The 144,179-nt window shown below is 41.0% G+C and overlaps 2 protein-coding genes, 1 non-coding gene and 1 pseudogene across 7 annotated transcripts; 1 reads left to right on the top strand and 3 right to left on the bottom strand.

Moving 5' to 3' along the window:
* Positions 1-6,638: 6,638 nt before the first annotated feature.
* Positions 6,639-49,861, bottom strand: LOC104613059 (uncharacterized). 5 transcript variants are annotated; one of them, XR_016077613.1, is made up of 10 exons: positions 49,245-49,861; positions 43,188-43,282; positions 42,879-42,958; positions 38,180-38,221; positions 11,232-11,359; positions 10,488-10,668; positions 10,152-10,330; positions 8,540-8,614; positions 8,334-8,434; positions 7,841-7,979 (listed from the first exon to the last, which is right to left on the bottom strand). XR_016077613.1 is itself a non-coding variant. In XM_010280752.3 (9 exons), the coding sequence occupies exons 1-9, from the start codon at positions 49,772-49,774 to the stop codon at positions 7,358-7,360; spliced, it is 1,776 nt and encodes a 591-aa protein (XP_010279054.1). In that variant the 5' UTR covers positions 49,775-49,846; the 3' UTR covers positions 6,639-7,357. The 5 variants fall into 5 exon arrangements, 3 of the variants coding, with proteins under 3 accessions (XP_010279054.1, XP_010279055.1, XP_019055973.1); XM_010280752.3 differs by lacking the exons at positions 8,334-8,434; positions 8,540-8,614 and adding an exon at positions 6,639-7,655 and having other exon boundaries at positions 7,737-7,979; positions 49,245-49,846; XR_737876.3 differs by lacking the exon at positions 8,540-8,614 and having other exon boundaries at positions 49,245-49,857.
* An 18,900-nt stretch (positions 49,862-68,761) lies between these two features.
* LOC104613073 (uncharacterized) lies at positions 68,762-81,982 on the bottom strand (annotated as a pseudogene).
* A 3,271-nt stretch (positions 81,983-85,253) lies between these two features.
* EMB1417 (Pentatricopeptide repeat (PPR) superfamily protein) lies at positions 85,254-131,269 on the bottom strand. Its single transcript, XM_019200415.1, has 8 exons — positions 131,148-131,269; positions 128,325-128,406; positions 128,064-128,198; positions 125,362-125,511; positions 103,936-104,034; positions 103,572-103,715; positions 101,191-101,403; positions 85,254-85,722 (listed from the first exon to the last, which is right to left on the bottom strand). Exons 1-8 carry the CDS (start codon positions 131,267-131,269, stop codon positions 85,420-85,422), a joined length of 1,248 nt encoding a protein of 415 aa, XP_019055960.1. The 3' UTR covers positions 85,254-85,419.
* A 6,124-nt stretch (positions 131,270-137,393) lies between these two features.
* Positions 137,394-137,500, top strand: LOC148791032 (small nucleolar RNA R71). The gene has a single exon (XR_016078053.1). It is a non-coding gene; the product is annotated as a small nucleolar RNA R71 (small nucleolar RNA).
* The last annotated feature ends 6,679 nt before the right edge of the window (positions 137,501-144,179 follow it).

Below are 144,179 nucleotides of genomic sequence, written 5' to 3'. Positions count from 1 at the left end.
AAAATATTATATATATAATATTTTTATTTTTATATATAATAATAACTAATTATTGTAATTCTTAATTTTTTAAATGCCAAATAAAAAATATTTTTATATATAATTTTTATTTTTATTTTTATAGAAAAAAATTCTCAAATCGAGCTCGAGCTCGAGCCTTGTACTACCTTGACGAGCCTATGTGGCAGCAACAACAAAGGTACCAAATAAAAAAAAAAGGATATTTTTCAAAAATACCTCTCATCAAATGGCATTGGTTCCAAATCTTTAACAACACAACACTTTAACAATGCTAAAGATTCAATTGTGATGTGTGATGTATCATCTTTATCACTGGTTAAAAATTGTTTGCTTTATTGTGTAGTTCAAACAACATAGATGTTGCCTAAATATAAATATGTAGTAAAATGTGTTGGCCTGGAATCCTGAAATTGATGTATGGGCTGGCAAAGAGAAGCAGAGATCTACTCCCACCACTGCCAATACTAAAATGTCCCCATGTGAAAAGACAGCAACACTATTGATAAGAGTACATCTCTAATTCGAAACCGGTTCTCCTACCCACGTGATACTAACATCTCACCATGAATGGTAACATATAAACACTGAAGATATAAGCTCACATAGGTGTTAGTATTGGGCTGGTGGGTGGTGGCCCAAGTCATCTGATCTAACGACTTTTGATATAAGCTCAGATAAGTGATTATGAGAAGAGGCAGACCCTTCTAAGGGGGAATTCATATCCTCTGTAAGGCTGAGTGCAACAATGATGGGTTATGAGGGCCACAATGTCGCAAGCTTTCAGTTACCACTTTCCTAGTTACTTCCTATTCCTTCAGCTTCAAACCCATGAAGCCAAGAAACTCTTAATGCTTCTACTGTGCGTTCAATTCATTCATCTCTGGTTGTTCTAAGAGAAAGGAGGCCAATGGGCCATGGGATCCACCAGCATGACCGTTAGGTAACAAAAAAAACAAAGGTGAAAAACTTAAATCTCCCTTCAATTTTCTTATAAATACTGAAACTTCACCCTCTTTTTAAACTGGACTAAGATCTCCCTTATATCGTAATATCATCGAACAAATACTTCCCCAGAGATCAACAAGATCAAAGGCCATGATAACGTGTGTCACGCACATTTCAATCCAATAGCAGTTTCTATAGATTAGAATAATTATAAATGCTTGGGCTGATCAATGATCATCCAACATTTTGACAGAGATTATATAAAATACAATTTGACTCCTATGTCCTGATACTACCCCCTAAGCATTCTCAATATTTGAGTTTCCTACCAACTCTTGGGTTTCCATCCAAATAATTAAACAAACTTGGGATCTCCATTGAAATTCCATCCCAAATACATCCTCTGTTACAGAGAATGCAATGAATCATTTATAATAGATAAAAATGGCGAGACTAATGTGTAGTAGTAGATCAAGCATTAGCGGCAAAGGGTGGCAGCATCGGTGGTGAAGGAATTCTTCGGAACTAGGGCTGTTCATAAGAAGGCCCAATCCAATCAATCCGACTAACCCGGATCGACCCAACTTGAGTCGGCCGGGTTTTCATCAACACCAGTCAGTTTTATCAGCACCGAATTGAACCGAACCAATTAGTCTTCTAGCTAGTTCCTACTTAACTAGTCTTCTAGAGTTCTAGTTCCCACTTAACTAAATTGTATCTATCCTAATTTCTATAGTCTTTTACACCAAATAGACAACTAATTAGGCAATTACAATTAGAATTAGGTGTCATTTTTTACTTAGATTAGAATTTAGAAAGTTTCTTGAAATATAAATATTTCAGCCTTCTTTCTATAAAACAGTTTGACTTTCTATTTTATTGATAACTTTTGTCTTACTTGACACTTGTTTTTATATGAAGAATTTATTGATTTTATTCTTTATCTGAATTGAATTCAGATTTATCTTGGACTCTTGAACAGCAACTAATTCAGATTTACATGAAGATTTATCTTAGACTCTGAATTGAATTCAGATGGCTGAAATGATGGTCAAATAAATTTCCTTCTATTTGTAGGCTTCCTGTCCTTTTTGTACAAGAACAAAACCCAAACCGACCCAAACCGACTCAACCCGACTCAAACCAACCAGATCGGTTTTGTCTATCAATGGGTCGGTTTCGGTTTCCACCTCAGGTAACCCGACTAGGTCGGGTCGATTGGGAAAACCCCAATAAACCGACCCAACCTGACCTGTGAACAGCCATATTCGGAACTTCTTTTCTTCTTCACTAACATGGACAATTATATACTTGGAGATCGACCTGAAGGCAATCACCCTTTTCGCTTGTATTTTTAAGCTTCTGGATCTTTGGAGAAACTTTGGCGACATGAAGTTGTTCACGACCAAATATATGGGTTTTGCAATTTGGAATCCATTTGGCAAAAGCTTTGATCGGTCTCTTTTTTCTCTCCACCCTCTTTAAATTTCAAACAACAGATTTTTTTTTTTATTTGAAACCCAAGAAAATATTTAAAATAAGGAAGAAATTATAAATCAATTATAAATTAAACCTGATATTTTTTTTCTTTGTTTTCTTTTAATGGCTTAGAGGTAATTGCAGGAATTTATTTTGTTTATAATTCGATTAAAAACCCAACAAGTCAACATTTAGTCTAATAGGACAGTATTGTCTTTTTCACTCATCCGTTAAATATAACGGCGAGAGGGGAGGTCTTAATCCATTTTAAAAATAGAGGGGAGGTCTTAGTATTTATTGTATAAATGAAGGAAGGTTTCAGATACTCGTATTAGAGACTATACACATTGTAGACATGTTGAGGGACGAAGCCATCCTTGAATCGAGAGTTTTATTGAAGGGTGGGCATTGACATACTGTGGGAGGCTCCGGTCGGAGATCCTTGGGTTGATCATTCATCCTTCACCAACTAATGGGTGGTGGCTCAGTTGGTTTGCTGTCTCGTTCTACAGAAACAGGTATTTGAATCCCACTGCCACCAACTTTGGAGGGGGATTACAGGTGCGCTGCTGCGCTATTCAACAATCCTTAGGGAGGATATGGGTACATCATGGTTTTCAAAACCGGACTGGACCGGAAAAAACCGGGAACTGATCAGGTGATTGGTTCCGTTTTTTTCCCAAAACTGGATTTTCTTAAAAAAACCGTTGATTTTGGTCAGCAAACCGCTGACCAGGGCGGTTAACTGTTCGAACGGTTTTGACCGTTTTTTATTTCGAAATGGGCCGACCATTCGACCCGTTCAACCTAGTAACCGGACCCCCGACCAATTTGGTCTCGGGGTTGGTTTTAAAAACCATGGGGTACATTACCAAACATGAAAAAAAAAAAATCATTCGTTCCTTGATAGCTAGACAGACTGAAATCCGAGATGTAATAACTTATATTCTCATTAGCTAGTTGGTCACTGGTTAGCCAAAATTTTGCACTGGATGCTTTTTCTCTTATGAATTACTTCTAGCCTATTTTCTCCTTTGTTAATTAGTTTTCCTCAAAGTCAACGGTTTTGACCGAAGAGCAGGTTTCAACATAACCAAACCCAAAATCAAGGCTAATGATGGTTCGAACAGTCCAACTGGTTGAGTCAATGTTGGGTTAAAGACACTGGTATTAGTTTGGATCGGTTGGTTCAAAAGATTTAAGTGTTAAAAACTAAATTTAAAATTAAAAAATTACAATGATATTATTCAAAAATAAATTAAATATTTAAATTTACAATATAAAATATTTTATATTAAGAAATATGGGAACTTTTCAACTTTCTCATATTAAAATAATTGTATGTATGTATGTATTTATGTATGTAAAACCGGGTTGGTTTACAAATGGCCAAACCAAAACTAACCCAACCTGGTTGCATTTTAAAACATAAAAATATAAAACAATTATCTACACTTATATGTTTCTATTATTTAGCTTTCACTTAACAAAATTCGTGCATCACACAAGTTGTTGCTAATATCTATACTATATTATATAGCGACATAGGCCACTTCGACATCCCTCTCCTTAGTGCTCTCTCCTTTCTCCCTTGCCCTTTCCCAGCCCTTCCATGTAGCCACGTGACAACCCTCTCATCTTCACTAGAGTTCCACTCCTCTCTCTCTCTCTCTCTCTCTCTCTCTCTCTCTCTCAAGTTCCCAATATCTTAACCAATCCCTCCTAATATTTCCCTTAAACTATCTCTCCCACCTAAAATTCCTCCTAGAAGCATTGTTTTAAAAAACCAGACTAGACGGTCAAACCATTTGACCTAGAACCAATTGTTTATCCAAGCCCTTTTTCTAGATTAGACCACAGTTTGGAAAAGAAACCATTGAATTGGTCGAAAAACCGCTGACCCAAACAGTCGAACCACTAAATTGTTTGACCCAGGCAATGGTTTGTGGTTTAATAAAATTTATTTAATTTTTTTCTGAGAATAGAGAGAGATTATAATTTGATGGATTAATAATTTTAGTAACTAAACAATGTTTTAAAGATCCAAATAAAAAACTATTTCATATCTCAATAACTAAATATTTTAAATAAAAAAATATTAAATATAGCTAAAAATAGATAAATTTTAATTATTATAATTTTTCATAACTTTGGTAAATTGGAAAATTTAATTAATAAAACTTTCTGCTAAAAATGACTGATTTTGGTAATTTAATTTCAGATTTTTTTAAAATTAAAATTAATTAAAATGTAATAAATACAAATTTAATAATTAAAAATTTTCAGTAACTTTTCATTGAAAAAATTATTTCAATAAATATAAATTTATTTCTTTATATTTTTGGTAATTTTGATATTATCAGTAATGTTTTAGCAATAAGTAGTTATTAATATTTTCAATAATTCTGGTCAATTATTAATATATACTGATATTCTCATATAATAATTAAATCTTTTCAATGGAAAATTGATTTCAAAAAATATAAATTTATTTTTTATTTTTCAGTAATTTTGATATTTACTATAATTTTTAAGAAATAGTTAGTGATTTTGGTAATTTAATTACTAAAAAGTACTGATTTTAGTATTTTAATTTAGTGAAAATTAAATTATAAATCTTCCAATATAATTTAAAAATTTTAATAATTTTCATAAGTATTGGATACTACATTTATAATTACTATAATTATTGAGATTATATTTATAGGTTTGGGAGATAATCCCCTAGGTAGGAATGGCAATGGGCGGGTTCGGGGTAGGAATCATACTCCCTGTCCCGACCCCAAGTTTTAAATTAATCCCCGTCTCTAACCCTAACTCCCATCGGGAAAAAATTAGCATGCATCTCCAGTCCTCGACGAAGACAAGTTTTACATCGAGGACCTAAGTCCCTAAATTTTTTTAATTAAAAGTTTGTTTCCAAAAATGCATTTATTTAAAATAAAGGAAAAACTAAAATGCAAATAATATTTTAAATACAATTTGATATGTATATATATATATAATATAAATAATATTATATACTTAATATAATATATATACACATATAGTTAATATTAAGGTTCAAAATATCGATACACCCAATACGCCAGTAGGGGCGTATCGGGCGTTTTGATACTTGTTTTTTTACTTTTTTTATTTTTTTTCCAAAACTGGTTTAGGGGAGCCGATCTAGGACCCCTCCATCCCTTGAACCGATCAGACCCCCGATACACCCACTATAGGGGCGTATCGAAAGGGTCCCAGAACGATACGTATCGGCTGATATGGGCCAATACGTAACGATACTTTGAACCTTGGTTAATATATATAATAAGGTTGGGGCAGGGTGTGGACTTCACTCTCCATCCTTGCTTGGTCAAGGAGGCCAGGTACTCGGTGAGGATGGGCGAAATTGCCATCCTTATCCCTGGGTTGTGTAGCCCCATAGAGAAATAAATTTTAAGCCCAATAAGCCCCAACATCTTTTTTTCCATGCATTGCACGGGCCCATTAGCAGATATATAGATAAAGAAACCTACTTTTTAGACTCTTCAACACATGGATAAGCTCAGAAATAAGCCTATAGGTTGATAGGATGCAGAGATATGCATAATGTGTAATAGCAGTCCTCATCAATCAAATGTTTGTTCTCTCTCTCTCAATTCTTTCTTTTCACATATTCACACACACACACTGATATATATATGTTTTGGCAGCATCTCTTAAGAGTAAAGCCTGAAAGGTTTTTCCTCCAAAATGACAAACAAGTGATGGTATGCAACATCTTAAGAGGATTGTGAGCTCGTCTCGTCCCGAAGGACTTGTACTTGATAGATGATACCGTTGCTATCATAGAAAACATTGCCATCTATAAGAAACGTTACCCCACCCCAACTTCCCCCTCTCCCATTTTATCCGAAAAATGTATAGATATCTTTATTTGAGAGAAAGAGAGAGAGAGAGAGAGAGTTGGTTCACCACTTCATTTCAAAGTGGGGGCTGAGGTGCCAGTGCCAGTGCCACACTAAGCACTATCACCATCAGGTCCATCACTACTACCACAATCAGGTGTCTCAATCACTTGCTACCTTTTTGCTTAGTCATTTATGGTTTACGATTCAGGAACCCAACCCATCTAACATTTCTATCTTCATTTGTGCCCTCCATCATTACGGTGCTTACCCGAAGCTTTTATAAGAAAAAATGAAGAATGGAAAGAAAACTATAATCCATCCATCTATAGTAAGTTGACAACGTTGTTACATAAAACTTTCCACGTGGCAAAGCAATAAATGAAGGGATAAGATACCCCACCATTTTAATGAACCAATCATGGCTACGGATCTACAGAAGGGAGAAATATCGACCTGATCAGACGGCAGACTATTGAGCGCTCAACAGTTTTTACTTTTTATCAACCGTCAAATGACAAAGCAATAGATGAGATGGTTAGGAAACAGGAAACCTTGACCCATAACTCTGAAATCCTACATTCTGGTTTTGCTTAGTGGTTGGCCCATAACTCTCCCTCTTTCTTGCTTTTATCGGCAATCATTCTCCTCCATGATGTTCTGACTTTGGCTTTACAACAACTGGGGAAGTGCTCCGCCGACGTGCCCACAGCAGAGCCACAAGGCGTGTCTAATCTATTACTACAGCTTCCTTGTATTTATTTATTCTAAGATAATGATAATAATAATATTATTATTATAATGAAACACAGAGCTAGAGAGAGACATACTTTTCTTCTTCTGACATTGATTGGGTGGCCTAACTCGTAAAGTCACATAACAGATCGATATCCACACCTCTTTGCTGCTCTTCTGAGAGAGACTTGGGAGAGTTGAATCCAGCGAAGACTTCTTCCGCCCCTCATTGAAGGTATAGACTATAGACACTTCAATTCAAGCTAGCATGAATGAATAGCACATCAACTATTCCCAGAGCGAACCCATCTGGCAGAGCCTGTTTTAGCCATGCTGGAGTAGTAATCACCAACATTTGCTACGAAAAGGGGATCCCTATCTTCATTACAAGGTTCGGTGCTACCACTTCTCTGACCTGTCTGTTCCAACTCCCGTGTCAGATCTTCCATCATCTTCTTTAAACTGGCTCTGTTCATCTGCCCTCCCTCTCCAGTTGAGATTCCAACCATTGTAATCTTTGGAAGAAGTGGATTCAGAGGCTTTGGCTCTTGCTTCATGCATCCTTTACTTGAGCCCTCCTTTCTGTGATGAAAGAAAAACAATTTGATTGGAAACAAAATTATCCTTTCACAAAACTGAGGGAGACCAATGATTAGATGGTACCTCGTCTTGGGCTTGTTTTCCTTATTTGGGTTTTGCTCATTTTTTGACCATGGATTTGCAAACCAATCACTAAATGGAAACCAAAAATCTGTGTGTGTTCTCTGTCCTTGAACCGCTTGGTCTCTCTCCTTCAATTCGAGGCCATTCCTAGGTTGCCATTCATGTCTATCATTAACACATTCTCCTTTTGAATTGGAAATAGAGCAAGCAGACTCTGCAGCCCTCTGAACAGAAGCTGCACTCCTGCAACCATCCCTCTTCCAGATGAACATCACATAGCAAGAATAAAAAATGAAACAGATACAATCCACAATTAAAAATAATAATAACTATCATGCAGTGAAAAGAATAAACACAGGAAGGGGATTAAGGAATAGAAATGAAGAGAATTCCTTCAGTAGGCATTCATCCATGATCCACCACACCAGCCCATGGCTCTGATATAAATCCTAGTGTTTTGTAAATAGATGTTATTTCCAGTGCTAAAGAAGTAAGCTTTCAATGCAATAATGGCCTTCACCTCATTTCTGTAGTATTTACTGAGCATATCTATTCAAGAAAAAAAGAAATGTGTTACAGGAAACATCTCTTCAGTACCTATGATACCCAGATACCAATACAATGGTGCCCAGTCGTGCTAGACATTCCCACTTTTAGTGTAAATTCTGTATCCAACACCTCATCCAGCTGTGTCCTTGCTGTATCAGTTACCATGGTTCAATACTGGTAAGTAGTTCCTAAAAGACAAATTTCCAGAATATCCTATAATACAAAGCACCAAATGCATGGTTTTAAAAAACGACCTGGAAACAGAACCGTTCTGGCCACCGGTTTCCGGGTCGACGGTTCGACCGTCCAGTTCGAATAGACGGCCCATTCTGACAACAAAAATTAAAAATATATAAAAATATTAAAAATAAAAAAACGGCCAAAATTGTTGAACGGGTTGATGGGTTGACGGTTCGACCACCTGGGTCAACAGGTCGTTGACCGATTCAACGGTTTTTGGCCAAGGACCGGGTTTGGGGCCAACGGGTCAACGGCAGTTCGAAAACCATGACCAAATGGGTTCTTTTCTAGCAACAAAATTGTTGTGATTTAGTCGAGTAGATCTCCAATGTCAAAAGTATAGTTCATGGTCCATTAACAATGCATGCTATAAAGAGTGGAGACAAAGGTAAAAGATATAATAACTAATAACCACTGCTATCCACTTAAAGATTATTCTAAGAGACCAAATCATTGCTATAGAAGTTACAACTGAGAAAACGGGAGATAAAGTGGATGGCATGGAAAAGGAAGTACAGTTGTTATGACACCATACACCAAAAGAGAATTTGAAGACTTAAGGTGATTCTGCTAGTGATGCAAATATGTGGTGGATAAACTAAAGTTTTCATAATCACTTCCTGCTAAAACTCATTAACTAATTTGAACTCTCTAATAAAAATTGATCTTGTCAACCAGATGACCTTGACATTTTACAACTGCCTGTTCAAACACATCCAAAAGAAATCTAATTATCAGCACCATGCAGAAACATATTTTTCATTTTTTCTTTTGCATAACTTGCACCATCAGATCTCTAAGAATTTACCATGGCTACAGGCTACCTGGCTTATGTCATTGGATGCACAAGTTTCATCTGTCTGCCTGTGCTAAAATATTTACATGTGCAAACGGGTGGGATCCACTATCTTTGGAACAGAGGGAATAATTAACATACAACAATGCTGGAGGCAATTTTACAGTATTTCCAACCATCACAAAATTGCGAGAAGCCATGTATGATCAGGATCACCTGATCTATCAGGCAGGGACTGAATGGGGGTCCCATACCCTCAACATGTGTACCAGCAAGATTTTGCCACGTGAGTTCTTGAATTTCCTCTTTAGGCCTCGCTCGTTTACAACTTTGTGACTTACCTAGGTAAGTGTACTTAGCCAGGTAAATGTTTACTGGGTAAATTCACTTACCCATATTCTTTTGATTCGCAGGATTCCCAGATAAGTAACAGAATGACATTTTTACCCATAAAAAGCTAATATTAAAATGGGTAAAGTTGTCCCATTATGTTTTGTAAAATCCCCCCCACCCAAACAGGTGGGAAAGTTACTTACCCACCTGGGAGATGGGTAAGTTTTATCCAGGGAAGTAGAGCTGATTTTACCATGGGGCCCATTTACTAAATGCAAAAAGAACATTGTAAAGTTGGTCAATGGGAAAAAGCTACCCATTGACCAACTTCCCCCCCCCCTCCTAATTTACAGGTAAATGAAAAGGGCCTTAGAAGGAAATCTTCCTCTGGAAATGGGGCCATAGATAAATGAATCTATGGGTAACCCCCTAGCCAGTTCTGCAAATAATATGTAAAACCCCAATTATTATAAAGCTGAAACAAGCACTGACAATACCTTTCCTCAAAAGAATCAACCATATAAGGAAACTGTGGCTGAATCCCAGTAGCTTTCCGTAACCATCTATTCCCCAGGAGTACCTTGTCAACGGTATGAAGGAGCTGCATTTCAGCAGCTTTTGATATAACATTCAGAGGAATTCCAGGATGGCCCATCTCATCCAGTACTTCTTGAACCTATCAGAAAATGATTATGCACCTGTGACCAACATATCAACCTAGGTTTCCACATCCCATGACATGGAGGTCAAATGAAGCCATAGCATGGTAAAGCACTCATATTCAATATTTTCCAATGGATGAAGTTTGAAAATTCAGCTATGTGTATCTGTACCTCTGGAGGCTCCCATGGGCTCTCGGCATTCTCTTCAGCTATTTCTGAAGCCAGATTGTCATCAATCACATCCTGTCGTCGCTGAACATGCCGATTCTGAATCAATGTATGGAAATGCTGGTCAACAGATTCTTGAAGAATGTTGTCTAGGATGTTTTTATCAAAGAAATATGGTGTATACCTACAGAAGAAACAGTTAAGACACTAAGATTAAATGTTCTCAAATCATTTGCCCAATTTAAAGTGGACACCTTTTGACTAAGCACTTAACTCGAATAAATTATACGAATGTATGAATGAAAGAGAGAAGAAGCAAAAAATTAAAGATAGAAAAATTAGGGGCAAGATATCAAAAAGCATATAAACACAGGCCACCATTTTTCTGAGTTTTGGTAGATAATACACAGACTTGAAAAATCAACATTCCACCAAGAGGATGGGTTCTAGTCGGAAGATTATCGAAAATCATCAATCAAAACATGGCAGAAAATGGACTTTTGAACAACTGAGTGTGAAACTAGGGACTGCATTACTTCATGACACAACACAGCTTTATCTTTAATTCATTTACATAACAAAACTGCAAGTCAGTAATATTTCATAAATAGGTTATGTACAGAAAGCATAGAAGCAGAACAATAATAAAGAAATGACAAATAAACTACGAAGATTCTAAATAGTAGATCTCTAAAACTTACAAGTATGAAAATTGAGAAACAAATACATAGACTGCAGATGGCATACCACTTAATTCCATCATTTGTGGCTATTGCAATGTCTAAGTTTTGAGCAGTGAAAACAGGAACACCATGTACTTTCCTCCTTCCATTGCTCTGTGGAATTGTTTTAAGGAGCTTATTGGCTGCCTTAACCTGCATGCATAGCAAGTCATTACAAAGAAATGATAACTTGAAAGATAAAACAAAAGGTTTGAAGTCCTTCTACAGTGGCATCTAAGGGCGGATTCTCAAGATTACCACTCCAGTCAGTCAGTAACAGGTTAACCTAACCCCAAGTATTCTAGGGCTTGAGTGGAGGACAATGATGAGGTCGGTAGAGCTTGGGTAGATTGCACTATTTCTGATGACGGAGATTCTGCTTCAGATACTGAGTCACTTGTTGGCAGCGTGGGGGAAAATGGCAAGGAGAAAGGTGACAGGGAGGAGGTGTTTAGTACAGCATTGCTCTTCAGCGAGGAAGGAAATAACGATATTGCAACTTTTACTTTGGTTCCAACGAAAGAGGTGGAAGGTAATAACATTGTTTTGTGCAAGAAGGTTGATGGGAATGAAATCCGAAGCCTATACAGAGAAAAATCAGAAGCAAACCAAAACTACCAGCAGGGTGTCTGTAAGGTAATTGTTGATGATTTTCAGAGTTCTGTCAGAGAGACTCCAGATGGGAATAAGCAACAGAACATTAGGAGTGATTAAAGAGTATTAACAGAAGGGTGAATCTTTTTTATCAATGAAACTTTGATTATATTAAAAATATGTGAAAAGCATTAGAAGTTTGATTTAATGACCATAACATCGGCCCTAAAACCAACCCTATGTTACAAAGATGCTCAAAACAATTGCTGCCTTTCTACCCCTTGTTTAGCAAGGAGGTCAGCTAGCCCATTTGCATTCCTTTTAATCCATTTGAATTCAGCATCCAGCTCTCTTGCAGTCCTTTCTACCTGAAAGCATTCTTGAGAGTCCATGGAATATGTCTGTTACTTCTTGCCCAAGAGATGATTACTTTTGAATCCCCTTCCACCTCCACTTGTCCGAGGCCCAATTGCTTAGCTAATACCTTGTACTAAATCCAATAAATCAGCTTTTATTGAGTCATCACACACCGATTGGCCTGGTGTAAAGGGCACAATTTACCCTCCGAATTTCTAATTGCCCCACCAATACCTGCCATACCTGGATTACCCAGAGAGCTTCCATCAAAATTCAGCTTAACTTAACTACCTTGTGGGGGTTTCCATTCCATTTTTATCCTATCTTTGTCTCTAGATGATTGTGCTATCTCCTTCCAAGCCCTTAGAATATCAGTCACTGAAACTTCGAAAACACTCCATGTTTTTAATCCAAAATGCTACTTTCACTTTTATTGTCTCAATAACTTCCTTCACAGTTCTACTATTGCCATTAAAAATTCTGTCATTCCTTTCCTCCCAAACTACCCAAATAGTTGCAACCTTAGTAGAGAGACATCAACCTTCCTCTTTTCTTTGATTGCCTCAGGGAAGCTAGGCCTGAAAATGTCCACAACCTCTTGGGGAGGGATCCACCTTGTGATAGAACAAGAATTGGAAGAAATTGATATCTTTCAATTGAGAGAATAGTACATATATATACAGCCTTGTAGATACTAAAAAAGGAAGAAAATCATACAGCCTTGCAGATACTAAAAAGGAAGAAAACCATACAGCCTTGTAGATACTAAAATAGGAAGAAAATCAAAGAAAGAATAATTCCTATAATCAAGCTATTCCTAATTGGGCTAATACTACATATTTACAGCCTATAATTACAACCTATAATCTCGTAACACTCCCCCTCAAGATGGAGCATAGATGTCAATCATGCCCAGCTTGTTACAAATATAAGAAACCCGAGCTCCATTAAGAGCTTTTGTAAAGATATCTCCTAACTGCTCTCCAGTCTTCACATATGCTGTAGAGATCAAGTTTTGTTGAATTTTCTCACGAACGAAATAAGAGTCTATCTCAATATGTTTAGTTCGTTCATGAAAAACTGGATTCGTAGCAATATGAATCGCAGCTTGATTATCGCACCATAGCTTCGCTGGAACTGAGACTTTAAGACCGATCTCAATTAAGAGTTGAGAAACCCACATAACCTCACACGAAGCTTGTGCCATTGCTCTATACTCAGATTCTGCACTAGATCGCGACACCACATTTTGCTTCTTACTCTTCCACGAAACCAGATTACCACTAACAAAAAAACACTCAATATTACTATGACCATGATTCGGATACAATATCCCTCATCCAGGAGCTCCTTTCAAGTAACACGAGATTTGTTCTAAGGTTTCCCAATGATGCACTGTAGGAGAGGACATAAATTGACTTACAATACTAACTGAGTAAGCAATGTCAGGACGAGTCACTGTGAGATAGTTCAACTTTCCAACTAATCTTCTATATCGTTCAGGATCATCAAAAGCATCTCCATCCTTTGTGAATTGCTAGGAAGCATTGGAGTACTGCATGGTTTGACTCTCAGTTTCTCAGTTTCTATTAACAGGTCCAAAACATACTTCCTCTGAGACAGGAAAATGCCTCTTTTACTCCTTGCCACCTCAATCCCCAAGAAGTATTTAAGGTGCCCCAAATCTTTAGTATTGAAATGGCTCCACAAGAAGGATTTCAAGGATAAGATTCCCTTCGTGTCACTCCCAGTGATAACAATATCATCTACATATACAACAAGTAGAATGATGCCAAATGTGGACTGCTTATAGAAAGCAGTATGGTCAGATTTGCTCTTCCTCATCCCAAACCTCTCTACTGCCTGACTGAATTTTCCAAACCAAGCTCGAGGACTCTGTTTTAGTCCATACAGCGATTTTCAAAGATGACAAACTTTCCCAGACTCCCCCTGAGCAACAAACCCAGGTGGTTGCTCCATATAAACTTCCTCCTACAGAACTCCATGCAGGAAAGCATTTTTAATATCAAGCTGGTAAAGTGACCAATCATATGTAGCTGCCAGAGAAATAAATAATCGAACTGAAGTCAACTTTGCCACAGGGGAGAAAGTATCAGAATAGTCCACTCCATATGTCTGTGCATAGCCTTTGGCCACCAGGCGAGCCTTTAGGCGAGCCACTGATCCATCAAAATTAAATTTGACTGCAAAGACCCACTTGCATCCAACCGCTTTCTTACCAGCAGGTAAATCGACCAGATCCTCTCAGTCAAGGCATTCATTTCCTCAAGCATGGCATCACGCCACCCAGGATGGGATAAGGCCTGGTGAACAGATTTGGGAATCCCTATAGAATCAAGAGAGGCAACAAACGAACAAGAAGTCGAGGACAAACGATCATAGGTAACATAAGAGGAAATTGGATAAGTACACTGGCGTTTACCTTTCCGAAGAGCAATAGATAGATCAATATCACTAGGCATTGGATCCGATGACGAAGAAGAGACCGATGCCGGACTTTTCACAGGAGGATTAGGTCATCGAGAATAGACTTGAGTGATAGGTGGTTTTGGTTGAGAAGGTGGTGGTGGGGGTATTGGAACAACACTAGTGTCTGCACCAGTGACATGATACACTAGTAGATCATCATCCTCTTGTGGACACACAGGTGTAGATGGAGCAGTAAAGAAAGGAAGATGTTCATGGAATGTAACATCAGCTGACACAAGATACCTGTTCAAGAGAGGAGAAAAACACTTATACCCTTTTTGGAGATGAGAGTATCCTAGGAAAACACATTTTAATGACTTGGGGTCCAATTTGGAAACCTACGGACGAACATCACGAACAAAACAAGAACATCCAAAGATACGAGGTTCAACAGGAAACACAGATTTATTAGGAAACAAAATCTTATAAGGAATTTGATCATTTAGAACAGTGGAGGGCATGCGATTAATCAAAAAACACGTTGTAGAAACAGCATCAGCCCAAAACTGTTTAGGAACATGCGTTTGAAATAAAAGAGCCCTGGCAGTTTCAAGAAGATGTCTATTTTTTCTCTCAGCCACTCCATTTTGAGATGGAGTATCAACACAAGATGATTGATGGAGAATTCCATTCTGAGCCATGTAAGTCTGAAAGGAATCAGAGAAATATTCTTTGGCATTATCACTTCACAATGTTTGTACAGACACATCAAACTGGGTTTTTATTTCAGCACAAAAGGTTTTAAAATGTGAAAGCAACTCAGAACGAGATTTCATTAAATAAAGCCAAGTCATACGAGAAAAATCATCCACAAAGGTAACAAAATATCAAAATCCAGTCTTAGACATAATGGGACAAGGTCCCCAAACATCTGAATGTACTAATTCAAAAGCATGACTAGCCCTTTTATTAACTCGAGAAATAGACGATAGACGATGTTTTGCAAACTGACAAGACTCACAATCTAAAGAAGATACATCATGAAACTGAGGACATAACTTCTTTAACAAAGGTAAAGATGGATGCCCCAACCGACAATGAGCTTCAAAAGGAGATAAAGTACTGGAACAGGCAATGGTCTGGGGTTCCTGGGTATCCAAAATGTACAGACCTCCTGATTCTCATCCTTTACCAATAATCCTCTTCGTCATAAGATCCTGAAACAGACAATGATCAGGAAAGAATGAGATACAACAGTTAAGAGTACGAGTGAGTTTGCTAACAGACCAAATTAAAAGAAAATTTTGGTAAACTCAATACGGATGACAAAGAAAGTGTTGGTGTGGGAGATGGTTCCAGAACCAAGGACAGAAGAAATAGAACCATCTGCTAAGGTGACTGAAGAAGGAAAAGTGTGTGATTGGAAAGTGGAAAAGAAACTAGGATTACCTGTCATATGATCTGTTGCACCAGAATCAATGACCTACTGAGAGGAAGAAGAAAGAAGACATGTATTGGTTTTACCTGACTCAGCAAGGGCAGTGATGGACTGAGAGGAGTTCTTTAATGCCTCTTGATACTGGGTAAATTTCGCATACTCATCTGCAGAAATTGTAATGGTCTGATCTGACGATGGATGAGGAGCATCATTTGTAGTTACAACATGAGCTGACCAAGACCCAGAAGACTTTTGGTTTTTCTTTAGCAATTTCTGGCAAGTCCTTTTAGTGTGACCTGGTTTATGACAATAGTAGCAAACTACTCCCCCTATGGCCTGAGTTCCAGCATTCCAACCACTATTACTGCCACCTCTGCTACTATTCTGAGAACGAGACCGGCCAGTTGATCCACTATTCTGACTGACAAGTGCACTAGGTTGTTGTACAGGTGAGGTATGGGAACTAGTATCTGTACGAAGGACCCTAGTAAAGACCTCTTTTAAAGAGGTAATCTCAGGATTAGACAGAATCTGTGACTTAGCACCATCAAATTGAGGATTAAGGCCAGCCAGAAAACTCATAATAGCCATCTGTTCACGTTGAGTCTGCTGAACTTTGATATCAGTACTGAAAGGTAACAAGGCATTCAATTCCTCATAAGTACATTTGAAATTCATGAAATAGGTTTGAAGAGACTGATCCTATTGTTCAACCCGCTAGAATGTCTTGCAAACATCAAAAATACGGGAAATATTTTCTTTACCAGAGAACAGAAAAGCCAAATATTCCATTAGTTCTCTTACAAAGTCATAGTGAGAGACATGACCGACGTACTCATTCTCAATAGAATTACGGATTTGCAAAAACAATTGAGCGTCAACCCTTAGCCATTCAGTGCGAGTCTCATCAGTAAGAGGATCCTTAGTCAGATGGTTGTCCTTAGAGATACTCTGTAAATACAAACGGACAGTCTTACTCCAGTCTAAATAATTAGTTTCGTTTAGTTTTTGTTCAGTGATTTTAGACAGAATGGGGATAACACTAAGCATAGCCAAGTTCTTTTGTTCAACCGCCATTATAAACACAAGAAAATAAACTTTTAACAACCAGTAAAGACAATAAAACACACTTAAACAGAATCGGCAGCAGATGCAACACCCAAACAGCAAGAAATCACAATTGGCAGCACCAAAATATCAACTGTATAAGAACAAAGAAGAAAGACTTTCCTGATGGGCAAACAAACACCACAGGAGTAACACCGAGGCTGAGGCGATCGTCAGACAAGAGACCGGTGAAGGTGGGTAGGCCGATCTGAGGATTCCTCTTCCACTGGTAGGGGCGGTGAGATGCAGATGTCACTCGGAATGGGTGACCTAGAGATCGCAGCTGTTGCTCACCTGGGCAACGTACAGAATTCAAAGCTGCTCACTTGGGCAGCAAAGGGAAGAAAACCATAAATTAATTTCAGACCGGAATTGGTGTCTCCAGCTCTGATACCATGTGATAGAACAAGAATTGAAAGAAATTGATATCTTTCAATTGAGAAAATAGTACATATATATACAGCCTTGTAGATACTAAAAAAGGAAGAAAATCATACAGCTTTGCAGATACTAAAAAGGAAGAAAATCTCCAGCTCTGATACCATGTGATAGAACAAAATCTAACTTTACACATCAGCAACTTAAACACAAGCATAAAGACTAAAATATCCCTACATAGTCGACATTAACACTCCCCCTCAAGCTGGTGAATATATATCATATAGTCTCAACTTGTTACATATGTAGTCCACTCTTCCCCGACTCAACCCTTTGGTAAACAAATCTGCCCATTGGTTTCCTGTGTTAACATATGTAGTATCTATCACTCTACTCAATACCTTCTCTCTCACAAAGTGACAATCAACCTCTATATGCTTGGTTCTCTCATGAAACACCGGATTAGAAGAGATATGGACTGTAGCCTGATTGTCACGGTAGAGCTTCATTAGAGTGTCAATAGTGTATCCCATCTCCTGTAGAAAGTTCCTCAGCCACACTAATTCACAAGTAGTATGTGCCATAGCTCTATATTCTGCCTATGCACTGCTTCTTGCCACAACTATCTATTTCTTATTTTTCCATGCCACTAGATTACCCGCAAGAAAAGTACAATAGCCTGTAGTGGATCTCCTATCATATATAGAACCAGCCCAATCAGCATCAGTATATCCCTCTATTTCAAATTTTCCTCCACTTCTATATATCAAGCCACGACCAAGAGCCCCCTTTAAATACCTCACAATCCTTAGAACTGCATCCCAATGTGGAACACGGGGTTTCTACATGAACTGACTTACCACACTAACCGCAAATGAAATATCTGGCTGAGTAATGGTTAGGTAGTTTAGTTTACCTACTAGCCACAGGTACTTTCCAGGGTCTTCAAACTCTTCACCCATATCACTACTCAGCTAGTATTTGCTTCCATAGGTGTTTCAGCTGGTTTAGCACCTAATAGTCATATTTCTTCCAACAAATCAAGAGCATATTTCCTTTGACACAAGTTAATACCATGCTTAGACCTTGCTACTTCTATCCCCAAGAAATACTTTAGTTTACCAAGGTCCTTTGTCTGAAAGTGTTCCTGCAGAAAGATCTTCAACCTATCAATTCCCACTTTATCATTCCCAATAATAACAATATCGTCTACATATACCACCAATAGGATCTTTCCAGCCTGAGAGTCATGACTGAAGACTGAGTGGTCAACCTGGCACTGTTTCATACCAAACTTCTTTACAACCTTATGAACTTACCAAACCATGCACAAGGAAACTGTTTTAAGTCCATAAATGGCCTTCTTTAGTTGGCACACCTTACCATCCTCCCCCTGAGCAACAAACCCCGGTGGTTGCTCCATATAGACCTCCTCAAGTAGACCACCATGTAAGAAAGCATTCTTGATATCAAGCTGAAAGAGAGGCCAATCATATATAGCAGCTACGGATATCATAACACGAACTGAACCAATCTTAACAACTGGGGAGAAGGTCTCCATGTAGTCAATACCATATGTTTGGGAGTACCCTTTCGCAACCAATCTAGCTTTCAATCGCTCTACACTACCATCAGGTAAGTACTTAACAATGTATACCCACTTACAACTGATAGCCTACTTACCAGGAGGAAGTGTGGTGAGGTCCCATGTATGATTATGAGTTAGAGCTGAGAATTCTTCCATTGCACGGCGCCACCCTAGAGAGGCAAGAGCTTCCTGGACATCCGTAGGGACAACAACAGAGGATAACAAGGAGATAAACTGGCGATGGGAAGCAGAAAGGTGAGTGAGAGGAACATAATTAGAAATAGGATGAAAGGTACAACTACGTTTACCTTTCCGCAAGGCAATGGGAAGATCAAGTTCAAACAGTAGGGTTGGGGCTAGTGTGGGAACAACAGCCAGATCTGTCGACGATGATGGAGCTGGAGGAGGAGATGGGAAATGTTGGCGATGTGTATACACTTGATGAATAGGTGGCCGTTCAATAGGTGGTGGCACCGGAGGCAAAGACTTGGTAACAGCTAGAACAAGTGGAACGGGATCCACAGCTGGAAGTGGAAGAGGTGGTGAGGAGGAAGAAACATCACCTGACCCCGAGAAAAAACGGAGTAGACTCAAAGAAAGTAACATCAACACACACAAAGGAACGTCGAGAACAAGGATTATAACACATACCCTTTTTGGGTCCGGGAATAGCCAAGGAAGATGCACTTAATGGATCGTGCATCTAACTAATCCCTTCCCAGTCCTAGATTATGAACAAAGCAGACACACCCAAAAACCCGAGGAGAAAGGGGAAACGGAGACAAGGTAGGAAACAAAGTGGTGAAGGGAGAATGACCATCAAGGATAGACGTGGGCATCTGGTTAATCAGGAAGCAAGAAGTAAGCACAACATCACTCCAAAAAGGTTTGGGTACATTCATATGGTGCATGAGGGATCGAGTAGTTTCCAAAAGGTGATGATTCTTTCTCTCAGCCACCCCATTTTGTTGTGGGGTGTAGGTACAGAAAGTCTGATGGATAATGCCATGTTGTTCCAAATATTTTTGAAATGATGTAGAAAAATATTCACGACCATTATCGGAATGAAAAATTTTAATGTGGACACCAAATTGGTTGCGAATTTCAGCATAAAATTTTTAGAAAATGGTAAACAATTCACTCCTCTCTTTCATTAAATAAAGCCACGTCATCCTTGAATAATCATCAACAAAAATAACAAAGTATTTATACCCATTGTATGACATTACTTTATAAGGACCCCAAACATCTGAATGAACTAAAGAAAAATGACTTGACATATGTTTATCAACCCTAGGACTAAAGGGAACACGATGATGTTTCCCCAACTAACATAACTCACAATCCAAAACAAAAAGATGACTCAACGAAGGAACAAGAGACTTCAAAACTTTCAGCGACGGATGACCAAATCGATAGTGCCACTGGAGAGGAGAAAGGGATGTCTAGAGAGTTGTTGACATACTTCCACCACCATCAAGGTAATACAATCCACCAGCTTCATGCCCTCCAATCTTCATCCCCGTCTTGAGATTTTGAAAAACACATGAAGAGGGGTAAAAAGTGATAGAGCAATTAAAAGACTTGGTCAACTTACTAACAGACATAAGGTTAAAAGGAAATTTGGGGACATACAAAACTGTGGATAAAGGTAAGGGGTCCATGTTAACATTACCAACACCACAAATGGAGGATGTGGAACCATTAGCAAGGGTAACAGATTGTGATGATGGGCAGTGAGAGAGGAAAGAAAACACACCTAGAGTTCCAGTCATGTGATCGGAGGCTCCAGAGTCAATAATCCAGGGATTGGGTGTGGATGCCAGACAAGCCATTTGAGTGTGCAAGAGTGGTTGTGTTCCGTTGAGATGTGGCCTGGACAAACCTCTCATACTCATAACGGGGAACACTCATCATCTCCTTCCCGGGAACATCTATGGATGTAGGGGGCATCTGATCAGCTAAATGGCTCTCCTGTCTGAAGTTGCTATCACTGGTCATGGCATGATTGGCCCAAGTTGAAGGTGGACCATGCAAATCATAGCACGGTTTTACAATAATTAATTGTATGTCCATCCATACCATAGTGTGTACATTTTCTCGAACCTGAACTATGTCCTCTGCCGCGGACTCCCCCTAAATTTCGACCTCCAGTACGACCACCACCACGGTTATACATAGGTCCACCACCACCACTACAACCATATACTGGTCCACTGCTACCACTACAACCAGATTGAGCTCCCTGAGCTCCACCTCTAACACCATGGCCCCTTGATACTACAAAGGCTGATCTATCGGAAACTCGAGAGTTCTTGGTAGATCCAATAGAAATCCTCCTAAGTCGAGCAAACACCTCTTCTAAGGAGGGGAGAGTTGATCCTCCTAGTATTTGTGCCCGCACTGGTTCATATTCAAACTTCAGCCCCACCAAAAATCGGGTCACATCTAGTTGTTTTCTCTATTATTGTTGAATTTTAACATCAGAGGTGAGGGGGTGATACACATTCAACTCATTACGAATGTTTCTCATACTAGCATAGTATTCCTCAAGACTCTGATTACCCTATTGCAAATTAAAGTATTCCTAATACAGTTGATATACTCTAGTTGTGTTGTCTTGACCCGAAGACAACTTCTTAGCATGGTCCCACACTTCCTTGGCAGTATCAAGAAACATGAAATCCATACTATTCCATAACCATGTAATAATCTGTGCATCTTCTTGTTCCCAGTCATCATACTCATGAGAGTCAGTAGAGGGTTTTTCCTCCCTTGTGTGTTTCACTTTCTTCTTTGCTTTAAGAAAGACTTCTACAAATTTTGCCCAAGGTACATAATTTTCTCCATTCTACTTAATAGAGGTCATCTGAACATTCAGGTAGTCAGTAGGAGCCATCATGCTAGTTTTACTGTCACTGTTGTCTACCATTGTTGAATTTTGCACACTGCACACTAAACCACACTACACACTGAACCACACTGTTCTCAGCACCTGTTATTGCTGAATACTGCACTCTCTACACCACAACCCTACCACACGACTACCTGAAAACTCACCACAATATTCGAAGATCACTCCCCCTTCAAATCACATTGAAATTTGCATAAACCCTAACACAGTACAACCTGAATTTCCACCATACGATCTGGAACATACTCATCATTTGATTCACAATAAAAAACTGCATAAAAACCACTTACCTAATCACCAAAAAATCAGACTATACTCGACACCCACTGCATCACCCGAATCAACCCTCTTCTCTTCATCGATTAGGGGAGGGCTTCCTACAAACCACAGCAGCCACCCACGAACTGCATGACTGGAGGCATAGAAACCTCCATGGGAAGAGGGCGATCACTCCTTTTCAGCCTCTTCCCTTATCTCCAACTGATGGCGAAGAGAAAAAAAGAGAAAACCCTAGACTGGGTGCGTGAAGATCAGAATTCTAAGCAGATTCGATTTGCTCAACCTAGCTCTGATACCATATTAGGATCCAATCTGCCTTTGAATTCTGTTAGAGTAGTGACAGTAGAAATAAGAGAGGAGAAGAGGAAGAAGAAGAAGAAGAAGAAAAGAGAATAAAGAGGGAGAAAAGTCTGGTTCGAACAAGAGAAAAAATCAGTCTGTCTCTGGTCGGCCAAATCTATTTGTATATTTCTATAAATCAAAAAAGGACACCTTTGCCCCTACTTAAGTGAGGGACACACGTACTAACATAACTTTACACATCAGCAACTTAAACATAAGCGTAAACACTAAAATACCCCTACACAGTCGACATTAACAGCTTCAAACTATATAAAGATTTTTTTAGTTTGCACACTTTCCCTTCACACATTTGTGCAACAAAACCAGGAGGTTAAATCATGTATACTTCTTGTAGATCCCAACTTCCCAATCAAAGTTAACAACCAAGGATAGCATAATCCGAATAGTGTTCATTTTAGCAACTAGGGCAAATGTTTCAACATAATCAACCCCATACACCTGTCTATACCCTTTTGCAACTAACCTGTCCTTGTACCTCTCAACTGACCATTTGCTTTGTGCTTCACAGTGAATACCCAATTGCACCCTATTGGCTCCTTGCCTTCAAGAAGATCCACCAACTCCTAGGTTTTGTTTTTGTGTAGAGCACAAATTTCTTCCTTCATTGCATTTATCCATTCAGGTATAGATAAGGCTTTTGCAACACTTTTGGGAATGGAAACACAATCAATGGCAGTCAAAAAAGCACGAAATGAGGGTGAGATGTTTTCATAGGACAAGAAATGAGTAATATGGTGCTTAGTAGTACATGATCTAACACCCTTACTATGAGCAATTGGAACATCAAGATCATTGGTAGAATCATCAATAGCAATAGGTTCAGTAATGTCTTCCTCTCTGTAATTATTGTGATAATTAATGAATTGTGTTATTGATAAAAAAAAAAGGTTCAGTAATGTCAAGGGGAATAAGGGTACCTAGATTTGCCTCCAAGGAGTCAAATGATGCAAGATGTACAGTCTTTGGCTGCTCCACATCCTTTGTGTAGAGAGACTGGGCCGAATGGGCCCTAGCCCATTAGTGTCTTTCTTATTAGTTCTTTCTTGTTATGTTTTCTTATTGGGCCTTTTTTCTTTATGTGCTTTTAGCTCTTGTTTTTGTTTTCTAAGTGCAGTGCTGGTGTGGACAACTACTTAAGGGCAGTCTTGTAAATTATGCAACTTAAGTAAGTTTAATAAAAGATTAGTGTGGGAAAAAGAGAAGATTATTGAACTCCTCCTTTCTTTCTCCTTTCTTCTCCATTCTTCCTCCTTATTGTCTTCCTCTTCTTCTCTCTTTTTTTTAATCTAAATTATTCTACTAACTTTATTGGTCTGAATCACATCTTGGTATCAGAGCAGGTCTCCCTTTGCTTTTCTCTTTTTTCCTTTTTTTTCCCATACACTTTTTTCTAATCGAAAGGTGTATGGAGAGATAAATTGCTGATCATTCAGAGAGCTTGTTTGCCTAGTTGGTAGAGGGTTTGGAGAGTCAGAATCTGGCCGAAGGTTGCCAAGAAAGTGGGACTACAATTTTTTTTCCCAAAACCCTAGCAGACTAGAGAGTACCCAGTTACGGGTTGAAGAGACTGTTTAGGTGTGGCGCTCAAGGCTTGGAGGGTTCCTTTTTATCTCCAAAAGTAGGCAGCTATAATTGGAAGTGGTTTGGATAGATTTGGTTTGAGCGGCTACCTCTTCTCTCTTTCTCCCCGAAGGCCAAGTACAGTGAAACCCTAGTTTTGGGACTTTTGAGTGCTTGACTGACCTTCGTTAGGTCTATAAAGGTTGAAAACATTGTTTTTTTTTTATTTTGGTTTGATAGATGGAGCAATCTGAAAGTGAGATGAAGCAGATCCCGGTGTCGGGGGTTGGTCCCATAGATTTCATTCTGACAGGAGTGACTACAATTAAACCTGACAGAACAAAATATGTTGCTTGGGCACAATCTATTAAGATCTGTCTATAGTAGAGGTAAACTAGGGTTTCTCACGGGTAATAAGGTGATGCCAGAAGAGACTGATCCTGCATATGAGAAATGAATGCAGGATAACTACATAGTTATTGGGTGGTTGTAAATTCTATGCAGCCCCACATAAGTCAACACTATCTTTGGATGACTTCAACCAAGGAGATTTGGGATAGTGTTATAGAAACATACTCTCAAAAATTAAATGTTGCAAGGGCCTACAAACTGAAGAATGAAGTGAAAATTTTAAAACAGGGGGAGAAGAGTGCGGTTGTCTACTGTTTGATGTTGAAGTCACTATAGCAGGAGATAGAAGTTATGGAAGCAGTCGTATGCGAAAGCACCAAAGATGCAGAAACTTTCAGGAAATTTGTGGAAAGAAATAGTGTTTGAATTCCTTACAGGACTCGATCCTGAATTTGATATTACAAGGCAGAATATTCTGGCCACAGATGAAGTGTCACTTGCTCAGGCATACTCTATGGTTAGCAGTGAAAAGAGCAGGCAACAGGTACAGCTACAGACTCCACCACCCCCAGAACATTTTGTGTGGAGACTCTGTAACTTGATGTATCTTATTAGTATAGTCACTGTTGTATATTAATTTTACATTTTATTCTTTTAATATATAAGAGACTCTTTGAGGTGGGGGTCATTCATTCTTGACACATCTAAGATTATTCTTGTTCGTTTCTCTATTCGTTTCAGAGTGTTGACAGGATATCAGAGCAGGTTGCTCTCTGATCTATTTTCTCTCTCTCTTGAACCTCATTAAAAGAAATAATCCTGCGTATTAGGACTGTTTTGATCAACCCTTTTCTGTTCTTTCTTCTTTGTGCAACCAGCAGGAGAGATTTCATTAGATCTCTCTTGGGAGGCATTGGTTCGATGCCAAACTTCGGATCTGGTGTCACCTAGACCTGATCTATTCTCCCTACAAACAGTATCTGACTTGGTGAAGTTTTCAAAGGAGTTCTGATCTTCTTCTTGGGGAGGCAACACTGTACAGTTTCCTTTTCTGGACTGCAACAGCTTTGGACTTCAGATCTGGTGTCGCCTAGACCTGATCTATTCCACCTACAAACAGCATCTGATTTGGTGAAGTTTTCGAAAGAGTACTGATCTTCTTGGGGCGGCAACACTGTACAGTTTCCTTTTTTGGACTGCAACTTTTTTCTAGACTTCACGCCTTCTACATCAGCCTGCAATTTGAGTTTTTCTCTCCAAATTGAAGGGTTCTCTCAAGCTCTTCTTAACCCTACACTCAGTTTCTGGTTTAGAGTTTTAAGGACTGTTTTGATCAGCACAAGATACCTCCTTGTTTTTGAAGAAGACGCCTGATGTGTTGGTAAATCACAGATTTCTCTCAATCGACAATCTTAAAAACTTGCCTTTTTTTGACTGTCATCTTGAGTTCTTGATTGCTGAATTTGGTTGCCTCTGATATCAGTGCCTGGATTGTTGTTTTCTTGCTGAAATGGCCTCCGATAGAGTCAATACTATTCCTATAAAACTAGAAGGATCTACCTATGGAATTGACACTGCTGTTGTAGCACATGGGAGTAAGAAATCTATTACTGGTGGTGATTTTTTTGTTAAAGGTGATTCTCTAGCATCTATGGTTGAGCAAAACATTCGACAACTGGTAACATTTGCTATTTCTTCTGTTCTTTCTGCTATTGGCTTACCTGGTTTAAGGGTTATTGTGCTTTTCCTTCTCATATTTGGATCATTAACTCTGGAGCTACCAACCACATGACAGGAGCCTACCCTAACCAACCAAGTAATCTTACTGAAACCCATCACAAACATATTGTTACTGCCAATGGTGAAAAGTTAAATATCATTGGTAGTAGTAATCTGTCCCATAAGCTTTCACCCATTGCATCTTTCCCTCTTACCAAGACCCTTCTTGTTCCTAATCTCACTACAAATTTGATTTATGTTGGCTAATTAGTTGATGAAGGTAACATTCTCATCTTCTCTCAGGATGGATGTTTGATTCAGGATCGGAACACTGGAGTTCGAGAAGTCTCAAACAGGTTGGGCCGTCAGTTTGCATTGGAGTTCGAGAAGTCTCAAACAGCAGCATCATCAGCTTATTTCAATTCCTCCACTTCTAGTTCCTTTCCGAGTCATAAAAATAATGTTTGGGACTTATGGCATAAGCGTTTAGGTCATTTACATGTTGAAAAATTAAAATTTTTGTTTGATTCAAGCCATATTAAGAATAGAGTTCCTTCCTTGCACACCTTTGATACACCTTGTATTTCTTGTTGCTTAAGTAAGAGTCGTACCTTACCGTTTCCTCACATATTTGAGCATGCTACCTCTTCCTTCGAGCTTATACATAGTGATGTCTGGACTGCATCTGTTACTTCTCGTCTTGGATACAAATATTTTGTGTCGTTCATTGATGATTGTACCAAGTACACATGGATATACTTTCTTCGCCACAAGTCTGAGGTGTTCCCAACATTTAAGTTGTTTCATGCTATGGTACGGGTTCGGTTTCAATCACAAGTGTGTATTCTCCATTCGGATTCAGGGGGAGAATACACTAATGGTGATTTTTTATCCTATTTGAAGAATCATGAAATACAAGTGCAACGAAAATGCCCAGATACTCCTCAGCGGAATGGTGTGGTCGTGCGCAAGAATGGACATATCCTTAGTGTTGTGAGGACATTATTGCAGGAGTCCCATACTCCATCTTCCTTTTGGGTAGAGGCAGCCATTACAGCTGTGTTTTTTATCAACCATATTCCTTCCTCTATTCTTGGTAATGTCTCCCTTTCAGAAGTTGTTTGGTCGTTTTCCAGATTTATCTATGCTTCATGTTTTTGGATGTGTATGCTTTGTTCATCTTCCCTCTCGTGAACGCTCTAAATTGTCTGCACAGTCTATCATGTGTGCCTTTGTGGGTTACAATCTTGACCACAAAGGATTTCTTTGTTATTGTTAGAGTTCACAGAACAGGGGTATTTTGGTCATTTGGGTGTATCTGTGTGAGAGTGAAAGGTATGTTTTATTAAGGTCTAAGTTGTGTGTCCCATCACTTATGAGGGGCAATATAGTCTTTTTTGTAACCAAAACTTATTTTGAGATAAATACAAGTGGGTCGATTAGAGAGGACTGATTTCCCTCATCTGGCCGGAGTGGAGGTCGAGACTCAGGAGGAGGTCGTAGTAAAGGAAGAAGTAATGCTCCTGGGAAGTGTACATACTGTGGATTAGAGGGGCACACTGTTAATTTCTGCTATGATTTACATGGTCCACCCAACACTTGGGCTAACCGTGCTGTGACTAGGGGCAGTGTTACAGTTAGTGAAAATCAGCAAACGAATCAAACTCCCTCCACATCTACTAGTGCTTCTGGGAAGGAGATGGTGAGTGTACCTCGTGCAGTTTATGAGCAATTCCTTCAGACATCTTCTCAACAAAACACAGCTACCCTTGCCCATTTAGGTATGGCTTGCTTGGCTTCCAAGCCTTCACATTGGATCATTGACTCCGGAGCCTCGAACCATATGTCTGGGACTCCAAATGTATTCTCTTCCCTTTCTCAATCCTCCACATCTCAAACAGTTACACTTGCTAATGGTTCTACATCTCCCATTTGTGGTGTTGGTGATGTTGATCTCTCCTCCTTATCCTTATCATCTGTTTTATATGTTCCTAAGTTCCCTTTTAACCTTATATCTGTTAGTAGATTAACCAAGTCACTTAATTGTTCCATAACCTTTTATCCCTCTTCTTGTGTGTTTCAGGATCTCAAGACGGGGATGAAGATTGGTGGAGGGCATGAGGTAAGTGGACTGTATTACCTTGATGGTGGTGGCCCTCCAGTAGCCTTTCAGTCGTCTCTTACTCCTCTTCAATGGCACTGCAAACTTGGTCATCCTTCTCTCAAAACTTTGAAGTTGTCAGTTCCTTCTTTGAGTCATCTTTCATCGTTGGATTGTGAAGCGTGTCAGCTTGGGAAACATCAGAGTCTCTTTTAGTCCGAGAGTTGATAGTCGTGTTTTGAGTCATTTTTCTTTAGTTCACTCTGATGTTTGGGGTCCAATCAAAGTGATGTCATACAATGGCTATAAGTATTTTGTAATTTTTGTTGATGACTTTTCAAGAATGACATGGATTTATCTTATGAAAGATCACAGTGAATTGTTCTCCATTTTTCTGAAATTTTATGCTGAAATACGTACACAGTTTGGTGTTCATATTAAAATTCTTCACTCTGATAATGCAAAAGAGTACATCTCAACACCATTTCAGCAATACTTAGAGCACCATGGGATAATTCATCAAACCTCATGTTTCCTACACCCCACAACATAACGGTGTAGCTTAACGCAAAAATCGACGTCTCCTTGCAACTGCTCAGTCTATGATGCTTAATATGAATGTCCCAAACCGTTGTTGGAGTGATGTTGTCCTCACATCATGTCTTCTCATCAATCGGATGCCCATGTCCATCCTTGGAAGTCAATCCCCCTTCTCCGTATTGTTTCCCACCTTGTCCCCGTTTCCTCTTACCTAGAGAGTCTTTGGGTGTGTTTGCTTTGTTCAAAATTTGGGTCCTGGTTTAGAGAAGTTAGATGCACGAGCTACTAAGTGTATCTTCCTTGGATACTCCAGGACTCGGAAAGGGTATAAGTGCTATAACCCTAACTCCCATAAGTCATTTGTGTGCCCCGATGTCACCTTCTTTGAATCTGTTCATTTTTTCTTGAACACTATGGTTCCTTCTCCTTCCCCTGTAGTTCCTCTTCCTGTCCCTGTTGAGGATCATCTTCCCGTGGTTCCCATTCCAGTTGCAATTCCCCCTGTAGTTCCTCCTCTAGTGCCAGTTACTACTGAGAGGCCACCAATCAAACAAGTGTATACTCACAGAAGCGCACCAGCCCCTCCTCCAATCCAACCCTCGTCGACAGATCCTGTGGTTGTTTCTTCTCCCTTGAACCTTGATCTTCTTATTGCCTTGCGGAAAGGTAAACGCACTTCTACTTCTCATCCCATTTCCCACTATGTTTCCGTTGCTCACCTTTCTGCTCCTCATCGCAACTTTATATCATTGCTATCATCTGTTTCCATTCCCAAGACTGTCCAGGAAGCCCTTACCTCCCTAAGGTGGCAGCAAGCAATGAAAGAAGAACTATCTACTCTACAACACAACCACATGGGAACTCACTGCTCTTCCTCCTGGTAAGCATGTTGTTGGGTGCAAGGTTTAAAATGTCGGTGTCGATGGAAATGTCGCTTACCAAAATATAGGACATATGTCGGAAATGTCGGAAATGTCAAGGGGAAATATTGTAAAAATTAGAGACATTGTGGAAATATGCAATGATATTTTGTAAAATGATAAAAGAAGCATTAATACATATTTCTAGACTATTATCTTATTCCCATCCATTATATAAAGCTAAGAAACAAAATCAATAACAAATTAGTAAATGACGATTTATTGATTTATTATGCATTTTGATGTTTTTACAAGGTTATCTGATATTTTCTTTTCTTATTTTTAATTATGATTTATTATAAATTCTAATATATTTATTTCACACTAGTAAATAGAAATACATTTATTCTGATTTTTTAAATATTAAAGTTATAAAACATTATGTTTTATTATAAATTTAATAAACTGATTCTCCTTTTTGTAGTATTAAGATTATGATAAATTCTGATTTCTTATAAAACTTAATGAATTTATTATGATTTTTAATACTAAACTTATAATAAATTATGATTTAGTATAAAACTTAATAAATTTATTCTGATTTTTTACATTAAATGCAGAATATGATTTATTAAAAAATTTAATAAACATTTTCTGATTTTAATAAATATTTTAAAAAATACTAACTAGTTAATATTTGATTACTTGAAAAATATTTTATGTTTTATATTATAAAGTAATTAATTTATTCTTTTGTTTTTATATTTTGTTAATTCTTTTTTATAAATATTTTATTTGAAATATTAAATAGAAATTATTAATAGAATAATTTATATTAATATACTTATTATAATAATATAATATATTAATGTACATTAGTTGACATTCTGTCGACATTATCGACATCTTGTCAACATTATCGACATCCTGTCGACATTATCGACATCTTGTCGACATAATAGGAAAAACTGCCTTTTTTTTTGTTATTTGGACCGATTTGGTCGACATTTCCGAAATATAGGAAATGTCGACTGAAATATTGTAATTTTTATATTACCATCCATTTTCATGTCGGTGAGCCTCGACATCAACATATGTCGGGCAACATTTGAAACCATGGTTGGGTGTAAGTGGGTCTACATAGTGAAGTACCTCCCAAATGGCAGTGTGGAACGATTGAAGGCTAGGTTAGTGACCAAGGGCTATTCTCAATTGTATGGTATGGACTATATGGAGATATTTTCTCCTGTGGCTAAAATTGGTTCAGTTCAGGTGCTGATTTCCTTAGCTGCTATGTATGATTGGCCTCTTTTGCAAGTAGACATTAAAAATGCCTTCCTACATGGTGATCTCATTGAAGAGGTGTATATGGAGCAACCACCAGGGTTTGTTGCTCAAGGGGAGGATGGTAAGGTTTGTAGACTCAAAAAAGCAATTTATGGACTGAAACAATCTCCACGAGCATGGTTTGGCAGGTTCAATGAAGTAGTGAAAAACTTTGGGATGAAACAGTGTAAGGTAGACCATTCTGTGTTTAGCCATGACTCAAAAGATGGGAAAATCTTACTAGTGGTGTATGTGGATGATATTGTCATAACTGGGAGTGACAGTAATGGGATTGACAGGTTGAAGAAATTTCAAGACCACTTCAATACGAAAGATTTGGGTAAGTTGAAGTACTTCCTGGGAATAAAAGTTGCAAGGTCAAGACATCGAATTAACTTATGTCAAAGAAAATATGTTCTTAACCTACTTGAAGAAACAGGATTGTTAGGTGCTAAATCAACAGAGACTCCTATGGAACTGAATGTCAAGTTGAGTGTTGATGCAGGTGAGGAGTTTGATGATCCTGGAAGATACAGGAGGTTGGTGGGAAAGTTGAATTAATTTACCGTTACCCGACCATATATATTATTAGCTATGAGTATGGTGAGTCAGTTTATGCAACATCCTCGGTTTCCTCATTGGGAAGCAATTCTAAGGATTGTTAGGTACCTGAAGGGTGCTCCGGGCCATGGTTTGCTATATAAAAGTGGAGGGCCCCTTGAGATAGTAGGGTATACAAATGTTAATTGGGCTGGTTCTGTATCAGACAAGAGATCAACTACAGGGTATTGTACCTTGGTGGCAATCTTGTAACTTGGAAGAGCAAGAAACAAACAGTGGTGGGAAGAAGTAGTGTAGAAGCTGAGTACAAAGCTATGACTCATACCACATGTGAACTGGTATGGTTGAAGAACTTGCTACAAAAGATGGGATTCTCAGTTGACAAATCTATGAGACTATACTGTGATAACCAAGCAGTTGTTCACATCTCTTCCAATCTAGTCTTCCATGAGAGAACCAAGCATATTGAGGTTGATTGTCACTTTGTAAGAGAGAAAGTGATCAGTGGAGTGATAACCACATCTCATGTGAGCTCGGGAAATCAGTGGGCAGGTCTCTTTACAAAGGGATTGTCTCGAGGCAGAGTAAATTATATTTGTGACAAGCTGGGACTATATGACATATACTCTCCAGCTTGAGGGGGAGTGTTAAAGTTCACAGAACAGGGGTATTTTGGTCATTTGGGTGTATCTGTGTGAGAGTGAAAGGTCTGTTTTATTCAGGTCTAAGTTGTGTGTCCCATCACTTATGAGGGGCAATATAGTCTTTATTGTAACCAAAACTTATTTTGAGATAAATACAAGTGGGTCATCTAGAGAGGACTGATTTTCCTCATTTGGCCGAACCCTTCTTTTACCTAGAATCAAATAGGGATTTTACAGTTATGGTCCCTCTATTCTTCGCATTCGTATATCACGTAATGTTGTTTTCCTTGAGCACATTTCCTTTTTTGCTAGAATTGCTAGACTGTCTACACCGTTTGTTTCTATTTTGCCAAACTTTGATTCACAGGATGCTCCACCTCCTTTTGCTGAGAAGGACCTTCTCGTCTTCTCTCGCAAGCAGTTACGTGATCCAGCCCCTGCGCCTACAACTCTCCTTCCTTCCGGTTCAGATCATCATCATACCACTGCTCCTGTAAGTGATACCTCTACTTCAGACACTCTTTATACTTATGTTCCTCTTTGTCGTTCTACTCATATATCTAGACCTCCTGACCGCTATGGTTTTCCTTTAAACCATAGCTCTTTGTCTGTTGTCCTATCCTACACAGATGTTCCTCGCTCTTACCAGGAAGCTAATAGTAGCCCTCATTGGAAGGAAGCCATGGATGCAGAGATTCATGCTTTACATGAGAATGACACTTGGGACCTTGTGTCTGCTCCTCCAAATGCATCCATTGTTGGGAGTCGTTGGGTTTACAACATCAAGCTGAAATCTGATGGATCTCTTGATCGATACAAAGCACGTTTAGTTGCCCAGGGATATAGTCAGGAGTATGGTGTCAACTATGAAGAAACATTTACTACTGTTGCAAAGGTCACCACAGTCCGTGTTCTTTTAGCAGTGTCTGCCATTCAGTCTTGAACTATATGCCAGCTTGATGTAAAGAATGCCTTTCTTCATGGTCAGTTGAAGGAGACGGTCTACATGAAGCCTCCTCTTGGATACTACAATGATCCTTCTTTAGTATGTTGCCTCAAAATCTTTATATGGTCTAAGACAAGCTCCCCGGGCATCGTTTGAATGCTTTTGCGATGTTGTAGTTGTTGCTGGATATAGCCAAAGTTCTTCCGATCACTCTCTCTTTGTTAGGCGACGGCCTCAGGGTATTACCATTCTCCTACTATATGTTGATGACATGTTGTTGACTAGGAATGATGTTGAGGGCATTCGTGAATTGAAACTATTACTTCATAATTCCTTTCACATGAAGGACTTAAGCCCTCTCACCTATTTCCTGGGATTGGAAGTACATCATAGTGATCGAGGGTATTTTGTTTGTCAGCAAAAGTATGCCTCTGACCTTGTTAAACTTGTTGGTCTTAATGATGAAAAGCATGTTGATACACCTATGGAGGTAAATCTAAAGCTATCTAAATCTGAAGGTCCTCTACTTCCTGATGCTGCCTTGTATCGCCAGCTTGTGGGGTCCTTCATTATCTCACTATGACTCGGTCTGATATTTCTCATGTTGTTCAGGTTGTTAGTCAATTTGTTTCTACTCCTCGTCAGCCTCATATGATTGTTGTTCATCGCATCATTCGATATGTTAGAAACACAACTTTTCAGGGACTGTTTTTCTCCTCCTCTCCTATTCAGTTGAGAGCATACGCTAATGTGGATTGGGTTGGTTGTCCAGACACTCGTAGGTCCACTTCTGGGTGGTGTGTTTTTATGGGTGATTCACTCATCTCATTTAAGTGTAAGAAACAACAAACAGTTTCCAAGTCTTCCACTGAAGCAGAGTATAGGGCCATGCCTTCGGTTTGCAGTGAGATTGTTTGGTTACGATCTCTCTTTATGGATCTTGGAATTCAGCTTCCTACTCCTATTCCTCTCTATGCAGACAATACGAGTGCTATCTAGTTTGCATCTAACCCTGTCTTCCATGAAAGGACCAAGCACATCGAGGTGGACTGCCACTTTATCCGAGATCTTTTCACTACTAGGTCTATATCGCTTCCTCATGTATTCGGACATGCAGATTGCCGATATCTTCACCAAAGATATGACTAGAGTTCGACATCTCTTTCTTATAGACAAACTAATGCTTATGTCTAGGCATCAGTTTGAGGGGGAGTGTGGAGACTCTATAACTTGATGTATCTTATTAGTATAGTCCCTGTTGTATATTAATTTTACATTTTATTCTTCTTTTCTCTTTCAGCCCTATATGGGCATTCTTGTAATTGTACATATCTTTTAATATACAAGAGACTCTTTGAGGTGGGGGTCATTCATTCTTGACACCTCTAAGATTATTCTTGTTCTTTTCTCTATTCGGTCAAGAGTGTTGACATTTTGCACATGTTGGAATAAAACCAAAGGGGGTAAATGAAAAAAATGAGGTGATATGTGAATATTGCAAGAAGCCGAAACATACGAAGGATTCTAGTTAGAAACTTCATCCAAATCTTCTTCTAGCGAGGTTTCGGAACAACAACTTTAAGAAAGGTGGTTAGTTTGGAAATCCCAATAATGCAAATGTTGCTACAGTATCTAAAAGTGAAGAAAAATCTACTGTGGAACAGCTGGCAATAGTGAAGGCAGAGTTTGAGAGATATGGGAAGTTGATAAATCATTTGGAGTCTACTGTTGCAACTTCCTCCTCAAGCACCACCTCTACATCCGCTTTTACCCATTCAGGTATTCGTGCTTCTGCAAATCATGCTACAGCCTCAAATAATCATAGAATTCCTTGGATCATAGATAATGGTGCATCAGACCATATGACTAGCATACCTAACCTTTTTTGTTCATACCAGCTCCTCTCTGGTAAAGAGAAGATTTCTCTTGTTGATGGGTCTCTTGCTCCCATCTCTAACAAGGGGGATATTAGAGCCTCTAACTCACTTGTATTATCCTCTATCCTTCATGTTCCCAAACTTAACACTAACATTTTATCTGTTAGTACTTTAACAAAACCAATGAACTGTAGCATAACCTTCTTTCCTACTTATTATGTTTTTCAAGACTTGAAATCTCAAAGGGCGATTGGTAGTGGCCATGAGGCGAATGGAATATATTTGCTGGATGTCTCTGATCAAAGTCCTGGATTACCTAGTGGAGTAGCTTTGGAGTCTGTTTCATCAGAGTCAGTTGATAGAGTCATGACATGTCATTTAAGATTTGGCCATTTGTCTTTTTCAGCTTTGAGTTATTTGTTTCCAAAAATGTTTAAGGAAATATCCCTATCGAGTCTTCAATCTTCATTGTGAGTCATGTGAACTTGCAAAACATTGTAGACAATCTTTTTCAGTGCGTAATAAAAGATTTGTTTCTCCTTTCCATATTGTGCACTCTGATGTGTGAGGGCCATATCATTTACCTGCTATGGGGGGTAACAAATATTTCATTCTTTTCATTGATTATTTCTCTTGTTACACTTGGATTTACCTTGTGAAATCCCGGGATGATGTACCAAATATTGTACAAAAATTTCATGAACTTATACTTACCCAGTTTAACACTCGGATCAAAATATTCCGATCTGATAATGCAAAGGAATATTTTGAGAAGAGCCTTTCCATTACTTTGATACCTTTGGAGTTATTCATCAGAGTTCTTGTTCCTACACTCATCAGAGTTATCTAACATGACTGTTTATTACATGTCTATTTTTAAGATGCTGGAGAGTGGGGGAAGAAAATTGGAAAAGTTGATGAGGGACTTTCTATGGGAGCCAGGGAGGAGAGAAAGGACCATAGAGGTAGATGGGAAGTGGTTAGTAGAAAGTAAGGAGTTTGGTGGTCTAGGCATAGGTAATTTATAAAAAAAGGAATATGGCATTATTGGTGAAGTGGCTATGGAAACTACTTGTGGATAAACATTCATGGGCTTATTATTAATGGATGGGATGCTGGTATACCGACTAAGGCTGCTAGAGCTTCCCCTTGGAAGGCCATCCATGCTATTTTGCCTTCTTTCCTGCCTTTTGTCAGGTATGATCTGTGCTCTGGAAACCTTATAAATTCCTTTGAAAGACATATTTCCTTCGTTGTTTGCCCTTTCAAGATACAAAGATGAGGTTGTCTATACTTTCCTTGTTCCTTCAAATTCAAGAAATAGTTTTGATTGGGATTTGGGTTTGAGAAGTAAGGGGTCCGGAATTAAATTGTGTTTTGGATTTGTTTCGCATCTTTGATGGGAATTTTTGGACTAAATCTGATAGTCGTATTTGGACCCTCTCCTCCTTTGGTGCCTTTTCTTATGCTTCGTTCTTCAAAGCCCTAATTAAACCCTTTAATAGTTTGGGGCATCCTTTTCTTGTAAAGGAGGTTTGGAGCAAACCTATTTCTCCAAGAATTAAAAGTTTCTATTGGAAAGTTTTCTTAAAAAGAATAAATACTTTTGATCTACTTCAAAAAAAAAGACCTAACTGGTGCTTATCCCCACATTGGTGTGTTGTATGCAAGGATGGAGAAGCTTGCATAGGTGGACTTTTCTTGAAATTCAGACATAGGTGGACTCCCCTGCCTAATGTGCAAAGTTCATTTGCCTCTACTTTCTTTAGGTGGCCAAAGAAAAGGGGAAGAGTTTTGTGGAAGTGCTTAAGGGCTGCATTGAGCTGGACCATATAAGAAGAAAGGAATTCAAGAATTTTTTCAAATAAGGAAAGAAGCAGAGAGGCAATAATAAAGACCATCATGATTAGAGTGGTTCATTGGGTGAAGTCTTTGGAGCTATTTGATGATTTCTCAACAGATGACTTTATGAAAAACTGAAAGGAAGTGGCTTGTTCAGATCATCACAAAATCACTACAAGCCCCCTTTCATTTCCACCAGCTAATGATTACATCAAGCTAAACATTGATGGGAGTAGTGTAGGTAACCCAGGTCCTTCTGGTATTGGAGGTATTTTTAGAAACGGTGAAGGCAGAATTATTGACAAGTCCAATTGGTGTAGGTGACTCTTTAAGGGCTGAGATTATGGCTGTTATGGAGGGAGTGCAAAAGGAAAAGGAAATGAACTTAAATAAGCTGATTATAGAAGGTGATTCAAAGCTAGTATTGGACTGGCTACAAAAGGAAGAAACTGGATTTTAGATTTTCAATAGAGAGGAAGAAATTAAAGTGGCTGACACAAAATATGGATGTGAGACTTAGTTGGGTTAAAAGAACTATTAATGCCTTCGCTGATGATCTAGCAAAACAAAGGGTGGGAAGAAGTCAAATGTTTTGGGCTCAATTGTAATGTTTTAAGTTTTAATTGAGGAGAGTTAAGAAAGTTTACCTCTCCTCTTGTTTATATCTTTTCCTCCTTTTTAATCATTAATGAAATCTTCTATTATTGATTAGGAAAAAAAAGATAAACCCCGGGCCCTCAGGAATGGGTGATTTTGATTGAAGTTCCCTTGGTAACCAGGTCCCTCAGGTGTAGGAGTCTTTAGAGACAGTGAAGGCAAAATTCTGACTCTTTTTTCGGGGCCTATAGGAGTGGGTGATTCGTTAAGAGTTGAGGTGTTAGCACTGCTGCAAGGTCTGAGACTGGCTAAACAGATGGGACTACACCAGATTGAAGTGGAAGGGGATTCATGATTAGTAACTGGATGAAATCTGGAACCACAGGCAAATGGCCTGGGTGATGCTCTAGACAAACAAGGATCAAACAGGAGTGAACTTTTCTGGGTTGCTTTGTAACAATGGTTATGAATGTGGGTTCAGCATTTCAGCTTAGGAATGCTGGAGTTGTAATATCTTGTTAATTTCTTAATGAAAGTTACCGTTTCCTATAAAGGAAAAAAAAAAAAAAAAGATAAACCAAAAGGTGACTTCTGTATTTACCTGTCTTTCATTTGGAACAAATTGGAACATATGGGGCTTTTCCTGTGTATACAGTGTGAAAAATGTTGAACTTTGGACCCAAGAAAAAGGACCATATAATAGACTAATAAAACAAGGTGCAGAAAGAAAATGATGCAAGTACATGAAATATATCAAATAGTTTGCTTCGTTTACAATGTTGATGGAACAATGAAAATACAAAATTATAGATGCAGTGTTCTAAAATCAAGTAACAAGCAAGGTGCAAGGAAGCATATGCCTGAAAGAAATGAGGAGCCACTTATGAAGAAAAGAAAGACTTAATATGCAACAATAGGCAGTAGCAGAAAGATAGGTACCAATATACAAATTTTAAGTTCTGAAAGAAATAAAACCATGTTATTTAAATTGGTTAGAGCATTATGTTATCAATATGAAGGATGTTGTTGTTAGTCATATGCCCTAAAACTAATCTAGTGATAGTGTAAAAGGGAAATCTTGTACTATTCATACTTTAATACAAATTGGGCAGCTTTCATCCATGTCTTTTTGTTTATAATTACATGAATAGTCCATATTATCTTTGTCAAGTTTATCAAGTTGGTATGTTCTTAATTGTATTAAGAATTTGAGATATGCTTGTCCTTGGTACAAGATCCTAAAATAGTTTTCAGTCATAAGATTATCAAGAGGGTTTTGATAATCTGAACACATAGACACATATTATGCTTGCCTTAAGGGGTGATGAATCTCAAGTCACTTGTGTGGAGACACTAAAACAAATATGTGGGTGCTTGTTAGAGAACAAGTTCACTAAACTTGACCCATTAGTAGAATAGTTACATGAGTTTATTGTCAACAACTGATTCTATCATCATAGTCATATAGATGACTCTTAGACCTGAGGCATCATGGATATCTTGTGTATGAGGTGCTACAATTTAATGGTGCAAACACTTATGCCCCAACCAAGGAATTTAAGCAAGCACATGCATGGTTTAAAGTATTGATATGCACGAACAGGCATATTGGATGTTTCACTACTTTATTAGCATGCCTACCCCCTGAAAATAGTCAAAGTCCGAAACACCCCTTATTTGGGGTTTCAGACAGTTCCCGATACACTATACAGGGCATATCGTATCGAAATTTTGAACCTTGTGCACATGTCAGCTATAGTGTCTTATGCATGGAAGTATGTGAATGCACAAAATGGAACGTATCACTCTCCATGAGGGAGTATGTCCTATGCAAATAAGATTGGTGTGACTCAAGAAACCCTTGGTCAAGGCAATATGATTTATGGAAAGGATTCCAAGTGTCACCATATAAGTCATCATCAAGTCAATGAGACATATGGTTGAACCAGTACCATGGCCCTTTGCTCTTTCAGGGCATTGTATGGACCCGACTGCATGGTGACTATAGATGGAAAGATTCAATCTGCCAAATTCAAACTATTAGGGTGGTTATGACATACTACTAGGTGTCACTCATGATCTGTGGAACCCCTATGAATAGTGATCATGTTAGACAGTGTATGCCCTTAGCTCCCATCAGCATGATGTACATTATGACATTTATTGTAAATTAATAAAGTGCATATTTGATTCATGTTATTGTGGTTTGTTTCTGTGTAATACCCTTAAACTGGACACATATGAAACTCGTGTTAGATCTAGGGAGATTTATTCTGCCAAGGTTGACACTGATGTGCCGCCAAGTTGGTTGGGGTGGCTTGTCTCAGCTGCCAGGGTGAGACCTGAGGTACATGCAGTGTGGGTTTTCTTGAAATCCTGAATCGGACTAAATTCTGATATTGCCCTGGACCTTGGAGACAGATGGGCAAAACTGAAATGTTACACCTGACCCCTAGACTCGATTATGGTACTGCACTGGGTGTCGGATTGGGCTGTCTTTGATATGCCAATCAGTGAGATCCTTAGAGGGGGTCAAAACCTGGGTATGTTGGGACAGTCCGAAAATTCATCTGAGTGGGTGATCATAGTGACAGGATCAGCCCCTTTGTCGGACAAAGTGAATGATCGGGAAAATGCACTCTCTTTGATGGAAACCTAAACTGCCGGTAGTGGATTTCAAATGTGTTTGAAATTTGGTTTTGCAAAATATATTTATATAGAGATATACTTATATATATTATGGTTTCAAATTGCTTGCAAAAGGTTTTAATTCCTAGGATCCATGTGAGTAGAGAGTGTAGCACTGTACCTTGCAGCCGAGGGAGAGGTCCTCTCTTGTCAAGCAGTGTTTGATCATTAAGGGCTGAGAGGTTAAGTGTAAGACCATTAAGGGTTATACCTGACGGGCTAATCTTGCATCTACCCACAGTCCTTGGGCCTTCATAAGATGGCTGGACCCAATGACCATTTAGTATAAATGTTGGGCCCATTAAGAGCCCATAGTGATGGACTCAGGGGTTCACTGTATTCAGTAGTGAATTCGGCCAGGCCTTGTAACAGAGGATAGGTTGAACCCATGTGGCTGATGTGTAGATCAATGACAGGGTCCCACGCCATACAAAGAGAGCCAAGCTAGTTAGCATTAAAAGGAAGTGAGCTTGAAAGCTTAATGGACCTAAAGCCCATTTCGAACTGGGTTAATTGGATTAATTAAATAGGGGCAAATCTGGGTATGGATCAGCAGATAAGGATAAGAGGTTAACTCTTATCCACTTAAAGAGTCTAGATCCAAATAAAGATTTGGATCAAGGAACTCCTAATTTGATTAGGAATAGTTGATCTTTATCTGCAAATAAAATAAGGGATTATCCTTATCACTTAAAGAGTTCAGATCCAAATCCTTATCACTTAAAGAATCTAGATTCAAATAAAGATTTGGATCAGAAAACTCTTAATCAGATTAGGAGGTTGTCTCTTTAAGGCTATAAATAGAGAGCAAGACAGACCTGAAAGACACACAACACAGAGAAGACAACTCAGTTTGACTATTTCTGCCTTCAGTTCTTTTTCTCCCTGCTCTTGCCGCCCTACCCTGTTCGATCTCCATTTCTTGGAAATGATCAAGATTGGATCTTGATATTGTTTCTTGCTAGAAGAAACAATTCTAAAGTTGTGCTCACTTACCTCATTCGATTCTTGCTAAAGAATCAGAGGTTCTTGGTGAAGAACTACCTGCTGATCCTGCCTCATCCTAAGTTGTGTCATCTTCAGTGAAGGGAGGATTTGGTACACTCTTTGAGCGTGAACACCTACGTTGGGAAGAGCTTTTTGCGTGAATTCCGTATCAAGTATATCCCTCCCTAATCTTGGTTTCAGATTTGGTCCGGTTTGGTTACAAGAACGAACCTTGAAAATGCAGTTTTCTAAATTGGGAATAGGATTCCCGGATGGGGGCAAAGAAATTTTTGAAATTTCGCCCAACCTTCCTGTAGGGTTCGGCCATCCATATGATGGATCTCCCATCCCTTCAGATCAATTATTCACATCCAAGGGAGAACTAAAAGAGATATAGTTCAATTCAAATGGAAGGAGTTCCATTTGGGATGCTAAAGGAGTTTGGCATCATTTGCCACTACCTAATAGTATTGAACCTAAGAGGTCACACACATTAAGGGGCAAAATGTAGAAAAAGTATGAGAGAAGGGTGTAATCACTAAGAGGGGTCTTAGTGGGGGGACCTAATTGCAATTATGGGAAACTTACGAGATAATCTCTCCTAATTGCAATAGGAGACTACCTCTAAATAAGGAGTGCATGGGGCGGCCCTAGGGTTTTATGAGAGACTTTCTTTCTACCTAATTGATAGGATCGTTAGCACAATTCCTCAAGTTGCCCAACTCTTTCTCCCTCTTCCTTTCTACTAGGGGAACTAGAGCTTTGATCTGCTACTACTTTGCGTGGACTATCTTGGAGACCAAATATTTGCGAGGCTACAAGAGAGAACCAAAGCAAATTTCTTGACAGTTTAAATAATTTTATAAACTAGGGTTTTGTACACAACCATGGATGTGATCTTGGTTTATCAAGATTCTAAATATTTTTATTTTTCCGCTGCAAAATAATTAAAGAAATCACTAGAATCTTTCAGTTGCCTTGCATGTTCAAGTCCTAAATAGGCTAAACTGTTTAAACTAAAAGTCATAGCTACAACCTACAATAAATAAAGGGTAAATTACAGATTACTACACTATACTTTGGGGATAATGACAATTCTCCCCTGAACTCTCAGATTTAAAAAAGACCCCTCTCCATTAGCATTCTGTCTGTATACTTTGAAAAAGATTCTCCTGTGACTGTTTAAACATTTCTAAATCCCAAAATTACCCTTTTCCAATGAGTTTCTAAAATAGAGCGTCAGGGTTCAGTTTTGATTTTTTTTTCAATTTCCATTTGTTACCGGTTTAGTTGATATTAATTGCATGTTGTGTTTGTTGCAATTCCAGGTTTTTATAGAAGTTTCTTTGGTTTATTAATTGCAATTTCCATTTTATAGAATTTTCTCAAGTGGATATTTTGGTAAATTAACTTCTATCACCCAACTTAACGGAGAGGGAGGTCATTGTCAGAATCTGAAAGTTCAGGGGGGTAATTTCCACTACTCCCAAAGTAGTGGATAGTAATCTGTAATTTACCCATAAATGAATTATCTATTCAAACATCAAGTTCAAGGTTAATTCATAAAACCAGATGAATAGATAAATTCCAGCAAACAGGTAAGAATAACTCCAGCAGAGCCATACCTTGAAATGTTCATATGCTAAATCAAGACGACAAGCACCAACCACACCAGTTGGAATGTTCAGCCGTTTAACATATGCAACTAAGGTAAAATAACATATTAGAATACAGAATGGGTCAATGAAAATAATCACATAAATGTAATGCACCAAAAATAGGACAAGGATCAATGTCTTAGTATAATGGAGACGGTGAAAGTTGTGAGACCAAAGTAGTTGTGTACTTGTGTTATATCAGTAAAAAAAGTCAATTATATTCGATTTTATGGAAAAGGTCATAAATGTCTAGGTATTAGAGGAAGAGAAACCAACCTGCATCACCTAAATCCAGGAAAAAGCGAAATACAGGACCATTCTTCCCACTCTTGGTAAACATGGCAAAGATTTTCTTCATCCATTCTGGTGTTCTACAGATAGAAGAGAAGGAGGTGAAGAGAAACAGAGAGAGGAATTGAACAAAAATCTAATCCATCTGTTTCTAGATTGCTGTAATTGAACAAGAATCCTAGCAAACCAGTATGACCTTTACCCAATTAGTTTGAGTTTAAAATCAGCATACTATGAATCTTAATTGCTTAAGACGAGGTTCCATTGAAATGTCTAATTCATTTGTTCCAAAGCCTAGACTTGATTCTAGATCAAAAGATGTACATGGAAAGCCTGACAATGAATCAAAGGGTTGTTGTACTTGTGACTTTAAATAACTTTCTGACAGAGAAAGGACAGTTCCTTTTTTTTTTTTGATAGAACCAGAAGGGGCTACACAGAACGGGGGATAGCACGTCCCCAAAAATCAAGAAAGGACAATTCCAGTTTCAGATCAAGTAGGATTTCTAATGCAAAACCAAGCAGCAGTGCCTAAAGTTTGCTGCCCTGTCCAATCTTCATTCTAGCCCCTCAAGGGGAGGCCATTGATTGTCACAGGGTCATTCTTAGTCTCCAGAAATTGCATTGTAAAGGATAGTTTCAGCTTCAAATCAACTGTGCATTTTAATGAACAAAGCAACAGTACCCACAAATTCCTGCCACAAGGTCCAAACCCATATCTAGCCTAAACAGGCACATTTAGATGTCATAAGGTCTTCCTTACAGTATTGCAGCTGTTAGACCAGTTTGACATGAATTCATATTGAGCTCTTTTAATCATTAGGGGTGCAACTTGGGAGGTCTCAAGTTGGGAAATTGTTAAAATTTCATGTGTAAATTCTTCAAGTCAGGTACCCAGTTTGCACCCCTTTCTTTGATGGTCAACAGCAGAATTGCATTGCATAGTAAACCTAACCAATGCTCTTCCCAATCAAGAGACACTAGAAATCTATCAAGCTTAGAACAAATGGGATTGGCTTGAAGGTTTGACCAGGTATAGCAAGATTGCCCCAATGGAATCTCTTTCAACTCAAAGGCTTCAATAAAGGTATTGAATTTTCTCGTGCTTGAAGTAATCCATTGTCTACCTCCATTTGATTCATCCACATATCTGACAACACTGAAGTCTCCTCCTAAACACCAAGGCCCTTCCCAAAGTCCCCCAACTCCTCCCACATCTTGTTCCTTTCTCTATAGGAGTTTGGCCCATAGACACTCATGAGGACCCATTCAAAACCATCCCGTAGGTTCCTTAATTTAATAGACACTAAAAAGTTGCCCACCAGCTCTTCCAAGCATTGAACTAGCTCTTCTTTCCAAATTGTAATTATGCCCCCTGAAGCACCCCAAGATGGAGCAGAACTCCAACTGATATTCCTCTCTGCCCAAAGACTTCTAATCCATTTCCTATCTACTTCCTGAATTTTGGATTCTTGGATCAAGACAAAATCTGAACTCTCCTTCCTTAACACCTCTTTAATTGCTCTTCTTTTAGTGGCACTCCCTAACCCCCTTATATTCCAACTAATAATCTCCATGATCACTACAAGACTGCAACCAACCCTCACCTATCCTAAAGGCCTCCTTTCCTTCTTCCTCTAGCGCTGAATTCCTTATCTCCTTCCACATCATTAATGACTCTTTCAACTTCATTTAGCTTTCTTCTCCTCTTACCTCCCTTTGCTTTATTTTCTTTATTTTTAGGTCTCACTTCCTTAGCTTTTCCACCTTCAATCCCATCTTGTCAGCCAGTTCCATCACCGGGTCCCTTGTAGTCTGTGTTTCTCCACTTTTTATAATCTTCCCAACCCCTTCTATTACTTCCTTCCCCTTAGCTAGTTCCCTCTCCACCTCCACACTTTCAGGTCTATTCTGGATTTGATTTCCTTCTAAATCCTCTTTTTCCCCAACCATATCTGCCTCTTTTCTGTGAACAGTAACTCCTTTAGTATCTTGCAATCTTCCCCCTCTAAGTCCAGAAGTACTCATCCCTCCTTCGCCATCTCTGACAATTTCTTTTTCTTGTACTCCTTCTAAGTCTTTCACAGGCTCTACTATCTCAATGTCCTTAGCCATTTGATTTTTTTCCTTTCATTGCTATAGTTCCACATTCCAGTCTTGTCTTCCTTTAACCATCTTACCACCACCTCCGATCTTACCTTTAATTTCACCACCTTCTCCCATCTTACTAGATGATCTTTCTTTCTTTCCCTCGGCTCCCAAAGAAAATCTCTCATTATTTTTTTTTTCAATTTCCTCACTACCTCTTGGGGCATCCTGCATCCTAAATACTGACATGTAGTACACTAGGAGGTTGGTGAGGGTGGACTTAATAAGAGTTAGTCCATAGTTGTCAAGGCGCCCTTGGAGGCTCACCTTGCCCAGTCACCAAGCAGTTTTGTATATATACCCTCAAAGACATCAAAATCAGAACCAATAAGTAAGGAAAGAACTTAAAATTTTGTCTAATCAACACATCTTCTTCCACCTCTTCTTTTCTTCTTTTCCTATAACAAAAATAGGGGTTCAGCTCCTATATTTTTTGAATTTTCTTTTCTTTCTTCTTTTTCTTCTCATAAATATGTTGATTTTCTAAACTTCAGTTTATAATTTTCTTATGAAAATTATGGGTAGTTATTAAGGAAAGATGGTTATGGAACCTAGGGAACTACCCTAGGATATGTGGTTTTTACTTAAAAAAAAAAAATCCATTGCCTAGGCGACAAGGCACCCCCCCTGTCGCCTAGCCTCACCTTGGTGCCTTGAAAACTATGAGTTAGTCCCCTCCCCCCACCCACCTGCGAAATATAGCTCCTCTTCCACCCAGCTAACCTATTCTCCACACTCTCCACCACTGGGGTCCAAAATCTAGCAGATCTAGGGTTGTCACCTAAGGGCTAAGGGTAATCCTAAGTATTTCATAGGCCACTCTCTCCTCTCACAACCTAAAGACTTTGCCATAGCCCTAAAGTCATCTTCTTCTATGTTCATTCCATCTATTAAACTCTTAGACCAACTTGGACAATCTCTCAAAAAGCTCCACCACCAACTTCAGATTTTCCACCCCACCTCTATAGTCACTATCACAAAAAAAACCAAGACATCATCTACAAACTGCAAATTAATTTTTCACTACCATGATACCATCTCTTACCAATTCCACACTCTCCTGGGTTACCCAAGCTACAACCATCAATATTATCCACCTGCAATTGGGGGAGTCCAGATAACAATCCTTGGTGACAAGAAATTTGAGAAACCAGCAATGATGTTCCATCCTCTTATGAGATCAGCCATAGACACACCCCTGAATTCCTGCCATGCTAATACGCAATGACTGATTCTTACTTTCATAGCCTTAGGGGGTTACCATGCAACTGCAAATGGCAATATAGGTCCAACAAGTGTCATATTAAGGTTCTACCATCTTTAGCTTACTTTCTATTGAGTCCTTCCAATTATAATATTGAATTGTCTTTGTATAGGCCCATATCTAGTTCACCCATCCCAATACCAGATAACTGGGACCAACATTGGGTAACGGCCTTGTATTATATCTGTACTGGAAAAGTTCCCTTTTTATATAAAATACATCACAGAAAGAGGGAATATCCAAAGAAACTATAACTCTTGACATGATTAACGAGGAGAGACCATGAGTAACCATTTACATGTGTAATTTTCTACACATCAATAGAAGAGTTAAAGAGTATCCTCCTATTGGCACCTGAGATGATTGTATTTCAACCTTCAAAGTCTTTCAAGATTGTGGACCAACAAAAACTTTATTAGGAAAGCTTAGTAACAGCCAAAACAAGCAGGCAACAGAAAAGGAGACCCTATATATGAGGACCCCTACCCAAAGAAGAAAGGGAAAAAAAGAAACAAAATAACACAACTCACTGTAAGGAACAAAAAGCTAATACAGAATAATCCCAGTACAACTTAGCTCTCCCACAGTCCAACTTCACTCCTACTCAAACTATTAGCTAGTAAATTGACCAAGCCTGAGATCAAATTGAATGAGCTGTTCTATCTGGGCATCAAGGCTGTGGCCTCTCTAATGGGACAATATAAGACTAAGAACAGCAGAATCATCAATAATCCACCCAATTACAACCTGAGAATAACCCTGAACCTCCACTTTCTCAATGCCTAAGAAGAAAATAAGTATGACCCATATTGATCAATAAAGAAAAAAAGTACGGTGCCATAGAGAAGGAAAGGGATTTCTAAATGAATTGAGTCTCCATGATGATTGAGCCATAATACGCCTTGATAAGGTTATCTCCCTGTACCCAAAATTTCCACCAACTAGAGAGGTTCATGGGTTCCACAGTGAGTAACCATTGAAATTAGGCTTAACAGCCATTAGGAAGAAGGGAACTGTATAAAATGGTCTCTCTCCAGATCTTAAAAGCAAGTGCCTACCATCAATTTGACAACCTTATCAACTGAGATTCCTCTAATGTCATCTCTAGTCAGAATCTGATGCATGTCAAAAAGAGGCATGAAGTAATTCAAGACATCTAAGGCACACTTACAAGAAATAAAAGGTACTTAACACTTGACAGTCTCATGGCCTTTCTGACAGCTGCATGAGAAATATCTTTTTCTTCCATTAGAACATGCTATACAAATGATGACCTTTCTGCACAGCTGCATGATAAATATCTTTTTCTTCCATTAGAACCAGCTATACAAATGATTTTCATGTGAACAAATGTTTCAAATGAGAGGACTATTTCTATGTCACACATGTATTGTTTAGAGTCTTTTAGTTTAAAGTTTAGTCAAAGGAATAAGAAATTCTACTATTTTTAGAAGTGTCTAGCAAGTTTGAATTAAGTAATTAGGAGTTTAATTACCTTCAACCTTCCTTGGCATTTGAAGACTTCAAATCTGGGCCATTAGTTAATAAATCTAATCTGGTAATGACAGAACTACAGAAGTTATCTTAGAGGAAGGAAGTCTTTTTAAAGCTTTTATGCCATGGTTATTTGTTGATTTTGGGTTGTCTGATGCCATCTAATACTTCCTTGAAAAAAGGTATAATGTTTATTCTTTTCCAAAATAGGTTAAATCCAGTATTCTCCTTTTCTTAAATTCTTTTCCAATATAGGTAAACTGCAATAGTTGACTGTAAGTTGTTTTACTCAATATCATTTTATAAGTTTCTACTTCGAGCAGTATCTAAGGAATTCAAAATCCAAAACAGAAAGGCTGAATGCAACGAGCTACACTAGAACAGTGTGTTAATTTTTCTCCCAAGTTGTTCTACTCAAAATGTTATTCATAGGTTTTCTGATTTAATGTAGGGAGGCTGAGGGGAAGTACTTAAGCTCTATAGCTGCTGGCTTACTCAAAGACTTTAATTTAATGGAAAAAGTCACTATGTTGGATAAATTAAAAGCCCATTACAAAATGTTTCCTAGCAATCTGGGGCCTTAGAATAATGGGAGGGGTGGACTGGATATGGACCTAACCTCTGGCATCTTTTTTTTTCACGCAGTACCCATTCTCAGACTCGAACCCATGTTCTCATGCTTGGATAAAATGAGGATGAATATTGACAGAACAAACAATTAGCAGACAAACAGAAATTTAGACAAGAAACAGAAGTGAGAGTCAATTAAAATTTAAAACCGAAGATGAAAGGGGGCAGAAGTTGTCAATGATAAGGGAGGAAAGAGCATTGCTCTGCAACAAGGACAGGACTATTGTAGGATATGTAGCAAAGACAGTAGATGATAAGATTAAAATAATCTATATTATTTGTTGATATTTTTAATCTATATTTCCCCCTTCTTTTTGGGGCTTCCTCTCATCTTCTTTCATTCATCTCCTCCTTCTGGAGATACAACATGGAATGAAGAAACTACGAACTAATAAATCAGCAATAGAAAAGCATTAATCAATTACTTGTTATACGGTAAAAATTGAGGTGCAAGGCAAAGCAAATTACGATACAGGATATCGGTGGATTGATAAAAGCAGGCCGACCTTTGGGAAAGGAAAGGAATTTCAATTCGAGTAGAGACTGCCATGAGACCGGTGCCAGAAAGGTCACACATGCTGAAGACCTGGCCTACAAAGGCAGGACCACCGCGCTTTGGAGTTGAACTGAGACCGGCAATCCTGACAGTGGAAGGGAACCTCGAAGCACCAGAAGACATGCCCTTCATTGCCGAAGCCGAAGAGAAGGAATTGCTCTCGTTCGAATGCGGTGAGGAGGAGCAGACAGCTGCGATAGAAGGAGAAGGTAATGGTGGCGGTAGAGAATTTGCAAACAGGAATGGCACGCATATGGCAGAGGAAGTCGAGAATGGACGTGATGAGTCGTCACAGCGTGAAGCTGAAGCTGTTGTCGTCGTCATCGTCGTAGCACTGTAGCTCTTGTTTTTATTGTTAAGGGTAAATAGAGAAAATAAATTGGAGGAGGCGGATTGCACAAAAAAAGTAAACTTGTTGGTATTGCTGTGTGTTAGGTTTTCTTTCCTGCTGCTGCTATTTTCATGGTGAATCGAGGCCATGGAGATTGACGTTGATTTTGTCTACCACCAACGGAGAAGGAACAATGGATGGATTACGGTTTGAACCAATGCACGCTCTTTCTATAAATATTCTCCATTTTTTTTTTGAGAAAATTCTCCCCCCTTTTTTTTTTTTGCTAGAAAAGTAATTGGAAAACTTCAACTTTAGTACACTGAACTTTGGGGGTAGTGTCAAGTTAGTATTCGAATTTTCAAATGTGTCACTGCAGTACCTAAACTTTCAAAAAGTGTCAAGTTGATCCCTACCGTTAGTCAACCGTTAGTTATCTACTGAAAATGTTAAAACTACCCTTCAAAAGAATATACTTTTCATTGTTTTCTACCTTAGCACTGAATCGGTTATCTTCAAAGAAAAAGAGAAAAAAAAAACATGAAATATGATAGAAGGAAACAATAACTAAAAGCAAAGAAATAACTAGACAAAAATGTGTTTCAGATCTAAGGTAGAAGACAATGACTTCATTAGTCTAGAATCTCAAACACCTCAACCGGTTCAGTCTCAAGGTAGAATACAATGAACAATGTCTTCTTTTGAAGGGTAGTTTTGACATTTTCCATAGATAACTGACGGTCGATTAATGGCAAGGACCAACTTGACACTTTTTAAAAGTTTAGGTACTATAGTGACATGTTTGAAAGTTCGGGTACTAACTTGACACTACCCCCAAAGTTCAAAATAAGTGGAATTTTTCCAAAGTAATTCCATTAAGAAGACCAAAGGCAAAACAACAAAAACGCAACAGAAACATAGAAACAAGAAAAACAAAAAAAAAAAAGAAAACCTAAGCAACTAGCTACATCCGATAAAGTCTTTAACAAAGGCTTCAGTAATGTCCATTGGGATTTCACCCTATTTGCTTCTCTTGAACAGAAATTGAAGCTAAAGGATCTCCCTGTTGCCATGGTCTTGATCTCTTTGCAAAAAAAAAAAAACATAATTTCAAGGTGATCATCAACTAGTTCTTCGGTTGTAATCTACTACAAAAAGCATTGCTTCTAATAAGGCTTTTGCTTCTATAATCAGTGGAGAGTGAGATGAGGATTGACCAAAGCTAGCTCCCCACACAAAACCTTTAAAATTTCTCAAAATGAAGCCAAAAGTCGCTTTGTTCTGCAACCCAAAACCTGCATCAACATTAATCTTCCAAAAACCAGCCTCAGGAGGCCTCCAAACAATTTGAGAGCTGACATTCTCATCCTTTGAAGAGTCTACCAATCTCTGTTGCAAGAGAAGAGATCTCTCCACTATTTACCTACATATATGATCCAAAACAATAAAAGGACTTTGATCAGAATTTTCAGAACAGAAAGGATTCCTATCCTTCCAAATTTCCTAAAGAACTATACAAATATTTGCTATCAGGTCCAAATTTTTCCTAACTAGCACCAGAGTGATGTTTGAAAACCAGTCCTCAAAGGATCGAAAGGTGTTTGGATTTTCAGGGTTAACGCCCAAACCCGAGCCCAACCAAATGCATCTAGGTTTAGTACATAAGAGGAGTGCATGAAGTAGAGATTCAGGGGCACCGTTACATCTATCGCAATTCACTGAGCTTATAATACCACTTCTAAATAAGGACTTCTTTATGGCTACCCCTCCTTTATAGCATCTCCAAATGAATGCTTAATCTTGGGTTCTAATCGGAGATTCCAAATTAGTTTCCAGTTTCCTTTCTCCTCTTTAGCACTTTAATAGTTATTTTTTTGTATCTTCGTGAGCTGTTTGGAAAAGAAGTAAGTTGACCGAACAATAAACTTTCCATTTTTTCTTCCTATCCAAATGATTTTGTCATCCCATTGATTTAGAGGGAGGTCAATCTCAAGGATTTTTGAGCTATAAAAGGGGGAAAATGGAGTTAATCTTTCTATTGTTCTAACAGCTATGCTCATGATCAATTAGATCAGCTCCCATTGGTATGAAACCCTCAATGGTCTGAACCCATGGATCATCCCACACTTAGCACCATTACTAACCCTCCAAAGAATACCTTCTTTCAGAACCTTTCTCCCTTCTAGCACACTTCTCCAACCCCAAGATGGGCTACCTTTTAATTCAACATGTAAAAAATGGGTGTTTGGGTAATACTTAGATTTAAGAGTCCTAGCCCAAAGGCTAGATGTATCTGATCAAAGTTTCCAAGCTAGCTTAGCTAACAAAGCTAAATTGGAAGAATGTTGATCTCTAAAGCCCAACCCCCCATTTAATTTATTTTTGCAAATCTGATTCCATTGGATCCATCTTAATTTTTTCTTTTCCACACTGTCTCCCCACCAGAAACTTTTCTGAGATTTTGTAATTGACTCACAAGCTTTCTTAGGGAGAAGGAAGCATGACATGCAGTAAGCCGACAAAGTAGTGAGGACTAATTTGATCAATATTCTTTTCCAGTTTGAGATAGTAGAGCTCTTCTACATCCATTTGCTTTGCTCTCCACCTTTTCAGCTAGGTATTTGAAAGTCTAAGTTTTCTTTCTTCCAATTAAGGGATGAGTACCTAGAAAGAAGGTTTCTCTACTCTTTTAATGTGCAGACAAGAAGATACCAATTTTTTTAGTTTAGGGTGTAGGTTATGGCTAAAAAAGACTTCAGATTTGCCATAATTCTCCTGTTGACCTGATGTTCTTTCATAGACAGAGATGGCTTCCCGAAGTGCACCGGCCTCTCTAAAGTCAGCTTTAGTGAAAATAAAGTTGTCATCTGCAAAAATTAGGTGAGATATTATTGGTGCTTGTTTGCAAATTTTAATACCAAAAAACTCATTCTGTTCAACTTTATGATTTAGAATAGTAGGGAAAACATCAAAACAAAGGAGGAAAAAGGTAGGAGGAGAGAGGATCTCCCTACCATAATCCCCTCTTGGGATAGATCCTCCTGGTTGGGAAGTCATTGACTAGAATTTGATATGTGACAGAAAACACACAAGACATGACCTAATCAATCCATTTTCAACCAAAACCCATCTTCTCCATAGTTTTTTAGGAAAACCCATTCCAGCCTGTCATAGGCTTTACTCATATCTAGCTTGACTACCATAAAGCTTGACTTGGCTTTTGTGTGACACATGAAGTGCATTATTTCATGTGTAATAAGAATATTATCTGAGATAGATCTTCCTGGAATAAAAGCACTTTGATTCTTGGAGATTAACCGATCAAGAAGAGGCTTCAATCTGTTGGCCAAAATTTTTGCTATTAATTTATAAACAGTATTACACAGACTAATCAGTCTGAAATGAGTAGGGGTTTCTGGATTCTTAACCTTTGGGATTAGATATATAAGTGGAATTTATGTCCCTATTGAGGGAGCTCTCTCTGAAGAAAGCACTTACTTCCCTCACCACATCTTCTTTTACAATCTCCCAAATCCTTTGAAAAAATGAGATTTGGGAATCTATCAGGTCTGAGAGCTTTCCTAGGAGCCATTTGAAACAAAGCATCATTAATTTCTTCCTCAGAGACATCCCTTTAAAGGACTTCATTATTGATGTGTGTGCAAATTACACATAAAATTCTGGTGTTTATGCATGGTTTTTGTGCTGATTTGTGTAAAGTTTTACCCTAATTCAGCTTAATTTCAGGAATTTATCCAAAGAGACCAGCTTAGAGAAAAGAAAGCACAAAACCAAGAAAAAGGAGCCAAATTGGAGGTAATTCAGCCCAGCTGAAACAAAAGCCCAGCTGAGAGATCAAAGGAGGGCCATTCGGCCCATGAAGCCCATGCTGCACTCTTTGGGAGAGCCCAAAGAGAGAGACTAACCGCAGCCTCCAAGGGAGCCTATTCGGCCCAGCAAGGAGGAGGCCCATTTGCAGCTCAAGAGTAGCCCAAAGAAGATTCAAGAGAGGCTAAGGGCGGCAGCTTCTAGAGGATTCAAGAGAGGCTAAGGGCGGCAACTTCTAGAAGATTCAAGAGAGGGCTGAGGGGAAAACTATATAAGGAGAAATCTTGGAGGGAAAAGGGGTTCAACTCCTTGAGATTTAAAAACTCCTTGGGTTCGAATTCTTGGAGGGAGAAGAGAGAGAGAGGCGAACAAGAGAGAAGAAAGGAGAAGATTCAAGAAGCTTCAAGAGAGGAAGAGAAGCTGAATTCAAATTTGGGAGAAGAAGCCATTGGAGGAGATCAATCTAGGTGTCCTTCTTCCTTGATTTCTGAACATTTGGTAATCGAATTCACCTAGGGATTATGTGTAATTTCTCCATTAATTTTTCTTTCTTGCTGTAATTGAATCATGATTTCTGTAATTTCAGATCTGTAATTAGCTTTATAGGTTCATTCGAACCGATTATATGCAATCTTGATGTTTCTTGATTAGAAATTTAATTGTTAGAACTGCTAGCTGAATTGATCTTGATTTTTGTAATGTCTGAATTGCTTGAGAAAGAATTTAGGCAACCTTAATTCTGTTTGGCCGAACTGTTCTTGATTCTTGGAAGTTCTAGAGTGCTTGAGAAAGACTCTAGAAATTCGGATCTGCCAATCAAGAACCGTATTGAGTGCAAGGTTAGGGATAACTTGAACAATGCGGTTGGTGTTCATTCCATCTGAAATGATGCCCTAGAATGTCTAGATCTTAATGCATGCATGGGGATTAAATTCTTGATAGAGATATAAGAATCATCACTCATGCATAGAGTGAACATGCGCTTGAGAGAGGTTGTTCATTGCCTTGGGGTTTCACTAAACCAAGGCTGAATCCTAATATACTTGAGTAACCTAGAGAACTAATTGTTGAACCAATTATGTGCATACCTAGCTTGTCTTCTCAACTTGCATGCAAGGTGTTTGATCCAATGTGTTAGAGATAGTTTGCTAGTTTGGAATTCAGTTTTAGGTTAGATATACAATTCGGTTTATCAGATAATAGAAGGCTAATATATTACTTGTAGCTGCTGCATAAGTCCTCGTGGGAAACGATACTCTGTTCATCACTCTATTACTTGAGCGGCTAGTGCACTTGCTAGTGTAGCAAATACGCATCAATTATCTTCATTGTTGACCATACAACTAATACCTTCTAGAACTTCATCAATATTATTTGGATTAGATGAGGTGTAAATCCCCTAAAAATAGGAAACTAAAACATTCTTAATATGGTTCTCACCCTCTATCCATTCTCCATCATCACTTTTGATTTTCATAATTCTATTCTTTGCTCTTCTTCTTATAGTTGAATTATGAAAAAATGTTGTGTTTTTATCACCCTAATTAATCCAGTTCACTCTAGATTTATGGGCCCATAATATTTCTTCTCTCTTGAGCCAAAGATCCAACTATTTTTCTAAGCCAGAGACTTTGAGATGATTGTAGTCAGATCCATGCTTAGATAATTCAGCTTCCAGCTCTTATTTTATTGTATAAATTCTTTCTTGCACTTTCCCAAACTCCTCTTTATTCCATTTCTTCAACACTTTGCTAAGGCCTTTGCATTTTTTTTGACACAAACATGTTCCCCTCTCTGCCTTGTTGATTTCTCCACCCATCTCCTATAATCTCCTCGCATTTCTTGTGTATGACTCACATTTCCTCAAAGCAAAAAGTTCTTCTACGTTTTAGTTCTATAGGGTTTGTATTTAAACAAATAGGGAGATTGGTCTGATCCATAAGAAGCTGAAACAAAAAACCTTAGCATCCAAGAACTATTCCTTCTAGTCTAGGTTGCATAGGCTTCTATCCAATTTAACCTGGATGAGATCTAAATTCTCCCTTTTATTTGACCAAGTAAACTTTGGTCCATTACTTGGAATTTCTTTAAGCCCCTAATTCCTCATGATTCCTCTATTTTTCCTAACGAGGGACATTGTTGGTGTTTTCCCTCCTATTTTATCATCCAAGTTAAAAATCATATTAAAATCCCCAATGCAACACCAAGGACCAATTGTTCTCGTTGCTATCCTAGATAGCTTCTCACAAAATTCCTTTTGCTTTTTTCAAGTTCCCCATATATGAAGGTGCACCACCAACTTCTATCGGACTCCTGATCCTATATTTTTGTATGAATTACATTTTTGTTTGCACATATTACTTGTAAATTTACAAATCATCCCAAAACAAAGCCAACCCCCAGCTAGACCAACTGAATGAACTCCCCAGCAGTTCCATCTTCTCAGATTTTAAAATTTTTTCCTACAATTTATCAAGTTGGTTTTTATTTAACTAAAGAAGATAATTTCCGGTCCATTTTTTCTTTGGGTCTCTTTCGCTGCACGAATCGTTAGGGGGGATCCCAACCCATGGCATTTCCAACACATAATTTTCATTGACACTGTGGGAGTTGTTCTGGGATAACTCCCGCAAGCCCTGTTTTGAGAAGCTTTGCAGATTTTCAACCTCCCACAAATTGAGAAAAAGAACCTATAGGACACCAACCAAAGAGAAAGGGTTGTCGCCAATTGCTTTTGCCAGGTAAAAGTTTGACTTCCTTAGATGCCTTAACATCCTCATCTTTCGACGTTGGGTTCACATAATTAAATACCTGTGAAAAACTTGATTCCTAGCACTAGAGCCTTTTTTTTCTTTTTCTTAAGGGTCTGTAGCGATTCAGAACATCATGCATTGTCTTTTGGGAGTTTATTTGACTAGAATCAAGAGCAACACTAGGGCTGACAGGACACCAATGCAAAAACCCACGCTTTCTTCTTTTTGTCCTTTGTCTTCCCAAAACTGCTAAGGGTTTGCTCCAATCAACGCTTTTTAATCTTTTACTTGTTCTGTTTGTCTGAAAAGAAATTCAATTCAAAGCAAGAAATTGGAAGAAAACATCACCAATATTTTGATCAGAGGAAGTAGAAAAATCTTTTATGCCATTAAGAAGTAAAGATTCAAAAATTTCACAAGAAAACTGATTACTTCTAGGTACCTTTGCCACGATGGGGAAAAATTTGGTGAGGATTACCTTGATTTCGCCTGACCCCAGATCAGAATTAAAGAGCTTCATGACTTCCTGTTCAATCTTTGGGCCTTCTTCACTGACTCAAGCCACCTCCCTTTTCTTGAATCGCCTCTGATGATGCGCAATCCGGCTGGTCCTAGCTGTCGATGACCTTGCCTCTGAACGGAGCTACAGGGAGCCTGAAACAGAGAAGATGGGGAAGCTCTGGGGGGAACCCGGTATGAATGTTCCAAAGCTCAAGTTAGAATTCTTAGGCAAGATAAAACCAGATGGCGCAAAGTTCACGTACCTTGTTCTTGGGGGTAGGGAGCCTTTTATAGCCACCTCGTGCACTCACTCCTAAGCTTCTGTCAGGTCGGGTATGATTACCTCTGGTCTCTTGCTAGTTCGGGTGTCATCCCCTCTGCTGGACAGAACCACCACTGCTCCCTTTTGTCGGAGTCATCTCTGCGACTGGCGATGACGGTGGCAGGTGGCGGTGGTAGGTGACCGTTGAAGTGCGGCTGTCAAGCGTCAGATCCCAAGTCAGTCAGGTGCGTCGCCCTTGGATACGGACCTCCTCGGTGTCAGGTATGGTACGTTTGTTCAGTTCGGCATCCTGGAGGCGAAGTGCTGGAGTGGCGAACGAGGTGGTCTTGAGTTCGAATAGGGGAGTGTCCCAAACTGCCATGAGGCGGCCAGTTCGGGTCACTGCCTTGTGTGGCTCGGGGCCTAAAGGAGAGTTCGGGCTCCTCGTAGGGAGTTCGGGCTCTTAGTAGGGAGATCGAGCTCTTAGTAGGGAGGTCGGGCTCTTAGTAGGGAGATCGGACTGTTGGTTTCTTCCCTTTGGTGCTTGCGCCCTGGGTGCGCTGTTGTGCCGAGCTGTTTGCCTTTGCCACGTGTTGAGTGATTACGAGGTCTGGCTTTTTTCTGATGCCGAACTCTTTTTTGCAGGTGTGATGGACTCAGGAGGGACTCGTGGTGGGCGCTTGTTTCAAGTAATGAAGAGGAGGAAGCGAGTTGCCAAAAGAACTCGCGCCGAGCTGCCCCAGGATGCGGAGCCCGAGGTACCGGACTACCCATCGGGGGATCCGCCCAGGGAGCCCGAGATGGCTCCTCCAATGCAAGAAGCGGCAGGGGGCCCGTATGTTGAGACTACTTACACGGGGGCTCCCACCTACTCTGGTGCTCCTTACTTACTCTGGGTCTGCTCATACGTGAGCTGGGCCCTTGGGCTCGGGGGCCCCAGGGGAATTCAGGAGTGTGCTGTCGCCGACCTACGCTCTTCAGAAGAGTAAGGAGGCCATTTTCCCCGAGGAGGTCGCGGCGTGGACTGATCTCCCTTTGCACCAGGTGGCCTGCCGTGCTGTTACTCATGCCATGGTGGTAAGCCAGACTTTTTTATCGAGCTCTTTTGCTTTTATCCTTCTTGTTGTGCTATTACTCACTCGTTCTTTTTGGTAGGTGAACTCTTCTATTCACGCCTTGGCGGCCCGGGTGGAAAGGAGCTCGAGGCAGGCGCAAGCTGCTAAAGAGGCTCTTCGTGCTGCTGAGACGACTTCCCGAGCTGCTGTGGCGGCTTCCCGAGCTGCTGAGGCGGTTGCTCGTGCTGCAGAGGCCAGGCAGGCGAGGTCTCAGAGAGATGCCAAGGCCATGGGAGTCGTAGTGAAGCACATGGCGGACCTAAGGCTGGATTTGCAGCATCAGGTCAATTACCTTCAGGAGGACATTAGGGAGAGGACGCAGATCTTTTCTCAAGGTATTGAAGATGCCAAGAAAAAGGTTGTCGATGAGTACATCGCCTCGCCGAGCTTTGACGACCTAATGGTGGATTTGTACCGAAGGGGTTTCAAGCTAAGCCGGTGGATGATCCGGAATACGTACCTCGAGCTCGATGTTAGTGCCATATCCACTTCGTGCATAACTCAGGAGATGGCCAATGCTGCTGATGGTGAGCCAGACTCCGAGGGCGAGGCAGGGCCTTCGGGTATCGTTGAAGTGCCTTCTGATAATGAAGAAGTAGCTCCGGATTTGTAAAAAATTCTCTCTCTTTTTTTTTTTGAAAGGTACTACCTTACATTGAAATGGAATGACTTTTCTTTTGGTTAAGTGTTGGTTGTTCTTTCTCCCGAACTGAACGTATTTGCCTAACTGACCATTCGTCCGATCTATTTCCTGCCCGGGTTACCGCACTCACGCGACCTGTTTTGGTGGTGATTTTATCAACTTCGCTTGGTGGTCTATAGGTAGTATCGCCTTAGGTTGACGATGTTCCATGCTCAGGGTACTTGCTTACCCTCTAAGGTTTCGAGCTCGTATGCCCCCCCGAGTGCTTTCTTTACTCTGTAGGGTCCTTCCCAATTTGGTCCGAGTTTGCCCACGCCGGGTTCGGGTACCATGATCTTACGGAGAACTAGGTCGCCGACGCGGAAGCTCCTCTTCTTTACTCTGGCGTTATAGTACCGAGCTACATTTTGCTGGTCGGCCGCTGTTCGGATGTGTGCGAGGTCTCTTACCTCATCCAGTAGGTCGAGGTTGATGCGTAACTCGTCTCCGTTTGTCTGGTCGTCATATGCTTCTAGTCGCAGTTTAGGTATTTCGATTTCCGCCGGGATTACCGCTTCGATGCCGTAGGTGAGGTTAAAGGGGGTCTCTCCCGTGACGGTTTTTTCCGTAGTTCGGTGAGCCCACAGGACACTTGGTAGCTCGTCCGCCCACAACCCTTTAGATCGGTCTAGTCGTGCTTTCAGTCTGTGAAGGATGGCTCTGTTCATTACTTCTGTCTGACCGTTTGCCTACGGGTGTGCGACCGGCGTGAAGTTTTGACGAATTCCCATATTTTGGCACCATTCTTGGAACTTGATATCCTCGAACTGTTTGCCGTTGTCGGAGATCAGTACCCGAGGTAGCCTGAAGCGACATACTATGTTCTTCCAAAAGAAGTTCTGTATGTTTCGGGCTGTAACTGTTGCCAGAGGTTCGGCTTCTATCCACTTTGTGAATTTATCTACAGCCACCACTAGGAACTTTCTCCCACCTGTTGCTGGCGGGAATGGCCCCAGAAGGTCGATGCCCCATTGTGCAAAAGGCCATGGACTGGTGAGGTACTTGAGGTCGGCAGCAGGCTGATGGTGGATATTGGCATGCTTCTGACACTTGTCGCATTTTCTGATGAGCTCGACGACTTTTGCCTTCATCGTTGAACAATAGTATCCTTGTCGAAGTGCCTTTTGGGCGAGGGCTCTACCCCCCAGATGTCCGCCGCACAAACCTTCATGAGTGTTGCGGAGTACGAGCTCGGCTTCGGCAGGTCGCAAGCAACACAGGTAGGGGAGTGTGTAGGATCGTCGATACAACTGTTCGTCTATTATGACGTATTTGGCTGCCTGGCGCTGCACCCTCTTGGCTGCATTGCGGTCCGTAGGGAGGGTTCCATCTAGCAGGAAGCTCACGAGTGGGTTGATCCAGCTCGGCTCTGCTTCAAGGACGGGAGTGACCTCTTCTGCCCCATCGAGAATGCTGGGCCGAGGTAAGTCCTCTATGTACACGGTTCTCATGGCGTTGTGACTCGTGCTGGCTAACCGGGACAGGGCATCGGCCTCAGTGTTCTCTGACCTCGGGATTTGCCTGATGAAGTGTGACTGGAAGTTGAGCAGAGCCTCCTTTACTTTTGCCAAGTATGCAATCATAGTGAGCTCGCGTGCTTCGTACTCGCCTGTAACCTGGTTGACCACGAGCTGGGAATCACTGCAGATAACTACGTGCTTTACTCTGACCTTGCGCGCTAGGTTCAACCTGGCTATCAGTGCCTCGTACTCCACCTCGTTGTTGGATGCCGCGAACTCAAAGCGTAGTGCGTATTCCAATTTCATTCCGCTCGGGCCGTGTAGCACTATTCCAGCCCCGCTGCCCTACTGGTTCGAGGAGCCATCTACATGAAGGATCCAGGGCTCCTCATCCCAGTTCGCGTTTGGCCTAACCAGGAGAGATGCTACACTGGCTGCTACTTCACGGGGTTCAGACTCTATTGGCTTGGGAGCTCCGTGCTTGCCCGAACTAGGGATCTCGGGCTCGACCGACTCAAGGGCTTCGAGGCTAAACGTGCACTCGGTGATAAAATCTACCAAGGCTTGGGCCTTAATAGCAGTTCTTGGCTTGTACTGGAGGTCGTACTCGCTGAGTTCGATGGCCCACTTTGTCAGTCGACCGGAAACCTCGGGCTTGAGTAAAACTTGCCTCAGAGGTTTGTCAGTCAGGATGATGACGGTGTGAGCCTGGAAGTACGAGCGGAGTTTTCGAGCTACTATCACCAGTGCGTATGCTAGCTTTTCTATCTGTGGGTACCTTGTCTCTGCTCCCTGCAAAATTTTACTAACATAATAGATGGGTCATTGGACCCGGTCTACTTCTTTTATTAGTACCGAACTGACCACCTCATCGCTTGCCGAGAGGTACAGTTCTAAGACCTCGCCCTCCTCGGGCCGGGCTAAGGTTGGCACACTAGCGAGATAGCTTTTTAGCTCATCGAATGTGAGCTGGCAGTCTCGGGTCCACTCGAACCCTTTGCCTTTTACTGCTTTGAAGAAGGGCTGTCAGCGGTCTGCTGATTTGGACATGAAGCGGCTTAGAGCGGCTATGCGGCCGTTTAGCCTCTGAACTTTTACTTTCCAGGGTGGTCTCATATCTAGGATGGCTTTATCTTGTCCGGGTTGGCCTCAATATCGCGCTGGTTGACAATGTACCCTAGGAACTTGCCCGAGGTGACACCGAAGACACATTTGTTAGGGTTCAATTTAATGCTAAATTGACGCAGGATTTGGAAGACAGAATCTAAGTCTTGTATTAATTCCTGTCAAAACTGCGTCTTGACGACCATGTCGTCTACATAAAAGAAGGGCTGAAACAGCCTATTTACAAGTCTTTGGAAGGTTGCCCTGACATTTTATAATCCAAAGGGCATGACCTTGTAGCAGTACAGGCCGAATTCAGTTATGAAGCTGGTTTTTTCCTCATTGGACTGGTCCATCCTGATTTGGTTGTAGCCCGAGTAGGCGTCCAGGAAGCTTAGCAACTCATGTCCCAAGGTCGCGTCCACTAGGCGGTCAATTCTGGGGAGGGGAAAGCAATCTTCTGGGCAAGCTCGGTTCAGGTCGGTGTAGTCGACGCACATGCGCCACTTGCCGTTTGCCTTTTTCACTAGCACTGGGTTGGCTACCCAGCTCCGGTAATGGACTTCCCTTATGAATTCTGCTGCGATGAGCTTTTCGACCTCCTCGTCGACTACCCTCTAGCGCTCTGGGGCTAAGTTGCGTTTCTTCTGTCTAATGGGTCTGACTACAGGGTCAGTACTAAGTTTGTGAGTTATCAGGCTAGGGTTAATACTGGGCATGTTGGCCACGGACCAAGCAAAAATATCTAAATTTTGAAGTAAAAAACACACCAGTTCGGTTTGTAGTGGTTCCTCGATGGAAGCTCCGATCTGTAGTGTGCGAGCTGGGTCTGTAGCCGAAGTCAGTACTGCGACTGTTTCCTCTGTGGGTGAAGCTCGTTCCTCGCCTTTCTCCATAGGTCGCTCTAGTTCAAGGTCGTCGGCCACCTTGGTTTTTCCCTTCAGGGCGGCAACATAACACTTGCGGGACTCGAGCTGGTCGCCCCGCGCTACCCCCACACCGAAGTCTGTAGGGAACTTCATTGCCAAATAGTATGTGGAGACCACTGCCCGCAGGATATGCATAATTGGCCGCCCTATTATGGCATTGTATGGGGAGGGGGTCGAGACCACCAGGAAATCATGGTTGAGTCTGACCGCACAAGGCCATGTGCCGACTTCCACAGGTACTGTTATTTTTCCGAGGGGCCTGACTTCCTCTCCGCTGAAACCCACCAGAGGAGTGTTTGCAGGCTTCAGCTCGCTCCTCTATAACTGTAGCTGGTCAAATGCTGACTTGAAGAGGATGTTCGCCGAGCTGCCCGAATCTACGAGTACGCGCCTGACCTCGAAGTCGCTGATCCTTAGTTTAATGACAAGCGCGTCATCGTGGGGGTAGTGGACCCCTCGCGCATCATCTTCTGTGAAGAAGATCGGCTCTTCAGTCTTTGGCCTTTTTGGGGGGTTCTATTCCTCTTGGGCCGCTTCGCGAACTGACATCCGGACCGCTGCCGAAGTACACCCTACTACCACCGGACCTCCCACAATTACATGGATGGTTCCCCGAACTGGCCTCTCTTTCGGAGGCTGTCGCTGCAACGGTTCAGCTGGTCTGCTGCTAGATTCGGGGGCATCCTTTCCGTGCTCCCCTTGCCGACCTGCCTTATTGTTATTATTATCATGCTGTACAAAATTCCTTAAGTATCCGCGGCGGATGAGTCCCTCTATCTTGTCCCGAAGATTATTACACTGTTCGGTACTATGACCGTGGTCTCTATGGAAACCACAGTACAAATTTTTATTTCTCCCGTTCGGATTTCCCTTTAGGCGAGGTGGCCACTTTACGTATGGGGCGTCCTTGATCATCATTAAGATCTCGATTCGCCTCGTGTTTAACGGCGTGTAATCCGTCTGAACTGCTAAGGGAGCTCGGAATGACTGGTTCGGCTTTGGCTCCCGGGCCGGGTTTTTTCTGTCGACTGGGTTGGAGGGCTCGCCTTCCCTCTTTCTTTTCTCGTTCCCGCTTTCGGTTTGTTGGTTGATTTCTTCCTCTGTTCTCATGAACTTATCCGCGAGCTTGAGGAATTCGGCCACGGTTGCGGGCTAGTTAGCTACCATGTGCCATTTGAACTCTTTGTGCGTTACTCCTCTCTTGGCCGTCGCGAGCTGCACCGCGGGGTCTAACCGCGGTATCTATAAGCACGCTTCATTGAACCGCTTGATGTTGCCCCGGATGGATTCTCCTTCTCTCTGGACTACTCCGAAGATGCTTTCCTCTGTTCTGGGGCACCGCTTGCTGGAGACAAAGTGTGCGGTGAAGACCTGCACGAACTGGGCCCAACATCTTATCGACCCGGGGGCTAGGTTCCTGTACCAAGTGTGGGCTACCCCCTGAAGGTGGTGGTGAAGGCCACGCACTTGCACGATTCACTGGCCCTGGCGAGGTGCATTTGAGACTGAAAAGCGTCAACGTGGTCATTGGGGTCGAAGGACCCATCATACTTGTCCAAAGGTGGGAGCTTGAAATCTCTGGGCAAGGGGACCGCCATGAGTTCTGATGCGAGGGGGGAAGGAACTGAGAGAATCGGGGCAGCCCTTACCTCGTCCGAGCTCGTCTCTTCCTTACCTCTGAGCTCGGGCAGGACACGAGTGGCAGTTCGGCGACTTCGCCGGCGCCTTCGTTGTTGAGTGGACCTGGTACTGGCACTGCTGGCCTCTGTGTTGCCGAGCTCGATGGGCCCGGAATGCTGGTAGTCTGCTGCCAGGGCGCCGAATCGGTTTTTCGTGTGCGGGAACTCGGGTCTGGAGTGCCGAGGTGCTGACCTTGCGGGCGAGGTTCCTGACCCGCCTGCGAGTTGCGGGGCGGGGGTGATTTTTCTCTCTCTTCGGCCTGGGGACGAGGCCTGACTGTTAGGGGGGTTCTGGGGCCGGGAGGCTTTTCCCTGGTGGGGGCGTCCATCCTGTGGGGAGGCCTTAACCGGCCTCGGATCAGGGTGCCGAGGTGGAAGTAGTGGTTGGTTCAGCGGCAGTTGGGGGAACTGCTGTTGATAGTGATACTGAGAGATGTTGTGCAATACTTGGTGCTGCTGGAGCTGGTGTTGCTGGAACTGTTGCATTTGGGCTTGCATTGCCTGCATGCATTGCATCAGGTCATCCAACTGGTTTTGGCTGGTTGCCAGGGGACGACAGTTGGTTCAGTAAAGGTTGTCTCGATAGGGGGAGGAAAGGGGATGCTCATGGCAGGAAGGTTTACGGGCGCCACTGCTTGTGGTGCATTCAAGCTGGGGATCCCATCCACCGAAAGGGGGATGGTGAATTGTCCGACGCACACCACGGGGACTTGAAGTTGTTCCCCGGTGGTGTTTGTCTCCGTGCCACGTTCAGCGTTACTGGAAGAAGCCATGAGTGTTGGGGTTTTTGAAGAAAAGAGGTTATGAGAGTTTAGAGGGAGGCTTTTAGAAGCGTTCCCACAGACGACGCCAATTGATGATGCGCAATCCGGCTGGTCCTAGCTGTCAACGACCTTGCCTCTGAATGGAGCTACAGGGAGCCTAAAACAGAGAAGATGGGGAAGCTCCGGGGGGAACCCGGTATGAATGCTCCGAAGCTCAAGTTAGAATTTTTAGGCAAGATAAAACCAGATGGCGCAAAGTTCACGTACCTTGTTCTTGCGGGTAGGGAGCCTTTTATAGCCACCTCGTGCACTCACTCCTAAGCTTCTGTCAGGTCGGGTATGATTACCTCTGGTCTCCTGCCAGTTCGGGTGTCATCCCCTCTGCTGGACAGAACCGCCACTGCTCCCTTTTGTCGGAGCTGTCTCTGCGACTGGCGATGACGGTGGCAGGTGGCGGTGGTAGATGACCGTTGAAGTGCCGCATTTGCAAAAGTTCGGATAGGGGAGTGTCCCGAACTGCCATGAGGCGGCCAGTTCGGGTCACTGCCTTGTGTGGCTCGAGGCCTAAGGGAGAGTTCGGGCTCCTCGTAGGGAGTTCAGGCTTTTAGTAGGGAGATCGAGCTCTTAGTAGGGAGGTCGGGCTCTTAGTAGGGAGATCGCACTGCTGGTTTCTTCCGTATGGTGCTTGCGCCCTGCGTGCGCTGTTGTGCCGAGCTGTTTGCCTTTGCCACGTGTTGTGTGATTACGAGGTCGGGCCAAATCTTCCTTCATCAGCCTCATTTGCAAAAGTTTCGATTGAGTCTTGGTATCCAGATCTTGTCCTCTTTTTTTCCACTGATACCCACCCATTTACCTAGATTTGGATCTTGGGTAAAATTGAGTTGGGTAGGATTCGGATCTTTGGGTTGGTTGTTTATTTCTTTTGGACTTGGGTCATGGGATATAAGAGCTATCTTCACTTTTGAGTCACTTTCTTTGTCCTTTCCAACTAAGGATTCTATCTCTTCGTCAGAAAGTTGGTCCGAGGTATGCTTAGCTCTTTCTTCAAAGTTCATAGGCCTTTCAACTTCACTTTCTCTTCAAGCAAGGCTTCAATAACAAGTATTGAGCTACTCCTTTTATGGTGAAAAAAGGAAGATCGAATCGTCCTCCTCTGACATTGCATATTGGAAATGTGAAATTTTGCTGCTCTCCATAAATGCTCCCTTGCAACCTCTATTCATCTACCACCGATGCCGCCCTCTATCGAAAAAAGTTACCGATGACAAGATTACTTTGATGTTTCCAGGAGAGCTTCCATGACCTCTGTTGGGATCTTCTCTGTTTGCATCCTCCATGAATGATTTTCATCTTACTGGATACCTTGTTGCATCATCTTGGAACACCTCATTCTGAGTTTTCAACACTATAGCACCATCCACCAGCACAATTGCTTCACTGGGTTCTTTCTTGGGTTCCGCTTCTGGTTGCTTCACTTGACCTTCTATCATGGTCTCTTTCACATTTTTTTCACATTAATAAATCTATCCTCTATATCACCAATTTCATCTCACATCCAGGGTTCGTAATCTACTAGCTTTTTAACATCTTCATCCTTCTTATGAATCCCTTCCTTGCATGACTATTCAGTGTGACCCAAGAAACCATAGTTATAACAAAATATTGGTAGATTTTCATACTAAAAAGGGAATTAGCCTTCCCTTCCATCCACGAGAACTCCACTCGAGCGTATAGCTATGGGTTTTCTCACATCCACTCTAACTCTGACTCTAATTCCTTTATCCCATTCCTAATTTTTTCCTCAATTTTTTCTCTTCCTCGTTTCCTATCAATAACTTCCCCTGCTTCCCTGGCTAGCATCTCTCCCATCTCCTTTGTTCGATAAGCCATGGGAACATTCAGTATATGAATCTACATGTCGATGGTGTTCAGTTCCAAGTCCTCATCATTGAGTCTGGGAACCTTGTTAATAGAAAGCGATATTCTTTTATCGCCCATGGCTCCCCTCTAAGGATTTTGATTGTCTTTTTCTCTTGAGAAGGAGATCCATAGGATATCTTCATTAGCCCTCAAAATCTACATCTCACCCTTAATCCACCATCACATTCCTTGGATCTGAGCTTTCACCCCTGAGACATTAAGAAGCTTATCAAGTAACACCTTCACATACAGCCCCTAGACTGTTTGACTGTGTTTAATCAACAACTTCTTTGATGATTCACCCCAATAAGTTTTCTCTCCTTCTTCCATTGTTAAGAAGGGAGGAATCTTGTCATGGTTGGATTTTCAGATGTAGAGTTAATCTAAGAGACATAAAAAAAACAAAAGGACTCCATTCCACCGATTATCTCAGGCATAGTTATTCTAGTTTTTTAGATGGTGTTTGGCACTCATGCATTTATATCATGTGAATTGTTATTTCATTTTGAAAAAAAAAAGGAAAATTCCCGATCAATATCTGTACTTTGGGCTTAATGCCACTTTGGTCCCCAAACTTTAAAGTGTAACAATTTAGTTCCCAAGTTTTCAAAATGTGCCAATCTAATACTTACAATTAACCAGCCCGTTAACCAATCATTAAGTGGCATTTAAAAAGACACAATTGCCCTTCGAGTGTCATCTAATTTTCTATCAACCATTCAAATGTTGATAAAACATGAACAGTCCCAAATCCTTGCCTCTTTCTATTCAAGAAAGTTGGGGTCACGTCTCAGTGGGCATTTTGGTGATCCCAACTTTCTTGAATAGAAGAGGCAAGGATTTCATACTATTCATTTTTTATCAATGTTTGGATGGTTGATAAAAAAATTAGATGACACTTGAAGGGCATTTGTGTCTTTTCAAATGCCACTTAACGACAGGTACTGGATTGGCACGTTTTGGAAGTTCGGGTACTAAATTGTCGCATTTTAAAGTTCAGGGACCAAAGTGGCACTAGGCCCAAAGTACAGGGTACTAATCGGAATTTTCTCAAAAAAAGTAGTTATTCCGTTTTGCATAAATTACAAGGACCCCATACTATAGGGTTAGTGACAAAACCCTCTTGCACATTTTTTGCAACAAAGACCCTCTCATTAGTGTTCCGTCTTAACTTTAAGAAAGATTCTCATATGACTGTTTAAAGTTTTCTAAATGTCCAAACTACCACTTTCTAATTTATTTTATCAAACTTATCCAACACGGTTGAAAGATACTTTTGGTGAGTAAGCAAATAGGTGCCAATCTACATGGAGGTAATGGAGCTAGTGTGTTATTTAGCCAAGAGGGCAACAATGAGGAGGCCAGTGATCCCTTTGTTGATAGTTGGCCAATTGTCTTTGTACTTTTGAGTGGATGAAGCACTTCAGCATGTCATTCTCAGTTTTGCAGACACATCAAGCTTGGTCACAGTGACAGTGAGTTGGGATGGGGAAGTATGAAAAGATGACACTGATAGGTTGCATTCCATTATAAAGATCGTGAAAGAGATAAGACACATCTCTCTATCTCTGTGTGTATTCTCTACCTTTTGCAATCTAGCCATGAACATAAAGAAACCCTCATTGTCGGCGATATTAGTGATATCAATGTGACACACAACACCAGATTTCTCATTTTGTGTTGATGCGAAAAGCATCTTAGTAGAAGGACCACCCTTTTTGGGTCTTCCTAAGCACAAGATGTTTCGTAATTTGCATCATGTCAGCATTAAATGGAATTTTAGTTCCTCATTCATCAATCGATGCTCTACAATTGGTCTCAGGATTTTCAAAACTGGACCGGATTGGACGATCGAACCAGAAAAACTGGGAACCGGTCTTGACCGGTTTTGTTTTACCCCTAAACCGTAATTTTTGCCAAAAACCGTTGATTTGGTTAGCAAACCACTAACTCAAGCGGTCAAACCATTCGAACCGTCCAATAGTTTTTGGTCGTTTTTAATTTTAAATTTTTTTTTTTTGTCAGAACATGCCATCCGTTCATTTCGAACAGTCAGACCGTTCAACCTAGGAACCAGACCCTTGAATAGTTCGTTGTTCAATTCGGTTTTAAAAACCATGATTGGTCTTACTATAAGGCTTAGATCATTTTCATATAAACATTTGTGTAATTGTGTTCACACGGTCGGTAGTCCTCATCCACGACCACGCTAATTAGATAGAACTAGATGGACCTCTTTAAGCCATTACTCAATTTTCCCTTGGAAGATGGGCTTTTGCATTAACACGATCTCGAGAATGACAATGCCGATGAGCATGTTGACGCTTGCGTCGATTTTGAGTTCCTCTCCAAACATGTATCCTCCCCACCACAACCAACTGAACCGAAGATGATATATTTGCCTTCTTGGAATTACCTAAAGTAAACAAAGAATTGATTTAGAAACATTGCAAGTCATTCCCCTGGTGAGATAGTTTGTTTCACCTTCTTTAGATCGCCATAGTGCTTTAGTGCTCTGGATTTAGTCTTGATGAAATGACCACTTTCATTTTTCAAAGGCTTCTACTATGGAATCTAAATCTCCCCCCTGATGATGACAATGATGAGTTTTATTAAAATCATGCAAATTTATCTCTAGTTCATGATCAGTAGTAGTGTAGAGGTTTCTCCGACCGAACCAACATACAAGTTTGAACAGGTTTAATCCTCTATGCCGTGAAACCCGATGACCTTGATCTAATTTCGTAAACAAGTTACGCTTCCAAAGAAGAAAACCCACCTCCAGATTTAGAATCTGAAGAGCATGAAGTGGAATTGAGGAGTATAGAATTTCAATAGTTCTGTAACTTGAGGTGAAACTCCAACATCAGCTTATGACAGAAAACGGCCTTCTCGCTTGCCTTTTCCTCCATCAATTTCTCGATCATACAACCTTGTTGAAGTCTATCCATCTCCTCTTCCTATAAGAATCTGCTTCCTTTGAGGCTGCTGAAGGGATAAGAGATCCACCATATGGATGGCCGAACCCTGCAGGAAGGTTGGGCGAAATTTCAAAAATTTCTCTCTCCCATCTGGGAATTGCATTCCCTATTTTAGAAAAGTGCATTTTCAAGGATCAATCTTGAACCAAAGCCGGACCAGATCTGAAACCAAAAGGGAGGAGAGGGATATACCTGATACGATGTAGCAACAACTCCCAATGAAGGTATTCTCGCCCAAGGAGAAAACCAAAACCCGCTTCCACTGAAAATGACACAGTGTGTAGTGAAACAGGATCAATAGGATGGCTCTTCAGCAAGAATGGAGTGGAGGGATGGTGAGCACGACTTTAGATTGCATCTTCTACCAAGAAGTAATATCAATAACAATTCTTGATCACTTCCACAAGTGGAGATCGAACTAGGTTGGGGTGGCAAGATCAGGGAAGAATTTTGCAGATTGTTGTATTGTATATGACTGAGGAATTCACCCCCTTTATTTATAGCCTTCCCAGGATCAACCTCCTAATCCAAGTAGGAGAGAGTTCCTTAATCCAAATCTGATATTTGGATCTAGACTCTTGAATGGATAAGACTTATCTTATCCTTCAGCTAATCCTAATCAGATTATAAATCCTATCTTGCCTCCTTTTAATAAACTAACTTAAGCCCAATTCAAATTGGGCTTTAGGCCCATTAAGTTTATGTGCTCACTTAACCTCTTAATCTGCTGTTCAGTTGGCTCTCTTTGTATGGCGTGGGACCCAAACATTGATCTACACATCAGCCACATGGGTTCAGCCCAACCTTTGTTACAAGGCCTGGCAGAATTCACTATAGGTGACAATGAACCACGGAGTCCATCACTATGGGCTCTTAATGGGCCCAACATTTACACTAAATGGTCCTTGGGTCTAGCCACCTTATGAAAACCCAAGGACTATGGGCAGATGCAAGATTAACCCATCAGGTAATACCCTCAATGGTCTTACACTTAACCTCTCAGCCCATAATGATAAAACACTGCCCGACAAGAGATGACCTCTCCCTCGGCTGCAAGGAACAGTGTTGGACTCTCTACTCACATGGATCCCGGGAATTAAAACCTTTTGCAAACATTTTGAAACCATAATATATATATATATATATATATATATATATATATATATATATATGTGTGTGTGTGTGTGTGTGTGTGTGTGTGTGTATGTGTGTGTGTGTGTGTGTGTGTACCTCTATATAAATATATTTTGCAAAAACAAATTTCAACAGTTGAAATCAACTGTCGGTAGTTTAGGTTTCCATCAAAGAGAGTGCATCTTTGTTCATTCGCTTTGTCCGACAAAGGGGCTGATTCTATCACTATGATCACCTACTCAGATGAATTCTCAGACTGTCCCAACATACCCTGGTTTTGACACCCTCTCAAGATTTCACTGATTGGCATATCAAAGACAACCCAATCTGACACTTAGTGCAATACCATAATCGAGTCTAGGGGTCAGGTGTAACATTCCAGTTTTGCCCATCTATCTCCAAGGTCTAGGGCAATACGGGAATTTTGGTCTATGTCAGGGTTTCAAGAAAACCTACACAGCATGTACCTCAGGTCTCACCTTGGCAACTGAGACAAGCCATCCCAACCAACTTGGTGGTACATCAATGTCAGCATTCACGGGATAAATCTCCCCAGATTTATCCAACGGTTATGAAGATTCTAAACTAACACGAGTTTCATAAGTGTCCAGTTTAAGGGTATTAAACAGAAACACACCACAATGACATGAATCAATTATGTACTTTATTCATTTACAATAAATGTCAAAAGATACATCAATCTGATTGGAGCTAAGGGCATAACTGTCTAACAACTGCTGCTAGTATAACTTTGTTTCTTCCTTGTTCAAGTGATGGTTGAGTTGGCCAAGGATGCCACATGGCTATCTCCGCGGTCGCCCCCTCTCGGGTACAAGTTGGAGTCCCATACTTTCCACGTGTTTCTCAAACACTTTCTATGTCAGTGGCTTAGTCAATGGGTCTACTACATTTTCCGCTGATGGTACCATCTTAATTAGGACGTCCCCTCTTCCAATTATCTCCTACAGTACATGGTACTTCCTCTCGATGTGTTTTGACTTCGAGTGGGCTCGTGGCTCCTTAGCCTGAGCAATGGCTCCAGTGTTGTCACACAACAATGGAATGGGTGATGTGCAAGATGGAACTACTACTAATTCCTGAATGAACTTCTTCATCCAAGCAGCTTCCTTGACAGTTTCACTTGCGGCAATATACTCGGCCTTGGTTGTGGAATCTGCGGTGGACCCTTGTTTACTTCTTTTCCAGCTAACAACACACGATCCTATCATGAAGATATAACCAGATGTAAACTTTCTATCATTTGGATCCAACTGGAAATCGACATCAATGTACCCCTGGATCTGTAGTGAACTACCATCGAATACTAAACAAAACTCTTTTGTCCTTCAAAGGTATTTTAGTATGTTTTCCACAGAGGTCCAATGCTCTTGCCCTGGATTAGATTGGTATCTTCTTACCACACTCACTGCTTGAGAAATGTCAGGACGAGTGCACAGCATGGCATACATGATGTTCTCTATGGCTGAGGCATAAGGAATCTCTTTCCTGCCCTCAATCTCTTTGGGAGTCTTGGGAGACATACCCTTGGAGAGAGTGACCCCGTGTCTGAAAGGAACATTTCCTTTCTTGGAGTTCTCCATACTGTATCTTTTGACAATCTTGTCAATGTAAGCAGACTAGGATAATCCTATTATTCTCTTCGATTTATCTTTATAGAGTCGAAAACCCAACAAATTGGTCTTTATGATAAAAGATTCGAATTTACCTTGCTTCTTAGTCTCTAGATATTGAGGACAATTCCTTTTCCAATGGCCGATCTGCTTGCAGAAGTGATAGGCATCCGATGCCTTATATTTCTTTTGCTTTTTAGTTTTGCTACCCTTCTTCTAAGCCTTCAACAAGCATGGCTATCGGCTTTTCCTTCTTAATCAGTTCTTCAGCCCTCTACAACATATTGTTGTATTCCTGAAGGCTAACGTTTAGCTTATTCATGTTATAATTCATGATAAATTGATTAAATGATGGAGGTAAGGAATTCAGGACAACATCAATTTTGGTGTCCTGATTTAGCCCTAACCCGAGAGCCTCCAGTTCATTGACATAACCCATAATCTTAAGACAATGGTCATGAACCTGTTGGTTCTCGGTCATCCGTGCGGTCATAAATAATTTTAAGACCTTTTGTCGAGTAGAACGGTTCTGCTCTTCATACATAGTCTTTAGACTATCCAATATATCCTTGGACACTTTGATCTTATCGAATTGTCGCTGTATTAGATTGTCTAAAGAGGCGATAATATAACACCAGGCAAGAGAGTTTTTCTCATCCCATTCTTGGTACTCTCTTCTTCGGGCCTCAGAAGCCCTATCACCCGAACGATTCAAAGCAGGGTTCTTAGCAATTTTGTCCAATTTCTCGGACGTTAGAACCAGCATAAGGTTTCAGAACCAATCAGCATAATTAGGGCCCTTGAGTTTGTTATCATCCAACAATTTGGTCAAGTTTCCGTTTGCCATTTCTGGTAAAGGCAAGGCAGATTTATAAGTCTACAACCTAATTGATTCATGTCATCACATAGAAAGGGCTTTTAATCTATGTTCCATTTCCATGTTGGGAATCTTTGAGATTCCCTCCAATCTCAATGACGAAGATAGTTGTGTCTCTAGAAAAGTGGAAAACCACATGGGGTGCATGGAGCCAATTGTTTCAGCTGTAAAACCCCACCACCTTTTGTGAAGGATCCCATCCACTCATCTTATGAGCTTTCCCTTTGGCCTTTGTCAGACAAGGTTCATAGCCATTTTAGGTTAAACCTTTATGTCCAGTAAGTGCTCACCCATCATGTGCGTGAATGCCAAGGTACCATGAGAAAGTCTTCCATTTTAGGATAGGCCCTCCCACATCGGTCTATGACGCCTCTATCATCTCATGAAGCAATTCAACCAACTACATTAGCGGATGGATAACCCAATTTTTTGGTGCATCTCCACCCACCAATACATCTAACCTTCATACTAATGATGGAAGGCATTTAGAGAATTCATCATATGAAATTCCCTATCACATGCACTTATATTTAATGGAGGGAACGAACCCATTAAATTTAATTTAGGTCAAACCAAAGTGGCTTCCACTGGCTTTCATAAAGCCTTATTCAAAGTGGGCCCAAAACGGCTAGGGTTCTGGGGTGTTTCTCTTGGGGAGAAACTGAAGTGAGCCCCACTGAGAAAGGGAGATCATCCAATGATCTTAAGGGCACCATGGCAATGATGTGCATTTAGCCATGGTTTTTGAAAGAGCCACTATTGAATCAGCATGGGCCAAGTGCTTATGTCCCATGTACGCAGCACATCACAGATTCATACATCACATGCATGAAATCCATAATTGATACAATCAATTAAATAATTGTAAAACCCATAAATAAAGCCCATTTAATTCCAAAATATTACCAATTAATATTATCTAGGTATAAATGCAGTTCAGCCCATATAGCATTTATGCTAAATTGGGCTAAAGCAGTTTTAACAGATTAAAACTGGGTTTTATAGATGTAAGCCAAATTGCATCTTGCAATTAACCATCAATCCCTTGGCCCATGAAGGAAATTTTAGGGTTGAGAACAGCCCTCACCGAACCACAGATTCGGTCCAACTTGTTTGGTCCAATATGGTTCGGATGGGCCTAGGGTTTGATGTTTAATTCAAAATCCAATTCAAGAATCATGATCTGAAAATAAAGAAACTGATACATGACAATCAAGAATCAGTAAGAGGGTTGTTCGTAGGGCTGCTACCCTGCAAAACAAAGATCAGTTCGCAATGTGCAGTTTCCAAAACTGTAAATCGCAGATCGCTGAACCCGTATCTGCGATATTCTCTCCTTTGCGCTTTCAGCTTCGTCTTCGAATGAAATAAAAATAGAAACCTAATATTACATCAAATTTGAATACCTATACATTCCGCCTAAAATGAAAATATAAAAATAAAATTAATTACAGACTAAGAATGAATATAAAAAATTAGCAGGTGCACAAATTTCTTGCGCAAAAAGAATTTGATCTCCACCATACGAACAGCCCAAAATCCAAGAAAAATACATAGAACAATTCTAAATATAAATCAGATTAATAAAGAATTTAATTTTAGATCATTCGCCCAAAACTGGGAACCGATTTCCTAGAAAAAACGTTATTTGCTTAAATCGGGTAGAACGCCTTCTGCCCATTTGCGCAGATCCAGATTTGGTTTAATTTGGTTCAAGATTTGAACCTGTCTCTGATACCATTGAAGGGATGAGAGATCCACCATATGGATGGCCGAACCCTGTAGGAAGGTTGGGCAAAATTTCAAAAATTTCTCTCTCTCCCATCGCATTCCCTATTATAGAAAACTGCATTTTCAATGATCAATCTTGAACCAAACCAGACAAGATCTAAAACCAAAAGGGAGGAGAGGGATATACCTGATATGAAGGAGCAACAACTCCCAATGAAGGTATTCACACCCAAGGAGAAAACCAAAACCCGCTTCCACTAAATATGACACAATGTGTAGTGAAGTAGGCTCAGCAAGATGACTCTTCAGCAAGAACCGAATTCTTCAGCAAGAACGGAGTGGAGGGCTGGTGAGCACGACTTCAGATTGCTTCTTCTACCAAGAAGCAATTTCAAAAACAATTCTTGATCACTCCCATAAGTGGAGATCGAATTGGGTAGGGACGGCAAGAACAAGGAATAATTATGCAGATTGCTGTGTTGTATATGACTGAGGAATTCACCCCCTTTATTTATAGCCTTCTCGGGATCAGCCTCCTAATCCAATTAGGAGAGAGTTCCTTAATCCAAATCTGATATTTGGATCTAGACTCTTGAATGGATAAGACTTATCTTATCCTTCAACTAATCCTAATCAGATTATAAATCCTATCTTGCCTCCTTTTAATTAACTAACTTAATCCCAATTCGAATTGGGCTTTAGGCCCATTAAGTTTATGTGCTCACTTAACCTCTTAACCTACTGCCCAGTTGTCTCTCTTTGTATGGCATGGGACCCAAACATTGATCTACACATCAGCCACATTGGTTCAGCCCAACCTTTGTTACATGGCCTGGCAGAATTCACTGTAGGAGACAGTGAACCCCTAAGTCCATCACTATGGGCTCTTAATGGGCCCAACATTTACACTAAATGATCATTGGGTCCAGTCACCTTATGAGAACCCAAGGACTGTGGGCAGATGCAAGATTATCCCATCAGGTATTGCCCTCCATAGTCTTATTCTTAACCTCTCAGCTCATAATGGTCAAACACTGTCCGACAAGAGAGAACCTCTCCCTCGGCTGCAAGGAACAATGCTGCACTCTCTACTCACATGGATCCCGGGAATTAAAACCTTTTGCAAACATTTTGAAACCATAATGTATATATATATATATATATATATATCAACTACCGATAGTTTAGGTTTCCATCAGAGAGAGTGCATCCCCGATCATTCACTTTGTCCGACAAAGGGACTGATCCTGTCACTATGATCAACCACTTAGATGAATTCTCGGACTGTCCCAACATACCCAGGTTTTGACCCCCTCTAAGGATCTCACTGATTGGCATATCAAAGACAACCTAATCTAACACCAAGTGCAGTACCATAATTGAGTCTACGGATCAGGTGTAACATTCCGGTTTTGCCCATCTATCTCCAAGGACCAAGGCAATACTGGACTTTTGGTCTGGTTCAGGGTTTCAAGAAAACCCACATTGCATGTACCTCAGGTCTCACCCTGGCAGTTGAGACAAGCCACCCCAACCAACTTGGCGGTACATGGTGTCAAACTTGGCGGTACATGGTGTCAGCCTTGGCTGGATAAATCTCCCCAGATATATCCAACATCAGTGTCACCCCAACCAACGAGTCTCATAAGTGTTCATTTTAAGGGTATTACACAGAAATACACCACAATCACATGAATCAATTATGTACTTTATTCATTTACAATAAATGTCAAAAGATACATCAATCTGATTGGAGCTAAGGGCATAACTGTCTAACAGCTGCTGCTAGTATAACTTTGTTTCTTCCTTGTTCAAGTGATGGTTGAGTTGGCCAAGGATGCCACATGGCTATCTCCGCGGTCACCCCCTCTTAGGCCACATCGATGCCACATGTAACGAAAGAGCACAACTAAGAAGGAGTATCTTGTATGGACAAGGAAGCGAACTCTGACAAGGAAGAGGAAACCTCCCGAAAACCTTGGCAGATACCCTCATCTCGATAACCCTAGGAGCCCTATCCTTTTGGGACACAAACACCTAACTATAAATAGGTATTCCCTGCTCGAGGTAAGAGACCTTTTGGAACTACACTCTTTGAGTACCTCTTTGTACTATCTCTTCGGCTCAGACCAACGCTATTTCAACCTGTTCGGCCTTTTCACATCCTTCTCGATCCTACAGACTTGAGCATTGGAGTACCTACCTGGGGAACAACTCCTCCGGCCTTTGACCTTTCTCCAGGTTGTAGATCTCGATGCGTGGCTTCGTTCTTCCACCTCGGCCTCATCCGGTTGGCAGGACTATCTAATTGTGTCCTCAGTTCGGAACACCTCAGATCGGATAACATTAGATTGGCGCCATCTATGGGAAACGTACAAAAAGTCATTTCCAAACCCCTTTCTATGCACTAAAAGCAACCATGCTTAAGAACACATCCGAACGCTTTGGAGCCTGTTCCCCATCTCGGGGATCCCGCTCACTTTGCAGCCCCAACATCAGGCAGTAGTCGACCCCTCACCGTTCCTCGCCATGTAGCAAAAAGTTGACCGTATCCTCACCATGATGGAGATGCTGGGACAACCGGCTCACACTCCCAAAGCCACTCCAAAAGGTGCCACGCAATTCAACATGGGGCCTAGTCCGATCGTGAGTGTCCGCATCCATCTCGATGGTCTGATCCGCCAGCTTGGCCTCGTGCATGCGATACCTATAGTAAATCACATTGCTTCGGCACTAGGATTCTGGTGCACAAACAACTTGGCCAGCGCATACGACAACCCCCAATCTCGATAGTTGAATCCAGCTCAATCCGAGATTGGCAAACAACTTTGAAAGCAAAGAAGTCCATCAACATGACGTCAGAGGAAAGGGATGCCAAAATTAGGGACTTACGACAACAATTGGCTTAGCTGGAAAATAGCCAAGTAGATCGCAGTGTAACCCCTCCGATGACCCGACTAACAGAGCAACGTCATGGTTAGCAACTCACAAAAGAGCCCATCTTCATCCAAGAGATCGTCGACGAGCTTCCCCCAGCCGGATGGCGACCTCCTCAGTTCAAGAAGTACGATGGGGCCTCGAATCAAATGACCATATTGAAGGGTTCAAGGCGATAATGATGTTGTATAGCTCTTTCGAGGGTCTCATGTCCAAGGCCTTCGTTGCCACCCTCCATAGAGTCACCAGAACCTGGTATGCCTCCCTTCCTCCATGGTCCATATCCTCTTGGGAATAGTTGGAGACACAGTTCCTAACGCAGTTCACTGCCAACCAAAGGCACTGGAAGTCGTCGGCCATCCTCATGCAAGTACAACAGAGGAAAGCAGAAACCTTGAGGGAATACTTGACGAGGATCAACACTGAGGCCCTTCAAGTCCGTGCTCTAGACCAATCGGTAGCTGTGACAGCCATCATGAGTGGGCTACGCTCCTCAATGTTTAGCTTCATGCTGCAAAATAACCCTTCGCCCAACCTAACCATGCCCATTAAGCATGCATAGAAGTACATGAATTCCGAGGAAGCCTAGGCACTATGAAGGAGTGAAGAGGACCAACATGATCGGAAGCAGAAGAACCATGATAAGCGTTGATCAGACAAAGACAACAAGAGACAAGACCGCCAACCTGACCACAAACCAAGGACCCCGCCACCAATTTACAAGAACTTTACTTTCTGAATGCGTCGCAGGCCAAAATATTGATGCAGATCTGCGACTGCAGCTTCGTCAAGTGGCTCAAAAAGATGAAAACCCAGGGCAACAAGAGGAACCGGATAGGTATTGCGATTTCCATCGAGACCACGACCACAACACCGAAAGTTGCCACAACCTTCGCCACCACCTGGAAGACCTCGTCCAACACGGATACCACCGTGGGTTCAGATATCAAAGAGTATAAACCTAGAGAATAACTGCACCATATCGACAAGCCCCCAGCCCGAGCTCCCCTGGTCAGGGTCATCCCTGTCATCTCGGGCAAGATGACCCTTAAAAGGGGAAACTAAGCACGGAGGACCCACATCAAAGAGCTAGAGTGCCAAGAATTCAAATGTAGTAACGATAATTGGCGCCGAGCACTAACGGCGACTGGGCTTTACAAACTCAAAGAATAAAGCATTTTCCTTCAAGCACAAATGACCAAACGCCTGTACACAGTTTGGCCAAACTCCGATGGCTGAACTCCATGTTGACCAATTGTCGCAACACGATGACATCCTTGTTAAGGACCCAACCAACCTATAATGCCTGAGGCCTGACAACCATCACAAGACCTGACCGACCACAGACGGTCTAAGGCCAAGACAAACCATCGATGTGTACCGCAAGAATGACGTCCCTGCCACAGAATGGTAAGAAGACGACCATCGATCTCCATGCACCCTCCCAACTTGTAGTCGGAGCAGAGCTAACTAAAGACCCTGGCTAGCCCAGTGAAAGAGCATGAAGCTCTCTAAGCCCAAGCGCCACTGAACTCCCCGACAACGTTGAGAGCTTGGAAGCACCTTGGCCCACATAAGACTGAGGCCACTAGGCCAAAGACCTCGGCCAGTGCAAGACTAAGACCATGATGCCGAAGACCTCGGTCGACGAGCATGAAGCCAAGTACCTCGACTAGCCTAAGACCGAGGCCGCTAGGCCAAAGACCTCGACTGGCGAGCATCAAGCCAAGAACCTCGACCAACCTAAGATCAAGTCCACTAGGCTAAGCACCTCGGCTAGCCTAAGACCGAGGCCACTAAGCCAAAGACCTTGGCCAATGCAAGATTGAGGCCATGCAGTCGAAGACCCCAACCATCTGGCGTCAAGCCTAAGACCTTAGCCAACATGAGACCGAAGCCACAAAGCCCAAGACCGAGGCCATAATGTTGAAGACCTCAGCCCCAATGTTAAGTCCGAGACCCCGACTAGCCTAAGACAAAGTATAAGAGTGCGGCCTATGAACCCTACCGACCAACCTAATTCCGAAGCATTACAACTTAGAGAGAAGAGAGAAGCAGCATAGAATGTGCTCAGCGAAAAAGATAATTTCCATTAGTCAAGAAGTTGATACAATGATTATAAGCCTGGCATACCAGGCTGAATACAAAGGCCCTAAAAAAAACAGAGGGGAAGAGACAACACATCAATTTTTCACTAGGGGGTCCTCGACATGCTCTTGGGCTTTGACGGCGACAACATCTTCATGATCGGGCTATTCGGTATCGAACAGAACAAACCCCTGAATGACATTGGCCTCCTTTGGAAACTAACACATCACCCGCCGCTGACAGTGAGCGAATCCCTCCTACCAAGAGTCGGAGAAGCCCTCATCCTTCACCTGAGCTATCTTCGCCTCGGCCTCCTTGAGCCCCTTACTTAGCTCCTCCCGCACCACTTTAAGATCATGGATGTGGCCCTTCATCTTGTGGACAATGTCGTCCCTCTCCTCGATGCCATGCTTCAGCTCGGCCAACTCTGCCTTCAGCTGGGCATTCCCGATTTCTCGCGACTCATAAAATCGCCGCAGCCTGCGAAGGCAGTCGACAAGGCAGACGACTGAACAAACCGACTACAGGGCATCGAATAGTTCATATAAAAGAGAAGAAGAGAAACAAGGAAGAACAAGTAAAGCCGAACTTACCACCATGATATGGTGAAGAGCCCCACTCTCTAGGAAGTTGTTGGTGTGGATACTGGCTTGCTTCCTAATACTGTGAAGCATCACACCCCAGGCAAGCTGCTCGGCCACCCTCTTCGTCTCAAGGGTGTCCTCCGGCCGAGCTGACCATTGCGGCACATACACACTGGTCGAGTCCTTAGCCGAAGCATATTCAGAGCTTCCCCCTTTGCAACAAAGACTGCCCGAGTTGTGTCGTGGACTCCTCAAAGTCAACTACCACAACTTCCTCCATTGACCTCAGCCCCTTCCCCTACCAAGGCATGCACTCTACTGAGCAACACTGAAGCTCTACGGCCTCAAGCTGCGTGCCCGAGGTCCTAGCCGCCTATGCCTTCCTCGCGGTTGTGGCTTGCATACATTGAGCTTTCTCCTTAGCACCAACAATGTGCAAATCTGCACAATTCACCACAAAGTTAGAACCAAGTGAAGAAAGACTCACAAAAAAGGGAGACTGTGTTGCCCACAGACTGGGGTAGGATTGTTCGGCTGAAGGACACATCAGCCCAGCCAAGGTCAGCAATTGGGACGATGTGCACCCGCATTATCCTCCTCACAACAGCTATCTCTTCCTTCAACAACTCGGTCTGGGAAGGACCCTTATCCTTGGTCCTCGAAATGGATAAGGTGAGGGAGAACGGCTGACCTCCTCGGCACTTCACAAAGAAGAAACCCTCTTTCTATTGCTTAATGGAAGAGGGAGCCCTAATGAGCACCTTGGTGTTTGGCCTAGCCGAAAGGTAGTAGTACCCCTGATTGTGCTTCTTCAAGTAGAGAAATTATCTAAACATCGGTAGGGTAATCTCAATATCCTTGAGAGTGCAGTAGCAGAGCAGCCCGACTAGGTACTAAAACGAGTTCGACATCAACTGAACAGGTAGGACCTAATACCACCTCAGGACGACCACTACCCCAGGATCTAAAGGGAACTTAAGGCTGGCAATCAAACTATGGACGTACAAACAAATCTCCCCAAGATGAGCCGAAGTGGCCCTCTCCCCGATCCCAAGACACCTCAGATCGTATTCCTCAGGAATGCGATACACTTCCTGGATTCGAGCCAGGTCAGCCGGAGAAAGGCTACATGGAGTTGGGGCAAACTACTCCCCAAATATCTTCTCGAGGGCTTGCTCTTTCGACTCCACATCGGCTTCAACCGCCTCATCAGCACCAGTCTCCTAGGCACCAATCTCTCGGACCTCAGCACCGCCCCCGTAACCGACTTTGACCACATTGGCATTGGCCTCCAATACCTTAACCTCGACCGCCTCGCGCCAAGGACTACCCTCACTCTCATCGCCTGAAGTATACCCAGTGAAAAGGGAAGACAGGGAAGGCGTAGTGGAAGACATCTTATCGAAGAAAAAAGAAGTTTGGGACACCTAAGTTATCAAGCAAGGGACGTCAACCGAATTCCAAGGTGCAAACTCTTTCCAAATGACAAAGTGAAATGGCTCATAATGGAAATAGCACATGTTGAACCAGCCGATCCGCCCAGCTAACCGATCTTACCCTGGGCTAGCCAACTCAAAGAAACTAAAGTTCCTCATATGAAGACCACATAACTCTTCCACATCCAATCGTATCGAGAACTACACTCCTTGTCTTTGGAGCTGGGGGAATGGTGTTCGGGTGATGGTTAAGTTGGCCAAAGATGCCATGTGGCTATCTCTGCGGTCGCCCCCCTCTCAGGCCATGTCGATGCCACACGTAATGGAAGAGCACAACTAAGAAGGAGTATTCTACACGGACAAGGAAGCGAACTCCGTTGGGGAAGAGGAAACCTCCCGAAAACCTCGGTGGATGCCCTCATCACAACAACTCCAGGAGCCCTATCCATCTGGGACACAGACACCCAACTATAAATAGGTATTCCCCACTCAAGGTAAGGGACCTTTTGAAACTGCACTCTTTGAATACCTCTTTGCACTATCACTTCGGCCTGGACTAGTGCTATTTCAACCTGCTCGGCCTGGCCACATCATTCTCGATCCTACTGACTTAAGCGTCGGAGTACCTACTTGGGGAACAACTCCTCAGGCCTCTAACTTTTCTCCTAGTTGCAGATCTCAATGCATGACTTCATCCTTCCACCTCAGCCTCGTCCGGTTGGCAAGACTATCTGATTGTATCCTTGATTCGAAACACCTCAGACCAGACAACATCAAATTGATGCTTTCTCTATAGAAAACTAGTTCTTATTCTTCTTCTTCTCCGTCGCTTTCATCTATGGAACGGTAAATTGCATCGAGGAGGGTGGAAGAGAAAGATGGGTTCTTTCTCTCTTGACGAAATCTGTCGTCTCTTAGAGAAAGATGGGTTCTTTCTCTCTTGATGAAATACGGGCAAAGAGAGGAGACCGACAAAACAATAGAAGATTTTGAGCTCTTGCTTTGTTGTCTTCTGGGAAAGTGTCAAAAGCTGCAAGAGTAATTAATTAAATCAGAGCATGCTAAAAAGTAGAGAAAGAAAGAAGACAGAGTATTTGTTGCTGTTTTTTCTCTCAATATCTGGTTGTTAACTACGAGAGAATGCCGAGGAGATGGGCACATAGGCCGACGGCGTAATCGATGATGTACTTGAGGACCCATTCTTTTGCTAGTTTCAAGGGAATGCATTATGAGGGGAAGAGAGCGAAAGAGAAGAGAAGAGAGATGACAGAAAGAATAAGAAAATAGAAAAAAATTTAGTGGGATATTTTGGTAATTTAACACCATTCGTCATATAACTTAATGGACTAAAGAATCTTTGTCTAACGACCAAAGTTCAGGGACCTTTATTGCAAAAAAAGTTTAGGGGGTCTTTGTCACTGGCCCCATAGTATAGGGGTCCTTGTAATCACTTTCCCTGAACTTTCTGTTAGGGAAAAGTTTAGGAGAAGTGATTATAATTATCAAACTTTAGGGGAAGTGATTACAATTAAAGGATTCTAATCAAGAGATCTACTTGCAACTATATCAAAAAATTCAGGAGAGGTGATTGCAGTTAGTACAATTCAAAGGTGATTTCGACAATGGTAAAAACATTTAGGGGAGATTTCAACAATTTACCCTTTTTTATGTGACAAACAGGTGAAACGAAACACAAATGCGAAACATGCACTTAGTTGTCTCTGGATTTGCTTTGTCTTTCGGATGCAGTGTTTCTCTCTGTTCACTTACCAGTGGAATGGGGATTCTTCTTACCTAACTCTACCAATAGTGAGTTGTGACTTGTCACCATGAATCAAGAAATTATGCAATGTGTTGTACATGTCCTCCCAAATAGCATGGCAACTGCCAACTGGCATATTAACATACTTTCATACACCACGAAATTGAAGGCCGACCTCAGGCCCAAGCCCTTCAGTTCGATCCAGATTCCAGCCCACACAATTAACATGGAAAATAAAGGCCCATGAATCATCTTGCCCGGAAAGGTATTTCATCGAGATTAGATTTTGGAATTGTTTATTCATCGAAGTTCCAGCGTACTGGTTTTTTGCCACCTGGTGGTGAACGTGCCGCAGCCACGTCCCATTTGGTTTGCAGGAATAAGGGTCTGGAATCGGAATTGGATAGACCATTCCGGTTTCAACTGTTTGGTTGGATGGAAATAAAGTCCTATTCGTATTCTTAGTGGAATGTCATTCCCTATTTAAAGGAGTGGCCATTTTGTTCCCTTGGAATGAAATCCCACTTTAACTGATTCTAATTTTCATTTCAATTCCTGTCTGAACTAAACAGACTATAAAAATAAATCATTCCGCTTCTATTTTCAAAGGATTTTGATTTCGATTTCGACTATAAATCAAACAGACGCTGTAAGTGTTTCACCGCCCACTGAAATTTGAAACAAAGATAAATCCAAAATAGAAGGATATCAGACTGTTAAGTCAAGGTGAGAAGGTTAGCACAAGAATACTTGTCCAATGTACTGCTTTTTTTAAGATATATTTTAGCTCCCCTTCCATGTACCACTTTTTTAATCATTTAATGAAATCTCTGTATAAAAAAAAGAATACTGGATTCAGCCTCCACTGGCCCAAACAACGAAAATATCAGACCCACCAACTTTTCATACAAAAATGCATAAACATTATCTGATTCCCATTTTCCATTCACTGAAATATGCAACTAATTTATATTTTAGGTACAATAATTTCTCTCTAAACACTGTGCTGACAATGTCATATTACAGCTTGTCCCATGATCCTCCAGGACTGCTTAATGCTGAAGACCCAAGCAAGTGGTCTGATCTCTTCTACTTGATTGAGTTCTATTGTTGATTTGCTCTGTAGTTTTGTCTCCCAAACCAATTCCTAACTAACTAAAGTCTAGAACTTGGATATAAAGAAGAGGCAAGCTTTGCAATCACTAATCTCCGTAAGCTGAATAAACGTGGATTCTTTGTGTGTGTGTGAGAGAGAGGTTAAAAATACGATACTGTTTTTTTATGTTTTTTATTTTTTTCGGAATTGGTTCAGAGGGGCCAGTTTAAGGCCGGTCTACCCCCTGAACCACTCGCCGACCCGAAACACCCTGTAGGGGTGTATCGGTAAGGCTCTGATACGATACATATCGGCTGATACAGGCCGATACGTGACGGAATTTTGATCAGAGAGAGAATAGTTGGAGACAGGTATTTTTGTTGTACAAATTCCTCTAAAATTTTCCATAAATAATACAAGGATAAAGGATGTAACATTGTAACCAGCTTAGGCTCATCAAGAAAAAAATGAATCGAGCTGCTTCATCGGGTTTATTTAAACCCTTGTTAGCTTCCTTATCAAATGCATACAAAATCTTGTTTATTCATCTAGTTCATCATGATCCTTGTTCCTTACCTCATCCAAGTCGTCTTGATCCTTTTTCTTTTCGTCGTCTGATTCATCTTGATCCTTGTTAGTCTGATCATTGAATTCATGAATATCTTTCAACCGAATCTTAACACGCTTGCCTCTAACATATCGGTATTCCCAGGTTTGTGGCGGATACTTCTTCATTAACTTCTCATATTTGTCCATCATTTCCAGCTTCTGGAATACATTTCCCATCATAGAAACAATTGAATTGTTTGGACGAATACCAAGCTCCTCCATGTCAGCAAATACCTATATGGAAAACCAAAGTATGAAATCTCTAAAATGGGCTATAAATTGCAATACTAGATGGCCTTAACATAAAATCAATGATCCTGGAATGATCTTTAGAAGCTAAGTAGTTGTTGATATGCTGAAATTATCAACATATAAGAAAAATAACCGTGGTTTAGTAATCCCAGAAACTTGAGGAATCAATATGACGAGTATGCATCTGGAATATGTATCTAAATTGGGTCAGGTAGGGAGCTTCCCTATATGACCACCAATGTCTGCCACGTGGAGAGATGTTGTGGCTGATCTACACTTTTTTCGGTAACCAGTCTGATCCACACTGTCCATCAGATAGGGAAACTAGCCACCGGATTATGTGTTCAGTCCTAAAGTCCACATTAGCCCTATTTTATTAATATGAAGTTGCCCATAGAAGAGGGAATATTTTGAACAGATAGCAAGGTCTTTTAGGCCAAATATTTTTTCCACTAACAAAAGGGCGGGGAGAGGAATGTAGAGATTGGAGACTCTTTTTGAGCTCCAAATTAAGTTTTTCGTGGAAGATTCCTAGGTTATTTGGGGAAGCTCAACAATTTTTTTTGGTGATAACTGATAAGAAGCTCAAGAAATGACCACCTACCAAATCTATTCCCTATATATCTGAAGTTTAATGCAATTTTTAACTCCTCTGTACTTTCAATTGAGAATGACAACAAAAAACCATAGTCTTAGTGTCTTCTACAGTTTTACATGTAACATAAGTGCATATACTCGTGAAAATCCCACCCTCATTTGTCTCAAATGTTAGAAAATGTTTTTAAGTGTTCTAAATTATAGAATATGAAAATAAAGACATCAAGATTCTCTTTATGATCAACCACATCCTGACTGCTTACGGTTTTACCTGGGAAAAATGTTAAAACCAGAGGCAGCCATCTCATCTATTGAACTGCAAATCCAACGACAGCAGCCAGCTAGGAAATGCTGCTATGTACGTGTATTTCTCCCTCAAGTTTTCTTTGAAAGACACTTAAGAGACTAGGTTCAACATGGAATTCTCTAAGTAGCTGCAACACTGTATGGTATGTGACAATGTTTTTTCTGACCCATTTGCTCGTAAGAGTGTTTAGTTTCTTGCCCCTGAATCACTTGAATGTAGCTTATTCGGTAATTTTATCTTGATAAAGTTGCATGTGTGCCATTAATGAAAGGAACAATATGGTAAATGGTCAACCCCTGAAATTTATTTATGAATCTTACTATTTTTGAACAGGACAAAGAGAAACATAGCAGCGAATGATATCAGAGAGTGTTTGGTACATGGTTTAAAATGCCCCTAAATTCCCTAGTATTTCCATAACATATTTTTGTTTCCATGGGTAGTGAAACGAAATTTTACCGGAATCAACATATTCCCCAATGAACACTACTAGCACTCTGTGGAGTACAAGAGACAGTCTCCACCATAGTTTTCAAGGCACCAAGGCAGGGCTAGGCAACCATAGGGCGCCCAGGCACCTAGGTGGGCACCTAGCCCTTGCCTAGGCGATGGAATTTAAAAATAAAAGGCCGATGGATTTCTGCCCCTTCTGAACTAGTTTTTTTGGTTTTATGTATTAACCTACAAACCTCTGCACTTACTTTTGTGCTTGTGTTTCTTGCAGTCTTGCTTCAAGTAGGCAAGAGGTGTAGCCTCTGTTTTAGAGTTTTAGACCAAGAACAAAATGAACCTGAGAAGAAGGGGACGGAGCCCCTATTTTAGATCAAGAAAACCTAGGGAACAAATACTAAAAGAAAAGAAGAAAATGAAGAAGAAAAGTAGGGGGCGGAACCCCTGTTCTAGACCCAGAAAAGCTGGTGAAAAATTACTAAAAATAAAAGAAGAAATATGAAGAAGAAAAGAAGGGGTGGAGCCCCTGTTTCAGACACCAATGATGAGAAAAAAAAAAGCTTAAAAAACACAAGAAATTTAAGAACAAAAGGGTGGAGCCCCTGTTTTAGATCAAGAAAACCTAGGGAACAAATACTAAAATAAAAGAAGAAAATGAATAAGAAAAGTAGGGGGCAGAGCCCCTGTTCTAGACCCAAAAAAGCTGGTGAAGAAAATACCAAAATAAAAGAAGAATATGAAGAAGAAGAAAAGAAGGGGTGGAGCCCCTGTTCTGCCCTGTTTCAGACACCAAAGATGAGAAAAAAAAGCTGAAAAAACCCAAGAAATTTAAGAACAAAAGAAGTGGTGGAGCTCCTGTTTTAGTCCAATAAAAATATAAAACGATTCAAAAAACGTGGGGAAAAGATACAAAAAGGAAGAGGAAAAAATGGGGTGTAACCACTGTTTTAAACCAACAAAATGAAAGGAACCAGAGCACAAAATGAAGAAGAAGACAATTAACTCACCTTGACTTAGAGGACTGTGTGGGAATAATGGAGGGCTCTTGTTCTCTCCTCTTCCTCGGTTTGATTCTTTTATCAAAGTGAAACCCTTGAAGATTAAGTTTGTTTTTACTTTCCTCACAATGAAACATGATAACATGCAACAAGTTCTATTATAAAAACTAAAACCAACTGATGTAGGGATATCTGGCCGACTTGCGGATCTTAACATGTGGTGTCGGTCGGATGCATCCTGGCCATCCATCATAAACCACTGCCAACCGCCGCCACCTGCTCCCAACTGCCCCTCTTCTAAGGCAATTCCGGCTATAAAATGGGCTCCCACATTGAGGTAAAAACTAAAGCCAACTGATGTAGGGATATCTGGCCGACTTGCGGATCTTGACACGTGGTGTCGGCCAGATGCATCCTGGCCATCCATCATAAACCACTACCAACCGCGGCCACCTGCTCCCAACTGCCCCTCTTCTAAGGCAATTCCGGCTATAAAAGGGGCTCCCACATTGAGGTAAAGACACACAGACTTAAGCTCTAAGTTTCCTCTCTTGCTTGGTCCAACTCCTCACAGTTCTTAGCTAACTTGACCGTCGGAGTCTACGCCCCTAGGGTAACTCTCGGGGCCTTTGACTTCTTCTTTCTCTCAGCAGGTTGGATCCGTTGGCCTCGGACACCAGAAATTATGTTGTTGCCCTCGGCTCCGTATTTGGTAGCAACAATTGGCGCCGTCTGTGGGAAGCGTCTTCAAAACTCTCCACTAACAAAAACAAATCTAAACTAATCAACTAGTGTCTCCGAAATGGCTAACAAGCAAGACACCATTCCCAACGTTCAGAACTTAGTCATGACAACACGGTGGGCGATCCACCCATACCCCGTTAAGCCAGCACTTGGGCATCCTGGAGGGGGCCGACCCCTCGGAATCCAACAACAGCAACCGACAGGCTAGCAAGCCCCATTCCAAGACCCCTGGGCTCCCCAGCCGAGGGGGCGACCCCGTGGGGTCCCACGATGTGTGCAAGAACAAAACTGACAACACCGTCACGTGGCAACCAACCGAGATGACGACGGGCGCTCAGGTCACTATAGTCCTCCCCCCGAGGGCAAAAGGCCGGTGCTGCATCTCTCTCGCCCCAATTTCCGACCTCCTCAACGATCGTTGTGCTCACAAGGCCTAGGACGTGTTAGCGTCTGAGCACTCCAGGAATAGTGTCGGCCCGTCCCGTGTGAGAGAGAATCAGGACCAGACCAAAGCGATGATGCCTTACATCGACCAGCGCCTCGAAGATATTCAGGCACAATTTTTTTTATCAGCATATTCAGGCGCAAATTGGAGCCATTCAAGATCAGCTTTGACAAGTAAAGGAGGGCCGAGGTGACGCCTCTGCCCGTTGCCATGCCTCATTCACCCGGATGGAGGCCTTCGTGGATTCCATCATCTCCAAGCCCCTTCCGCCAAATTTCAAGGTCCCAACATTGGAGACCTATGATGGGAGTACAGACCCCGAGGACCACTTGGAAAGTTTCCGGGCCCTCATGCTCCTGCATGGATAATCTGTTGCCCTCATGTGCCGAACCTTCCAGGCCACATTCAAGGGAACAGCACGCCGATGGTTCTTGACACTTCCTCCACACTCCATCGGCTCTTGGGAACATTTCGTGGACCTCTTCCTAGGTCACATTGTGAATAGTCAATGGTGTTAGAAGACTATCATCTCCTTGATGTCCGTCAAGCAGAAGCGCGGGGAGAGCCTTTGGGCGTATATGAAGAGGTTCAACCAAGAAGAACTCGAGGTCAAGGACCTCGACCCCTCAATCTCCATGCATGCGGCCATCAGTGGCCTCTGGCCTGGACTCCTCAGCTGGCCCATTTCCAAGACTCCACCCAAGACTAAAGCCGAGTTCTTGAAGAAGGTCCAGAAGTACATTGCCACCGAGGAGGCCGAAGCTAACAAACGCCTCCAGGATCCAAAAGCAAGGCCCAGTGACAAGAAGAGGAAGAAAAGGATGGCTGCGGCGATGATCCCACCAACAAGGGCAGTGAGAAGAAGTTGTCGGCCCCTTCCTTCAACAAGTACATGCCACTAAAGTCTAAAATCCTCCTGAACGCACATACTGATGCAAGTAGGGAAGGAGGAATTCATGAAGTGGCCGGTCAAGTTGAAGAGGAACCTGAGAAGGGGGAACCCCAAGAAGTCTACAAGTACCACTACGGCATTGGCCACGACACCGAGGACTGTTGCGAGCTCAAGAACGAGATCAAGTCCCTCATCCGCCACGGGCACTTGAAAGATTATGTTGAAGGTGACGCCCCGGCATCATCCTCGTAATAGCCACAAGCCAGGCCCCACACCCATCACCCCCTAGCTAGAGTCGCTGGTCATAGCCAGGGGCTCGACCTAGGGGGAGCATCCGCTTCGTCTCGAAAGGCATATGCCCGACAATATAACATTCAGAGCCAAGCACCAAAGAGGCTGAGGTCGAAGGACCTCATCTCCTTCTTAGATGACGACCTATAGGGGTTTCTATGCACCACAACGACGCGTTGGTGGTGTCAATGATCATCGCCAACTACATGGTGAAAAGGATCCTCATAGACAACAGCTCCTCGGCCGATATCCTGTTCTATGAGACATTTGAGAAGATACGGTTGACACCAGACCAATTGCAGCCCATTGACATGCCACTCGTTGGGTTTTCCGGAGCAGTTGTCAGATCTAAGGGAAAGATAACCCTACTAGTCACTGTAGGGACCGAACCTCGACACATCAATCGGATGACTGAGTTCTTGGTCGTGAAGATAGGCTCACCTTACAACACCATCATAGGGAAGCCTACCCTTCACGCACTCAAGGCGGCCATCTCATCTTACCACCTTGCCATGAAGTTCCCCACAAAGCATGATGTAGGGGTAGTCAGGGGAAACCAACAAGCTGCCAGACATTGTTACGTTGCGGCGCTAAAAGGCAAGAACAAAGAAGCCCTACTGCTGGAGGGGCTCGAGCTCAGGGACGAACCGTCAGGCTGAGGCTAGATGGTTAAGGACCTCATCTCGGTTCCCCTAGATGAGGCTGAGCCCAAGAAAACAGTACAAGTCGGGTCTCACCCCCCTCAGGACACTTTTCGAACTAGTAAGCTTCCTCAAAGCTAATACCGACGTGTTTGGTTGGTATGCCGCTGATATGCCAAGAATTGACCCCTCAACCATTACTCATAGGCTGAGCGTGGACCCGAACTATAGGCCAGATCAACAAAAGAAGAGGAACTTTGCACCGGAGCGCTGGAAAGCCATCGAAGAGGAGGTGGACAAGCTACTCGGCGCCGACTTCATAAGAGAAGTACACTACCCTAAATGGCTATCTAACGTGGTCATGGTTAAGAAAGATAATGGGAAATGGCACATATGCATTGACTTCACAGATCTCAGCAAGGCTTGTCCCAAAGACAGTTTTCCTTTGCCGATGATTGATCAACTCGTTGATGCCACCACGAGGTATGAACTACTAAGCTTCATAGATGCCTTCTCCAACTACAACCAGATAAAAATGCATCCCGACGAGGAGGAGAAGACCTCATTCATCACCGAGCATGGCACCTATTGCTACAAGGTAATGCCTTTTGGACTGAAGGATGCCAGGGCCACTTACCAAAGATTGGTGAACAAGATTTTCAAAGAACAGATGGGGAGGAATGTCGAGGGATGCTATGAGGACTGAAATAGAAGTCCTTCATAAAAACAATACCTGAGATATTGTTGACTTGCCAGCTGAGAAGGAATCTGTTGGGTGCAAGTGGGTTTTTACTATCAAGTATTGTGCAGATGGGTCAATTGAGAGGTATAAGGCTTGTCTTATTGCTAAATACCCAAGTATATGGGATAGATTACACTGAGACTTTTTCTCCAGTTGCTAAAATGACTTCAGTGAGAGTTCTTTTATTCTTAGCAGTGAGTTATGATTGGCCTCTATATCAATTTAGTGTTAAGAATGCATTCCTGAATGGTGATCTCACTAAAGAGGTATATATGTCCCTTTCTCCTGGTATATATGGCAAGGAGATGCAAAGTAAAAGAAATCACTTTATGGCCTGAAACAATCTCCACTTGCTTGGTTTGACAGGTTTAGGGCTGCTCTTGTTTAGTTTGGCTAGACTTAGACTCAATTAGATCATACCCTCTTTGTTAAGAGAAAAAGCACCTAGTGACATTCCTTATTATTTATGTAGATGATATGGTGTTTATTGGCAGTGATACAGAAGAAGTTAGTGCTCTCAAGAAGTTTCTCAGTTCTGAATTTGAGATCAAAGACTTAGGGGAGTTGTGGTGTTTTCTTGGCATTAAGGTTGCTAGGTCCAAGGAAGGTATCTTTATTTTTCAACGAAAGTATGTGTTAGATCTTCTTACTGAGATTGGAAAACTTGGTGCTAAACCTGCCCCCTACCCCTTTTGATGTGAATCATAAACTCTCAGCTAGGGAAATTTCTTTATTTATGTATGACTCGTCCAGACATTTCATATGTTGTGAGTGTCATCAACCAGTTCATGCATGTTCTCAGAGACACATATATGGCTGCTGCAGAAAGGGTGCTATGTTATCTTAAGAGAACCCTAGGGAAGGATATATTGTTTGCTAAACAAGGCCACATGAAGGTAGAAGTATATAAAGATGCTGATTGGGCAAGAAATGTGGATGGCAGGAGATCCACATCAGGTTATTGTGCTATGGTAGCCGGAAATATTGTTTCCTGGAGAAGTAAAAAGCAGTCAACGGTTGCTAGATCTTCAACTGAGGCAGAGTATTGGGCTATGGCCCATGGGGTTTCTGAATTGTTATGACTTAGATCTCTCCTTGATGAGATGGTGTTTCATGTGACGAACCACTAATGTTGTATTGTGATAACTAGGCTGCTATTAACATTTCTTACAACCCGGTTCAACATGATAGAACTGAGCACATTGAGGTAGACAGACACTTTATATGGGAGAGAGTGGCTTCAGGAGAGGTGTGCCTTCCTTTCATTGCACTAAAAGAGCAGCTAGCAGATTTTCTAACTAAGGGAGTTCCAAGGCAAAGCTTCAACATTATGTAAGCAAGTTGGGCATGATTGACATCTATGCTCAACTTAAGGGGGAGTGTAGTGAGAATGGACCAAATGGGCTTAGTGTTTTTTTATTTCTTTTAAGTAGTGTTTAAGGTTATGTTCGTTGGTTATGGGTAGACCTGTTCACCCGGACGGACTTGAACACGCAAATGGGCCCGCGGGCTTAACCTCAGGCCAAAAATCCCAGCCCGCAATAAATTCGAGCTGGGCTCGAGATTTGCCGAAATAGCCCGGCCCGAGCCCGGCCCGGCCCGACCTATAATTAAAGCTAAAAACCCTAGTCGAATACCCCTCTTTCTTTCACCTCTTTTTCCAACCGAACCTTTCTTCTCCACATCCTCCACAGTTCTCAGTCCTCACTGTTAGACAGTTTTGTATGCCCTTAGCTTCAATCAGAATGATGTACTTTATGAGTTTATTGTAAATGAATAAAGATACATATTTGATTCATGTTCCCTTGGTATGTTTCTGTGGAATACCCTTAAACTGGACACTTAATGAGACTCGTGTTAGTTTAGAATGTTCACAGCCAGTGGGTCGGTCTGGGGAGACCTATCCTGACAAGGCTGACACTGTGGTGCCACCAAGTCGGTTGGGGTGGCCTGTCTCAATTACCAGGGTGAGACCCTAGGCACATACAGTGTAGGATTAATTGAATCTTTGAACTGGACCAGATTTCCAGTATTGCCCTGGACCTTGGAGATTGATGGGCAAAACTGGAAAGTTACACCCGACCCCTAGACTCGATTATGATACTACACTAGGTGTCGGATTGGGCTGTCTTTGATGTACCAATCAATGAGATCCTTAGCGGGGGTCAAAACCTGGGTATGTTGGGACAGTCCGAGAATTCATCTGAGTGGGTAATCATAGTGACAGGATCAGCCCCTTTGTCGGACAAAGGTAATGATCGGGGATGCACTCTCACTGATGGAAACCAAGACTGCCGGCAGCCGATTTCAACCGTTGAGATTTGTTTTGCAAAATATATTTTATATAAGATATAAAAGTATATATGTATGGTTTCTAAATTGTTTGCAAGAAGGTTTTAATTCCCGGGATCCATATAAGTGGAGAGTGCAACACTGTTCCTTGCAGCCGAGGGAGAGGTCCTCTCTTGTCGGGCAGTGTATGATCATTATGGGCTGAGAGGTTAAGTGTAAGACCATTGAGGATAATGCCTGATGGGCTAATCTTGCATCTGCCCACAGTCCCTGGGTGTTACAAGGTGGCTTGGCCCAGGGACCACTTAGTGTAAGTGTTGGGCCCATAGAGCTCATTTGATGGGTTTCAGGGGGTACACTGTCTTCAGCAGTGCATTCGGCCGGGCCTTGTAACAAAGGCTGGGCTGAACCCATGTGGCTGATGTGTAGATCAATGCTTGGGTCCCACGCCATACAAGGAAGCCCAACTGGGCAGCAATTTGGAAGGTTTTTTGAGTACATAACCTTAATGGGCCTTAAGCCCATTTCGAACTGGGCTGATTTAATCAGTCATTTAAAGGGGGGCGAATTCTGAAGTGGGTCAGCTAAAAGGATTGGGCTTAGACCTTATCCACTCAGAGAGTCCAAGATCTAAATAAGATTTAGATCTGGACACCTCCTAATTAGATTAGGAGACAGCTGATCTGATTTGCAGATAAGATAAGGATTATCCCTTATCACTAAGGGACTTCTAACCCAAATATGATTTGGATTAGCAACTCCTAATCTGATTAGGAGCTGGTCCCTTTAAGATTATAAAAGGGGAAGGGAGCGGCAGCCTTGAAACACACAACATCATCAACAACATTCTTCTCTTAAAGAAAGAGAGATTGAGAGATTTCCTGCATACTGTGAATTCTCTCCTGCCGCCACCTTCCTGCCATTGCCATTCCTTCAGTTCGATCTCCAGTTCTTGGGAGCAATCAAGATTTGATCTTGATCTCAATCTTTTGGGAAAAGATTGGTTGGAGCTGTACTCACAAGCCGTCCAGTTGATTCTTGCGAAGGGTCAAGTTCTTTTGAAGAACATTGCTGATTCTGCTCCATCCTTCACTGCGCCATCTTCAGTGGGAGCAGATTTTGGATCCTTCCTTGGGCCTGAACACCTCCATTGGGAGATAGTATTTCTCCGTATCAGGTATAATCCTCTCCCACTCCTTTTGGTTCTGATCTGTTTCAGTTTATGGTTCAAGATTGATCCTTGAAAATATGATTTTCTAAATAGGGAATACGATTCCCAGTTGAAGGGAGAGATAAAATTTTTGAAATTCGCCCATTCCGCAATCTTTGGGCGTCCATAGGATGGATCTCTCATCCCTTCACTCACACTCTCAGGCAGCCACACAACCGACAAAGCGGCGAACGTTCACCGGCGCAACAACTCCGGCGGTGAGTCCTCTCTCTCTCTCTCTCCTTCTCTCTCTTTCTTTCTCTCTCTCGTTCCTCTTCTCAAATCTCACTTCTCTTTCGAATCTCAGACACCGGCGACGGCGAGGCGGCGAATATAGGCACCGGCAGCAGCGGTGAGTTCTCTCTCTCTCTCTCTCTCTCTCTCTCTCTTGCTCAGACGCGAACTGATCACTGTTAAAATCGCAGGTCGCAACTCACAGTCACCGCGAACTCAGCTCCGACGAACACAATCACCGGCGGTGAATCCACGGGCTTCGGGCTTTTTATTAGGGCCGGGCTCGGGCTCGGGCCTAACAAATTTCCATTAATGAAGAGTAAAAGCCCGGCCCGGCCTGGCCCATGAACAAGCTAGTTATGGGCCTTAGTTATGGGTTTTTTTTTCTTTAATTATTTCTTTAGTGTTGGCTGCCCCATTAAGGGCATCCAAGTAATGTACTTAATTTTAGAATTAAGTTAATAAAAGAGATCAAGGGGCACACAATAGCATCCCATACTATCGATGTGGGATATCTCACATTAACATCCCATACTACCAATGTGGGACAAAGGGATTATAACATTCCACCACGCTTCGTAGTCCCAGCTCCCACACAGGCTGGCTTTGCATTAGTCCACCTAGTCCCAACCGAACACTGCAATACCGACGTCACCACCTGCACAGCACGATTGCAACATGCTCCTTGAAAAGCGCCTAGTCACCTTGACAACTATGGTTCCCACAACATATTTCCATTTCCACTTCCATAGATAGAAATATGAAATTTTACAAGAATTGACATATTCCCTAGTAAACACTACCAGCATTATACAAAGTACAAGAGATGGTATTATAACATAATTTGGTGACAATATTATAGATATGTGGAATAACAGTGTCATTGCCCACCTGACTTGCATGATTACCACTTTGAGCTACCTCAATAATCATTTCAAACATGAAGTTGAATATTAATTTTTTCTGTCTAATAGATTATTTGGTTGATTTTTTACAACAATTTACATTTTCTATGAGTTTAAATTTTCATTTAACTCATTCTATCATTAAGTCTTAAATCTTAAGGTTTACAAGACAACTTTAGAACGCATTCTTTTGTTTATAACCTTTGTTTCTTAGCCTTTTTTAATGATTTGGAACAAGATAATAATTTAAAAAGGTTTGTCTATGCTTCTTTTATCATTTCATAATATATCATTCTATATTGTTGCATATTTTACAATATTTCCATCATGTTTATAATTTTTACAATATTTCCTTAACGATACTTCTGACATTTCCGACATGTTTCCTATATTTGAATGACTGGCATTTCCACCAAAGAGAGAAGAATAAGAGGTAGGGCAAGTATAGTATAAAAGAACATAGCCAAGTAATAAATTTATTTCATGGTGTTGTCTCATGACAACATCTGACATATAAGATCTAGATATAAAAATAGGAAAGGAAAAAGGAATAAAAAAGAAGGAATAAGTGAAGTAGCAAAACTGCTCCCTCAGGACTGTTGGATTTCACATAAGAATCATTGAAAGGATAATATGAAGTTGTGTTGATCGAGTTATTAACTTCCAGAGGATAAAATTTTCATATGCTTTTGAGGTCTCATTGGAGACATCGACATCAAATCAGTAAAATATTTCAACTAGGGCTGTTCACGGGTCGGGTTGGGTCGTTTTATTGCTGTTTTTCCAACCTACCCGACCTGGTCGGGTTGCTTGAAAATGAAACCGAAACCGACCCTGTGTTAGGCAAAACCGACCTGGTCGGTTTGAGTTGGTTTGGGTCGGTTTGAGTGCTTGAGTTGAGGGGCTAAGGGAGTAAAGGCAGACCAAGTTAGAAGTTACCAAGAAAAGAGAGTCAAATTGTGTTAGAAAAAGAAGACTAAAATTTGGAATTTTTAAGAAGGCTTCTAATCTAAGTAAAAAAGACACCTAATTGTAATTACCTATTTGGTGTAAAGGACCTTAGAGAATAGGATCCTTTCTTTAAACCTTCCAAAAAAATGCAAGAAGCTATTAATGGAATTAATGACATTCCTTTTCTTGCAATGCTTGCCATTAATGGCATTCCTAAAGAGAAGACTAGAAAGTAGAAACTATAAGTAACTATAAGTAACTAGAAAGTAGAAACTAAGTTAGGTACTAACTACTAAGTACTAACTAGGAACTAAGTTGGTTCGGGTCGGGTCGGTTTCGGTTTTCATGTGTGGAAACCAAAACCGAACCGACCCATCGGTTTATGCTTTTTAGTAACCCGAAACCGAACGACGCTAAAGAAAACCCGGCCGACTCGAGTTGGGTCGGACCGGGTTGGTTGGTTTGGTCGGTTTGGGTCTTCTTATGAACAGCCCTAATTTCAACGGTCCTACAGCTTTTTCCTTAGGGATACTTTCATGCATATGAATGATATGCATGTAGATGGAATGCATCAGCACACCAACTGATGGAACATAAGGTCATACCTTTTAGAGAAATCTTCACTATACTCCACTTCACATATTTCTAATTTTATTTTCTTCACTTCAGTCTTCAGCTATTAGAACTGGTAAACCAGTTCGCATATGAGATGCCCTCAATGCACCAACAAAATCTCTAACAGGCGGAGCATTCTCAAGAGATTTCTTTAGAAGAGACAATAGCTTTCTTTCTTTTAACTGAAAATTAAAAACAAAGGTTTAAGGAATATTAGGGGTGAATCCATCATTTCTTACTGCTTCTACCCATGTCCTTTTTGGTCTACCCCTATCTCTTCTATCCCCTTCCACTTGTAAGCAACACCCATCAAAATTGAACTGGAAACTGCCAACAGCGGTGAAGCTGGAGACTGCCACTGGAGACCGATGACTGACGGCCGCTGCTTCACGTTGAGGTAAGATTAGAGAAGATGGAGTTTCATTTGGTTCAAGTGGAAGATGAAAGAGAGGTTATCAGTGTTGAATGCGAGTCTAGTGGGTAGGTTTGTTGGGGTAGAGTAGGATGATGAGAAGGTTAAAGCCTGGGTGAAGTTGGAGTGAGGAGGGAAAAAGGTAATGGGAATTAGAAGGTTAAACGATGGCCCCTATCTCTTTATGTTCTATAGAAAAGAGTGAGCAAAGAAGGTGTTGAGAGGAATCAGGTAAACGGTGGATTCCTGAAATTTGACAGTAGGAATAGGACCTAGAATAAATTAGATTCAGCTAGGTTGTTGGTTGAGGCTTGGGGTTTCTTAGAGATTCCAAACGAGTTAGAGCTAATTTTTGCTGGGGAAAAATATAATCTGAGGTTGATAGTAGAGGGAGAGGATGAAACCTTCTTTGGCTCAATTCGGAGGGACAAAAAGGAGGGGAATGAAGTGGAGGAAGAGGGAGTCCACGACAGATTTCAGGAATGCAGTGTTCACGAGAGGGAGACGAAGAGTCAATCGAAGGAGGAAGACAAGAGTGAGGCAGATGTTGAGGGGGCAATTCTGGAATTTCAAAGGAAGAGTTAGGATCTGATTTTCTCAGTAAGGGACATGGGGCGAGGAAGGAGGGCAAAAGAAAGGAGGAGCTTGAATCACACATGGAAGTAGGGGAGGATGGAGGGTAAAGAAAGGAAGGGGTGTTATTGGTAAAAGGCAACTTGGGAGGGGTCGTTTGAAAAAACTCTCAAGTAGGGATCTAAGAGAAGAATGGGTATGGGTGATTGCTAAATACACAAAAGGCAAAAAGACTTTGAAGCTTCAGTGAATAAGAGGTAGCAAGGACATTGTAAGAACCTCAAGTGCTCCTCGAGGAGCTTTGTCACGAAGAAGGGAGGGAGATCGGCAAGAGTCTAGCATGTAGACGTTGAAGGTTGGGGAGAAAGAGAGGCTAGGGGTGCAAAAATCGGCTGGAGTCAGCGAAGCTCAACTGTTCCTAGCAGGTGACCAAAGATTCCTCGGCTCCGATAGTCTATCCGCTGGGGGAAGAAAATCGGGACACTGCAACCAATATTTGCATAGCAGAGGTCAATGAGGATGATATAGATGGTGCCCCAGATCTCAGCGATAAGCAGTTTGAACAAAAGGTAAGTACCCCTATCTCGAATGCTGATCAAAGCTTGGAGAAGGGGAATGAACCCCAATCGAAGGTGGGAGAGGGGTGTGGGGTCAAAGTAGAGTTATCCGGGGGACGAAAAAGAGGAAGAAAAGGTATTTTGGTGAGTTAGAAGGGGGCAAGAGGAAGGAAAACGTTTAAAATAGGAATAAGAGAGTTATAGAATCTGTTCAGGGTGTGGAAGGAGGGGAAGTTGAGGAGAGACAAAAAGGGTGTTTGGAGGGGAAAAGAGGGGAAGGACAGGAGGAGGGGGAGGAAAGAGGAGTGGCAGCTCAGGCTTTGGATCTGATTCGAAATGGAGAGGTGGAAATCGACAGCTTGGTAGAGAGGGAGATTTCTGTCGGAAAATCCTTGGGTTTGTTTTTCTGGGGAGGGGAAGAATTTGCAAGAAAGGCTTTTGAGCACTTTGACAAATTCAAGAGGGAGGAGAAAAATCGAAAAGAAAAAAGAAAAATTTGGGAAGGATAAGGAGTGGGACGAAGAAGGGGGAGAGGAGGAAGTGGGGGAGGACTGAAGGAAGTTTCTTTTTTCGTTATAATAGGTAGGAAAAGGATGAGTGATTATCTGGAAGGTAAGGAGCTTGAGAGAGATGGAGAGAAGGGTGATGGTGATATCTTAATTAGGAGTCGTAATCTCCCAGTTGGAATGCTTCAGGAGTAGAAGCTGGAATCATTTAATTTGGGATTGAAGGAGGAGATTTGGGGATAGAGCAGTGGGGAGTGGCTGGAGTTGAGTGCAGTGGTTTGTCAAGGGTGCATCCAGAATTTCATCAGATTAGCGGAGCGGAGTTGGGAGAAGAGCTTTTGGAATTTTCCTGAGTTTCAGACTTGCATTCTTGTTCAGTTCACTGTTCTTAATTTGTCTCTTGTAGTGTTGGTTAGTTAAGTTGAGGATGTGGCTGGGTGTTATATTGACACCCCCGGATTGTATGAATCTTTTTTCTTTAATAATTTTTTTTCTGATTCTTCAAAAAAAAGATATAGTACCATCTCCCTCATATTATGTCAAATTCTCCCACCTGTCACTCTTCCCAAACTGTACAAACAGATAAAAATTTGTAAGGCAGGGAAATCTGAAAATTCCCCTAAAGGCTTTTACCAAACTGGGTTTTATAAGTGAAGCTTTTCTACTCGCAAGTAAAAACTAGTCTAGGTTTGGCAAGACTACAAGAAAGTTTTGCCACCACAAAAGGGAATTGACCATTTTTAGGCCATGATGTATTAACATACTAGCCACCAGACTGAGCATAACTTCCTTTTAATAAATCATGATTCAACTTAATGATAGGTTTAGGTTATGAATAGTAACTTATCCTAATTTTTCATCAATTATGAATGTCACATATTCTCTGTAGTCCATCAGAACCATTGTTGTGCATCAGCCGTTGGGGGATTATGAGTTTGAGCCTTAAAAATTGATACACAAGCAGTCAGGCATGGCAACAATGCAAAGGCAAGCTATATTTGTCAGTGCATCATGTATAGAAAGGAAAAAAAATTAGAGAACAAGTTATACCACTTGACAAAATTGACACTAAGATGATAGAGTAATACCTCAAACATCTTCTCATGCATGCCCCTGCTATAGTAAATTGAGATCATTTTGTTAAAGAAAATACGAGGCAAACTTTCCAGATTTTCGGAGAATACTTTCATCCAAAGTTCCTCAGCTTCCTCAAGTCTTCCATCCTGTGCTAAAGCATTTAACAGTGTATAATAGCTTCCCATTGTCCTTCCTTGACCTTTGTTTAACATCCACTTGGTCACCTATAATCAAATGTACAATGTAATTGAATACATACAAAAGAGAAGTAATACTAAGAAGATACAAATCACAGCTCTCTGTTGTTACCATGTACCTGTCCAGGTACTTACTAGATTGTAAGATCCATTATCTAATAGGATTTAAAAAAAAAAATCATAATTTTTTGGCAGATCCTTATCTGAACAGAAAAACTCATGGAGTCTGTCGCAATGAGGTTTCTTGCCCCTTTGGTGAAGTGAGGTTTTGGGAATTCAATCTCTCAGGGATTGGAATGTGGCAAGGATGACATTATTCGTTTGGAACATGACTGCTTAGAAAAATATGCTTTGGGTTAAAAGGATGAATAGCAAGTACCTGAAACAAGGTAACGTTTTCACTAATCAACTAAGAGTTATCTATTTTGGTTTGGAATAATGTGATTATGAGATAAAGGTGTGAAATGATAAACTGAATTTGATAAAGCACTTTATTGATGATGGTAAATCGCTATTCTATATATGACCCTTTGGCATTCTCCACATTAAGTAATTATAGTGATATAATTAGATAGTATTATGGCTAAATATGCTATAGTAGCTGATTTTATTAATGAAAGTCCATGGTGTTTACTATCAGCTACTTTGCTTCACACTATTTATATTTGGAAAAGCAATTAGATCAAGATATCTAATTCTCATAATGGGGTTGTTTGGACATCAACTGTTAGTGGCCAATTTAGTGCAAAATCTGCTTGTGACAAAGTAACAAGTAAAGGTCCCAAAGTTTCATAGCATAAAATAGTTATATTTTTCAGGCAGAATTCTATGCCATTCATTCATCCCTTGGGTAATAAGGTAAAAATTCAAGCATATACTGCGGTGGCAGTGCAATGTCAATGCTGACCATCTTTTCTTGAGATACTCTTTTTCAAGATGTTTGGTGGAGAGTCTTAGGGTCCGTTTGGTTCACAGTTGGAATCAGGATCAAAATCTCTTGGAACCGGAATCAGAATGATCTATTCCCATAGTCTGTTTGGTTCAGACAGGAAGCGGAATCGGAATCGGAATTGGAATAAGATGGAATGGGGATTTCATTCCAAGGGAGAGGGAGGGAATGGCCATTCCCTCAAATAGGGGAATGCTACTCCACCAGGAATGGGAATGGGATTCTGATTCCGCCCAACCAAACAGTTGGAATCGGAATGGGCCATTCCGATTCCGGTTCCAGACCCCTATTCCCGTGAACCAAATGGGCCCTTAGTTTTGTTCAATATGGATAATCATATATGGGACGCAGAGGTACTGTTGGCAGCCCCCAAAGCCAGCAATAAGACATTACCAAATCAACAAATAAAAGATTGCATTCAGTGCAATGACATATACACCATGAGACGAGACAATTCAAAAGAAATTTCAGCAGAAATCAAGGTTAATTGAGAAAATTTTGAATCTCGCTTTTTAATACTTGCAGAAAGGGGTCTTCCATTAAAGGGGAGTATGTTAATAATAATCATAATAGAGTTTGCTTTGACAATTAGGACATCCCATCTAGGTTCCTCCTGTTACTGGACAGTGGTACGGCTGGTGCCAATGGTGGATTTTAAACCCAGATGGTTCAACAATGGGTGGTCATACTGGTATCAGTGTCAATGCAAAGGTTTCGATTGCATTCAATGCAAAGAGGAAGATCAATATATCGGTTTTAGAATAGATGTTTTATGGTTTTCAGATAATAGTTGTTTTGTTCATCAAGATGAATATCTTCTCATGGATACTAATTTCTAAGCGTCCATCTCAACTGTGCTAAATCTTAGCACTGGCTTGTAGGGAGGAAGAAAGATTGGCAATAGAAAAAACCACTGATCTCATCATCTCAAAGAGTTTTCAAGATAGGAGACTCAACCTGGGTGACGTGAAGGAATCAGTGCCGCTAATCTCAATCTTTTCTTTTCAATAATTTATTTTGGGTTGTATTGTAATTTTTCTGTTGGGGAGGGCTAAGAGTATTTCTCCCACCTCTTTCTTATTGTACTCAATTTCCTTTTTTAATGAAATTGATTCTGTTACTGATAAAAAATCTCAATCTTTTCAAGATAGGAAACTCAACCTAGTCATCTACCTCATGCTGCTGAGGAAGATGCAAAAAGCTTTAGATACTGTAAAGATACCAAATGATGGATAATGGACAGCACCTGAATTATCCTTTTCCACTCGTTTTCATTCTCAAGGGTCTTCAATGCTTTCTTCACTGTAATTAAAGGGAACTCTAACTCCCAAGCAACAAAAGAATCAAGAGCACCATAAACTTCCTCTTTGACATTTGACAACCCCTTTATCTGCATGAACACATCCATATCACAGATTCACAAAAGACAACTGCAAAATTTCTAATGTATAACTTCCTATTCTTTGCACTAAATAGGTGAAACGTTCGTAGCAACAAAAAAGAAATACCAGAACTCTGAAATTCAAATTCATCCCCTTACAGAACCTGGAAAGATCACAATATAATATAGTTTCAAATTAAGGAGAAAAAACCAGAAAAAAGGAGCTTACACACTCAACGAGGTTCTGAGACTTGGATATGGTGCCTATTCTCTTTCTGGATTTCCATACTCTGGGATACCTCGGTCTCGGGCCTTTTGCTGCGCATACCTGAAGAACATCATCATCATCATCATAAACAAACAACAATCAGAATTTAAATGGAAACTGAAAATCTTCTGAGTGGCTAAAGTCCATGAGGCAAAATAACAACACTCGAAGAGATAATTTAGATAGAAATTCACAGAGGGAGCTTACCACAACACTACTCGGTTTTCTGGAAATGTTTACCGTTACTAGTTTTCCCAAGATAATTGCCGGAGAATATCTCAAACAAAGCATCCTGGTAGAAGATTAATTTCAAAAATAAATAATGTTTGCTACAGAATGACTTGGGTTCTTATTTTTTTTCATTGCACATATCCACAAATGCGGACTGAGTGAAGAAACAATGATATTAGATAAGAATCTTATCAAAAGCTGTTCTGTCCACCAGATGTGAAGAAAACACAATGGATCGAGGGACATGTGAGAGAAAAACGCGGGAAACCACAGGAAGTGAGTGAAGCTACAGGGCAGGATGAATAGTGTCTACTAGTTTGAGATTTTTCTTTTTTGTTTTTTTTTTTGCTGGTTGAAAAATAAATATCTAAAGAGTTCAACTATAATACCAGAAAACCTTGTAACCAATAAACCGGTATCATATCGACATCATAGATTTTCATATGATTACAAATGTCATAGGGTTCCTCCTGCTTCTACTTAACTAACAGGGACCCTCGCACGGGAAAACACAATCCAATTTGATGACAAAAAGTACCAAAAGGATATACTGGTTGTAAGTCATATGTCAAATTTATGTAAATGATAAACTAAGTAGAGAGGGATAATCATGTTTAATGAAATGAACAATGTAAAAATGCTGATTTACTGTTTCTTTCATTAATGAACATATACTTAATGAATTGATCTTCTTTACTGTGTTTGATTTCTGGTTGTTTTCTTTTATTTATGGTTTTGTGTATTAGTTAGAGTGTTTTACATTTTGTTTTTGTCAGGCGGCTGCCTGTCTCTCCTCTAGGTAGGGGCTTAATTCCCTGTAGTGTAGGGGTCCTTTTCCCCATGTGGGTGCTTTCCTTGTGTGTGTGAGCTAGTCTTTTATCTGTTGGTTGTTTCTTTGTGCTTCTTTTGGGGACTGCTGTTAGTCTGTTGGTTCTTTGCTAGATTTGGTATGTCTAGTATTTATTGTTATGGGTATTTGTTCTGTTTGTCTATTTTTTTTTTTTTGATAATTCACTTCTTGTTTGTCTTCCGTAATCCTTTTCTTTGTTCTCCTGTGCTTCTTTGTTTTGTTGTGGTGCCAACATGGAGAATTTTCAGAATTTGCATGAAGCCTTTCTCAGAGCGGTTAACGAAGGAAGAATCTTGGAGTGTAGGTTATTGACGTTAGAGATAGGCCTGGACTTGCCCAGCTTGAAGGATGGCATTTTTGTGTTATTGGTAGAATTTTCCCTAGATTGGTCATTCCATTTGAGGAACTGTTGAGGGCTCTCCATGCTATATGGAAAATTCCAGCTGCCGAGGTAAGACTGGAAGCTTTACAACGTGGTCATTTTAAAGCCCTTTTTCATGATAACTATTATTTTGACAAGGTTACCGTGGATGGTCCTTGGGTGGTCTTCGATCAGTGGGTTCTTTTGAAAGAATAGCATGAGGGAAGGTCCCTTCTATTTTTTGAATGAAGCTGAGGTTGGGTTCAAGTCCATGACTTGCCTTTTAATATGCTTGATAATGAAATTGGGCTTTTAGCAGGTGAAAAGCTTGGTACTGTGTGTGGTATTCAAAATAAAAGGTCATTATATCCATGTTAAGGTCTGGATTGATATTAGTCAACCTATCAAGTGTGTTTTGTTTCTCCTATTGCATGGGTTATCTTTCGATCTGAACGACTTCCAGGAGTTTGCCTGTGGGCATGTTGAGCATGTATATAAGAAGTGTGGTTTTGCAGTTTTGCCCAAGGTTGAAGATTTGGAGTTATTCTATGCTCAGTGTACTATGAACTATTTTGGTCCATGGCTGAAGGCTGAGACTCCCTTGCGACCGAAGAGGGATCATCCTGCATTTGGTCAGTTTCTGGGAGACTCCATGAGGAGGGAGGAGCCAGAATCTTCCTGTTCAGCACCTGAGTCTATGTCACTGAGAGGTTAAAGTGGGAGTGGGCTCAATCTAGTTCCTTCCTGAGAAAGGGAGAATAGAGGTTTCTTGAGATGGCAAGGGGAGGGGACTGCTCATGAGTCATGAGGGCAGTGTAAAATCTGGATGACGAGTTGGATCATCTGAAGAGAGAGAATCTATTAGGATGGTTGTATGGCTTATAAGTCTGGAGTCTAGAGTCAACTCCGCCTTACTGAAACTAGCTCCTACTAATCATTATGTGGGTCAGTTGGATTTTTCGGGACCAGGTAAGCGTCCAAGGGTGGACTCTGGAATACACATTACAGAGCTAGGTTCAGGTTCGAGGGAGGCTGAAGGGAGTCATGGGTTTGGTATTTTTTTGTTTTGTTATGCAATAGTGGTTTGGATTATGGTGGTCTACGTCTCTTTTGTCTGTTTTTTCAGTATTGTTATTTACTTAGTTTTCCATACTGTTCTTTTTCTTTTGCTTGTTATTTTTTGATTGCTTTGTTTAACTTTGTTTTAACTACTCTCAGGGGAACTGACAATGTGCAGATGTTTGAGGGGGATAAGGTTTATTTGGCAGAGCACCAGGTGAGTTTTCTTTGGTTTTTGTTAAAGTGGGCAGTGGTAGCTGGCCCTAAACAGCCACAAGTCAGTTGGAACTGCCAAGGGTGTGGCCAACCCTTGGCAGTAAGGGGTCTGAGGAATTTCATTTCACAGCAGCAACCAGGTTTTGTTTTTCTTTGTGAAATGAAAATTCCAGAATCTAAGGCTACTCACCTGGCAAGAATGTTACATTTCCCCCATTATTTTGTTGTTCCCCTTGTTGGTCTTGCTAGTGGTTTAGTTGTTTAATGGAAGTGGTTTTCAAGTTAATGTTTTTTTATTCTAATAAGAATATTATTGAGTTATGTGTTCTTATTGTCTTTGCCTATGATGAACCCACTCATAGTGGTAGAAATGTTTTTTGGAGTAGTGTTCATGCCTGGTTGAATAAGTTTTCAAATCCTACTATTATTTTAGGCGATTTTAATGAGCATACTGTTAAAATAATGTTAAATTAATTTAGTTGCTGATGTTAGGGCCTGTTTGGCTAATTAAAGTGTTTTTTTATTTCGTTTTCTCTTTCTGTTATGTCTGTTATTGTACTCAGGGGCACAAGGGTCTTTTCCCTTGTTATTTCTGCCGCCCTATATATATTAAAATAAAGGCTGGCGCCGCCAGCACTGTTACATTGCAAAACCCTTCTTTCTTCCCTCCTCTCTTCTCTTCTCTTCTTCTCCTCTTCTCTTCTCTTCTCTTCCTCTTATTTCTGGCCGGCCATACTGTCAAGATGGTATCAGAGCGGGAATACTGATTAAAGAGAGCAGATCGAACAACCCTACTGAGAGAACAGATCGAACAGACTAGCAGAACCTGGGCGGAACAGAAATCTGATTCTAGACTGAAAAAACAGCTACAACTGGTACAGTTCTCCCTATTTTTCTCTTCTTTACCCTCCTTGGTCATGTGCCGAGTGAAAACCCTACAGTATGGTGATGTCTTGGCTCTTGGTTTCAATGCTGCCACAAGTAAGGAAGACTTTTATGTGGGCTGAAACTGCTTGTGAGATATGGGAACAAACGAAGTCCACCTATTCAGAGCAGAGACACTATGCCAAGATATATCAACTGCAAGCTGAATCCTCTACTTGCAAGTAGGGGGAGAGGAGTCTCTCGATGTACTATTCTGATTTGACATCAACATGGAAAGAACTTGATCACTATCAGAATGTGAATTGGAAGTGTGATGAAGATGCAAAGGCCTATAAGTCACTTGTATCTCAGCAACGAGTGTTTGCCTTCCTCCTAGGGCTGAATCCGTCGTATGAGTCCATCAGGGTGCAGATCTTGGGTAGTAAAGACTTGCCATCAGTTCAGGAGGTGTATGCCTTGGTGCAGTCAGAAGAAGTGTGATGAATGGTGTAGAAGGGGAGTCAGTTGCCCTAGCTGTCCGGGGAAATTCAGATACAAATGTCGGAGGTGGTTTTAAAAAGGGTGACACTCAGAAAAAATCAGATGATAAGAGCAAGCTTTGGTGTACTCACTGCCAAAAGACACGACACACAAAAGATACATGTTGAGATCTCCATGGAAAACCTAAATGGGCACAAGATTTGGGTAAGAAGTTGGCACCTGGTCAGGGCAAAAACCAGGCCAGCAGAATCAAAAAAGGTATAACTCAGCTAATATGGCATCGACAGAGACTAGTCCTTCGGTAACTCAGAAGAAACATCCCAGTTCTGACCCTAAGGAAGATATTATCAACTCCTTCCGTGAACATTTGGAATTGTATGGTAGGACTCTCCGCCAGATGGATTCTGGGCCTACTCCCTCTACCTCATTTGCGTCTACATCAGGTAATGCCACAGCCTTCCATGTGTCATCTCATACTACTGATTCTCCTTGGATTATTGACTCCGGAGCCTCAAATCACATGACCAGTAAGTCTAATTTGTTTCAGACATATAACCTTCTCTCTGGGAGAGATAAGGTAAGACTGGCTGATGGTTCTTTTTCTACCATAGCTGGCCAAGGCACCATACCTCTCCCACTTGGCCTTACTCTTTCTAATGTACTGCATGTTCTGAAATTACCTATTAATTTGTTGTCTATTAGTAGTCTGACTCACTCCTTGAACTGCTCAGTCACTTTTTTTCCGTCTTCATGTGTGTTTCAGGATTTGACCTCGGGGAAGACGATTGGTAGAAGAAGCATGGTGGATGGTCTCTACGTGTTGGAGAATAATGCTGGTCTAGTGGCAACAGAGTCCACGAGTTCGCCGAGTGAGAGTCAAGCCTACTTATGGCATAGTCGTTTAGGTCATCTTTCTTTTGAGTCGTTAAAAGTTATGTTTCCAAAGTTGTTTCAGTCCTTGTCAGTGAGTCAGTGACAGTGTCAAACTTGTCAGTTGAGTAAGCATTGTAGAAGTTCTTTACCTTTACGAAATAAAAGATATGAATTTCCATTTCATATTATTTATTCTGATGTTTGGGGCCCGGTTACTCTACCTATTGTGGCTGGCTATAAGTACTTCATTACCTTGATTGATGATTATTCTAGATACACTTGGGTTTACCCTATGCGATCTCGAGATGAAGTGCCACAAATTGTGAAAGATTTTCAACGCATGGTGTTCACTCAGTTCCAAACAGAAATCCATATCTTCCAGTCGGACAATGCGAAGGAATATTTCCATAGTGATCTCACGAAGTTTTTTGCTTCGAGTGGGTCACTTCAGCGAAGCTCTTGTACCAGGACACCCCAACAAAATGGTGTGGTTGAACGGAAGAACCGTCACCTTCTCGAAGTCGCTCGTGGCTTGTTGATTCATATGAATGTACCAAAACAGTTCTGGATGGATGCAGTCTTGTGTGCGACATATATCATCAATCGCATGCCTTCTTGGCAACTAGAGTATAAGGCCCCACATCAGCTCTTGTTCCCTATAGCCCCGCTGTCCACTATTCCGATGCATTTTTTGGGTGTCGTTGTTTTGTCCATATCCTGTCCCATACTCGTGGTAAGCTTGATCCTCGGGCTATTCCTTGTGTTTTTCTTGGTTACCCTTTATCTCAAAAGGGGTATCGTTGCTATGATCCCATTGCTCGCAAGTACTATGTTTCCATTGATGTCTCATTCTTTGAGAATCAACCTTTTTTCTCGGTTTCTCCTCAGGGGGAGTAGGGTTGAGGAGAAATAGGCGATGACTCAAATTCAACTACCTCCTTTACCCGATCCTCCTTCATTCCGGGTTTTTCATCCTCCTTCAACCAACATCATCGGATTCACCCGAGGCAGATCCGTCTCATCAGCCAGGTACACTTGCTCCCATTGATATATCTGCTCCTTTAAATGTTGATTCACCTGTCACCAATGATCTTAATATTCCTATTGCTAAGAGGAAGGGTGTTAGGTCTTGTACCACTAATCATCCTATCTCAAACTTTGTGTCCTATGAGCATGTTTCGCCTTCATACCGTGCCTTTCTCTCTTCTGTGGATAGTGTCCCCGTTCCTAAGACTGTGGCAGAAGCTTTGTCAAAACCTGAATGAACAGTTGCAATGCAGGAAGAAATTGATGCTTTACACAAAAATGGCACTTGGGAGTTGGTAGACCTTCCTGAAGGGAAGGAACTAGTGGGGTGTGTTGAGCAAGAGCAAGAGAAGAGAGGAGAGGAGAGTCGAGTGGACTGAAAACCCTCTAGAATACTGGGGGCGAGTGTAAGAGTTATTAATTATACTGGCCCAGTCGTACAATATAAACAAGGGAAAAATTACAACAGTACCCTTGAGGTACTAAACCTGAGTACACAAAACAACTGCCAACACTCCCCCTCAAGTTGGAGCATAGATATCAATCATGCCCAACTTGTCACAAAGATCATGATGTCTGGAAAGGTTTAAACCCTTTGTAAAGATGTCTGCAAGTTGGTTCTCAGAAGTGACATAGGGAGTAAACACTTCGCATGTGATAACTTTCTCTCTGATAAAATGCTTGTCAACTTCGATGTGTTTTGTTCTATCATGTAGCATCGGATTGGCAGCAATGCTTATAGCTGCTTTGTTATCACAGAATAGAGTTATAGGTTTGGCCACTAGGAAACCCAACTCACCCAACAAATTCTTTATCCACATGCCTTCAGCAACCCCGTGGGCCATAGCACGATATTCAGCTTCAGCACTGGATCTAGCCACCACATTTTTCTTTTTACTCCACCATGTAACAAGGTTCCCTCCTATAAAGGTGCAGTAGCCACTGGTAGACTTTCTGTCACTTTGGGATCCAGCCCAATCTGGATCTGTATAAACTTCAACTTTCAAATGTCCGTGCTTTTGAAATAACAAGCCAGTACCCGAATACTTCTTTAGATATCGGAGGATTCTCTCTGTTGCTTCAAGATGAGAGGACCTAGGAGCATGCATGAACTGACTGAGGACACCAACAGCATATGCAATGTCTGGGCGAGTCATAGAAAGGTATAACAATCTCCCTACAAGCCTCTGAAACTGTTTCACATCCTTGAGAGGTTCACCACGGCTGTCACCTAATTTATGGTTGGGGTCAATGGGAGAGTCAACTAGCTTCACCCCCATCTTCCCAGTATCCTAAAGTAAATCTAGGACATATTTCCTTTGAGAAATGAAGATACCCTTCTTTGATCGGGCGACTTCAATTCCAAGGAAGTACCTGGCAGGTCCTAGATCCTTCACTTCAAACTGAGTGGCAAAAAAAACTTCAACCTCTGAATTTCATCCTCCCAGTCACCAGTAACAATTATGTCATCCACATATACAATTAGAGCAGCAATTTTACCTTCTCCTCTTTTCACAAACAGTGTGTGATCTGATTGACATTGCCTGTATCCTTTTTGCTGAACTGCCACATGGAATCTACTGAACCAAGCTCTTGGTGATTGTTTTAGCCCGTATAAGGACTTCTTCAACTTGCGCACTTTCTGTTCATTGCCTTGAGCCAGAAAACCAAGAGGTTGAATCATGTAAACTTCCTCTTCAAGGTCACCATTCAAGAATGCATTCTTGATGTCAAGCTGGTGTAAATCCCAATCCAGATTAGCCGCAAGAGAGAAAATGACTCTAATGGAGTTCATCTTGGCAACAGGGGCAAAAGTTTCTACATAATCAACTCCATATACTTGAGTAAATCCCTTTGCCACTAAGCGAGCTTTATATCTTTCCACTGTTCCATCAGCCTTATGCTTGACTGTGAACACCCATTTATATCCAACTGGAACCTTTCCCTTAGGAAGATCAACAAGTTCCCATGTGCCATTTTTGTAAAGGGCATTAATTTCTTCCTTCATGGCATTTGTCCATTCAGGAACTGAAAGAGCTTTTGCCACATTCTTAGGGATAGGGACACTGTCAATAAAGGTAAGGAAAGCACGGAATGAGGATGAAATGTTCTCATAGGAGACAAAGTTGGAAATGGGATGTTTAGTGGTGCACAATCTAACACCCTTCCTGTGAGCACTAGGACGGTCAAGATCATTAGCAGTAGAGGAATCATTTTCAATAGATTCAAGGACATCATTGGGAGCCAAAATACCTGAGTGAGTATGATCCTCCCCCGAGGAGTCTGGTGGCACTGGAGGTACAGCTTCCGGATTCTCTACAACTCTTGAATTTACTTGGCCTTTGCGACGACGAGAAAAAACACGAAAAGGCGAAGGGTCAGGGAGAGAGGGAAGCTGAACCAGTTTCTCCTCATGCCTACACTCCCCCTGAGGAGAAACAGGAAAGAAAGGCTCATCTTCAAAGAAAGAAACGTCCATGGAGACATAGAATTTCCGAGAAACATGATCAAAACAACGGTATCCCTTTTGAGTGAAGGAGTAACCAAGAAATATGCAAGAGATAGCACGAGAATCCAATTTCCCACGGGTGGGAGACAGATTTTGGACAAAACACCAGCAACCAAAGACACGAGGAGGAATAAAAAGAAGAGGAGCCTTAGGAAAGAGAAGTTGATGTGGGGCTTTGTACTCTAACCGACGAGAGGGCATACGGTTTATAAGGTAAGTGGAACAAATAACAGCTTCAAGCCAAAACCGTTTGGGAACATTCATATGAAGTAGTAAACCCCGAGCCACTTCAAGGAGATGTTGGTTCTTCCGTTCGGTCACACTATTTTGTTGTGGCGTGCGGGCACAAGAGCTACGGTGAAGGGAACCACGCGAAGCAAAAAACTTCGTGAGGTCACTATGAAACAATTCTTTTGCATTGTCTGATTGAAAATTTTGGATTTCAGTTTGAAATTGAGTGAAGACCATCCGCTGAAAATCTTGAATGATTTTTGGTACTTCTTCCCTGGTTCGCATCGGGTATACCCAAGTATATCTAGAATAATCATCAATGAGGGTAATGAAATACTTGTAGCCACTCTCAGATGGTAAAGTAACAGGGCCCCATACATCAGAATGAACAATGTGAAAAGGAGATTCAGATTTACTATTTCTTTGAAGAAAATGAGTTCTACAATGTTTACTTAACTGACACGTTTGACAAGAAAAATCAGAAACAGACATTGACTTAAACAGTTCTGGGAATACAACTTTCAAAGACTCAAAAGACAAATGACCAAGACGACAATGCCATAAATAGACTTTTTTCTTATAGGACTGACTCATAGACTCTGTAACATGAAGACCAGCCTTATTCTCTAGCATGTAAAGTCCATCAGCCATACGTCCCCTACCAATCGTCCTCCCCGAGGCCAGATCCTGAATCACATAATGAGAAGGGAAAAAAGTCACTGAGCAATTCAAGGAATTAGTAACACTACTAACAGAGAACAAATTAATGGGAAATTTTGAAACATGAAGGACATCAGAAAGGGTAAGACCAAGAGGAAGAGAGAGAGTTCCTTGACCAGCTATGGAAGTGTATGATCCATCGGCTAGTCTCACCTTGTCTCTTCCAGAAAGAGGGTGATAGGTTTGAAAGTAAGAGGACGTACCAGTCATGTGTTTTGACGCTCCAAAATCAATGATCCATGGAGAGTCAGGGGTGTGAGAAGCAACATGGAAAGCAGTGGCAGGGTTACCTGACGTAGATGCAAATGAGGTTGAGGGAGGAGCATCCATCTGACGAATTGCTCTACCATAGAGCTCTAAATGGTAACGGAAGGAATTCATAATATCCTCCCTCGGGTCGGGTCCAGTGAGATGTGTCTGAGTCACAGTAGAAATGGGGGGCTGATTCTCCCGAGTAGCCATGTTGGCCATGTGATGTTTCTTTGTACCTTGTTGTCCGGACCTCTTATTCACCTCTGAACCTTGCTTCTTAGTCAGATCTTGAGCCCATTTTGGTTTCCCATGAAGATCCCAACAGGTATCTTTGGTGTGTCGGGGTTTCTGGCAATGAGTGCACCACAATTTTTCCTTATCTTCTGTTTTTTTCTGGAGATCTCCTTTCCTGGAGGAAGATCCCACACCAGTAGACACCCCCTTTTGCTACCAACACAACAGCATCCCCACCAGGGCTGTTCATCAAATTTCTTTTGCTTTCATCAGACTGTACAAGAGCATAGACTTCCTGAATAGATGGGAGATCTTTAGAGCTGAGAATCTGAACCCTGATAGATTCATACATAGGATTCAGACCATGTAAGAATGCAAACACCCTTTGCTAGGAGACAAGTTGCTTGTACTTTTTGGCATCCTCATCACACTTCCAATCCACACTCTGGTAGTGATCCAACTCCTTCCAAACAGAGGTCAAGTCAGAGTAATAAACTGATAAACACCTCTCCCCCTGTCTACAAGTAGATGATGCTGCCTACAGTTAATAAATTTTGGCATAGTGTCGCAATTCTGAATATGTAGACTTTGCTTGTTCCCAGATTTCATTTGCAGTTTCAGCCTACATGAAATTCTTCCTTATTTGAGGTTGCATGGAAACCAAGAGCCAAGACATAACAATATTGTTCTCCTGATTCCATTTATCATATTCAGCAATCCCAGAGGATGGTTCTTTTATCCTCCCATTAATATAGCCTATCTTCCCCCTTGCAGTGATGTATAATTTGATCCCTCTTGACAACTCTAGGTAATTTAAACCATCAAGAGAGACAACAGCCATAGGAAAGGATAGGTCACCCCCACCCATTCCATTCAGCATTGAGGAAACTCCAGATGTGGCTGAATCTTCACTGCCCATGATATCAGAATAAAACGAAACAGCAACCAAATGAGTACTGCCGTACAAGGCTATTGCAGAAACAGGTCCTTCTGACCTCCGGTTTCACTGGGAGCAAAATCAGAACACTGCTGTTGCAGTACTGGAACAGGTCCTTCTGACCTACGGTTTCATTGAGAACAAAAAATCTGAACACTGCTGTTGCAGTACTAAAACAGGTCTTTCTGACCTACGGTTTCACTAAGAACAAAGTCTGAACACTGCTATTGCAGTACAAGAACAAGTCTGTATGACCTACGGTTTCACTGAGAACAAAGTCTGAACACTGCTGTTGCAGTACAAGAACAGGTCTATATGACCTACGATTTTGTAGGAATCAAAAAGAAACACTGCAGTTGCAGTACATCACTAGGTCTGAATGACCTAATCAGTAGGCCTGATAGCTAACCAGTCAATGAGAACAACAGGGTAGCCGAACAGTCAATCAATAAGATTAATACAATATCAGCTTCAGGGCATCAACAGTCCATAATACCCAAAAAAAAAAAACAGCTGAATACAGTTACTTTGTTAAGGAATACAGTCAATCAACAGTCCATCAATCGGCTGAACAGACAATCAGTAGGGCAGTCGAACAAAAGATGATCAGTACCTCTTTTTGTTTCAGATGATAGTCTCTCTATAAACCAGAACTCCCTCTATGAACCTCAAACAATAGCCTCTCCACAGTCGAGCAGACAAGAGGTACAACTTCTGGGTTGGAAGTGAAGGGATGAGAGATTCATTGTATGGACGCCCAAATCTTGCGGAATAAAGTGGGCGAATTTCAAAAAAAAATTTCTCTCCCTTCAATTGGGAATCGCATTCCCTATTTAGAAAATCATATTTTCAATGATCAATCTTGAACCATAAACTGAACCAGATCTGAACAAAAGCAGTTGGAGAGGATTATACCTGATACGGAGAAATAATATCTCCCAACGAAGGTGTTCACGCCCAAGGAAGGATCCAAAGATTGCTCTCACTGAAGATGGCGCAGTGCAGGATGGAGCAGAATTAGCAGTGTTCTTCTCTAAGAACCTACTCCTTCGCAAGAAATAGCAGAATGGCACGTGAGCACAGCTTCCTATCAGTCCCTTCACAAGGAACTAATGTCAAGATCGAATCTTGATTTCTCCCACTGAACTGGAGATCGAACTGGCAGAGTAGGCGGCAACAGCAAGGAGGCGGCAAGAAAGAATTTCGCAGGGTTGCTTAATTCTTTCTTCTGTGATTTCAGCTCTCAAGAGGATGTGATTATGTGTGTTCTAAAGGCTGCCGCCCCCTCCTTGTTTTGTAACTTTAAAGAATCAACTCATAATCCCATTAGGAGTTGCTGATCCAAATCATATTTTGATCAGACATCCCTTTAGGTGATAAGGATAAACCCTTATCTTATCTGCAGATTAGATCAGCCTTCTCCTAATCTCATTAGGAGGTTTCCAGATCTGAATCACATTCAGATCTGGACTCTCTGAGTGGATAGGGTTAAGACCCTATCCTATCTACTAATCCATCTCAGAATTCGCCCCATATTTAACTCATTAAATTAGCCCAGTTCGAAAGGGGCTTTAGGCCCATTAAGGTTATGTGCTCACTTAGCCTTCCTGACTGTTGCCTAGTTGGGCTTCCTTGTATGGCGTGGGACCCAAACATTGATCTACACATCAGCCACATGGGTTCAGCTCAGCCTTTGTTACAAGGCCTGGCCGAATACACTGTTATGGACAGTGCACCCCCTGAAACCCATCACATGGGCTCTATGGGCCCAACACTTACCCTAAGTGGTCCCTGGACCAAGCCACCTTGTAACACCTAGAGACTGTGGGCAGATGCAAGATTAGCCCATCAGGTATTATCCTCAATGGTCTTACACTTAACCTCTCAGCCCATAATGATCAAACACTGCCCGACAAGAGAGGACCTCTCCCTCGGCTGCAAGAAACAGTGTTGCACTCTCTGCTTATATGAATCCCGGGAATTAAAACCTTTGCAAACATTTTAGAAACCATAATATATATACTTTTATATCTCATATAAAATATATTTTGCAAAACAAATCTCAACGATTGAAATCGGCTGCCGGCAGTCTTGGTTTCCATCAGTGAGAGTGCATCCCCGATCGTTACCTTTGTCCGACAAAGGGGTTGATCCTGTCACTATGATCACCCACTCAGATGAATTCTCAGACTGTCCCAACATACCCAGGTTTTGACCCCCGCTAAGGATCTCACTGATTGGTACATCAAAGACAGCCCAATCCGACACCTAATGCAGTATCATAATCCAGTCTAGGGGTCGGGTGTAACTTTCCAATTTTGCCCATTAATCTCCAAGGTCCAGGGCAATACTAGAAATCTGGTCTGGTTCAAAGATTCAATTAATCCTACACTGTATGTGCCTTGGGTCTCACCCTAGAGGCTAAGACAGGCCACCCCAACCAACTTGGTGGCACATCAGTGTCAGCCTTATCAGGATAGGTCTCCCCAGACCGACCCACTGGCTGTGAACATTCTAAACTAACACGAGTCTCATTATGTGTCCAGTTTAAGGGTACTGCACAGAAACACACCAAAGGAACATGAATCAAATATGTACTTTATTCATTTACAATAAACTCATAATGTACATCATTCTGATTGAAGCTAAGGGCATACAAAAACTGTCTAACAGGAAGATGAAAAGACTCTGTAACTTCTGGGTCGAACTGAGTACACCAGATTAGGAATTCGATGGAGACAACTCTGAGAGATGAAAGGTCACTATAACTTCTAGGTCGAACTGGATGCAACAGCTTAGCATTTCGAGGGATGCAGCTCTGGAAGATGGAGAGACCATCTGCACGACATTGAACAGTAGGTTTGCTTGACACCACCCTTCAGGCCTAGACGACTTGCTCTGATACCATGTTGAGCAAGAGCAAGAGAAGAGAGGAGAGTCGAGTGGACTGAAAACCCTCCAGAATACTGGGGCGAGTGTAAGAGTTATTATTTATACTGGCCCAGTCGTACAATATAAACAAGGGAGAAATTACAACAGTACCCTTGAGGTACTAAACCTGAGTACACAAAACAACTGCCAATAGGGTGCAAGTGGGTGTTCACAGTGAAACACAAGGCTGATGGAACTGTTGAAAGGTATAAGGCTAGACTGGTAGCGAGAGGCTTCACACAAGTATATGAAGTGGACTATGTAGAGACTTTTGCTCCAATAGCCAAAATGAACTCTATCATGATTCTTCTTTCCTTGGCAGCAAATCTTGACTGGGATCTTCACCAATTGGACATCAAAAATGCTTTCTTGAATGGTGACTTGGAAGAGGAAGTGTACATGACCCAACCCCCAGGGTTCTGTGCCAAAGGCAGTGAACAAAAGGTGTTCAGGTTAAAAAAATCTCTATATGGGTTGAAACAATCACCTCGGGCTTGGTTCAGTAAGTTTCATTTAGCAGTTCAACAGATGGGGTTCAAACAATGCCAGTCAGATCATACTCTATTTGTGAAAAGAGGTGAAGGTAAAATTGCAACCCTTATTGTGTATATGGATGACATAGTGATCACAGGAGATTGGGAGGCTTAAATCCGAAGACTGAAAAAATTCTTAGCCACTAAATTTGAGGTGAGGGATCTAGGCCCCTTACGATACTTCCTTGGAATTGAAGTTGCCAGCTCTCACAAGGGCATCTTTATTTCCCAACGGAAGTATGTACTAGATCTACTAGAAGATACAGGCAAGTTGGGGGTAAAACCATTTGATTCACCTATTGAACCTAATCACCATCTGGGAGACAGTCAGGGAGAGTTTTTGAAAGATGTAAAGATGTTCCAGAGACTCATGAGGAGACTTTTGTATTTGTCTATGACTAGGCCAGATATTGCCTATGCAGTGGGTGTCCTTAGTCAATTCATGCACAGCCCTAGGACAACTCACTTTGAGGCTGTAGAGAGGATCTTGAGATATCTCAAGAAGTTTCCTGGAGCTGGTTTGTTGTTCCAGAAACACAGTCACTTAAAAGTGGAAGTATATACTGATGCAGATTGAGTAGGAGCAGTCAATGACCGAAAGTCTACCAGTGGGTATTGTGTCTTTGTAGGAGGAAACCTTGTCACATGGAGAAGCAAAAAACAAAGTGTGGTGGCTAGATCCAGTGCTGAAGCAGAGTATAGAGCGATGACTCATGGGGTTGCGGAAATCATGTGGATAAGAAATCTGTTAGGTGAACTGGGTTTCGCAGTAAGCAATCCTATGTCACTCTACTGCGACAATAAGGCTGCCATCAATATTGCTGCTAATCCAGTTCTGCATGATAGGACGAAACACATTGAAGTGGACAAGCATTTTATTAGAGAGAAACTTGAAAGTGAAGAAGTGTGTACACCATATGTCAGCTCAGAAGAACAACTTGCAGATTTCTTCACCAAAGGTCTCCATCATGTGCGGCACAAAGATTTGTGTGACAAGTTGGGCATGATTGACATCTATGCTCCAACTTGAGGGGGAGTGTTAAAATAATGTTAAATTAATTTAGTTGCTGATGTTAGGGCCTGTTTGGCTAATTAAAGTGTTTTTTTATTTCGTTTTTTCTTTCTGTTATGTTTGTTATTGTACTCAGGGGCACAAGGGTCTTTTCCCTTGTTATTTCTGCCACCCTATATATATTAAAATAAAGGCGGGCACCGCCAGCACTATTACATTGCAAAACCCTTCTTTCTTCCCTCCTCTCTTCTCTTCTCTTCTTCTCCTCTTCTCTTCTCTTCTCTTCCTCTTATTTCTGGCCGGCCAGACCGTCAAGACATACTTTGGTCAATGAGGATGGTTTAGTTTCTAAAGTCCTTTGGCGATTTTAATGAGCATACTTTAGCAATGATTTTATAGAGATTGCCAATAAGACTTATGGGTCTAAAGTCCTTTAGGGTTTTAGCCTCTCTCTTTTTGGGCACAAAGGAAAGGAAGTTAGCATTCATGCCTAGTGATATTTTCTTTTTTTTTATAAATGTGCCTAGTGATATTTTCTTTTTTTTGATAAATGTGCCTAGTGATATTTTCCCTTGATGGTGGAACTCAAAAAACACCTCCATCAAATCATCTTCTAGGATCAGCCAACAATCTTGATAAAAAGCTACTGAGAAGCCATCGGGACCTGGAGCTTTAGCTCTGTCCATCGAGAATACTGCTTCACGGACCTCCTCTACCATGAAGTTCCTTTCAAGAAGGGCAGCATGCACGTTAGGCACTCTGGTCCAATCCAAATCTTCCAAATTTAGGTGGTTGTCTCCTACAGTGGCAAAAATTGATTTAAAATGATCCACAAGACACTTATAAATTTCCTCCTCCTTATCTATCACCCGACCTTCAGTCTCAATGCTAGTAATTAGATTTTTTCTTCTTCTTCCATTTGCCAAAGAGTGAAAAAAAAATTGTATTACCACCTTCTTCCAAGAGCCATTTGCATCTTAATTTTTGTATCCAAAAGATTTCTTCCTTAGGATCCCTTCTAGTTCTACTTTTAGGTTCCACCTCTCTGTTCTATCCTCTTGAGTACATTCTTTTCTGGCCTCCTTTTGATCTAGCTCCTCTATCCTTTTAGAGATTCTTTCTTTCAACTCCTCCAACCTCCTGAACTCTTCTTTATTCCACTCTTTAATCCTTTCTTTCAACCTTTTCAGATTTTTCATGAAATAGGCCCCTTTTATTCCTCACATTGATAATTGATTCCCCCTTCCTCCCACCACACTTTTATTTGTTCAACAAATTTTGGGATTTCTAGCCACATGTTTTCAAATCTGAATGGGGTAGGGCCTCCTAGCCTAGACTCTTGGTCTAGGCATAAGGGATAGTAGTCAAAGGTTACCCTAGGTGATACCTTAAGAGCTAAGTTACCCCATAATTCTTCCCAATCAATTGAAAAGAGGAATCTGTCCAGCTTGGAACAAATTTGAGATTCTTGGAGATTTGACCAAGTGAAGGAAGCATTTAATAGGGGAAGTTCTTTCAACTCTAGAGAGTCCACTAGGGAGTTGAACTTTCTCACACATTTAGTTATGGTTTGCCTTGGGTTACTTGTCTAACTTGTGAATCTAATAACATTGGAATCTCCCCCCAAGAACCATGGTCGTTCCCACAAGAATCTTACTGGACGCAAAATTCTCGGCAACTTTGGCTAGAGGCAGGGGATAGGAATACTCAGTATTTTCATAGAGCTGCTTCTATTAGGCAGAATAAAAATCGAATTAACTGGCTTAAGCTAGATGATGGCAGCTGGACAAATGATCAGGACAAGATTGTGGATCATGTCACTGGGTATTTTAAGGATATCTATCATTCAAATGCTGTGCAGAATTGATCGTATCTGTCTGAACTTTTTACCTGTCATTTCAGAGCAGGAGAATGCTGATCTTATTAGTATCCTGGAGGAGGAAATCAAGCAGGCTTTGTTTAGTATTGGTAATCTTAAGGCACCTGGGCCTGATGGGATTCCTGTTGTGGTGTACAAACAATTTTGGGATCAGATGAAGGGAGATATCATTGAACATGTTAGGGTATTTTTTGTTAATAAAAAATTTGTTAAACATTTTAATCATACGTTTATTACTCTCATTCCTAAAAAAGATAGTGCTGCATCAATAAAGGATTTTAGGCCAACTAGTCCTTGTAATGTCATTTATAAAGTTATTGCAAAAATTCTGGCAGCCAGACTTAAACCTTCATTAGAAAAATGCGTCTCTCCTTATCAGAATGCTTTTGTTCCTAAGAGGCAATTGATGGATAATGTAATTATAGCCCAGGACATCTTCCATTATATGTGGAAGTGTAAATTGGGGTCTGGACTTGGCTGTTAAGTTGGATATGATGAATCGTTTTGAGTGGGAGTTTCTTATTGTTGTTATGAAAGCTCTAGGCTTTTCTGCGACTTTGTGTGAAATGATTTATTTTTGTATATCTAATGTTTCTTATTCGGTTTTGATTAATGGTTCAGCTGAGGGGCATTAACTCGTTGTAGGCTTATGTAGGGGGATCCTTTATCTCTTATTTGTTTATCTAGGCATGGAAGTTCTTTCTAGATTATTGGAGAAGGAGGAGGCTTTGGGTTGGATTCATGGGATCAAGATTGCTAGGATAGCCCCTTCTATTTCCCATTTATTGTTTGCAAATGATGTTTTATTTTTTTTTTTCAAGGCCTCTAGGGAGGAGACAGCTATTTTTTTGGACACAATTAATCCATTACAGTCTATGTCTTGTCAAGCTATTAACTGTAGTAAGTTGGGTGTTTATTTCAATCGGAATGTTCATCATAAGTGTAGGAAGTCATTATGTAAGCAGCTTAAAATGGGAAATATAGATCATTGTGTTAAGTATTTAGGTGTTCCCTTAATATGGAAGAAGAATCCCTTTCCTTTTTGTTGGATAAGTTTTAGTCTAAACTAAATGATTGGAAAGTGGCTAATCTTTCCCAGGCTGGTATATTGGTTCTTTTTGAAATCCACTCTAAAATCCATTCCTAATCATATCATGTCTATGGTTCAGCTGCCAAGGAAGATAAATGATCAAATTGATCAAATTCAGAGAAGTTTTTGGTGGAAAATTTGTAAAGCTAATAGAGGTTCTGTTTGGTCTAACTGGGACCTCCTTTGTTCTCCTAGGTCTTAGGGAGGTCTTGGTCTCCACAAGGCATCTTAAGTTAATCTGGTTTTTTAATTTAAACTGTCCAGTCTGGCCTGGGTTTGTTAGAATCGTGATCATAGATTATGGGTAAAAATGTTCAGAGCCAAATATTTGGCTGCTCATCATTTCTTTCCTGACGGATTGAAATCTGGCAGTTCTAAGGTTTGGAGGTCATTGTCTAATTGTTTAACTTGCTTGGCTCCTTATCTTAGGTGTAAGGTTTTTGTTCATGATAGTGTCAATCTCTGGAGTGTTCCCTGGCTTAAAATTAATAATGAATTTAGGGCTCCAACAAGTCCAGCTTGTAGACAGACCAAAAATTTAGAGACCTCACAGATTTAATCGACAGTCAGGGGTCTTGTGATAGAGATAAGATCCTTCAAGTTCTAGGACCTTGCTGGCTTAGTTATGTGTTGGATACTCGTATCTTTGTTATTCTTCAGGATCATCACTTTTTTATGGACTGGGGCAAAATTTGGTGTGTTGACTCTTAAATCTGTTTACCTTTTTATTTGCGAAAGCTGAGCCTATAGACTGGATTCTCAACTTAACAGGCTGCTTAGGAAGGTTTGGAAATTACCTTTTTGCCTTGGTATAACTTGTTCCTTTGGCGAGTGTTTAGAAATTTTGTTTCTGTTGGATCTATCCTGAGCTCTAGAGGTTTTTCTAGGTGCTTTTATTGTGTTTTTTGTTAGAATTCTATTGAGACTCTGTTGCATTTGTTCTTTTTGTGTCCAGTAGCCAGAGCTGTCTGGTTTTCTTCTCCTTGGGGTTTCAGGATTGGTTTACAGTTCTATGGGGATTGCTATTGTCTAGTTTTAAATATGATGAATAATTTAAGTCTTGAAAGTGATAGGAAGAAGTTTCTGTCATGGTTGGCTATATTTGGATGTAATGGAATAATTTAATTTTTCATGATGATCAATTTGATCAAGGGAGTTACTTTTCAAAATTAGATCTGCCTTTATGGAATGTTTAAATCTTCAATCAAAGTCAAGTATAGGTATGGATTCCCTAAAGCAGGGGTGGGTAAGTTCTGACTCTCTTCAGGTATATCCCAAATGTGAGTTCCACTGTGATGGGGGAGTCATTTCTCAAAATCAAGGCTTGTTTGGTTTTGTTTACTTAAAACCTAATGGTTGTTTTATTGCTGCTTCAGGTGAGCCCTGCTGGATTCAGGATGGTTCTGTGGATGCTGAGATTTTTGCTGTCTGGAGAGCTATGGTGTTTGCACGAGAATGAGTCTTTTTGTCTACAATTATCAAGTTGGCTTGCTCTGTGGTAGTGGATGCTCTGAATGCCCGCCAAGTGGATCTTCTGTGGGGTTGTCTTGATATGGTGGACAAAATTTTATCTTTAAAAAAATCGTTTAAACATATTAGTCTTTTGTATGTGAATAGAACTCTTTCAATGCCTACCCATGTGATGGCAAGGGAGGCTAAGTCTTTTGATCAGGACCTTTATTGGGAGGTGCGCCTCCATCTTTCTTATTGGACTTTTGTACTTCTGATGGTTTTATGTAATATTAAGTCTTTTTAGTGATAAAAAATTATAATAACTACTTAAAAAAAAACAAATAATTCAACTATGTATATTCATGTAATAAAAATTAATTTAGGTGTAGCTCTCAACAAATTATGATACTTGTGGGTGCCAGAAAACGGCTCACTTGGGCTGAATTTGGAGTCGCCACCCATCATTTGAAGGAAATGGGGTGATGAGACCTCCAAGAATGGCTTTCAGAAATACTTTTGTTTGATAGTGACTCCAAACCCAAGACACTGGCTAAACCAGTCCGAGTAAGACTCGGATGTGAGAGGGAAGGTGTTATGCACCCCTCTCCCGGGTCCAATAGGTGAGGCCCGCATGGGGGGTGTCAAAGCAAACAACCTAGAATTAACCCAATAGGAAACAAACCAACATTGACAAGAAAAATTAAGCAAGAAAAAGAAAAAAAAAAGGAATTACTTGATACCCGAGATAAGGGTTCTATAAGAATGAAAACCAATCACATAAAAAAATATTATTCGATGACGTAAGTGCAAAACATTTAAAGTGACAAAGACAAGATTAATTCAGCTAATCTAAATAGAATAACTAATGTTAATTGTTCAAATTAACCAACATAAGAAACATGCATGCCAAGTCGAATAGAGATAACTCTATGATAAGCTGAAGAATAATAAAAGACAACTAAGATAGGAATGATCATAAAGGAAGATTAACAGCCCTGAATGTGAAAAGTTAAAATACATGGGAAGGGATAACTATTCACTAACCCCAAACAGGGCATTATTGATGGCATGAGAGGGAAGATATTTCTAAACACTAGATGGAAATCATTCAGGAATCTAAAAAAATAAAAACTAGCCGGGAATTTTTTTAAACACTAAAAACATTAAGCCCATTAGCAAACATGGTGAGAACTATTCAACGACATGAAAAAAGAACAAAAGAAATTACTTATTAATTACTAATTCAAGAAGATAATCATTAATATTACCTAATTCCCACTATATTTTTATTGCAAAAGTCAAACCCGTTTTCACAAACAATCAGAGACTATAATCACAATTTGTCATTAAATATGGACTTGTATGCTCATATGTATCCTCACGAAAGGGCATGGGAGATTCAGGGGAATGGTCTTTCAATCTCGCGAGTCATTCAGCATAACAGCATACAGTGAAGGATTTGAGACACAAGACTTATCCATCCATGACCGATATTCAACATAACATGTACTAAGATCATGCTAGAAAGAAAAACAAGGCGAGATTGGTAAGGCAGTGTGTTCGGATACCCCAAAGAGACAGAATATGAGACAAACAGTCAGGACCACCGATGAGGATTGACGTTACCTTGTCTGTAGTATAGCCTGAGAATGGAGAGATCAGCTGCTTCGGATGGAGGATTGGTGCTTCAGAATCTTTCCCTTCTGCTAAGATGGGGGAGATGACCTGTATTTCGGTAGCGACTTCTAGCTTTGCTGGACAGTTGATGGACCGACGAAGAGTTCACCGAAATAGATCCAGTTTGCTGCCATTGCCGAGTTTGTGTTGCCGCTGTCGAGAGGAAAACGATGGTGAACAGTAGATTTTTCGGTATTATCTTGTTGGGGGAGAGAGAACCAATGAGAAAGAGACGAAGAGGGAGAGAATGGGAGAAAAACCGACCGGATAAGTGATCGGGGAGAGCCCGGATCTGCTCGTCTGCTCTCCTCATCTCAACCTCACAACGCGTCTCGGCCGCACATCGGGAACATCTCCCGTAATTTGTGATCATATCTCAATACACGGTGGGATGGGCAACAGTATTCGAAAATTCGATTTCGGATAATTCGAATATCTTAATAGATCGAATTCGAATATTTGATAGTTGATCGATTATTTAATTTTTATATATAATATATAAAATATTTAAATATTTTATATAATTTATATATATAATAATTAAATTATATAAATATTTTATATATTTTATATAAATAAAATATTTATTTTATATTTATTAATTCTCCAAAATAATGAATTAGTCGAATTCAAATTTGAATTCGAATATTAATTTTTAATATCCATTGGATATCGAATCGAATTCAGATATTATCTTACTTCGTTTGAATTCGATCTGTTTATACCCTTAAATGGGGTTGTAAAGTCAATATGAGATGCAATCTATGAGGATCCTGGTTTGATCAAGAAAGGGGAGATTGCATAAAAGGTTTAGGTTTATACCAATGTTTTAAGTTTTGGCATACTTTTTATACTTTCAAAAGTATGGAAGTATGAAAAGTACTGGAACGTATTTGTTTGGGATGTTTTTTATTTTTAAAAAGTACAAAAAATACAAAAAGTACAAAGTTAGCTTTTGATACTTTGTGTTTTTTCCCTTTAACATACTTTATCTATATCTATTTATATCTATAATCTATACTAATTTAAAAAGTACGAATAGCCTCAAGAATATTTATGAAATTTTGTGATGACAAAATTTACCCCTCTATATTTAAATTTATTGAAAAAAATGAGGGCAAATAGGGTAATTAATTATTGATATTAAATGAGTTGAAAATACTTAATTTTAAGATATTCAATGCATTCAAATATCTCTCCTTAAATCCAACATTTAAGGTATTAATTTGCATTCACCTTCATTGAATTATATATTTAAGGCTTCTTTGTTTCTTCTCATCATTAAATTCTATAATTAAATACATACATATTAAATTAATAATTTCAATAACATAAAAATTTATACTTTAAAAATCTATCTGGAAAAAATAGTGTTTTCATCTAGGTGGTGGTATGAAATTAAACCATTTGGGTCAAATGGGCCAATCCATGTTACCACAATTAAATAATAAAATTCAAAAATATATAAAATGCAAAAAAATATAGAAATTAATAAAAATGGGAGTGTTTTTAACATCATATATTTGGCATATTAAACAATATTATGTATGATAAACAATGTTTTAAAAATCGACCCGAAAGCCGACCCGCTTTTGCCTTCGAGTCACAGGTCACCATTTCATCTGTCAAGGTCAAACAAGTCAAAGCTCTCTATGTCAACACTGTGTGTAAAAGCACATATTTTATCAATAAATAGTATAATTATGGTTTACATAAATAACATATAATATATGTATTATGTTGCATTTATTTATGTTTTTCTAATTCCGTTTTAAATTTTTTATTTATAAAAAATATTAAAAATTATAATTTGGGGCCAAAAGGGGTTGTTTTGCGAAAGTATTAAGGAAAGGCGCATAATGCCCTTGGGACGTGTAGATCTTGAAAAGTTACTCAAACTAATAAAAAAAGATAACCCCAATTGGACATCAGAGTGCAAAGTTATGGCTTCCAAAAGTTTTTTTTTTTTTTTGATAAAAAACAGTAACTTTCATTAGATAGATTAAGAGAATCTTATTCCCACCAAAATTTATTTCAAAATTCCCTCATTTGACCCAACATCAAGCCTTGATGCTGTTTTGGCGAATCTTATTGATTAAAAGCTCACGTCATAAATCTCCATCATCAAAACCTTATTTGATCAATCAGACCCCAACACCATGTTTTGAGACTGAAAGAACACTATCGAAGACTTAACTCGAGATTTTCAAACCTAAAAATGAGGGCCCATTTCCTCTAAAAAAATGGGTGGTGACTCCAACTCTTTGAGCCTACCATGAGCTTCCTGGTGCTCACGTCCGACGACTCCTCTCGGGACTTTTAAGGACCTTTGCAGGGAGACGTTTTGGCTCAAATTTGTGCTCAGTTGTCATGCGCTTTAAAGCTTAGATTGTTTTTTCTTTGGTTGGCGATCGAAAATCACACCTCAAGAATGTTAGGCACGATAGACCTTCCCAACGCAGTTCAAAACCTTGTTTTAACACTCTCTGGCGCGGGTAATCTCCTCCTTGTATGCTCAAAACCATTTTTGGGCCAAATCACGCCTAAAACTTCACCCAGAACCATACCTTTACTGCAATCTAGTTCAGTCTCATCGCAACGTAGAACCTCATTGCAACCCAGAAGTTCATTGCACTTTTAGTTCAACCAACCTTATCGCAATCCAGAACCTCATTGCAATCCAAAAATTCATCGCAACCCAGAACCTCATCGCAACCCAAAACCTCATTGTAACCTCGAACCTCATTGTAACCCAACTTCATCGCAACATAGAACTTCATCGCAACCTAGAACCTCATCACAACCCAAGTTCATCACAACCCAGAACTTCATCGCAACACAAAACATCATCATAACCCAACTTCATCGCAACCCAAAGCTTCATCACAAACCAGACCTCATTGCAACCCAACTTCATCGCAACCCAGAACTTTATTGCAACCCAGAACCTCATCACAACTCAGAATCTCATCGCAACCCAGAAGCTCATCGCACCTTCAATTCAACCCAACTTCATCACAATCCAGAACCTCATCGCAACCCAATTTCACCGCAACCCAAAACTTCATCGCAACCCAGAACCTCATTGTTACCCAACTTCATCACTACCCAGAAGCTCATCGCAAATCAGTTCAACCCCATTGCAAATTAACCTGCTCATTGCACCTCCTTCCCACTCATCGCACCTAAATCGCACCCATCTACCCTTCCTATGCCTGTTTATCGCATCTCACCCTTTGTCGTAGTGCGCTAAGTGTCTACCACGACTAGCCTTTTGTATAGCAAAAAAATCGTATAGTTCCCGTCTGCTAGGCCCCAAATTCCTTTTTTTTTGGTGTTTTTTCTTTTTCTTTTTGTTTTTTTTGGGCTTCTTTTTTCCTTCATATTCTTTTCCTTTGGTGATCTCTCAAAATTTGCAATTTTTTCTTTCTCTATAACTGAATGTGTTTAGCTTAGTTGTGGGTAGCAAGTAAATTGCATTTGTTTATTGTTTTACTCTTTTCTCCTCTTTGTTTTAGTTAAAAAGCATCAAGAGAACTTAACTTCTATTAGATGTCCAAATGTGGACACCTAGAAACTTATAGGGTTGCTTGAAAACTTAAACATATGGCTGCATTCTCCCCTTGTTTTTTTTTTTGTTTTGTTGCTTTCCTATTCAATTTTCTTGCATGCTTGAACACTCACAACTAGACATTCTCATGTAAATAAACTTAGAATCCCATTTCACCTTTTAGAGGAAGGGTAGTAGGTGTGTGCCCCTGGATTTTGGTCCTTAAAGGCTCCACCAAAATCTTCAAACTAGCCACCAACCAAAGAAGCCCATTTGTCCATGGGTGGAGGTTTGAAGGCTAGCAACCTTGTTGGAACCTTAGAGTCTAGAACTCCCCAACAACTTCATGCATTGCACCTAGAGTGCCCATCCATAGGAGCCTTAGATGGAAGTAGGATAGAAGGATCTTAGCTTAATTAGGACTAGGACACTAAGAGTGTTGCACTATGTGGTTGCCATCCTTGAAAGTAAGATCAAAATAAACCCTAAATCCCATCAAAGAAAAAGCTTAATTTAGAAAACATCAAAGTACCCTTTAATCTATCAATGTTACACCCAAGTTCAAAATTAAAAAAAAAATCAATCAAATCTGAAATCAAGATCAAAAACCATTAAGTTCTCCAAATCTAAAATACTTAAAAAAAGCCTATATTGCCACTCAAAGTTGTTGTTCTCAAGGCTAAGTAGATGCATGCCCTTATGAGATTAGCTCTTGGGAAGAAGCATCAAAAGGCAAATTTTGACCTCTTATGTGCTTCATCATGTGCCTATCTCAAGGCTAATTAGATGCATGACTCTATGAGTTCAACTCTCGAGAAGTAGCATCAAAAGTCCCTTTTGACTTCTACTGTTGTTCATCCTGTGCCTATTTCAAGGTTAAGTAAATGCATAACTCTAAGAGTTCAACTCTTGAGAAGTAGCATTAGAAGACCATTTCGACCTTCCTTATTTCCTAAAATATTTCGTGGGTATGCATATGGCAAGAGTCTAACCCTCTCTTGACCAATATCAAAAGATACTTCATCTCTCAATTGGTGCACTTTGGCTTTGCCCTGTGGCTTTTGAATTCAATAATGCATCCTAGAATATTCAAGGCTAAGTAGATGCATGACTCTATGAGTTCAACTCTTGAGGAGTAGCATCAAAAGGCCCTTTTGACTTCTACTATTGTTCATCCTATGCCCATTTCAAGGATAAGTAAATGCATAACTCTAAAAGTTCAACTCTTGAGAAGTAGCATGAGAAGACCATTTCAACCTTCCTTATTTCCTAGAATATTTAGTGGGTATGCATATGGCAAGAGTCTAGCCCTCTCTTGACCAATATCAAAAGATACTTCATCTCTTAGTTGGTGCACTTTGGCTTTGCCTTGTGGATTTTGAATTCAAGAATGCCTAGTAGGTATGTGTATGGTAAAGGGCCTAACATCCCTTTGACCAATACCAAAAGATATTCTACATAACCTTTGTCTAGAGGCATCTAGTAAGTACAAATATGACTAAAGGACTAATCATCCTTTAATCAATATTTAATGATACTTCATTGGTGTTCATGTTCTTTTAGTTAAAAACTAAGGGTGTTACAATAATGGCCTACTAACCCTCTTCTTGTTTTTGAAAGAAAATGGATCAAGCCTTTTTTTCGAATATCTAGGATGTTGTGCACCCCTTAAAGACCAGATTCTCGCAAAAGCAGATGACATTAGAGCCATTGGAGGGGCACCCAGTTGGGAAAATGTTATGAACTTATCATTGGTGCAATTTGAATGGTCAATGCTTAAGGTGGCTTTTGAATGTTGGGATCCAGAAAGAATGGTTTTCTCTTTCGGGGAAATTGAGATGTGTCCGACATTAGAAGAGGTAGTTTATCTCTTGAGAATGCCCATCGAAGATGAGATTGCCTTCCCAGTTATCCAGCAGAGATACAAAGCCGACTAGTGCCAATTCTTAGCATGCAAAAAGCCCTAACTACATATGGCAGATGAAGAATCCATTATAGTCCAATTTCTTCTAAACCGCAACACCTAAGCCTTCAAATCAGATAAGCCAAAGAAAAATAGGGAGGGACAAAAAATTGCCTTGTTCATGGCCATCGTAGGACATCTCCTCTTTCCACTTGACTGCAAAAGCATTCATGCAAGACTAGTCACAGTGCTGCGTCAAGTCAAAGAAGCATCATTAGTTACCTTGGTTCCCATGATCTTAGTAGAAGTTCTAAGGGGTCTAGCCATGTTGCAGACACATAGCGCATGGCCGTTCTATAGATCCCTCCAGATCTTGCAGCTGTGGTTGATACAACATTTGCCATATTTGGTTATCCACACCGAAAATTTTTTATCTCAACCCACATACAAGGTAAAAGAAATATTGAGTACTAATCCACAAGCAGCAGCCTTGATAGAGAAACAAAACTTGGTGTTATTGCAAAGGGCCACGGAAGGAAAGGTTAATTGGAACATTGTGTTGTCTATCCAAGAAGGGTGCAATCAACCTCACTTAGCTGCAGATGGAAGACAAAGCATGGTTCTAGCAGGCTAACATGGAGTACGAGTCCTAAGGCAACTAGGCTTCTTATAGTTCATTCCAACCGTTGATGACATCAAGGGGGACATGGTTGATTTTATCAAGTATTGTGGGAACATGGAAAGAAGGTTCAAAAAGCACTAGACTTCCAATAAAAGGGAATTCTCTACTCTGTCACCAACCTCCAAGCTGATGTGTGATCATACATACAGGGATTGGGTGGACACTCAAGGTTTCCCGTCACCTCTAGGGGCACCACCCGAGCTCCCCACCCCAGTAAGGCCTCCATCCAAAGGTACCATATCAAAGGAATCTCTCAAGCGTCCTTTGGATGATCCATGCTTGAAAGTAGCACTAGAACTTCATGAGAAAAATATGATAAATGAGGAGCAGGAAGTAAGGATCGGGAGGCACAATGATTCTATAAGGAAGCAGATAAGAGAGCACATCAAGCAAAAGCAAAAAATGGAAATAGAAGAGTCGGATTTAAGGAAGGAAATTAGGGAATTAAAAGAGAGATTGAAAAGTCAAAGGAAAAAGTTGAGTGAAGCCCAAGCAAGTCATTTTTAAACAATGGAGAAATTATCAAAGGCACTTCAAGAGAAGCAAAGGTTGGAAGTCAAAACCAAGGAAACTCGCTGCCAGCTCCATCAAGCTAGGAATGAGGCTACTAGTTCCAACATCAGATATGAATAATTAGTCAACCGCATGGAAGCATACACAATGCAAGTGGCAAATCGAATGGTGAAACTCAAAGGCACTTTGACTTACTATGGCATTGACATTCCTCCTAGCTGATCAAGATTGTTGTATTTCCTTTTATTTTTTTTAAAAAGTGGATGTAATGAACATTAATGAATGAGCTATCTCTTGTTTTGGGCCATTATTGTCTCACTCAAATACTATGCAAATTAACTCATCAAATAACAAAGATCAAAATCAAAGCATCAAATCAACTCATAAAATAGCAAAAAATTAAAATCAAAGCATCAAATCAACTCATAAAATAGCAAAAAATTAAAATCAAAGCATCAAATCAAAGATAAGTTGTCAAATCAACTCATCCAATCAAAGCATCAATAATCAAAATCAAGTTTATCAAATTCTTTAAGCCAATTCATCGAAAATCAAAAATCAAAATCAAAGCATAAAAACCAAAATTAAGTTTATAAAATTCATCAAATCAACTAATCACATAAAATCAAAATTAACAAATTCATCAAAATCAAAATCAAAATCAAAAATAAAAATAAAAATAAAAAGACAAAAAAAACAAAAAAAAATCAAATCATCTCATCAATTGTTGAAAATTGACTTCTTTGTCTTCTCTAATGCAATCAGTGAATAACTGTTGACCTACTCCAGGCCAACACGAGGACCAATAGAATTGTAACCCTATCCTTCGCCCACACCATGGCAACCGAAGGCATGACCTTGAAAGGCTCAAGGCAGCAGGACACAACTAATGTGGAGACCACTACACCCGCTACTGTTTCATACAATGAATTTCTCCATCTTCAAGAAAAGCTTTCAGAAATGTCTGCTCGGGTGGATTCACTCTCATAAAGAAATTACACCAATCCCCAAACCACTGCCCAAGCTCAAAGCTTTGCCATCCCCACCATTACTGGGATTCCTACCCCGTTCGTATTCACTGCAGGTACTACATTACCGACTCCAAGGCCACAACCAACCATCTTCACCAAGCAACCTGCAGCTCCAATAGTCAACCAAGTCGAGGATTGGTTATCCTTATCCTTGAGATCCCTCATTACTCACGTGTGCTACTACCTTTTTGCGCGTCATAACTAATCCTATTCGGCAACAGTGACATCACCGTTCGGTGGTTGGAACTTCATTAATTCCACGTGGTGGTTCGCAGAGTCCCTTGCTGTCATGGATTCGCGTGTGTCCAGGCACATGCAAGCCGAGCCCACGGCGAGTTCATCGCGCAAGTTGTGAGTTAGGAGTTCATCGCACGCTCAGGTGTGTTTGGTTCTCTTGGACGGGTCTTTTTAAAGTTTATTTAGGTTCAGGCATTGACTGGACTTGGTGAACTGCGGGTTTATCGCAGTTTTGCTTAATGTGTTGTGGTTCATCGCAAAGGTGCCGATGTACCACAATTTCATCGCAGCGTAGGGGTTGATTGCAAGCTGCTTGTAAGTGCTTCTGTGGTGTTACTCTTGGTGTCTAAGTGTTCTTTGAGTGTCTGGGTGAGCTGTACATACCTACATTAGCCCCCCTACTTATCGGTAAGTGGAAGCTTATCGATAAGCATATTGCCTTTTCGTCTTCGGGTTTTGCGGTAGTTTCGCCTGTGTGCGGTGGGTTTGGTGTTTCTGCTTGCTTTGTAGTTTTGCGTCAATCGCATGCACTCTGTGTTCGTGTTTGGAGGCTCATTATAATATGAGGCTTAGTCCCCTGTCTTTTGGTGATTTGTTTTCTGGAAACAGTCGGTGTTGCTCGATAATTGTGTGCTCTAGCCCCCCTGACTGTTGACAAGAAGAAAAGCAACAAAAGACAATGTGAACTATAATAATGAGTGCAGCCTTTTGACAATGGGTGTAAGAGGTGGTTGATGACTAAGCTACGGCCGTAGTCATCATTTCACTTATTCCAGTATAAGAGGTGTCGCGCGTGTTGATTGTGTTTCCAGTGTTTAATTGACAATGCTAGGTGCATCATTACATCTAGATAAATGTTCTACAGTGTCCCGTTTTCTCAGGGGTAGATTTGTGAGCTGTTTTATATTGCCTTTCATGACGATTCGTCTAGGTGTGTCTGTTCGGCTCCCCCGTCACCGGGCCGTGGGTTTTTTATAAAAAGGGTACGGTGTCTCCTATTGCTTATCATCGTTTGTGTTTGATCTATCTTTCTTGTTTTGGTTGTCCTATACTCCCTTGTGATTTGTGTTTAGTGATGGCTCTTGATCACAACAGTGCGTAGATGGCTATCAGCGAGTTTGTGGGTTCTAATTCATCGTTTCTGGTGGGGTCGACACCTAGTAGGGTAGGTGACAATTCGGAGCTGGCATTGGTCCGTCAGCTGCTTGTGCAGTATTATGAGGAAGATTTCATAGCCCCTTTGGGGTACGAAGCCGTGGAAGGCGTTCCTATCCAAGGTGTTCGTTTGGGTGACAGGGACAGTGGTGAAATTCGCATAAGCGATCATTTGAAGTGGTTGGTTACCACCCTTCAAACTTCCTTTCGTCGTTGTCAGTCTGACGTTAAACACCCTTGCAACGATAATGTCCGAAATATGAATCTCCCTTTTGACCAGATATCTTGGTTTGTCCCCATGTAGTGGTTGAGGACTTGTGGGAGTTTTTCTTCCATCGGCTTTTACGTCGAGTATTTTGAAGAATGCGTCATTCAACTGGTGCATGTATTCTGGAAAGCCGGTCTTGGAGAGTCGTCGTTGGTTTATGGGTGGTCGTTAAGGGACGTGCGTCATCGCGTTGAGGCAGCTGAAGCAAGGCTGGTTGAAGCTTCTAAGAAGCTCGCAAACCTTGAGGCATTTGAAGCTCAAAGGCCTCTGCTCAAGAGCATAGAAGTAATGAGGGATGAGTGGGCCGCTCTATGAAGTCTGTATTATTTCATATGTTTGTAATTATGTGAATTAATTTTGAATGAATTCAATGTGTTTCTCCGCATTCTAGTGTACTTAATTTACTGTCTTTCACATTATATTGTATTTCTGAGAACGAATTGTGAGTAGCTTTAGTTTGGTTTAATCGTTTGCAACCGGATTACACCCATGGTGTGGTGATGTTTATCCTAATTTAAGCAATGCTCATTTTGGTTCCCCAGTTCAGCTACATTGTTGCCCTCCCCTTGGGTGTTGGTAATGTTGCTCCCCCCCTTCTATGTGCTTGGGCCTCGCTGGTTGATCTGGATATAGCGATTATGTTGTCAGTCCTTCTCGGACTGTTAGCCTTTCAAGGAAGGAATGGCTTGTAGGGGGGACCTTCTCTGTGTGACAGCTGAATCGATTTCGTGTCTACCTCTTGTCGAAGACATTCGATTTAGTTTCCTATCGGCATTCTGTAATTGATTAGGGCTGAGGGGTATATTTGGGGCAGCCACATGGTGCTCATTGGTAGTGGCCTTTCAATTGTCGCTTTGAAATCATTGCAGTTCAGTCACACGTGTGGGGTGAATTCGATATCTGATACGATTCAGTGGCGGTTACTGATGTGGCATTTCGTTTGAATTAATGCGGGTCTCTGGTCTCGCCTCTCTAGGGGTGTTTGAGTAATTTCATGTAGTTACTTTTCCACTAAGGATCATTTTGGGTATTGGACAGGCATCCGTTCATCTTCGTCGGCGCCATTTAGTCTGCTACACGTGCGAGTATCGGACATTCTCTATAAAACTAGAGAAAGGGACCTCGATAGTTTTCCTTTCACATTCAGTTTGTGTTTTCATCTCCAAATGCCTTTTCGTTATTTTAGTTTTCATGCTTGCTACCTGCAATTTGTTTTCCTCTCTTGTTCTGCTCTCCGTCTATGGCTCCACGTCGTCGCCAAGTTGTTAGGGTGTTCGAGGAGCAGGTGGGGAAGAAGGTTGAATGACCCTTTATTGACTTTGTTAGGGAGGTTGATATGGCAGAGTTGCTGTCGGAGAAGGAGGTCGTTCTAGCCGTCATGGGGGAGCAGGGTTTTTGGCCTCCAGTTCCAGTAACTAGAGGCGTAAAGGGCATATTTGATCCCATTTGGGGAGATGAACTGTTGTGCTTGTGTGGTCAGTCCAACCAATCTATGTCTTACAAGTGTTAGGAACCTAGGACTGATAGTTCGAAATCTCCCAATAGCTACACTGTGTGGGCGGAGTTTATTTTCGAAAACCCCATGTATTGTCAGATGTTGCAAGATTCCAGCCTACTTAGGCTTGTAGACTGTTACACGGGTCTATTTGGTAGGGAAGGTGTGAAGTATGTGGGGCCTTTGTTGGAGCACTGGTGCTGCCGCACCCACATGTTTGTCGAGGCCTTTGGGGAGTTCACGGTGACAGTCGAAGACGCGGCTGCCTTGCTGGTGGTGCTCTATCTACCCACCATCTCCAGCATGTTGAATCTGTTCCGGTAGATTATAGGGAGTTGTGCGACGAGCTTCACCGTGAGATCGCGGTGTTTAAGGCACAAGAAGATCAGACTATCTCTTGTGGGAAGATGTTGTTAAACCATTGGTTGGAGTTCTGGTTTGAATCCCGCGGCAGACGAGACTTAATGGTGAGAAGCGTGGATAGTCAGTGCCATCTCGCAGCTTTCATTTTGTACGTCGTCTCTCAGTTCCTCTTCCCCGGTCCTCCAAGCTATGGTTTGCGTACTTCACTGATGTTACTTGCTTTTGCCACATCCGAGCATCAAATTCCCCTGGCTTCGATGTTCATGAGGTATCTCTATGAGCAGTTGGATGACACTGTGCAGCAATTAGTCGATCCGAGCTGCAAGAGTCGTGTTAGTTACATATCTGTGCCATTTCTATGGATGTATTTGTGCGAGCAGTTCAATCTTGCCGTCATCCCGCGCTCGCTCCACCATTTCTGGGTCCCTATAGCAACCTTGCACGGGGAAGAATTCGAAAATAAAATTTTTGAAGTTTGCAAAGGGAAGAGGTAGTTGCAGGTCGCTCGTTATAAGAGCTTCAAGATAGATGAAATCGGTGTGAAGTAGGCTTCATTGGACGGGTTTGAATGGAGGCCTTATGTTCACTCAGTTCACAATGCCATCCCGTTTTGTATTGGTGCGCCTGTTCCTATTGGTAGTTGTTTGATGCCATCTCCTCCACTAAGTCATATGCTTCCTCTGGAGTTTTCCTCATAATTGTACCACCTGCGGCTGCATCAATAATTGACCGATTAGTGGGGGTAATACCATTATAAAAAGTTTGTATTTGTCGCCAAATTGGTATCCCATGGTGGGGACACTTCCTAAGCATCTCCTTGAATCTTTCTCATGCTTCATACGAGGATTCCCTCTCAAATTGAGCAAAGGTAGTAATTTCATTAATTAACTTTGCTGTTTTGGAGGGTGGGAAATATTTAGCCAAAAATTTCTAGGTTAGATCATTCCAAGTGGTGATACTTCCTGCAGGGAGTGAGTTGAGCCAATCTTTAGCTCTATCACGCAATGAAAAAGGAAATAATCTTAGCCTAATAGCATCATCACAGACTCCATTATGTTTAAAGGTATCACATATTTCAAGGAAGTTAACGATGTGTGCATTAGGGTCATCACTTGGTAACCCACTAAACTGAATACTAGTTTGGATCATTTGAATTATTGTAGGTTTTATTTTAAAATTATTGGCATGGATGGTAGGCTTGCAAATGCTGGATGTCGCCCCATCAATGTTTGGACAAGCATAATCCAAGAGGGTGTGATTTCCTCTGCCATCTCTCCTTCTATTTCTATGGCTGGTTTGCAACTAACAACCTCTTCTCTTGTTTTTCCTTTGTTGAACCTTTACAACAAGCGAAGGGTCATTTCAATCTCAGGATCAAATTCTGCTAAACCTTCCTGTCTATTGCATGTCATGCACTAGTAAATCTGAACCAGCAGAATTCGAACAAATAAATGAAAATAATAACAGAAATAAAAATAAATAAAAAGAAAATAATAACAGAAATAAAAGGTCCAAATTAATCAAAGTTAACAAATTCTAATATTATTTTAGGATTAAATCCCCGGCAACGGCGCCAAAAACTTGATAGCTATAAATATATAACCCTAGCAAGTGCACTAGTTATCAAGTAGTATAAAAATATCGTTCCCACGGGGATTTAACAAAATAAGTATTAGAACCACCATCTTCCCTAATTATCTGGACAATCGAATTTCAGATTTGAGCAAGATCTACTGAAAATAAAAACTAGAGAAAGATAATATAAACAAAGGTGATCACTAACCGAATATGCAATGGATGAAATCGCTAGGGCTTTTGGTCCACCCAACCAATGTAATGAATATTGATGGGTTTGATTAACCAAGATTATTTGTCATTCCCATAAGCTGAGGTTTTTCCAATGTTATTTAATATTCTCTCTTGAGATATACTAAACCTACGCCCATCAGGTAGCCCTTCGATCTCTCGAGTAGAGCTCTCAAGATGGGAGTACATTAAGTCCAAGAAAACCATTAAATTCAGATGAATCATGTATATATATCTCTATATATCATTCAATTCACACTATAAATTATTCAGTCGATTATGTGAATTCCTCTCTCGATTCATTCACATAACTCAAATCAATTAAGAGGTGGCCAAGCTCTTAACTGCATTAAGTACAATAATTCATAAACTATATGAAAATCACAATCTTGGATAAGTCATAAAGATAAAAATATATTCATTAACATGATTAGGCTTTCCTCAGCCCTATCAAGAAACAAATCAGTTCATGATAAGAGAATTAAAGCAAACAAAGGGAAAGAAAGAACTCTTGAATTTGCCCATGGTGCTGAGATCTCCTCTTCTTGAAGTTTCTTGAATTCTTGAACCTTTCTTGAACCCTTCTTGACTGATTGTTCATGGCTTCTTGATTCAAATCAGAAGTTGAATGATTGAATGATTCAGTGATCAAGTGATACCCCAAGCTGGTCCGCCCCCTCCTTTATATAGATTAAAGGGGAGGGGGTGGTCTCCTACTTTCTCTTGAAGTTGATCTTTACAAGAAATAGAAAGTCCTATCCTAATTCTAATCCTATTTCTTTATCTCTTGAACTCAATCCTTTTATCACTCTAAGATTACATCAAGAATTTAAATCTAGAAGGATTCTTCTTAGTTTCTTGATCTTGTATTCGTAATAGACCTCCTTTGCGAATTGGGCTTCAGCCAGGCTTTTCTACGAGTTGGGCTTCAGCTGCGGATTGGGCCTTCCTATGAATTTGCCGTGATTCAGGCCCAGAATTGACTTCGATGCAAGCCGAATCTGCGAAAGCCCAAAACATGAAAGTTGTGGATTTTTCTCTTATCTTTCTAGTGGATTTTGAATCAGCCCATTTGGAGTTCGGAAACGCGAGTTAGGCCCAGATCACTGAACTATGTCGAAACTGTGAAAAATCATCCGATTTGTCTTTCTTTGCTCTTGATGCCTTCTTTCATACCCTGAACCAAAATACAAGAGACATGAGTCCAATTAGATGCTAATTTAGTATAAAAGACAGAATAGTTGGGGATAAAAATATGATAAATTCTACTCTCATCACTGACTTTATCACAGGCTCTCTTCTCTGAATATCCTTCTAGGGTGCCAGACACGCCTTTCTTTAGGCGTCTAGCCAAGGAATTGAGGGCAACGCAGCCCCCTAGGGTTGAACTCGTGGTTGTTGAAGATGTTGAAGGTGGCCATAATGTCTGTGGCTCTATTGTCCAGGAGGTACACCAGGCCAGTCAGTCGGCTGTGGGGTTAGAGGCAGCAACACATCGTGTAGAATTTGCTATTGCTCTTGACGATGCTGATGCCTCTAGGTCCCCCGTTGCGATTAGCGGTGCTTCCGGGAATGCCCCTCCATAGCCTGAGGTCGACAACATTGTAGCACCTGAGGCTTCAGATGATTTGGAACACCACTCGGGAGATGGAAACATAGAGCCTGAGTTTACTTTTCCCCCTCAAGGAATTGTCATATGAGGAGAGGCTAGCCTAGATACGGCGGGAATTACTAGAGTACTGTGATAACCACAACCTCCCATTTCTGCATTTTCCGGTGGTGGATCCGATTCTGGTTCAAGGCAAAAGCGTGCAGTACAACATTTCTAGTGCAGTTGCCGAGTTCGCGTCAACTACGATTCGTACGGGGTGGTTACTAGAAGGAAGACTACACCTCGAGGTCGTAGGTCCTGCTCTAAAGACTGTTGCCATGCTAATGAGTCGTGTAATGGCCCATTCATCAGAGGATTTTTCATGGGCTGATTTTGCTTGCTGGCTGCAAGCGTGTCGAGCTTTTTCGTCGATGGGCTTCTTCATGGACCAGATCAAGGATCGTGTCATGGTGTTAGCGCATGCTTTTTGGAAGGCTAGTCGGGACATACCTCAAATGGATTTGTTCCGTTCCATGAAGGATGTTCATGGGCGCTGGAGGGTAGTTGAGGCAGTAGTTGTCAGAGTCACGAAGAAGCTCGAGGATTTAAGGGAAGAATGTGCACAGCAGGAGCAGATCCTTGAAGACTACCAGGCAAAGTTAGAGAACTTAAAGAAATTTGAAGACACTAGTGGGGTATTGGATGCTATATCTGCCATTCGGAAGGAGTGGGCCAAATGACCACTGGCCGTGTTGTGCTATAATGGACTGTTCTAGGGTTGTCCCGTTATTGTATGATGATAATTTTGTTGAATAGTGTAGAATTCGATTGTGTTTAGTACCAATATTGTCATATATTGCAAAGAATTCGATTGTGTTTAACCTTGTCAATCACATTGTGTTTCTTGTCTTATGTGGTAACACTTATCACAGTGTGTTAAGGTAATTGAATGAGGTTACTAGTGTGCTTATAGGATTATTAAGTGTGTCGTTTGTTATGACTGAGTCTTCTAGCTGGACTCCGTGAGCGATAATCCATAGTTTGGATATGTACAAAACTTGATCGCTGATAAGCCTATATTTGTACATATTTTCATACCTCTAACTTGATGATTTTGGTAATAATGTTTTTTGGAATTAGTATGGTTTTGCACTAATTATGATGAAATTGTCTTGCAAGATGATGTGGAGCTTAATTGTGCAATTTTAAGGATGATTTTGATTTAATTGATCAAGATAATAATAGAGGAAGGACCAAGCAACAATGATGCTCCATGATGTAGCCATGAAGGAGAGAATCCATTGAAATCGAATCTGATATGTATGCACAAAAATCGGGAAATTTCCTATTTTGATATAGTTCCCGTATTTTGGGCATAACTTTCTGCCTACAACTTGGATTAGGTGATTCAAATGGCTAATTAAAGCTAAGAGATAGGGCTACAACTCTTGTATTTATCCCTCAACCTAATTCCGTCGACAACCAAGTGCAATTCGAGCTACAAGTTTTGGGTCTGGCAGTTGGCAGTGCAGAAGAGATAGGAATTCAACTGAAAGACTAAGATACCTAATTTGTGTTGAATTAGGAATCTGCATTGAGAAGCAATTGAGGGGAGGTTGCACTATAAAAAGGACCATAGACTCAAAGCAAAGGGGCACATCCTTGGAGAGAATTCAGTAGAGAAGGGAAGAGGAAGCAGTCTCAGCACATCAGAAGAGAAGAGGAAGCAATTTCAGCATGCCAGAGAAGGATAGGAAGAATCCAAATTCAAGATGGAGGAAGGCTTAGTTGCTGCACTTGTCTTCGACCTCTAAAGGCTGAAAATTTCTTGTTATTCTATTCATTCTTTGATGTGTTCTTGTTGTGTTTCCCCTTTAATTTTCTTGAGTATGTTAAATTTAATGATGTCTAGCTAAATTCTCTTAGCTAGGGTTTAGATGGATTTTGATCTTAAGATTATATAGTTATTTGTTTAATTCAATTCAAGACCTTTATTATTTGCATGAGGAATTTTTATTGCGATGCTTAATGCTTTAAAAGAATTAGCCAATCTTTTAATGATTTGATGATTCATGCATGACTGACCAAGGGATTGTTATGAATTAGATCCCTAGGCAATAAAAATTGCATGATAGACTATGATATCAAAAGATGATTAGCTCATGTGTGGGAATCAAGGAAGCTTAGTGAGTCAAATCCCCTTCAACGATTAGAGGTTTCCAAAGAAATTAATGCTTATTTTTCCTTTTGAAAACCACTTAAAAATTTGATGGTAGAATTGGATTAATAAAGGATTAATATGACTTGAGAAAGCTTATTAATTAATTTAGGGAAATCCACCATCACATGCAAGTAACTTTAATATACCTTAGGGTAATTTCGGTCTTGAGTTGGATTAAATAGGTAATTATATAACCTTGATTGAATGAAATCTAAACCCTACCTGCATTCATCTATCAATTCAGTTTTTATTAAGTTCATGGATTTGCATTAATTCTTTTAGTTTTTATTCATTCAATTGATTCACAAGTTCAACCTAGGTTAGTTTAAAATTGATTTGGTACAGTGATCTAGTCTCTATGGGATCGACACTTTTCTCATCATTATACACACATTTGACTAAGGTACACTTGCCTGAATTAACTGTGCATAAATCACATAACAATCGTGGTATTCTACTCTCGTGTTTGTACTTGTCGTGTAGTGTGTCCGGACGCATGTTGTTAACCACTTTGGCACACCGGTTTTAATATTTGTAAGTTTCACCATTTCTCATAACAATTACAAACGCAGTAAATGGTGAGAATGGGTTGTATCCATAGGGAAGCGAGGGAAAAATCGTTACAAACTTTAATCCAGATAAAATAACACAAAGGGGAGTTGCAGAATCACAAAACTTTAATTAATTAAATTGGAATTCATTAAAAATAAAATTCGAACACTACTGAAAGTGAAAAGTGCATAAAAATAAATAACTAATAGAAATAAATAAATAAAAGAAATTAAATAAAAAAAGTTTGTAATCCGATCAGAGGTAGTAGTCTCTGGATCTCTCCTTTGACCCTCGAACTTCTCGAGCTAGGCCTTTCATCTTACTTGGCTGAATTCCAAATCTGCAATAAAGAAACAAAGCAAAAATTAAACTGAATAAAAGTAAATTTGCAGGAAGGAAAAATCATACTAGAAATTAAAGAACAGAAGTTAAATCTAAAACTGAATTAAAATGGTTGGGATCCGCTTCCAAAGGTGGCAGTAGTTGCTTTGGTGAAATGCAAGCAGGAACCCCTCCTTTTGCCTGGGCATTCTCCTCTTCCTCTACCCTTGAACTTTTCAAGATCAGCCTTCCATCTTACCTGGGGCAGAATCCAACCCTTTCTTAGGAGCCCTTGGGTCCTTTTTATAGAGAAGGGTGGATAAAACTGGGATTAGAGAGAAAGAGGGGGGCGACACCTGGGATTTAGCAAAAATATGGGTGCCCTAGGATTTAGAATGAAGGGTTAGGATGGTTCTAAGGTGATCCTAAGGCTGAAAAGAGATGGAGAGGGTGCCCAATATTATGTAGGGCTGAGATTTGGGTGCCCAGAATTGGATGGTGGAGATTTAGGTGCCTATGGTTGAAAGGTGGAGATTAAAAAGAGTGGGTGGCACCCTAGAGTGGATGGCTGAGATAGAGAATGGAGTAGAGGGCTAAGATCTAGTGGCTAGGGGCTGAATGGTGAGGATTATAAGTTAGGTGGCGTCCTAGGGTTAAAAATTTATGTGTGTGCAAATTACCATAAAATTCTGATGTTTATGCATGGTTTTTGTGCTGATTTGTGTAAAGTTTTACCCTAATTCAGCTTAATTTCCGGAATTTATCCAAGGATACCAGCTTAGAGAAAATAAAGCACAAAACCAAGAAAAATGAGCCAAATTGGAGGTAATTCAGCCTAGCTGGAATAGTCGCCCAGCTGAGAGATCAAAGGAGGGCCATTCGGCCCATGTTGGCCTCTATGGGAGAACCCAAAGAGAGAGCCTAGCCACAGCCTTCCAAGGGAGCTTATTCGGCACAGCAAGGAGGCGGCCCATTTGCAGCTCAAGAGCTACCCAAAGTGCAGCCCAAGGAGGCTAAGGGCGGCAGCTTCTAGAGGATTCAAGAGAGGCTAAGGGTGGCAGCTTCTAGAAGATTCAAGA

This window comes from Nelumbo nucifera, chromosome 6 (assembly GCF_055504915.1).
Source record: "Nelumbo nucifera cultivar China Antique chromosome 6, China Antique-T2T, whole genome shotgun sequence".
NCBI lineage: Eukaryota > Viridiplantae > Streptophyta > Magnoliopsida > Proteales > Nelumbonaceae > Nelumbo > Nelumbo nucifera.
Note: the sequence above shows the minus strand (reverse complement) of the source record. Positions and strands in the feature narration are given on the sequence as shown.

Coding starts and splice junctions, on each gene's coding strand:
- LOC104613059 (XM_010280752.3), bottom strand. CDS start 49,774: ATGGCCTCGATTCACCATGAAAATAGCAGCAGCAGGAAAGAAAACCTA. Junction 43,283..49,244: donor ATTCCTTTCCTTTCCCAAAG/GTCGGCCTGCTT, acceptor TTCTATCTGTAG/AACACCAGAATGGATGAAGA. Junction 10,331..10,487: donor GCCCATGGGAGCCTCCAGAG/GTACAGATACAC, acceptor ATTTTCTGATAG/GTTCAAGAAGTACTGGATGA.
- EMB1417 (XM_019200415.1), bottom strand. CDS start 131,269: ATGGCAAATGTTGTATCAACCACAGCTGCAAGATCTGGAGGGATCTAT. Junction 125,512..128,063: donor AGGTTCTGGATTGCGATAAG/GTTGGTTGAACT, acceptor CGGTGAACTCTT/CGTCGGTCCATCAACTGTCC. Junction 85,723..101,190: donor TGCATGAGAAGATGTTTGAG/GTATTACTCTAT, acceptor TTTTCCATATAG/GTATTTGCTGACATGGAGGA.